The following is a 144,179-nucleotide window of genomic DNA, read 5'->3' as shown; positions in this document are numbered from 1 at the left end:
TCTGCCTTAGTTGTGCAAGAGGAAAGACAGCCTAGTTTTTAATAAAATCTGTCCGTCAGTGTAAGTACCCTTCGCCATTAACGTGAAAAATATTAGGGTTTGTAAAAAAAAAAAAAAAAATTAATGCTGATCCTCACTCCATTTTAACCTGAATGCGATGTACAAACGATTTCTTTGGTGAAGCTAAGTACAGCGAAAGTCAATCCTATCGATGTTTTTGTCCTAACTTTCTATGCCTACTAACTGCAATCCATCTAATCACAATATGCTAAATTCATCCCTTTCGGGCATCATATCCTGTTCTATAGTTACATTTTCCTCAGAGGTATAGTCAAAATGAAGACTAATTGTTCTAAAATTTACTGAACCGAGATGGCATGAAATCTTGTGATTCTCACACCTTAACTCTGCCTAGATTATCACATTTTTTTGGCTTTCGCATAGGTCAACGGAAGCAAGAATTTCCACTAAGTTTCTTTGTGATTAGCATTCTAGTGCTAATTTGTTTCTAGGACAGAGCAGTCAAAATGAAGCGATGTCAATTTGAAGCCAAGAGAACATGAAACAATAAAACTCACCTTCTGCCTCAGCTGTACTGTTTGTCGATTTGCTGTTCTTAGATACTTTAGGATAGTTTCCAGAAGCTGTGGTATTGCTTGCTGTAGTGCTGTTGGCCGCAGTACAGTTCACTATGGTGCCGTTGACGACCATAGTGCCATTGACCATAGTGCCGTTGATGGCAGTACAGTTTAGCGCAGTGCCGTTGACCACAGTGTTATTTGAAGCAGTTGTATTTGCAGGGGACGTGGAGTTTGTTTCGTTCACAGTTCTGCTCGTCACACTTGGAGACCCTGCAGAGGAGTCCGCGGTCCTTCCTGTAATATTTGGGGACCCTTTGGTGGCTTTCTTAGTACTCTCAGCCTTGGCAGTTGTAGCTGCTGTAGTAGCCTTTGTGGTAGTAACTGGTGCTGCTGTAGTAGCCTTTGTAGTAGACTTTGTAGTGGCTTTTGTAGTAGCCTTTGTAGTAGACTTTGTAGTGGCTTTTGTAGTAGCCTTTGTAGTAGACTTTGTAGTGGCTTTTGTAGTAGCCTTTGTAGTAATTGGTGCCGCTGTAGTAGCCTTTGTAGTACTTGATGCTGCTGTAGTAGTCTTTGTAGTAGCCTTTGTAGTACTTGGCGCTGCTGTAGTAGCGTTTTTAGTTGTAGCCACTGTAGTAGCCTTTGCAGTTGTAGCTGCTGTACTAGCCTTTGTAGTAGTATTTGCAGCCTTTGTTGTATTTGTAGCTGCTTTAGTAGTATTTGTAGCTGCTTGAGTAGTATTCTTGGTCACTGTAGTACCATTCACAGCAGTCTTTGTACCCGCCTCTGTAGCATTCGCCGTAGTGTTCTTAGCCAGTCCTCCAGCATGTCCAGGAGCTGCACCAGTATTCGTAGCCGCCGCAGTAGCATTCGCAGCCGACGTACTAGCTGCAGCTCCGTCACGCGTGGCATTGGCAGGGCTATTCGCAGTGGCGTTGGTAGTCGCTGTAGTGTTGGCTGTACTGTTAAAAGCTGCTAAAGGATTTTTCGGGGCTGCTTGTCTTGTCACCCTCCACTTCAATGGTCCCTGAAAAAGAAAACAAAAATACCATGTTATAATTATTTACTTAGAAAATCTATTATTCATATTAAATTTAACTAAAAATACATTTAGTATTTAAAAATCCATTAAACTTAATGTTAATTTAACCTTTAAAATCCAATAATGTTCACATTTAATTTACTTTAAAATTGTTAAAATTTACTTTCTAAAACTGATATTAAATGGTAAATCTATCTATCTACCTTTCTACAGGGTGGTCCAAAAATAACACCTCACTAGCAACCTACCTGGCATTATCTACTGTTATAGGGACGGCTCATTCTGCTGGTGTGGGCATGAACATAGTGGGGATAGGAAAAAAAAAATCAGGATAGGCAGTTGTTGATAAGCAGGAGTGCTCGTTAGGTGGTACTGGAAAATTCCTGATAGTCCGTGCATTTTCCGTTACTAGAGTTGTCAGATAGCCTGCTGTTGTGCGCGGAGATATTTTGTAAAGTTATACATTAATTTTTATCCTTTTTCTCTATATTTTTTATTTGGATTGATTTAATTTCAGTTTGTATTCTATAGTATTTAGTGCTACGTAATGTAAGAAAGCTCTGGAATATTTTGATGCTGCTGTTGCTAGAGTACCTAGAACATTCAAGTAACAAAGTAGGTTATAAAAGCATGGGGAAGAGTTCGTTCGTTTAAAGATTTCCTGCACATATAGTACAGTGCAGGCCGGGCCATACATTAGCCCGGTCAGTGGGGTATGGGCTGGTTAAAAAACAGTAATGGGGGAGGACAGGACCTGGGGATTGGCCAAGACACACATCCTGCCTCCTGCCTGGCTTTGTGCTGTGTGTGTGGGGAAGAGAATAGAGGGGTCAGTTTAACTTGTGGTCTTGTGAAGTTAGTGTACCTCTGACACTTGTGAAATTAAAGTACACTATGTAATTTTTGGAAAATAAATACTACGAGCGTGAGTAGTCTGTGTTATTACGACGCCTGAGTTGATCTTGTGTACATTGGAAGGCTGACCCTACGAAGAATGACTCGGTGGGAGACGTCGTATCTATACCGAGCTGCTGATGTTGGAGCTTGTGGCAGTGTGGGACGAGGATGTAAGCGGTAATGCTATGGGACGAGGATGTAACAGTGGTAATGCTATGGGACGAGGACGTAACAGTGGTAATACAGTGGGACGAGGACGTAACAGTGGGACGAGGACGTAACAGTGGGACGAGGACGTAACAGTGGGACGAGGATGTAACAGTGGGACGAGGATGTAACAGTGGGACGAGGACGTAACAGTGGTAATACTATCAAGTCCAAGCAACGAAAAATAATGATAAGATGCCCGTTATACATGGGCCGACTTGCATATAGTCAGGCACCCTGATTTCGAGAAAGGGTGGCCACAAACGGTGACCACAAATTATTTACGTCGTCTTCATCAGGCTACCCTTTCACCAACTCTCTCTCCTTTCTCACATTTCTTCATCCAGTCCCTCCACAATCCTCCAACCGAAACCTTCATTCTCTCCACCCTCTACCTCCACTAGTCTGCTTTCTTTCCACCTTCCACCTCTCTCTCCACTCTCTGAGCCTTACCTCCCAAAATTTATCGTGCGAAAAATATGATCAATAGATTTCGTGTTGTCTTAAGGCCATCACCAATTTTTCCTTTAAATATGTACATGACTGAACACTAGCAAGGAAACGTAATGACAGCGATATGATGCGTCCAAGTGAAGGCAGGTTTATATCAGTGTTTGGTGAAATTATTTGGCATCCTTCCTAATTCATCGCCTTTGCCAGATTGTCTCGTGCGAAGTTTACACCGATACTTATGGAGAAAGTTGTGTTTTAGGCCCGTCTTGTCATCGGTTAAAGAAGCTCCGTGACACCTCTTGCTAAGCGATTTATTTTGTTTTTTCTTACACCTTTCAATCCTCTTCAGTGTTAAGCCATTCTATCATTACCTTACGCTACATAACACGCACTTAACCGACCATTCCAGAAACAAATCGCTAAGGAAGATGTGTCAGGGAGCTTCCTTAACCGACGAGAACACCTTTTCCTTAGAGATTTATTTATTTATTTTTATTAAACCTTGTTATCCTCTGTCTTAAGTAATTCCTCTGTCATCATACACTTCATAACGTACACTATTAACCAGTCGTATCCACAAATAAATCGCTAAGAAAGAGGTGTCAGGGAGCTTCCTTAACCGACGAAACACCTTTTCCTTAGCGATTTATTTTTATTACACCTCTCTATCCTCTCCTGTCTTAAGCCATTCTATTATCACCATACGCTTCATAAACTATTGTATTAACCGCTCGTATCCAGAAATAAATCGCCAAGGAAGAGGTGTCAGGGAGCTTCCATAACTAAGAAGAAGAACCCTAATGCTTTCAAAACAAATCTAGTGTAGTTTCCAGCTAAGCAGAGAGAGCCATAGGAACCTAAAGAAAAAATAAAATGTGATACTAACCGCATATACCGTGGCCAGCACCGCAATCACCACTGCTGTCACGAGGAAGCGCTTCATCATCTAGGTCTGTGGGGGAGAAGGAAGGAAAATGAATGCTAAGTCTGCAGTATATGGGAAAATGAAAGCTGATGCCACAGGAAATAGGAAAAATGAAAGGTAACAACAGTATAAGGGGAAAATAAAAGATGTGCCCATGGAATACAAGGAAAATGAAAGCTGTCCACAGAAAATGGGAAAATGAATGCAGAGTCTCGACAGAATGTAGGAAAAATGAACGCTAAGTCTGCGGTACAGGTGGACAATAAACGCTAACCACAAAATAAAAATAAAGCCGTCTCTAAGTCTGCATAATGTAAAGGTAAAATGAAAGTTTACTACAGATTAAGGAGTATGAAAAGTAAATATCCACAATAGGAAAAAAAATTAAGTCTCCATTAGTGGTAGGCGTATCAATAAAGATTCCTCCGATACCACCAGCTGATTTGTATCTAAACTAATGGCTAGGTATCGATTACATTTTCTTAAGGGCATATTTTCAAATTTGATGAAAATTAATTGAAAAAATATAGTTTCTGATGTATTTCACTGAACCAATGAAGGCAAGGTTTGTTTTATTCTGCTGCCTCTTTACGAACAAATTTAAAGTATCAAATTATATTACTGCACACCTAACGTTTCCGAATAACCACTCTTAGGTCAAAGTTTCCGGTATTAACAGTGCTGCTCTCGTGTGTTACTCTTCAGACAGTGTGAGGGAGACTCCAGCGGCCCGGCACTGGAAGATGACAGGCAAAGAGTTTAGTTAGAAGCGAAGTCTGGCTTGTGATGGGTAGGTTGTGGCAGGTTTAGTTTGTACAACATCCATAAATGCATTAACTTCCATTCTTCACCCTTCACCCACAAAGTTACAAAGAAGAGTATTTTTAACTTCCAGACTTCACCCTTCACCCGCAAAGTTACAGAGAACAGTATTTTTTTTAACTTCCAGACTTCACCCTTCACCCGGAAAGTTACAGAGAAGTGTATTATTAGCTTCCAGACGTTACCCTTCACCTACGAAGTTACAGATGAGAACAGTATTTTTATAGAAGCCACAGTATTTCTTTTAGAGTCATGTAGCCTTCATATACTAAGTTATATTCAGTTTTCTTAACCTACCTAAGAATTAACTTACTATCTATTGCCAGACTCTTTAATCCCGTTAGGGGTGGCCACAAACAACTCTCCATGTCGCCCAGTCCCCCGCCATTTCACTGCCCTGCTCCCAACTCTCACACCCCTCTCTCTCAACCTCTCCATCCCTACGTCTCATCCTTTGCCTCCCTCCCCCTTAACTTACGAAGAAGAATATTCCGTGTACCATCTGCTACCTTTTACAACTTACCATTGACCGCTAATATGGAGTGCATCGTCAAGCCATGTTAAGAACCCGTAGTCAACAAATTAAGCATTTTTAGAATACAAACAAGCTTACCAAAACAAACAGGGAATTCGTGCCAATCATCCAAAATCATTCCTCTGCACCTGGCCGTGGGAAGGACCCTGCCGAGGCGCTGCTTACCTAAAGGGTGCCCGTTCCTGCATATCGTGTTCTGTACCAGTAGGACGGACCCCTCAGAGAATCCGTTGCTTACCTGTGGTTGACGGGTCTGCTCGGCCAAACAAACTGGGGTTAAGCAACATAGCTTACAGATTGTTACTATTATTATTACTACTACTACTACTACTACTACTGCTACTATCACTTATTACTATTATTACTATTACGATTATTATTATTATTACTGTTACTATTATTACTATTACTATAATTATGAGTAATATTATCATTAATACTATTTATTGGTTATTACAGGAAACAATTAAAGTTTCTTCCTGCAAAAATGGGATATAAATATAAGTTTAATATTGGCAAGAATTAAATGGCTTCAGTAGCGTCCCTATGGCGGGCGAGGAGGGCGGCGAAGAGGAGGGGGGGGGGGGCTTGGGTATGTACTTTTCGGTTCTGTAGTCTCCGGATTTTTTATGAAGGTCGCCAGAATGGGAAGAAAAAGCTACACAACCCCGTCTGGAAAACAAAAACTCTAAAGAAAATAGTGTACTTGTTTTCCCACAGTTAATTTTACTTCACCCCTTCGATATGGTGTCAACTTCTTACTGTCACCAGACCTTTATCAGACAGATTTTTGGAGGTTAATTTTTGCATTCAGGTGATAGGTGGGGGCGCTCACCATCCACTCTCACGATGTAGTGCTGCTCTTCGGTGACTGCCCTTTTCTCCCCTCATTCCTTCCTACCTCTTCTGTCTTTCCTTCATTCTTCCCTCTTCTTTCTGTCTACGGGTGACTCTACATTGAGGAGCCAAATGATTTCCTGTACTGCAGTAAACTATTTACTGCGTTGGGTGGTAACCATATAACCAAATTATGGCGCCTGATGGTTTAGTGGGTAATAAAGGTGCTCTAATCGGATTGAGCCTGTGCAGGTTTATATCCATGGGATGGCTGGGGTTTATTGCTCACGTAATGCCACTCAGGGATGAGAGGCTGGTCACTCAAATGTCAGTACCAGGTTGCCTAGCCCCGGACTCCTACGCTTCTCATGGGGCAACACTGCGATTCAAGGTATTTTCAAAGTCGAGCAGGATACGAAACGATACGAAAAACGATAAGATATGAAACGATACAAATGACAGTCTGGATATAATACAATTTACCCTTTCCCCGAGATCAATTTCTACAAGCTAAAAATATTCTGCAGTCAAAAAAAAAAAAAAAAATCTATAGTCAGTCTAAACATACATCTGGCCACACGAACCCCGGTCAGTGGGTGAAGCAGTCTACATACAATTTCCAAAGTTCATACATCAATTATTTGGTCATTTCAGGTAATATTAAACACCTTCTTTGGTTATATCAGATCCACCAAGAAACATGTGAAAATTAAGTGAACCAACAGAATATAAAGTGTACCAAACGAGGATTCAGTGTACCAAACGAGGATTCAGTGTACCAAACGAGGATTCAGTGTACCAAACGATGATCCAGTACCAAATGCTAGACCTCCGCTACACACGCTGTCCCAGTTTTATATCTTGCTAACTTTAAGAGTGCGATACGAACTTTATTCCCTTCATTACGATTACCTACAACAGCTTACCAATTTACAGACTGCTTCACATGATCTACGGAGAGGATTAACCAAGACAAACCCGTAAAAGATTAAGTGAAAGCAACAATACGTCACGGGATCTTTAGTGCTAGAAATCTGTATAGCTTACCGACTGCGAAATTGAAGCATAAGCATAGCGCTACCCAGCAAGTTTTATGTCAAAAAATATTATTGCAAATGTTATTTCTATCGCGATTTATGCCGATGTTAATAAAATTGTCAGTATATTTTTAACTTATGGCCCAAAACTGAAGTGGCTGTCTTCGGATTTAATGAAGACTAGTAAATGCAGAGCAGGTAAATGAGCTTAACATTCACTGCGATGACTATGCCGTATGCTTGCTTTGGAAATTAACACTTCTAGCGATTAATTCGGCACAAATTCAGCTTCCTCCATCATCATGAAAGTACTGGAGATCTCAAAACAAAATCAATCATTTCCTGTGGCACCCTCGGGGATGCATAGTGCCTCGATGAGCTCACACCACCACATCCTATCTTGCGCTAACTCCTCAAGATCTCCCAAACACTCATCTCCAGCTTCCCGTCTCATTGTCCTCACCCACGTCTCTTTTGGCCTTCCTCTACCTCTCCTACCAAGTGCCACCCACCCTGGTGTACCTCGTACTATTCCCTGTCTCCTATACACATGTCCTAGCCACTTCCATCGTGAGAATCTAACATATTCATCGACCGGCTGCACTCCCGTTATTTCTCTAATTCTACTATTTGGTATCCTTTCCCACCACTTAACTCCTAATATTCTTCTAAGTGCTTTGTTTTCAAACACCAAGAATTTATTTTCCATAGTCACTGTGCTGTACCAAGACTCGTGTCCATAAATTAAGATACTCCTAACCATTACCTTATAAAGTTTGATTTTTGTATGCACAGAAAAATTGTTATTATTCCAAATATTTTTAAGCATTCCCATTGCCTGATTAGCCTTCTTTAACCTTTCCTCGAATTCAAAGTTCAAAGAACCATCCTTGGCTAAATAAGTACCTAAATATTTAAACTTATCAACTTGCTTTACAACCATACTTCCAATTACACATTCCTGCGCATTTTCCATATTCATATTGATTATTTCAGTTTTTCCACAATTAATAACCAAACCCACCTTGCGACCTTCACTCACCAAACAGTCCAACACTCTGCATCTCTTCTGGCCCATCACAAATCAAAACTATATCATCTGCATAATCTAAATCCAAAAGTCTCCTGTTCTCTCCCCAAAGTATACCTGCACCGGTTTCTGTTCCAACGCGTTTCATAATGTAATCAATGACCAATATAAATAGTAAAGGCGATAGAACACCATCTTGAATTACTCCGGACTTGACTTCAAACGAAACACTCAGACAACCATCAACCATCACTTTACAAAATGTGTCCTCATGCATGTTCATAATGACCCTCACAAACTCCTCTGGTATTCCATAATGTCTCATGATCTTCCCCATAGTCTCTCTCGAAACACTATCAAAAGCCTTTTCAAAATCAACAAAACAAAGACTTAACGGTACTCTCATTTCATTAACTTGCTGCATCAAATGCCTAACTATAAAGATCTGATCATTGCAACCACGTCCCTTTCTAAAACCAGCCTGTTCATCCCTCAGAATACCCTCAACCACCGGCTCCAACCTATTTAACAACACTCTACTGAAAACTTTCAAAGCTATTGGTGACAAAGAGATTCCCCTCCAATTACCACATTCACTCAGGTCTCCCTTCTTCGGAACTTTAACAATTACACCATTCTTCCAAACTGATGGTAGTAACCCCGTCACCCATATCTTATTGAATAGCTTGGTCAAGATCATTATTAATCTATCCCCCTCCACTTTAAACATTTCCGGAAATAAACCATCCTCCCCTGGTGCCTTATTATTCTTTAACTGTTTTACTGCTTTCTCCACTTCTGCAAGCCTCAACTCTCCTGTTTCTATATTTAAATCTTCCTGAGCAGACTGTATATCCTCTTCTGGTGGTATTGGTCTATTAAGAACTGTCTCAAAATGCTCTTTCCATCTATTTTTAATATCTCCATCTTTGGTCAATAAATTTCCTTCCCTGTCTCTAACTGGTATTTCCTTGCGTTTACCTGCATTACCACTCAGTTCTCTAATCGATTCTGTAATAATTAATACACTGAAGACACGCTACAGCCTCCTGCGCCACATACAACACTATTATCCCCACTTACTGTGTTCATATTTAAGATTTCGAAAAGGGAGGATTTAAACCCTTCAAAATTAAAGCCGAGAAAAATTTTTAAGTCCAAAATTACCAAATAAAAAGGGGATTAATGGTATGCCTTATACTTATGGTGGTAGATGGTGTCCATCCTCCTCTCACTCGATGCACTGCTGCCTCCTACTTTCTACCCAGTTCTCAGTCTGCCCCCTCTTTTCCTTGTCACTTACTATTCTTCCACTTCAGCTACCTTAACACTGACTGACAAGCCTAATTGTTTCATGTAACCTGTAACCTAGAAAAAAATGTGCAAACTTGGGTGATAATCCTTTAACTCCCTCCAAAGTATAAAAAAAGCGGGGTTGCAGAGAATGCTATGGCGCCCGCATCAACTGTGTGGAAGACGCAAATGTGGAGTCCATCCAGGAACAAAATTCCACAATCCCTGCTCCTCGCCGTGGTGAGGCACTATCACCTGTAAGGGAACAGTTTCACTAGGGGTCAACCCTGCAGGGACGGTTGCTTGCTGGAGGTTGTACGGTTTGCGCGTATTCTTACAAGTTAACGCATGGACGGTGATGAGCCGGTTAATTTTACAAACCCACTCGATCTCAGATTTATTTTAAAAGTATGTAGTATCAGAGTTAGTTTTCAGAAGTTGTTTCGCAGATTAGAGGCGATAAACTTCCGGGATGGGGGTGGGGAGTGGATGTGGCCCCTCCCTCCCCCACTTAGGAGTCATTTGTTACATTGTCCGTGAAACGAATCACAAAGCCGTGGGGAAAATTTTGGAACTTCAGACTTAAAAACCAAAAAAAAAATAAAAAATAAAAATAAATAAAAAGATTCAGATTGTAAAGAGATATGCACAGTTCATTACTTCCTTAGCGACTTAAGTTTGGCTATCATTAACTACTTCACTGCTAAACACCTGCATTACCTTTACCTATAATTCCCTTCTCTCCATCCTCAATGCCTATTTGTAAGAACAGACACTAGACTGTGATTCTAGTCACAAAGAAGTGCGATGGAAAGGATGTAGAGTGGTAGCATTCCTTTTCTATCACAGAGCTACACGAAATAAGTTACAGTAAAAACAGTATAGGATATATTTACGTGAATAAGCCTAGCAACAATAAAAAAAAAAAAGGGGGGGGTATTAAAGAGTCATATTTAGCCATCAAGCAGAGAAAGTAATAAATCAGTGAAGAAATATAAAGCATTAATGGAGAAACACGAAAATGCAGTTGGAAAACATATTAAATGCAATGAACACAAAACTGACGCATGGAACCATAACAAGATTACACGAAGCTAAAAAAAAAAAACTAAGAGAAAATGTGAATACAAATTAAGCGCTTCACTCAGTCAACAATAATCATGGCTATAATCATTCTAAAGTAATTTCCAGCTTAATTTTCAGGTAACAGGGTTCCAAATTACATACCTGTGCAGAAATGACCCACAGTAGCACTGGAGTAGATCCAGCCGGCAGTAGAGATGTAAAATATATAACAGGCACCAAAAAAACACTTAATAGAAAGGTAGAGACAGCACTGAATCCAACTGGCGGACTGTGGGCTAGTGATCTGGTTTCTTCTTCCTTCAGCACCTCACCTCCTCCCTCTCACTCCCCGCCCTCTCTTTCAAACCCTTTAGGGATTCGAAGCCTCATTTGAAGCACATCCGACTGTCTCACCTCAGGATGTTGGAGAGGGACGCCTTCATGTGGTGGCCCCGACATAACCAAGCTGCCACACTGCCTGGTTGGACAAAAGATCCCCCAAACTACCTCCCTGTACCCCTGAAGACGGACAGTAATTTGTTACGATCGATATGTCTCACACTTTTTCCTTACCATCTCATGAGGAAGTGTTTCAGCTTCGGATAGATTTCTGGAACTTGAGGGGTAAGATCACGTAAGCTACAGCCTTGATAAACCCCTCCAATGTGAGAATCATCGACTAACACCATCTTTCATAAGCAAAATTAAGTTACAAAGGCCTTCACCATGATTAAAATTATATTGTTTCAGTCCCATGACCTGTCTTATATTGTCTCCTTAACGCCAAACTCCCGGCATTGTGATTTTACGAATTGCTGGATTTAGATTTCACAGATTACATTTTTCGAAATGATGTATTGCGGTAGGGTTAAATTTTGAAATTAGGATTCACAAGCAAGCCTACTCCCTCTTTAATCCTAACCTAACCTAACCTAACCTAATCTAATGCTTCCCCTCTGTAACATTTCGAAAAACTGAATCCCTGAAATCTAAATCCAGCAATCCGTAAAATCACAGTGCTACCAGACCCATCTCCAAAACACTAAGGATTCGAACTTTGATCCGAATCTCACTGAACCATTTCAAACTCGTGAATCAGGCGACTTTATCATGAAATCCTGCTAACTCAGGACGATTTTATTCAGCTGAGGGGGGGGGCTCTTGCAGTGAAGGGGTGGGGGTGGGTAAGGAAGCTCCCTAACACCTCTTCCTTGGCGATTTATTTTAGGATATGGCTGGTTAATATTTTTTTTGTGAATCAGGTGACTTTATCGTTAAACCTTGCTAACTCTGGACGATTTTATTCAGCTGAGGGGGGGGGGGCTCTCTCGCAGTGAAGGGGTGGGGGTAAGGAAGCTCCCTAACACCTCATCCTTAGCGATTTATTCTAGGATATGTCTGGTTAATATTCTTTTGTACATTGCAGAGTATGGTGATGTTGGAAAGATTTTCATGAAGCAGAAGAGGACAGTAAGGTGCAATAAGCAAAATAAATCACTTAGGAAAAGGTGTTAAGGAGCTTTCTGAGTCGACAAGGGTACGGGCCTATATCTATCTCCTCCAGTTCGAAAAGTCTGTCCTGAGATAGATAAAATCGTCTGGAAAGAACAACAGAAAACAACAACAATACGTCACTTTAGTAAATCGATTAACTTTTACAGTGTTATGACGTTTTATCTATCTGTCTATCTATCTATCTTTCTACCTACCTACCCATCTATCTGTTTATGTATATCTATCTATCTGTCTGTCTATCTGCTTGTCTGTCCGTCCATCCATCTGTCTATTCATCTATCTCTATATTTATCTCCATTTACCTATCCATCCATCCAACCATCCATCTATCTATTTCCTCTGTTTCTTTATCTATCCATCTATCTATCTATCAATCTATCTTGTTCTCCAGACGATTTTCCCCATATTTTCTCTCCTTACAAGCTGGCCCTTCATCCATTAACAAAAAAAATAATAATAATGATAATAAAATAAACCTCTGAGTGGAAGAAGTTAAGGAACCAAGGTCAGGTTAGGTTAGGTCAAGTCAGGTCAGGTGAGGTCAGGTCAGGTTAGGTCAGGTATAAACAGTTTCAGGTGCCAATGACTCACTTTCAAAGGAGAGAGAGAGAGAGAGAGAGAGAGAGAGAGAGAGAGAGACAACTTGCTTCAGATCTCTCTCTCTCTCTCTCTCTCTCTCTCTCTCTCGCTCTACCGGTATCTTGTGTTGTGGCTGCTGCTCAGTCTGCGGGTGTGGGCGCGAAATCCTTATAGCCTGTTTCACCTGACAAAGATGGCCAAGTGTAGTCAGAATCAGGGGTAGATTTGACTAGTAACCAAGGAGACGCGGAATTTTATGCAACCCTAATAATATTTAGAATCGGAAAGTGGATTTGACTAGTAACCAAGGAGACTCGATTTGACTAGTAACCAAGGAGACTGACTAGTGACCAAGGAGACTCGCTCTGACTAGTAACCAAGGAGACTCAATGTGACTAGTAACCAAGGAGACTCAATGTGACTAGTAACCAAGGAGACTCGCTCTGACTAGTAACTAAGGAGACTCAATATGACTAGTAACCAAGGAGACTCACCAAAACCCACTAAACCACCAGGCGCTTCTCTGCTCCCTGACACCTTTTCTTAAGCGATTTGTTTTGTTTATTGCACCTTACTGTCCTCTTCTGTGTTACATAAATCCCTCCAATATCGCCATACTCTGCATAAATAACGTACATAAGGATATTAACCAGCCATATATAAATAATAATAATAATAATAATAATAATAATAACGTGGTAGGTGGGGGCGCTCACCATCCACTCACTCAGTGTAGTGCTGCTCTCGGATGTCTGCCCTGTCCTCTCCTCCATCCTTCATTCCTTCCATCTTCTGTCTTTCCTTCATTCTTTCCTCGTCCTTCTGCCTACGGGTGAATTTACACTCCCTCTTCTGTCTTTCATTCCTTCATTCTTTCCTCTTCCTTCAGCCTGTGGGTGACTCTACACTGAGTGACAAGCCAAATGGTTTCCTGTACACCAGGAAACTATTTACTACGCTGGGTGGTAACCATATAACCAAATTTTGGCGCCTGGTGGTTTAGTGGGTAATTACGGCGCTCCAATCGGATTGAGCCGGTGAAGGTTTATATCCAAGGGATGGTTGGGGTTTATTGCATACGTAATGCCACTCAGCGATGAGTGAAACTGGTCACTCATCATAAATGTCAGGACCAACTGCCTAGTCTCGGGCTTCTACGCTCCTCATGGGGCAACATAGGATTGGATGATGGATGGATGGATGGATGGATGAATAATAATAATAACAATAATAATAATAATAATAATAATAATAATAATAATAATAATAAATCACTAAAGAACAGGTGTTAGGGAACTTCTTTAACTAAGAATACGTTCCTATACTCCTTTCACTCTAACTTGGCCTATGCTAAGATGTGGCAAGAGATGAGCGCTAAATTAAGATGCTAGTCATGAAAAAGTGCTAAATTTGCTGAAAAGGGACGAAAATCTGGGCCAAGTTAAGGTGAAAGAAGTAATGAGGACTGATATGGGCATGCTAGTCACGAAGAAGTGCCACAGAAAGCCCTCAAAAACACCAGCATTCAAGATCCCTGTTTCCGTTTGAGAGAGAGAGAGAGAGAGAGAGAGAGAGAGAGAGAGAGAGAGAGAGAGAGAGAGAGAGAGAGAGAATTTCTAGTTTTATTGAGAGAGAGAGAGAGAGAGAGAGAGAGAGAGAGAGAGATTGGATACATAAAAATCCAAATTATTTCACATTTTATTAACAAAAAAATCCAGTTCTACAATCACCAAACCTCTTAAAAATGCATAAATTAAACGATAGATAGATAGATGGACAGATAGATAGAAAATGGCTTAGCAAGGTTGTAAATAGACTAACATTGTATTTATCTATTTGAACATTTTATACAATAGATATCTTTTTGAGTTGAATTTTAAGACAGTTATACATTACCAAAATTATCCTGCTGTATTTTCATTTTGTATTTATTTATTTATTTATTTATTTGAGTCGGAGTCCATGATGTAATTTTTTTTTAAGCGTATGTAGCCATTTTGTTATTTTTGATTTTTTTTATTAACTTCGAAGATTCTTTGACATTTTTTCAGCCTGATTTATTTATTTATACATTTATTTATTCATATAGGGGCTTATTTATTCATTTATTTGCGTATTTATTTCTCCAATTTCTATTTAGCATCATCAGACCATTTTCCACACTTACGGGAGACTTGCCTAAATGGAGAGGTTACATTTCGGTTTCAATTATCCCTTTCAATATTACAGATCTGTCCTAAATAATTGAATAAATAAATAAATAAACAATCTAAATGAAGGGACTAGTTACAGTAAGTTTTTGTTGCTGTAATTTTTGTACCAGGGCATTCACCGAATCTTCCTATTTTGTATTGTCGTTATTATGCTTTCTACCAGTGTTTCGTCTCCTCCTTCTTCCCCTCCACTTTCTTTCTCTCCTCCTCCTCTACCTTCTACTCCTCCTCCGTCTTCTTTCTTGTATTCTGTAGTCCCTGTTTCTGTACTTTCTTTTGTACCTTTATGTAACGAAACTTTGTATTCTGTAACCCGTTCTTTATGTACTGGTCGTGTGTGTAGCGATCTTTTCCTGTCTGTAGCGATTTTTTCCATTCTGTAACCCCTGTTTTGTATTGCGAGCTTGCATGTAACGAAGCTAAATATTTTGTATCTTGTAACCTGTGCAGGACGGCTAAGGTTGTAAATTTAGCAGTTTGATGCCATATGTAGCAGTACCATTGTCAATTTAGCGGTGTGATGTACTCAAATTTAACGAAGAATTTTGAAGGGTTGGTTTAAAATCTGGCAGTGTATTTTCTTCATTATTTTTCCAACAGTATCTTATAAAGTAACTATATATATAATACATTAAATATTTACATGATATTCTAACAACATTATTTTAGCCGTACTCTAAGGATATTTATATTTTAGCGATATTGTAGCCGTATTAGCGAAATTATAGTGGTATTCTAGGGTAAGTTAGTGAAATTCTAGACATATTAGATAAAGTTATAGTGCTAGACTAGAAATTTTAGCTGTTAGAGTGATATTTTAGAGATTGGCGAAGTTATAGTGGTATTCTAAGGATGTTAGCGAAGTTTTAGTGATTTTCTAGCGATATTAGCAAAGTGGCAGTGATATGCAGGTAATTATAGAAGTTAAAGTGAAATTTAAGACATTTTAGGTAAGTTATAGTGCGTCTGGAAATTCTTAGCTACGTTATAGTGGTATTCTAGAGATATTGGTAAAGTTATAGTGGCAATCTATATAGTTTACCTTTTTTACTGTTATAAAGATTTGAATTTTACTTTAGCGTATTTTCTGTCACTTTATTTTATCTCTTTATTTCTTTGTATCCCCTGCAGGTCTTTGTAACTTCTAATTAGCTGTAGTATTTTATTGGTACGTATCTCTATCTTTAATACCCCTCCTCTGTAACTCTTTGTAACCCATCCATCTGTCTCTGTAACTCTTTGTAACCCATCCATTTGTCTCTGTAACTCTTTGTAACACGTCCAACTGTCTCTGTAACTCTTTGTAACCCATCCAGCCATCTCTGTATCCCACTGTATTTTCCTGTATATCCCTGTAACCCCTCCAACTGTCTCTGTATTTCCCTGGATCCCACTGTATCTCTGTACCCCACTGTATTTTCCTGTATCTAATTATATCTTCCTGTATTTTCCTGTATTTTTCTGTATTTTCTGTATTTTCTGTATTTTCCTGTATCTTCCTATATTTTCCTGTATTTTCCTATATTTTCCTGTATTTTCCTGTATCTTCCTGTATTTTCCTGTATCTTCCTGTATCTTTACTTCTCGAAACACAGCTTCTCTTTCTTGTACATGTAAAACACGCCTCCCGCGATTAGGGCGACACCAGCCAAGCAGCCTATGACGATGCCGGCTATCTCACCGCCACTCAGTTCTGGTGAAACAGGGGGTGAAACAGGGGGTGAAACGGGGTGTAACTTGGTGAAACAGGGGGTGAAACGGGGTGTAACTTGGTGAAACAGGGGGTGAAACGGGGTGTAACTTGGTGAAACAGGGGGTGAAACGGGGTGTAACTTGGTGAAACAGGGGGTGAAACTCGGTGATATAGGGCCGATGCAATGTGAAACGGGGGTGCAGCTTGGTGAAACTGGTGAAATTTGGTGTAACGGGGTTGAAAATTGGTGAAACTGGGGTCAAACTTGGTGAAACAGGGATGAAATTTGGTGAACGAGAGGTGAAACGAACCTGCAGTGAAGCTTGGACGTAGGTGGGCAAACTTGGAGATATGGGGACCAGGCTTTGTGAAACGGGCGTGTAACTTTTTGAAACAGACGTGAAAAGCAGTTACTTAAGGAGATATGGGGACCAGGCTTTGTGAAACGGGGGTGTAACTTTTTGAAACAGATGTGAAAAGCAGTTATTTAAAACGTGATGCAACTTGGTGATGGAAATGGGAATAGAAACTGGCTCAAACGAAGGTGAAAAATGAATGAAAGTGGTGACGAATGTAAAACTAAGTGAAACAGAGATGCATTGAAGTAACAACGATATGAGGGGAGGGATGAAACGAAGGGATAAGAAAGGGTGAAACGGGAAAGAAACAGCGTGAGAAACGGGAATGAAACAGGGTGAAATGGAGCTCTGACTAGGTGAAACGGGAATGAAACAGGGTGAAATGGAACAATGACTAAGTGAAAAGGGAAGGAAACAGGGTGAAATAGGGCAATGAGTAGGTGAAACGGGAATGAAACAGGGTGAAATAGAGCAATAAGTAGGTGAAACAGGAAATAGGGTGAAATGGAGCTCTGACTAGGTGAAACGGGAAGGAAACAGGGTGAAATGGAACAATGACTAGGTGAAACGGGAATGAAAACAGGGTGAAATAGAGCAATGAGTAGGTGAAACAGGAAACGGTGAAATGGAACAATGAGTAGGTGAAACAGGAAACAGGGTGAAATGGAGCTCTGACTAGGTGAAACGGGAAGGAAACAGGGTGAAATAGAGCAATGAGTAGGTGAAACAGGAAACAGGGTGAAATGGAACAATAACTAGGTGAAACGGGAATGAAACAGGGTGAAACGCAGCAATGAGTAGGTGAAACAGGATGAAACAAAAGTGAAATGGTCAATGAAACAGTGAAACGTGCATTAACAGCAAAATAAATCACTGGAAGAGACTGAAGAGAAAAATAAATCAATCGAAACAGTAACAATGTTCAAACAGTAACAGTGACTTTAAAAAAAATGAAACAGGCAGTAACAGTGAAACAGAACTGAGCTTGAAAAAAAATAAACAGAATATCGGTGAAGCAAAAACAGAATGAGACAGTGAAACACGAAGCAAATTCCAACAGTGAAACGAGATGCAAATTCCAACAGTGAAACAAGATGCAAATTCCAACAGTGAAACAAGATGCAAATTCCAACAGTGAAACGAGATGCAAATTCCAACAGTGAAACGAGATGCAAATTCCAACAGTGAAACGAGATGCAAATTCCAACAGTGAAACATGAAGCAAATTCCAACAGTGAAACATGAAGCAAATTCCAACAGTGAAACATGAAGCAAATTCCAACAGTGAAACATGAAGCAAATTCCAACAGTGAAACGTGACACAAATTCCAACAGTGAAACGTGACGCAAATTCCAACAGTGAAACAAATTCCAACAGTGAAACATGAAACAAATTCCAACAGTGAAACAAGACACAAATTCCAACAGTGAAACATGACACAAATTCCAACAGTAAAACAAGACACAAATTCCAACAGTAAAACAAGACACAAATTCCAACAGTAAAACAAGACACAAATTCCAACAGTGAAACGTGACACAAATTCCAACAGTGAAACGTGACACAAATTCCAACAGTGAAACAAGATGCAAATTCCAACAGTGAAACGTGACACAAATTCCAACAGTAAAACAAGACACAAATTCCAACAGTGAAACGTGACACAAATTCCAACAGTGAAACAAGATGCGAATTCCAAAACTCACCGTTGCCTGAGTTGCCTGAAAGTGAAGAAGGAAGATTCATTAGTCATTTCTGAAGCCTGTTTCCCCTAACGCAAGGCTATACGTCTATATGTACGCTATATTCCTATCTATCTGCGTGTTTTTGTATCTGTCTATATTTCTGTCTGTCTGTCTGTCTGTCTATCTAGCCTATCTGCATCTGTCCATCTATCTCTGTGGTGTATCTGTCTATTATCTATCCATCCATCTATCATTCTCACTCATCATCATCATTATTATTACTGTATTATTATTATTATTATTATTATTATTATTATTATCATCATCATTAGTCTTCTTCTTCTTCCTATTATTATTACGGAATTATTATTGTTATTATTATTATTATTATTATTATTATTGTTATTATTATTATTATTATTATTATTGTTATTATTATTATTATTATTACCATCATCATCATCATCATCATTATTATTATCATCATCACTATTATTATTATTATTATTTATGTATCAGACTCTGGACATATCCATCACAGCCCGTTCCTAAGGCCTAGTAAATCCATTCATATACCGTACACCTGCACAAGTCACCACTTTTGCACCAACACCCACCGTCCATATTGAATACACACTAGGGCACATACAGGACTGGTGTATTGGTATTAGCGGGGGTATGTTTTACGATATGCCAGCGAATCTTCAGTATAGACGGTGGGTGTTAGCGCCGAAGTGGTGGCATGTGGAGATGGATCCCAATAAACTTACCTCCACCACCACCACCACCACCACCACCACTTTCTTCTGTGGTAGAGTCGACGGATGGCTCTGTAGAATATTCGGATGAGCCAACCTCGTCTGTTCCCGTAGAGCCATCACCGCCGTCTGTAGCGCCGTCCGTAGAGCTACTAGAACTGTCCAAATATGGCTCTACCCCTTCAGCTGCATAGAGACTGCCGAGGGGGGGGACCTGTTCGACATAGTGTTGTGTTATTATTATTATTATTATTATTATTATTATTATTATTATTATTGTTGTTGTTGTTATTATTATTATTATGATTATTATTATGAGATGGAGGGATGGGGTGGACAGGTATATGAGAGAGGGGTGTGTGAGTTGGAAGCAGGGCAGTGAAATGGCGGGGGACAGGGCGACGTGGAGGCGATTTGTTTGTGGCCACCCCGAAATGGATTGAGGCGTCTGGCAATAGATAGATAGATTATTATTATTATTATTATTATTATTATTACGAGTACTTATTATTGCTATAGCCTTTAACATAAATAATTCATTAAATATATGTAATAAATATAATATAGATGAATTTTATAATCAATAATCAATTACTTTATTCACAGATAAACAAATGGGTAACAAAATTACAAAGGCATTACAAGCTAACGAAGAGCTACAGAATATTACAGTTACAAAGGAGTAATAACAGGTTACAAAGAATCATAAAGAGTTAAAATCGGTTAGTTACAAAACATTACAAAGGACTGAAAAGAAAGGATTACAGGGAGATAGGCATTAAAAGAAAAAAATTACAGAACGTTACAAAGGAATTACAAAAATGACAAAGAATCAGAAAGAGTTACAAAGAGCTATGAGGTTACAAAGAGTTACAGAGGATGTCAAAGAATTACAAAGATATGAGTTAGGGTCACAGATGCATAAAACGGTTACAAAGCGTTACAAAAAGTTACAAAGAATGAAAAAAAAAGATTACAAAGACAAAGACACTAAAAACCTGTTACAAGAAATTACAAAGAAGTTTTAAGAGTTACAAGGGGGTGACACAGGGTTACAGAGAGATACAAAGAATTACAAAAAAATACATACCATGGCCGCCGACGCTACAGCCGCCAGGAGGAAGATTACAAAGAGCGGCCTCATCGTGACTTCAATCTGGGTACAAAATTTCAAGCATTACAAAAGGTTACAAAGCGTTACAAAGGGTTACAAAAACATGGAAATAGGCACAATTTTTTTTTCAGAGACAGAGCGTTACAAAGTGGCCTTGTGCTACAAAGTGGTAGTTACAAAGAAATACAAAGAGTTACAAAAGAAATATATTGTAAAAAAGTAGTGTTTCAAAGAAGTACAAGGTGTTACAAAGAGGGACAGTGTTACAAAGGAGTACAAAACTCTACAAAGAAGTAGTGTTACAAAGACGTACATATCGTTACAAAGAAGTACAGGGTTACAAAGAAATACAGAACGTTACAAAGAAGTACAGAGCATTACAAGAAAGTACTGAGCGTTACAAAGAAGTACTGAGCGTTACAAAGAAGTACAGTGTGTTACAAAGAAGTACAGAACGTTACAAAGAAATTCTGTGTTATAAAGAAGAGAAGGTTACAGAAATATATAGATATTTACAAAGATACAAAAGGTTACAAAGTGGTGCAGAGTTATAATGAGGTACAAAGTGTTACAGAGAGATACAAAAGGTTACAGAAATACAAAAGGGTTACAGAGAAATACAAAGGGTTACAGAGAGATACAAAAGGGTTACAGAGAAATACAAAAGGATTACAGAGAGATACAAAGGGTTACAGAGAGATACAAAAGGATTACAGAGATACAAAGGTGTTACAAAGAGATACAAAGGGTTACAGAGAGATACAAAAGGGTTACAGAGAGATACAAAAGGATTACAGAGAGATACAAAGGGTTACAGAGAGATACAAAAGGATTACAAAGATACAAAGGTGTTACAAAGAGATACAAAGGGTTACAGAGAGATACAAAAGGGTTACAGAGAGATACAAAAGGTTCGAGAAATACAAAAGGGTTACAGAGATACAAAGGATTACAGAGAGAGATACAAAAGGGTTACAGAGAGATACAAAAGGGTTACAGAGAGATACAAAAGGGTTACAGAGAGATACAAAAGGATTACAGAGAGATACAAAGGGTTACAGAAAGATACAAAAGGATTACAAAGATACAAAGGTGTTACAAAGAGATACAAAGGGTTACAGAGAGATACAAAAGGGTTACAGAGAAATACAAAGGGTTACAGGGAAATACAAAGGGTTACAGAGAGATATAAAAGGGTTACAGAAAAATACAAAGGATTACAAAGGGATACAAGAGACTTACAATTAGTTTCAAAGGTTACAAAGAGATACTGAGAATTACAAAGATCGGTACAGAGACCTATTCAGTCGTTATCCAGTCTCTCTCTCTCTCTCTCTCTCTCTCTCTCTTTGTCTGTCTGTCTCTCTGTCCATATCTCTCTCTCTCTCTCTCTCTCTCTCTCTTTGTTTGTCTGTCTCTGTCTGTCTGTCTGTCTGTCCGTCTCTCTCTCTCTCTCTCTCTCTCTCTCTCTCTCTCAGCATTTAAGAAGGAGTGACCAGCCTCCCTCGTCCCTGAGTAGCATTATGTGAGCCCTAAACACAACCACCCATGAGATTTAATCCCATCCTGGCCTCACCTTAACCCCACTAGACCACCAGGCTACGTTGGTTAAGGAAGCTCCCTAACACCTGTTCCCTAGCGATTTATTTTTGGATATGATTAATTTGTATGTTATTATGTACACAAAATAGGAGACTGAGGAATAAGTAAAATAAATCGCTTAGGAAAATGTGTTACGTTCAATGCTGAGTTGTGGCAATAGATTATGACTAGGATACGATGCTAGTCACGAAGAAGTGCTACGGGATGGATGTAGAGCCGTAATAAAAGGCTTAGCTGTTTTAACAGATCAAGGTTTGACATGTTTCTGCTAGCACTTCTTCGTGACTAGCATCCTATTCTAGTGTTAATACAGGTCATTAACATTATAACAGACCACTTCGCCTCTTCACCCTTCCCATAGCACTTCTTCGTGACTAGCATCATATAATGTTGAATTATTGCTGCAGGAAATAGATTAACACCATGATCCTAGTCACGAAGAAGTGCTATGGAAAGGATAGAGCCGTAGTATAGACTCCTGGCCACGAACTGTAATAAGAGTAACGCAATACTATGATGCCAGTCACGAAGAAGTGCTAGAATGTGGAGTTTTAGTATCATTCAACCAGTTATACAATACATCGACACTAGAATATGATGCTAGTCACGAAGAAGTGCAATGGAAAGGATGTAGAGCCAAAGCATTGTCTCTCCTGTCAGTGAGATGTAACAACAGATGAACACTAGAATGATGCTAGTCACGAAGAAGTGCCAGAATTATAATCTTGTCTTCTTCCTTTGAGCAATAGGACGAAATTCTGGGCCAAGTTAAAGTGAAAAGAGTAGTAGCAGTAGTAGTAGTAGTAGTAGTAGTAGTAGTAGTAGTAGTAGTAGTAGTATTGGTAGTAGTAGTAGTAGTAGTTGTAGCAGTAGTGATAGTTGTAGTAGTGGCAGTTGTAGTATTAGTAGTTGTTGTCCTAAAAAAAAATTAAATCGTGAACCCAGTGGACTGCAGGCTGAAGTTGCCCTCCTCCTGCAGTCCACCATCGTCCTTTCGGGGGATAGGGAGGGAGTTGAGGGACGTGTGTATAACCAGGCAGCTCCATAGCCTAGCCATATCAGTGCCACCACGTGAAGGCCTCCCTCTCTAGCATCACAGCAAAAGGACGGCTCAGTCTGCTGGTGTGGGCGTGGGTGTGGCAGCGGGAGGAGGAAATTAATAAATGATACTTATACTCAGTCCGCAACTAAGAGGTCCCGGGTTCGATTCAGCCGTGGGACCATTGGAAGAGATCTTTATCCTGACTTTTCGATGCCTGGTGCTAAAATAGGGACTTGACTGTAGAGTGGATGGTTGTGTGTTGCAGTCTATATTATCCATTCTTTCCACATGACCATACCACCTCAGTACACTCTCTTCGATTCTGGTGTCCACAGACTTCCTCACTCCACATCTTTCACGAATCTCCTCACTCCGCATGTTTCACGAATCACATTATTTCGTATCCTATCCACTCTCTGTACTCCACATACATTCCTCAGCAGTCCCATCTCCATTGCTCTCACTCTTGACTTTTCATTTTCATGCCACTCCATAGTCTCACATCCATATGTTAAAGTTGGCACTAACACTTCCTCATATAAGCCTCGTGCAGCTGCAACACTCAAGCCTCTGTTTCTTATCAAGGCCTTCATTGCACCAGCTACTTTTCTTCCTTGTGTCACTCTACTTTTCACTTCTTTTGCACATTTTCCTCTCTTTTCTATCACTGTACCCAGGTATTTGAACTCTTTCGCCAATTCCAGTCTCTCTCCATTCACTTTGACATCACACTAGGAGTCACCTTCTCTCTCAATAACCATCACTTTACTCTTTTCTACATGTACTCTCAAGGCACGACGCTCACAGACATCAGCAAAACTCTGCACTAGCCTACCAAAGTTCATATCCGTCATTTGCAAGCAGTACTGCATCATCAGCATACAACAAATTTGAGGTATTCCATCCATCACCATTCATTACCAACGCCATCCCTCTCTCCATTACTCGTGTTTTTACTTCTCTCATCACCCCATCCATATATATATTCCCCATCCATATATATATTGAACGAAGGGGACATCACACAACCTTGTCACACGCCCACACTGATCATGAACCATTCACTTAGATGCCCATTAACCCTGACACATGCTTCGCTACCATCATAAAAACTCTTGACGGCACCTAGCAGCTTACCATCTACACCGTACATGCGCAAAACTTTCCACAATCCTTCTCTGTCTGCTTTGTCGTATTATTATTATTATTATTATTATTATTATTATTATTATGATTGATGGGCTGACGGTAAAGGATAATAAACAGATCCATGACAGATGTTAAGTAAAATAATTGATAAAATAAAGGCATGAGAGTGTGCGTAGATAGTAGTAGTAGTAGTAATATTAGTAGTAGTAGTGGTAGTAGTAGTAGTAGTAGTAGTACTAATAGTAGTAGTGGTGGTGATGGTGGTAGTAGTAGTGGTGGTGGTGGTAGTAGTAGTGGTGGTGGTGGTAGCAGTAGTAGTGGTGGTGGTAGTGGTAGTAGTAGTAGAAGTAGTAGTAATAGTAGTAGTAGTAGTAGTAGTAGTAGTTAGTGCACTTCTTCGTGACTAGCATCATTCTAGAGCTAACCTATTGCTAAAACAGCGCTGATGGAGGAGAGACGGCAATTTTAGGCCAAGTTTGAGTAAAAGGAGTGTAGTAATTCCAAAGCTCCCTTACACCTTCTCTTAAGCGATTTATTATGCATATTGCACCTTACTGTCCTTCCACGTGTTACATAAATCCATCAAACATCGCCATACTCTGCATAAATAAAGTATAGAAGGATGTTAACCAGACATATCCAAAAATAAATCGCTAAGGAAGAGGTGTTAGGGAGCTTCCTTAACTGACGAGGTTGGCCAAATTACAGGGTGGCCGGGGATATCTTCTGTGTTGCGAGAATGGCTCAGTCTGCGGGTGTGGGCGTAGGAAAAAGTATGTGATTCAAACTATACTCGCTTCACTCTAACTTGGCCTAAAATTGCCATCTCTCCATCTTCAGTGCTGAGTTGTAGCAATAGGTTAGTAGAAAATAGTCACGAAGAAGTGCTAGGGAAAAGCTGTAGAGCCGTAGTATTGCCATTTTCTGCCACTGAGTTACGTGAAATAATCTGCAAAAGGACGAAAATCTGGGCCAAGTTAAGGTGAAAGGAGTATAGTAGATATGACGGTTATTGACGGTTGGGTTTTTAAATATTCAAAAGCGTTAAGTCCGTTCGCTTTCACTTGACGATAAGATACTGTAACGAGGTAGGAATGAGTCTCCTTGGTTACTAGACTATTTTAACTTTTTCTTAGCACAAAATTGCCGTCTTTCCATGAACAATGGATTAATACTAGAATATGATGCTAGTCACGAAGAAGCGCTATTTTAGTAGAGCCGTAGTATTGTCCTTTTCTGCCAACGAGTTAAGTGAAATAAGCTGCAAAAGGACGAACGAGGTGGTAGGTGCTGGCCACTATCATCCACTCACTTGATGTAGTGCTGCCTACTTCTTCCTTCACCTTCATCATTCTTTTTCTGTGTCTGCCCTCCTCCCTTCCTGTTTTTCACCATCATCCACTCGCTTGATGTAGTGTTCGTAATTCTTCCTTCAACTTTATCGTTCTTTTTTTTTGTGTCTGCTCTCCTCTCTTCTGATTTCTTTCTCACCATCATCCACTCACTTGATGTAGTGCTGCATACTTCTTCCTTCATCTTTATCATTCTTTTTCTGCCTGCTCTCCTCTTCCTATTTCTTTCTTACAGTCATCCACTCACTTGATGTAGTGCTGCCTACTTCTTTCACCTTTATCAGTATTTTCTGTCTGCCCTCCCGTCTTCTTATTTCTCACCATCATCCACTCACTTCATGTAGTGCTACCTACTTATTCCTTCACCTTTATTATTCTTTCTCTGTCTGCTCTCCTCTCCTTGTTTCTTTCTCACCATCGTCCACTCAGTTGATGTAGCGCTGCCTACTTCTTCCTTCACCTTAAGCATTCTTTTTTTACGTCTGCCTTCCACTCTTCCTATTTCCCACCATCATCCACTCACTTCATGTAGTGCTGCCTACTTCTTCCTTCACCTTTATCATTCTTTTTCTGTCTGCCCTCCTCTCTTCCGATTTCTCACCATCTTCCACTCACATGATGTAGTGTGCCTACTTCTTCCTTAAACTTTATCTTTCTTTTTCTGTCTGCTCTCCTCTCCTTATTTCTTTCTCACCATCATCCACTCACTTGATGTAGTGCTGCCTACTTCTTTCACCTCTGTCAGTATTTTCTGTCTCTGTCTTCGTTTCTTCCTGTTTCTCCCATTCTTCCTGTCGCTTTCACTATTCTTCTTTCCACTTCAGGTGACTCTACACTGAGTGACATAATCGTTTCCTGTAACCCAAGAAACCATTTACAGCGCTGGGTAGTAACCATATAAGCAATTGTAGGGGTGTTGTGCAGCCTACTATGGTGCCCCTGCAAACTGGGTGGAGACGCATATGCGGCAACCATCCGGGAACCAAACCTCCACATTCTTCCCCGCGCTTCGTTGTGGCGAGGCACTATTAATTGCAAGGAGATATTGGTTCACTGTACTGGACGGTTTTGCAGAATCATTGCTTGCATGCGGTTGATGAGTCTACTCGGACGGACAAAAACTACTCTAATAATAATAATAATAATAATAATAATAATAATAAAAAAAAAATACACCCAATCCTATATATAGTTTTTAAAAATATTCTTACCTCGTGAACGGGCTCCCTAATTTGTGATCAGATGTGGACACTCCAAAGGCTGAGGTGAGACTGAGGTAGCAAGTAGAAGGGTTGGGGTAGATATTGTGTGTGTGTGTGTGTGTGTGTGTGTGTGTGTGTGTGTGTGTGTGTGTGTGTGAGATAAGGAAAAACACTATCTCTTAGTCACCTACCACCATCTTGCCACCACAGCTACCAACATTATCACTACCAACATTACCACCACTACCAACATTACCACAACTACCAACATTACCACCACTACCAACATTACCACCACTACCAACATTACCACAACTACCAACAATACCACCACTACCAACATTACCACAACTACCAACATTACCACCACTACCAACATTACCACCACTACCAACATTACCACCACTACCAACATTACCACAACTACCAACATTACCACAACTACCAACATTACCACCACTACCAACATTACCACCACTACCAACATTACCACCACTACCAACATTACCACCACTACCAACATTACCACCACTACCAACATTACCACAACTACCAACATTACCACCACTACCAACATTACCACAACTACCAACATTACCACAACTACCAACATTACCACAACTACCAACATTACCACAACTACCAACATTACCACAACTACCAACATTACCACCACTACCAACATTACCACAACTACCAACATTACCACAACTACCAACATTACCACAACTACCAACATTACCACAACTACCAACATTACCACCACTACCAACATTACCACCACTACCAACATTACCACAACTACCAACATTACCACCACTACCAACATTACCACCACTACCAACATTACCACCACTACCAACATTACCACAGACTTAGTTATCAGCAGAAAAGATCATTATTGTAAAGTGTTAAAAATTATGTCGTTTTAAATAATAATAATAATAATAATAATAATAATAATAATAATATCTTACTGTGTTTATTTATTTATTTATTTCTGAACTTTGGTAGCATAACAATATAAAATACGTCATCAGAGAGAGAGAGAGAGAGAGAGAGAGAGAGAGAGAGAGAGAGAGAGAGTTGAGTTAAACCCTTTCAAATCACTGGCGCATTTTTATATTACGTTCTTGTAGCGGTAAGTGGTGGCAAGCATCATCCACTCACTTGATGTAGTGCTGCCTACTTCCTCCTTGACCTTTATCATTCATTTTCTGTCTGCCTTCCTCTCATCTTATTTCTCCCATCTTTCCTGTCACTCTTTATTACTCTTCTTTCCTTTTCAGGTGGCTTTACATTGAGTGACAAGCCCAATAGTTTCCTGTAAGCCAGGAAACCATTTACAACGCTGGGTGGTGACCATATAACCAAACCATACGTGTTCCCTACGTGTCAACAGGTGGGTTGGTGGAGGGTTAGTGCCCCTCCCCGTAAAACAACTAACTCAAAGACGAACGGCCACCCCTTACGGGATTATGGCGTCTGGCTATGGGTAGATAGAGAGACAGACAGACAGTAGGATAGATAGATAGATAGATCCATAGATCCATAGATATTTCCAGACGATACTAGAGCTGTTCCCGACATGAATGGGTTAATCTCACAATACGATAGCATAGATTAACATTCTTGCGATATCAGTTGAATTATCGCCGAGAATGTCCGTTGGGTCGGTTGGCGAGGCTGGGAGATGTCGTAACGTTTCGTCCTTTGTGACTCATTCTGCGCATTAGTTCATTCTGCGCATTATGTTCAATTGCGCTCTATGTTCATTTGCGCAATGTGTTCATTTTGCGCACTGTGTTCATTCTGCGCATTATGTTCATTCTGCGCTTTATGTTCATTCTTCACAGTATGTTCATTCTGCGCATTACGTTCATTCTGCGCATTATGTTCATTCTGCTCATTATATTCTGTGCATTGTGTTCATTCTGCGCACTATGTTCATTTGCGCATTGTGTTCATTCTGCGCATTATATTCAGTACCGTCTTTGTTACTGATTCAAACTGTCATGATTTTGAGACGGGGTAAACAAACGCTTGATTTGAGGCAGTCGGACCATCTTACCAAATCAATTCTTTTTCCTGATTTGTATTTTTTCTTATTATTTCCGGGATGGTAAATAAACTAAACCGAGCTAAACTGTACCTAAAAACTTAATCTAACCTAACCCAGCATCCAGTTGGGAATTTGGAAAACGGAATTCACTTTTACGTACGTTGAGTGAGATTTCGTCCATTACGCAGGACATAAACAAACGTGTGTAAGTCTCAATGAAGGTGATGGTAAGAACAAGGGAGAAAGTTTCAGCAGGAAGAGAAAGATATAGAATAGATATACAGTAGATATAGAAAGATATAGAAAGATATAAAAGATTTTGAAAACAAACTGGAAGAATTTGAACTGAACTGGTAACGTCCTTCTACTGCCTCTGATAAAGAGTACATTTAACGATGTAACACAGTACAATGTTGAGGTGTAATATGGAAAATAAATCGCCAAAGAGGAGGAACTACCCAGCCTCCAGTGCTATCTAGAGAGTGACCCTCATGGTGACGTCATAGCACGAGCTGTGACGTCAGAGCCTCGTATCTGATAAAAAGTGACTTACTGGAATATTCTTTTTCCGATGTGACGCCATGTTACGTATCAGCCAAAATGAAATAAAAAAAGGAAAAAAAAAAAGAAAAACTGTCGTAACTATTTTATATATTTGTTTGCTTACTTACTTGTTTATTTATTTGCACGAAAAACAATATTGATAGCGCCCAGTTGCAAGATTAACCAAACATTCCTGTAATATTTGAAATTTCTATACTCCTTTCACGTTAACTTGGCCTAAAATTGCCATCTCCACCTTGAATACTGAGTTGATGGCCTTGTGTATTTTAAATGAAGGGCTGATTTGACTAGTGACCAAGGAGACTCGTATATTAAGCCAATCAGTATAAATTATAATGCGTTCGTTTTCAGCTCAGTTGATGGCCGTGCGAAGTTAAAATGGAAAGCTGATTTGACTATACTCCTTTCACTTCGACTTGGCCTAGATTTTCGTCTTTTTTGGAGCTTATTTCACGTAGGTCAGTGATAAATAAAAAGTACTATGGCTCTACATCCTCTCCATAAACTTCTTCGTGACTAGCATCATATTTCAGTGCTAATCTCTTGTTACAATTGAGCATTCGAGATGGAGAGTTGGCAATTTTAGATCAAGTTAGGGTCAAAATAGTAACCAAGGAGACTGAAATACACACCACCGCGGAGACACCCACCCTAGGACGGACCCACGGCCTCACACCCACCCCAGAAGGAGGCCATGGAGGGGCAGAGAGAGAGAACGCCAGACCCAAGCAAGACGGGCCCAGGTGTACCACGGCCCTACGCCCCTCTTCCCCTGAACACGGCCAACGACAGCAAAACAATGCTGGCGCACTACACAGCAGGTGGACCAACATCGGGGTGGGACTTGTCCACAGACAGTCCCAAGCAGCACTGCGGTATCGGCCGCTGTACATACCGGGGAAGGATAAGCCACTGTATGCCCTTCAGCTGTTGCCCCCTGCGGCACTGCGGTGTCAGCCTCTGTACATATTTGGGAAGGGTCAGCCACTGTACACCTTCAGCTGTTGCCCCCTGCAGCACTGTGGTGTCAGCCATTGTACGTACCGAAGAAGGATCGGCCACTGTACACCCTTCAGCTGTTGCCCCCTGCAGCACTGCGGTATCGGCAACTGAACGTACCGAGGAAGGGTCGTCCACTGTATGCCCTTCAGCTGTTGTCCCCTGCAGCACTGTGGTGTTGGCCACTGTACGTACTGGGAAAGGATTGGCCACTGTACACCCTTCAGCTGCAGCCATTCCTGGAACCAGCCCCAACATGGTGTCCACTGTACGCCCTGGGTTGGACATGATGGCCACTGTATGCACATCAGCTGGTAGGCCAGGCAAAGGCAGAACCGTGACGTCAGCCACTGTACATGTCGAGGAAGGGTCGGCCACTGTACACCCTTCATCTGTCTCCTCCTCAGGGAGCAGCACCGCGGTATCGGCCACTGTACATAGCGGGGAAGGGTCGGCCACTGTATGCCCTTCAGCTGTTGTCCCTAGAGTCTTTGGAACCGCGATGTTGGCCACTGTATGCATCAGGGAAGGGATGGCCACTGTACACCCTTCATCCACAGTCTCTGGGACTACCCCTTTGGAGGAAGTCTCTGGCTCAGCCCACCTTACATCCAGAGGCCGAGCGGGACGTCTCTCTCCCTCTCCTTACAGGTACAGTTCCCCAGAGGAGCTGCTGTTCGAGGATTGGTGGCGGGGACCTATCCCGGGAGAGGAGATCCACGCCCTACAGGTTGCCCCTGGACGACGCCCGGTGTTGACGGGCACCACCCAGAAGGGACACCGCAGGCAGCTCCTGACGGCGGTCCAGGCCAGTGGTGACCACAGCTCCCAGCCACCCAGAGATGTCCCAAGGACCCCGGGGTGAGTCTCAAGCCCGTCCCGCAGACGACCCTCCACCAGGAGCAGGCAATGACAGGCGTGTCTGTTGGCCCTGTTTGGCCCCAGTCCTGAGGGCCACCTTCCAGGACGAGGGCCCCCGCAGGAAAGGGCCTCCCTGTACACCAGTCCGCAGCCATGCCTGGACGACCTCACCCCTTGCAGTAGTTCCATGCCCGCTACAGGAGGGTACACCTGACAACCAGCCTCCCACGCCCGGGCGCAACTTATGATTAGCCCAGGTTTCAGCAGCCCAAGAAGCTCAACAGTGTAATACCAGTGCCACCATTGTGAAACAGGGACTGACAGTTTCTGAGTTATATGTCTTATCCACACCTATGGTGCAGTGAGAACTGACAGTGTCCATACTCAACACAGCGGCACCTCTAATGTACAGTGAGAACTGGATAAGTCTAGAACTAACGAGTGATACACTTAGACTGTATGGTAAAGGCTATTCAGACTGTATTTACAACTACTGTGTATTGTTGGTGAGTAGTAATGACTGACAGTGACTCCACTTGTATATACTGTGTGCAGTAATTGTTGTGTATCAAAGCCTGACAGTGTCCATATAACCTGTACTGTATATATTTGCTGTATATTGTAAAGGAATCAGAATTAAGGCAATACATGTGTAAGGTTGGTCTGCCGAGTTTTTATGTCCTGTTCCTCTTGTTGTGTGTTCTAGTTCCGGTCTCGAAATAGGACCCCGCTCTGTAGCTACTGTTCTTAGGACGAGAAGTCGACCTAAAAACACTTAGCATAACAGAGACTCATTCTTACCACATACTTAAGGCTTACCAAGTAGTATTGAGGATGTGAGATTAGGCCAGTACCGTCAAATTAAAACAAACCTAAAATTATAAACATTATTTGGTTATTTAAATCACACTCGGCAACTCCTTGCCATACAGTGTTGCTACATCAGGGATTCACACAGGGAAGGGTGATTTGAATTTCTCTTCTTTTTGCGATTTTCAGACCATTTTATTCAGTTTGGGAGAGACTTTTCAAATTGTAGCAGTTATTTATAGTCTCAATTAACACTTTTCACTATAAGAATCCTATAGAGGGACGCCTTCATGTGGTGGCACTGATACTGAAGGTAGGTGTTACTGTCCGGTGTCATATGCACGGAGCGACTAATACAGAAAGTTACTGTTCCCTTCTCTCTTCTTCTCCTTTCGGCTCTCCCCTTAGGGGTCGCCGCAGCGGATCACCCGTCTCCATCTTACTCTGTCTTCTGCATCTTCTTCTCTTACACCTACCACCCGCATGTCCTCCTTCACTACAGCCATAAACCTTCTCTTTGGCCTTCCTCTCTTTCTCCTGCCTGGTAACTCCATTTCCAGCATCCTCCTCCCGACATCTCATCCCTCCTCCTCACATGTCCAAACCATCTCAGTCTCGCCTCTCTAGCTTTGTCCCCAAACTGACTTTACGTGCGCTGTCCCTCTAATATGTTCATTTCTAATTTTGTCCAACGCAACATCTTCAATTCTGCTACCTCCAACTGTGCCTCCTGTCTTTTTGTCAGTGGTACTGTCTCCATTCCGTACAACATGGCTGGCCTAACTACAATCTTATAAACCTTCCCTTTCATTTCTGCAGAGACCCTGCTGTCACAGATCACTCCTGTCACCTTTCTCCACCCACTCCATCCCGCCTGAACTCTCTTCTTTACCTCTCTACCACACTCTCCGTTACTTTGTACAGTTGACCTCAAGTATTTGAATTAATCTACCTGCAGCCTCACGGTTCCCCTGTCATCTCTCTCATTTACACACATGTACTCAGTCTTGCTTCTGCTTACTTTATTCCCTTTCTCTTCAGTGCATATCTCCATCTCTCAAGCTCCGCCTCAGCTTCCTTCCGGCTCTCACTGCACATCACAATGTCGTCCGCAAACATCATTGTCCACGGAGGCTCCTGTCTAATCTCATCTGTCAATCTGTCCATCACCATTGCAAACAAGAAGGGACTCAAAGTCGATCCTTGATGCAATCCCACCTCCACCTTGAAACCCTCAGTCATTCCTACTGCACATCTCACTGCTGTTACACTATCGTCGTACATGTCCTTCACCACCCTCACGTACTTCTCTGCCACTCCTGACTTTCTCATACAGTACCACAGTTCCTCTCTCGGTACCCTATCATAAGCCTTCTCCAAGTCTATAAACACACAATGCAACTCCTTCTGGCCTTCTCTGTACTTCTCCATCACCATTCTCAAAGCAAATATGGCGTCTATAGTACTTCTTCCTAGCATAAAACCAAATTGCTCCTCACAGATCCTCACTTCTCTTCTCAGCCTACTTCCACCACTCTTTCCCATAACTTCATTGCATGGCTGATCAGCTTTATACCTCTGTAGTTGCTGTAACATTGCACATCACCCTTATTCACACTCGGTAACTCCACACCCTTGTTCACACTCGGCAACTCCACGCCATATAGTGTTGCCAGATCACGGGTTTATGCAGGGAAGCGCGATTTGAATTTCACTTCCAAACTATTCTTATTTTTGCGATTTTCGATGGTTTTATTCAGTTTGGGAGAAAGTTTTCGAATTGTAGTGGTTATTTATAGTCTCAATTAACTCTTTTCACTACAAGAATGCCATAGAGGGACGCCTTCGTGTGGTGGCACCGATATTGAAGCTAGGTGTCACTGCCCGGGTATGTAAATGTCCCTGATCTTCCTCCCTATCCCCCGAAAAGATGATTGACTGCAAAACCCGGGACTACAAGACCTGCTACTATTGCTACAACTACTGCTACTACTATTACTACTACTACTACTACTACTACTATTACTAGTGCTACTACTATTACTACTATTACTGGTGCTACTACTACTACTACTACTACTGATGCTACTACTACTACTATCACAATTACTACTACTACTACAACTGCTACTACCACCTTTACTATTACTACTACTACTGCGACTGCTAGCACCACCACCACCACTACCACTACTACTACCACTACTACTACAGCATGCTACTACTACCACTACTACTACAGCATGCTACTACTACCACTACTACTACAGCATGCTACTACTACAATTACTACTACAGCATGCTACTACTACTACTTTTTTGTTTTTTTTAACAAAATCACCTCCATCCATTGGTGAATCATATTGTGAAGATCCAAACCAACCTTGCTAATACAGTTCACCATTTGGAGTTGTAATGTGAAGGTTAACACTAACCCTCATATTACAATCCGTTGGCCCCAAGCACGCCAACGGCTGTGGTTACCAACCATCTACTATTACTATTATTATTTTATTTTATATTTATTGATATTACAGTGTAAATAAAGACATTAAACTATTGGAGTCGCTGGTCTATGCGACTCTCGACCACTGTAGCTTCGTAATCCATACCCGCCAGAGAGACAGGCCTGAGGGCTAATGATCTTGTGCCCCTGAGACATAGCAGTGCAGACCTCACGAGGGAGAATGACAGTCGACATCTCATCCAGGCCATAACAGAACTCTGCGGTTGACGTTTCTTCTCAGAAAGAACCTCTGCCAGTCTCGAATAGAATCTCACTGCCTCTGGACCCATCCCACCTGATGTCGTGAACACAAGGGGAGTGAATCGACCGTGGTCCACATGTTGGATCCTTTCTTGATAATTTCTATTTTTTTCTTGTTCATTCCTTTTGTGTGCATGCTGCTACTACTACTACTACTATTACTACTACTACAACATACTACTACTACTACTACTACTACTACAGCATGCTGCTTCTGCTGCTGCTACTACTACTACTACTACTACAACATACTACTACTACTACTACTACTACTACTACTACAGCATGCTACTACTACTACTACAGCATGCTGCTACTACTACTACTATTACTACTACTACTACTACAGCATGCTGCTACTACTACTACTATTACTACTACTACAACGTACTACTACTACTACTACAGCATGCTGCTGCTGCTGCTACTACTACTACTTCTACTACAGCATGCTGCTACTACTACTACTACAGCATACTGCTACTACTACTACAGCATGCTACAACAACAACAACTACTACTGCCACAAGAAACCTCCTTTAATCCACCTTTTGCCTCATCAAGAGCGTAGAGGCCCTGTGCTAGGCTAGAAAGTCCAGCATTTAAGACGAGGGGTGACCATCCTTGCAGGCCCCTGAGTAGCATTAAACCATAGACCCTAAAACTAACCCCAAAATATAAACTTTTCCAATAAAAACAGTTTGACGATACAAATAGAAAAAGAAAGAAAAGAAAGAGAAAAAGAAAAAGGAAATAAGTCGCCGGATGAAAGGCATTAAGAACTCAATTATATAAACGCCTCTCTCTCTCTCTCTCTCTCTCTCTCTCTCTCTCTCTCTCTCTCTCTCTCTCTCTCTCACCTGAAATGACAATAGTGGAGTGTAGAAGGGAAATAGTAGTAGTGGTGGTGTTGGTAGTAGTAGTAGTGGTAGTGGTAGTAGTAATAATAGTAGTAGTAGTAGCAGTAGTAGGAATAGTAAGAGTGTAGTAGTAGTAGTAGTAGTAGTAGTAATGATTATGAAAAATTCCTTACCTCTTTTGGCTCACTTGATGGTCATGTGTGATTAGATTGAAGAACTTTTTTGACTAGTAACCAAGGAGACTCGTTTTTGCCTCAAATCTCATCCTGCCTAGTTGTCATATAAAACAGAGAGAGAGAGAGAGAGAGAGAGAGAGAGAGAGAGAGAGAGAGAGAGAATGGGGTCAGTATTATGATAGTGCAGTATCCAGAGAGAATGAGAGAGAGAGAGAGAGAGAGAGAGAGAGAGAGAGAGAGAGAGAGAGAGGAACCGAAATAATATCAACACAGGCTATCCAGATCTATTTTTTATCAATTTATTATTTAGAAGCTTTAGGTGGTTATTTATTTAGTTATTTATTTATTTAGGTAGACATTTATCGGTGAATTCTAAATAAAAATTGTCCCTCATTTTTTACGCCTAAAGTCATCAGTAACTGTAGCGCCGAAACGTTTAAAATTTGGACCTTTTTATCTTTGTTTTTTCTTTCTCTGTGTTTTTATATTTCGATTCGTTTTCTTTTCTTTCATTCTTTCTTTCTGCTCCGCGTCCTCCTCCTCCTCCTCCGCATTTTCTCCTCCTCCTCCTCCTCCTCCTCTTCTTCTTCTTCTTCTTCTTCTCCTCCTCTTCCTCCTCCTTCTTCTTCAACTTCTTCCTCCTACTCCTCGTCCTCCTTCACCATCTCCTCCTCCTACTGTTTCAGGATGAAACTTGTGTACTTGTCCCACATGGGAGAGTTCATTGTCTCAGTGGAGTGAACGGAGCTAGGGCCTGATTGACTGCTGCCTACCTTAAAAGCGCCAGGCAAGGCTGCCGCACCACCCCTAAACATCCACACTGTGCAGTGTGTAGTCTCCACGTTATGTCCACAGACTTCGCATTAACTCAATGTACCGGTTTATAATGTCATGCCGTAACTATTAGTTTATTTGATTACTTTCTCTTTTAGGTTACTCTATCGGGTAGCTTATAGACAAAGTATTATAGAATGTGACTTTTCCTTTCCAGTATTTCCTGTGAAATTTCCATGTCAGTTTTTCCATGCTGCATGGTGGTTTTTCTCACTTTTTCCTGGAGGGTTTGGTGGTGGGGGGAGCCTTCGTGCTTTACTATCCTTATCCTTCAGCATGTAGAGTTTGATCTTGTAGTCATAGGCTGCGTTCACACCAAGCGATTCGATTCGATTCAATTCATGGAGAATCATATCGATTCATGATTCGTCTTGATGCGACATGTTAATTCCTATAGGAACTGTTCACACAAAGCGAATCAATTTAATTCAGATCATGGCGATTCAAGGCGATTCAGAATCACTGATGCGCGAGGGTCCATTTTTTCATCAGTCATGGCGATTCAGTGGAGGAGTGAGCACCATGCTACCGGACGTCCTGATAAATTTAGTGAGAGAGCGACGTGCTATTTATGATACTAGTGATCCTAAGCATCGGGACAGGGATGCCATAGCGGCTTTATGGAAGGATATTGCTGCAGAAATTAAATGCACAGGTGAGTTAAGTCATAAATGAAGGATGTCTATTTTTTTACTGTATTCACAGCCATAAATAAAGGATGTCTATTTTCTTAATATATTCACAACCAGAAACAAAGAATTTATACTTATTTTTACTCTATGCACAACCAGAAATAAAAGATATGTTTTCTTAATGGTGGTGTCTTTTATACTGCATGAAACACTACTTCTCCCAACTTTCAGACTTTTTAACAGTTCACTTCTTACCTAAGGTAAATGGCAATCCTTTCTTCAACTCCAACTGCACGTCGGTAATTAGTATACTGTTTTCTTATGTTGGGTGCAGTCAACTCCACTAGCATTTTAAACTGTTCAGTGGTCATCCTAAAATAATCATAAAACTTGTCTGAATTGTTTATCAAATCTGGGAACAAGTGTCCGAAACTCCCAAAATCAGGTCTTTTTGCATTAATTTCATGCACCCATATTCTTATTGGACGCCTACGCCTACGCCGCCTCAGCCACAGCAACACCTCTATTTCAGCAAGAGCGTCTACGTCCATCCTCGTTCAAGTCAGCCTTAGCACTACTCCCTGTTGATTCTGACAGTTTGATTCTGTCGGTATGAACGGCGCTGATTCAAAATGAATCGAATCAATTGATTCTCCATGACTTGAATCGAATCGAATCGCTTGGTGTGAACGCAGCCATAGTTTTCTCTGTAACAAGCAGCCTCGAAAGGACCATAAGGTTTGTTGCTGTTTGCTTTCCTGTGTAATCCTATGTAATCCTATGTAATCCTCCTCCTTCTCCTTCACCTCCTCCTCCTCCTCCTCCTCCTTTTCCCTTTCTCCTCCTCCTTCTCCTTCACCTCCTCCTCCTCCTCCTCCTCCAATTTTTCTTCTTTTTCTTCTTTCTCCTCCTCCTCCTACTTTTTCCCTTCTCCTCCTCCTCCTCCTCCTCCTCCTCCTCTTTCACATTCTCCTCTTCCTCCTCCTTCACCTCCTCCTCCTCCTCCTCCTCCTCCTCCAATTTTTCTTATTCTTTTTCTACTTTCTCCTCCTCCTCCTCCTCTTCCCTTACTCCTCCTCCTGCTTCTCCTCCTCTTCTTTCCTTCCTCTTCTTTTTTTTTCTCATCATCGTCGTCTTCATAATCTTCTATTTCTTCTGCTTCTTCTTCCTCTCCTCCTCCTCCTTCTCCCTCTTTTTCTCCTCTTCCTCCTCCTCCTCCTCCTCCTCATCCACCTTCTCCTCCTCTTCTTCTTCCTTTCACTATTATTATTATCATTAATAATAATAATAATAATAATAATAATATTTCTATTATTATCATTATCATCATTATTACCATCATTCTTCTTTTTTTTTTCAATATTAATCATACCACATCCCAAATTTCTCAAAAACTCACACTAACACACCTTGCACCGTCCTTCCTAATTACGTACATGCTTACCTGAGTGCACATTAACTCCTCAGGTGTGTCACGCGATAAGAGATAAGGCTGGCTGAGATATGGAGTGTTAGTGTTATCAGCACAGTATGAGTCTCGTGGTTTGACGTGGGAGAGAGAGAGACCTAATTTATACGTAAGGGTGCGGCCACACTTGTTCGAAACATGTGTTGGCAACATGTTTCAAACTGCCCAGAACAATGTTATGGACATGTTTGAAACACTAGTGTCTCGAACATGTTGGCAACTCACTGGCATCACGTTGGCAGCACCGGTGTGGACGAGGCTTTGAGCTGCGGACATGAATCTAACACAGCAGTAGACCATTACCTGCGACCGTGGTACCATTCATAATCTGTCTTTGACATCCTGAAGAAATTACGAAATTCTGAAGTATCCCTCACTTGTGCCGGTAGCAGTCCAATGTCGTCTCTAACGAGGTCATTTACAAAATGATGTCCATCACCACAGGGGTTTGCCTTACATGATGGACGCACAAAAAATCGCCAGTGAGCACTTATTTTTTGTCTCTCCTGTGCAAATAATACAACCGTTGCGGCTGCGATAAGTAAGGCTTTCTCCCACATTGCCATGTTGCTGGATACTGTCTCTCACAAGTCTGGACCACACGACTACTTCACCTTTGTTTCGAACATGTCGGTGACTTTCTCGAAAACCATGCTCGTGACACTGCCCATAACATGTCTGTGACACGTTGCGAACATGTTCGAGACATGAATGTAACATGTCACGAGCAATGTTTCTGACAATGTTTGAGGGCAAGTGTGGCCGCACCCTAAGGGAAGGCAGTTCGTCTGTGTGTGTGTGTGTGTGTGTGTGTGTGTGTGTGTGTGTGTATGTGTGTGTGTGTGTGTTCTTACGTAATTGTTCTTACCTAACTGTATCTTTACAGGAATGAATCAAGCTCGTACTGTCCCGTGTATTAAACCATTTTTATCATAGGCTACATATCCTTAAATTTGTGAATAGTTTTGGTAAACAAAATTTCATTCGGTAGTGCATTCCACTGATCAATTGTCCTATTTGGGAAACTGAATTTCCTTACGTCTTTATCGCCTCTTTTTTTATTAGTTTATTTTTTTCTTCGCAGTGTCCTCTTGCTGATGCTTCCCCATAGGTTATGTAATCATTTATGTCTATTTTCTCCTTCCCTGAGATGCATTTATATGGCATACTCATGTCTCCTCTTTTCCTTCTCTCCTGTAGTGTTGGTAGATTCAAATTTTCTAGTCTTTCTTCGTAGCTTTGATCCCTTAAGCTTGGTACCCATCTTGTAGCTGCCCTTTGTACTTTTTCAATCTTATCTATGTATTTCTTGAGATGAGGATTCCAGACTACTGATGCATACTCCAGGGTTGGTCTGATGAATGATGTTATTATCTTTCTCAGCATGTCTTCATTGATATATGTGAATGCTGTTCTCAAATTAGCAAGCAGTGTTTCCATGTTACGTACTTTCTCACTGATGTGGTAAGCAGGAGATATTCTGTTATTGATAATCACTCCCAGGTCCTTCTCCCTTTCTGATATGTGTAGGGTTGAACTTCCTAACTTATAATCCTAATCTGGTCTTTTCCCACTTTTACCAAACTTAATTACATGACACTTGTCCACATTAAACTCCATTTGCCATTTATTGCTCCATTAATGAAGCTTATTTAATTCCTCTTGTAGCTCTCTGCAAGAATCAGTGTTGGTAATATTCCTTTGTATTTTTGCATCATCAGCAAACATATTTAGACAGCTTCCATTTCCAGTGGTACTATCTGTGTCATTTATATATACTAAAAACATAATTGGTGCCAGCACTGAGCCCTGTGGAACTCCGCTGGTCACTTCCCTCCATGATGAGTAATTTCCGATTAGTACTGTTCTCATTTCCTTTTTTCTGAGAAAACCCTGCATCCAACAGTACAGGTTGCCTTGGATACCTCCTTGATGGTGTGTGTGTGTGTGTGTGTGTGTGTGTGTGTGTGTGTGAGAGAGAGAGAGAGAGAGAGAGAGAGAGAGAGTGCTCCAAGGAATTTTAAGCAATTGATCAAGAGTTAGCTAAGATCAATGTTGCTATCAATCACGTGCAATATGACGTCACTGGTTTGCAATATGACGTCACTGGTTTGGAATACGACGTCACTGGTTTGCAATACGACGTCACTGATTTGCAATATGACGTCACTGGTTTGCAATATGACGTCATTAGTTTGCAATATGACGTCACCGAAAAAATAAAAATATGTTGCAAGAGAAACGTTTATAAATCAAACGATAATAATGATCAGGATTATTATGTTTAGGCAAGCTCCCTAACACCATTTCCTAAGCGATTTATTTTGTTTATTACCCCTTACTGCCCTTCCTGTGTCACAAATCCTTCCATTATCGCCATAGTCTGCCTAAATAACGTCTCTATCCATCCATCTATTGCCAGACGCCTCAATTCCGTAAGGGGTGGCTACAAACAAATCGCCTCCATGTCGCCTCGTCCCCCGCCATTTCACTGCCCTGCTCCCAGCTCACACACCCCTTTCTCATATACCCTCTCCACTCCATCCCTCCATCTCATCCTTGGCCTCCCCCTCCCTCTTCCCTCGTCCACCTCACTCACATACACTCTCCTCGTCAGTCTCTCACCCTCCATCCTCTCCATATGGCCAAACCACCTCAGTGTGTTTCTCAAAACGCTTCCTATCACATCCACATCCACACCACAACGCTCCTTCACATCCTCATTTGTCAGCCTGTCTCTCCATGTAACTCCACAGGCTTCTCTCAAATAACTCATTTCCACTGCTCTCACTCTTGACTTGTGTCCTTCCAACAATGTCCAAGCTTCACTTCCATACGTTAGAGTTGGTATCACAATACTGTCATGTAGTAACTTTTTCACTTCCAAGCTCACTTCCCTGTTTCTTATCACTGCTTTCAAGGAACCAGCAACCTTTCTTCCCTGCTGTACCCTTTCAAGCACTTCACCCTCCAAAAAACGTACAAAATGATATCCACCCAAATCCAAGAATAAATCGCTAAGGAAGAAGGGTTAGGGAACTTCCTTTACCCAAGACAGAAAAAGTCAATTGCAAGACAAAAGGCCGTATTCCCGTCTGTTAAGGAAGCTCCCTAGCACCTGTTCCATTGCGATTTATTTTTGAATACGGATGGCTAATATAATTTACACGTTACATATGCACAGTATTTGAATGATTTACATAACACAGAAGAGGAGAGCAAGGTGTAATAAGCAAAATAAATCGCTTGGGAAGAGGTGTTAGGGAGCAAAAAAGAAATTCTGCCAAAATTCAGGTTAGTATAGGCCTAATTTTGAGAGAGAGAGAGAGAGAGAGAGAGAGAGAGAGAGAGAGAGAGAGAGAGAGAGAGAGTAATGGTGATGAGAATACTAGCTATAAAGAGAGAGAGAGAGAGAGAGAGAGAGAGAGAGAGAGAGAGAGAGAGAGAGAGAGAGAGAGAATGCTATATCAGCGATTGAGAATTGTGTTAATAGGACAAGATAGAGAGGTATGTAGGTAACCAGGTCGACAGGAGAAAACCAGTGTCGATAAGTCGTGTGGCCTTGGATAGCTTGTTGTGGGGTTTTATGTTGAAAGTAGGTGCCGCTCTGTCTCACTGGCCCTTCTGTCTCCCTTGTGTTGTTGGTGAGTTATAGACACTCTTGGGCTATGGAGTTTATTGTGACACTGTTATATCGCTGTGTGCTGGACGGAACAATGCAGCGTGACAGCTAACCTCCTACACGATCCTATCTCCTAAGCTTCCTTCTGCCTTCTATCGTACTCTCTGGCTCTCTGACTGCTGTACCTGATTTCCATACTGCTTGGTGGGGATGTGTTTAATGTCTGCTACTTTTCCACCACATGTGCTAACCGCCTTTCACCAATTACCCTACGTGTTTCCTACATAATGGGATTCTCGAGCGTCTGGAAAATATTTGCTATACATTCTGGCCAGAGGATGTGCACGTCTTGGCCTGAGCACCAGACATACATGTTGTGCAAGTGGTACCTATTGTGCTCTGAGATATATACCAGTGCCTATAATATGATTCTTACATGTCTATAACTATTACATGTGACATATTAATGCCAATAATTGGACTCAATTTGATATAGCATTTTGAAAAGAAATTTGCCCCTAGAACAGCCTTCTGAAGTTTGACAGATTTCTGTGACACCCTATATAACATTCTCTCTCTCTCTCTCTCTCTCTCTCTGATTGGCTTAAACAACAGACTACACTCGTTTCACTCCAGCTTGGCCTCAAATCACCATCTCTCCATCTTGAGTACTGAGTTGTAACGAGAGGTCAGCGCTAGAAATGATCCAAGTCTTGAAGGAATACAGAGGAAAAGATGAACCACAGCATTGTCTTATTCTGCTACTGAGCTACGTAAAATAAGCTGCAAGAGGACCTAAATCTGAGCCAAGTTAGGGTGAAAGGAGTATAGCAAATTCTTATCACATACGGGAATGCTTGCAGGGAATTATGGCTGTCGACTGTGGTGTTGACGTGGATCTGATTGAAAGTGTTAAAAGAAATACTTTGAAATGGTTTAGTCATGTGGAGAAGATGGAGAGTGAGAGACTGACTAGGAGAGTGTATGTGAGTGAGGCGGAGGGGGAGAGGAGAAAGGGGAGACAATGGATGAATGGAGGGATGGAGTAGATAGATATATGATACAGAGGTGTGTAAGTTGGAAGGAGGACAGCCAAATGACAAAGGACAGGGTGACGTAGAGACGATTTGCTTGTGACCACCGCTCGCGGGACTAGAGCGTCTGACAACAGACAGACACACAGTGATGTAAAAGTCGTCTGGTCCTGTATATATCATAGATTCTAAACAAAAAGCGGTGTCAAGGCACAGCAAATCCGTCCCCGCAAATTAGGGAGGGGGGGGGGGGAGGTTCTTCTGTGAGGCAATTCCGAAGTAAAATGGCTCTTTATAGGGTTTTCATCACGGCCACACAGCTAACTTCCCTTATGTATGACTAAATCTCTTTACTCTGTGACAGCTGCTTTGAAATGATTTCCAGCTGTGTTGCCTCTTGCCAATCTTTCATTAAACTACTCTGCGGATTATTGGAAGACACTTTAAATCAATCAGTGAGAGTATGAAGTGTTGCCATACCACTGGCAGCACTTCAAATCCAGCCTACTGAAGGCCGCTTATGACCCAATGTGACCCGACAGACGCCGAGGTGAAGTAGGCCTACCTCCTGGAAAGGGGCACAACATACCATTTTAAAAATGCCCTCGTGTCTTGAGTGTTGGCCTTCTCCCTACAAAATTATTAGCCTTTGTTTCCGGACTAACGCGTCCATTCTGGGGTTTATCCGTAGTGATGGTGTTTTACTGTATGAGGTGAAATGTCCGAAGTGTGGTAGGTTGTGCTGGTACGAGAAGTGTCTGTGACAGTATTACCATACGTACTGCTAGGCATCTGGCAAGATACCTTCCCCCCAAGACAAACAGCACACTTGTTTGGGCCTTGGACATGGCGAGTTGGCTGAATAGGCCAAAACAACAGTTTCTCCATAAGACAAACGGCTTTCACAGTTAGGCTGGGCTTGAGTGACTTACAAGATTAGGTTTAGTGGCAGATGGTTTATGTCATGGTGGAGTCTGAGGGAGGCTTAGCCCCTCCAATTAGGTGCTTAGTTTTTCTGATGGATTTTCATGTGTTTTATATATTATGCTCAGTCTTGTCAGAAATGCCTGATTTTGCTGTGGTGGTGTGGGTACGGGGATAATGGGGCATTTCCGATTGAAACGAGGATCAGTATCATTCACGGTGGAGGTAGGGAGGAGAAAATGGCAAAACAGGGCATTTTTGATTGAAGTGATCATCAAAATCGTTCATAGTGAAGGGAGGGGAAAGAAAATGTCAAATCATTAATCCATCAATCACACCATCAGTCACACCTCACCAGTTCATCAATCACACCACACCAGTCCATCAATCACACCATCAGTCACATCATACCAGTCTCTCTCTCTCACCACACCACACCAGTTCATCTTTTACATCTCATCCCACCGGTCTTCATCACACCACACCACTGCAGCTCCATTCAAGTCCATGCATCACACCATACCAATTCATCAGTCACACCACATCAGTCCATCTATCAAACCACGCTAGTCATTCTATCACACCACACCACACCACACAAATCCATCTTTCAAACCACACATCAATTCAGTGATCACACCACACAATAGCAGTCCACATATCACACCATACCATTCCAGTCCGTCTATCACACCATACCACTCCTATTGCACCACAACACCTGTCCATCTGTCACACCACACCAATCCAGCTAACACACCACACCAGTTCATCGACCACACCAAACTGCACCAGTCGATTTGTAACATCTCACCATTCTTTGTCTTTGTGAATAGGTGACTCTATATTGAGTTTTATGACAAATGTTTTCCTGCATACAACCCAGTGTGTGGAGGAGTTGTGTTATTTGGGGGCCATGTTATGTGCTGGAGGTGGGGCTAGGGATTATTCCCCCGTGCTAGACCTAGACAGTTCCATTAGCCCTGCTAGGGTTACAGGAGAGTGCTACCCCTCCTAGCAAAGGGAGCTATCTGGGCGCGGCGCAAACTCTCGACCTCGCGATTTTGAGTCATGCATTACCACTGAGCCACCCCGCTCCCCAGCTGCGTGGATAGTGTAAGGAGTGGTTGGAGGAAGTTCAGGGAGCTGTTAACTTTCCTAACATTGAGAGGGCTCTCCCTCAGTGCGAAGGGATCTTTGAATGCAGCATGTTTTAGGAGTATAATGCTGTACGGCAGTGAGATTAGGGCAGTTGAGGAAGAGAGTAATGTATTCATAGGCTCAAACATACAGAAATGACAATGATTAGATGGATGTGTAGTGTGTCCTTGAATGCAAGGCCTGGGGGGGCTGGGGTTATGATTGAAGATTTTGAAGGAAGGATAAGACTGGAATGTATTGTTGTTGTGATGAGGGGAAGAATGACATGGTTTGGGCATGTTGAGAGGATGGAGGATGGCAATTGGGTGTGGAAGGTGAGAAGTGTGAATGTCATAAGATTGTGGGAGGCAGACCAAAAAAGACCTGGGACGTGGTCACAGAGTGTGGCCTCAGGAATCAGAGACTAATGAGGGAGGCTGCCAGAGATCGAGCAGTGTGGTGAGCTGCCATTAGCTGACCAAAGCTGCTGCACACTAGCATGTTGGAACCTTTAAAAAGGAAAGGAAAACACCTGTAGTGGCACCTGACTGAAGTGGTTAGTTTCTACAGTTCAGTGGGTTGATAACCAAATAAACCTGGGGCCATAACAACAACAACAATAACAAGTCAGCCCCATTAATTTTCTTTTATACTCAGCTGTTTCACTGCTAAGTTGCTATGGTAGGTGGCAGCAACCATCATCCACTCACTTGCTGTAGTCCTGCCTACATATCCCTCATCTTTGCTGTGTCTGCCCTCCACTCTCCTACTTCTTACTTTCCATCCTGTCTCTATATATTACTCTTCTTTCCACTTCAGGTGGCTGTACACTGAGTGACAAGCCTGATGGTTTCCTGTAACTATAGAAACCATTTACAATGCTGGGTGGTAACCATATAACCAAATAACAGGGTGATGTGGAGCCTGCTATGGTGACCCACTAACTGGGTGGAGAGAGGAAAATATGGCGTAAATCCAGGAACCAAAGCCCCAAAGTTTTCCCCACATCTCAATGTGGTGAAGTGCTGTCAGCGACAAGGGAACATCAGTTCACCGCTCAGGACAACCCTGCAAGGACAGTTGCTTGCCTGTGGATGATGGGTCTGCTCAGCCATACAGATTGGGGTTGATCAACAACATTCTTCAAATAGCTGAAGAGCTAACAACTTTTTATTTATTAATTATAAAGTTATTTCTATGAGCAAAATTAGTGATTTTGTGTGCATTTAACCCTTCCACCATGAACCTGAGGTGTCTCATTAAAAATAGCATTTTGTATGCACACATCTTGGACTTTATGCGAGGAGTACCGGACCAAAATCCATTCATTACCAAGGATAGTGTGAAAAAATAAAACCAGAAGTTATCTCAGGTATAAAATGTATATATTTTATTCTTTAATTACCCAACATACCCCAGTGTGAACATTACCAAAGAAACCATACAATATTATATATATTAAAATGAATAGTTACTCAGGTATATAATGCATATCATCATCATCATCATCCTGCCTCTTTTTTCCACCCATGAGTGGGGTGAGGTGTATATTCTCTCTATGCATAACTTAGGCATTCTTTGTAAATTAATCTCTAAAATAAATATACTTCATTCGTATGATAAAACATACTCACAGCCAATCATTATCAAACAATATGATGCAATAAAATAAAAAGAAATGTTAGTTCAGATATAAAATGAAAAAAACTTCATTCTTTAATCTGCACAGCAATAATTTCTGGATGCTTGGGCATAATCGTACTTTTGTTACTACACTGTGGACATTTCCCACAGTGTAAGGGTTACACTCTCTATCAAAATCTTTAATAAAATAATGCCATTTATGTTGTTCTTCCTATCACCAGCTGACATTTCTGTTTGGCAGAGGCTGCCAAGATGCCAAGTGAACTAAATTAAACTGCCATATCGTAGCAAGAATCATGTATGTTCTTACAGTCAAGCAGAATATCACATCACATTGGGCATTTCTATCTTTCATGTTTGCTGTTACTGGACAATTTAAATTTGGCCAAGGAAAGGCCTCTCATACACAAGCAGCTAATGAAGGCTGTACCTAATCCTGTATTTAAAACCTCTATGTTGGGGGGGGGGGGGAAATCAAGATTATTCATTTGGGCTGAAAGAATTTTACATATCACTTATACTAAAAGATAATAACAAGAGCATTAGAGTACCCAGTATAACTCCATAGGTACTGGTACTTTACATAACAAGGAGTGGTCTTAAGTACTGTACAGCCAGTCCTTACTTAACAATTTCAGGCTCTGACAATTCCGTGTTAGATTAATAAAATCATTTGTCATTAGCTGGAAAAGAACAGATTTGACCTAAGCATAGAAGGATTAATGGTGACAACACAGCACTCTCAGTATGCTACAACTCATTCTCAGCTTAATGTAACTGTTGGCCATTTGCTGACATTATGCACTGGAGATGACGTGACTATGAGAGGATCAAAGTTTTTGTTATGTGCCCATAAAATGCTACTTTTAAGTGAAACAGCCTTAAGTAAGATGTTCTACTGATTCATGACTATGGAGTTACAAGCAAACACAAATTTCTTGCTTCAAACACCTTTAGCTACATACAGTCGTAAATAATTATAAGTAATGAATAAGCATTAATTCACCAATAACATAATACAATAATATACTGCATAAACTATCTTAAAATGAAGATAAACTGCACTGGTATTCACAAATCAAAGTCAATGTCATCTAAATCATCAGTTAAACCAGATTCCAAGTTGGCCCGGAACTTAGACAAATTGAGAGTTTTAGAACTTGTTAGTGCTGAACTGTGAGAGAATGTTGGTTTTCTAAATGGCAATACGAGGTTTCCAAGGATTCTTTTCTTGTTTTTTGAATTTTCATTAACCGACTGTGACTGCTTTGAGTTTCCAAGATTCAGGCTACCATTTTTATTGCTAGCTATTAGTAATTTTTCACTGGACTGACCTGAATGGATAGATTTGTTGTTTGCTTTTACACCATTAAGAGAGTCCTTCTCCAAGTGATGTTCCTCACTGTTTTCAAACACACCCCTCCCTGATTCTTTGCTTTCCTTATCTCTATTATTTCTCTCAGATTCTCTACTATCAGAACTTACACACCCATCACCTGCTGAATGGTCATTTTCCCTGTTTTTAACAGACCCATCACTCTTTTCCTTCAGAAGTTGGTAGACTTTATTGCTTGCAGAGTTTTCAGAGGAGTCAGTGATACTTCTTGTGTTAGTGAGGGCAAAGCAGGATCTTTTCTGTTTCTTCACACCCGAATCCAAACTTTTACTTTGGGAATCTATTTTCCCATTCTCCTTATGTCCTTGGAAGGTCTGATTCTGTAAATTGGTGTCAGATCTTACTTCACAGTTTACCCCATGCTTTTCTTCAGGGTTACCTGACAAGGGACTGTCAGTACCTTCATGTTCAGAGCTTTGTTTACATGATGGATCAGCAGAAGGCTCCCTCATTTCTGGATTTCCTGCAGTGTCTTGAATATCAAAAAAATCTGCATCATCATCATCTATCTCTTCATTTGTGCCACTGGCCTGTTCATTTACATCACTGCTTTGAGCTTGTGTGTAATTTCTCCTGTCAACTGACTTGTGTGTGCTTCCAAGGTTGTGGATAGTTGAAGTTAAAATAACCTGATTCATACCTGGAGTTTGTTCATCATCTGGAGAATCTTCCTTACTGTTTGATGTGCATGTAAACTGTTTTAGTTTTGATATGAAGGAATTATTAGGACCATCTGGTGAAGCACTATGTTCTCTTTCCCTCTCATTACTATCATCTTTTCCATCACATCCTTTCTCATTTTCTCCAGACAATATTTCATCACCTTCATCCTGCAGTGAGCTTTCTATCTCACTATTATGACCTGGAACTGCCTTTTCATTTTCTTTACTTTCAGCTATATACTGTCCTTCTCTTCCTTTATACTTTGTCCTGAAATCCGACTTTACATACGAGAATTTTTTTAACCAACCTAGATCTTTACTCTGCAGTCTGCTGTCACATGGCATTTCTGTTACTTCAGGTGAGTCTCTTACTGTCTTCTTACTTCTTGACTTCTCCTTACTGGAAGGTTTGCATTGAGATTCTGCTTCAATTTTTTCATCATCCTTGTCTTTACAGTCCTTTTTACATGATTTTTGCTTTACATCAGTATGTTTTTTCAGTTTATGACTATGTCCCACTCCCTCCATATCAGGGCCTTTCTTTTTAAATACAATTCCTGATGAGAAACTACCTTTATTCTTCTGAGAAAATACAATACTTCTTGAAGATAAACTTTCAAAATCCTCCAGTTCTTCCAATAATGCATCCCCAGCCTTATCAACAAGCTCCTGTGCATTTCCTGAGGGTGATTCAACACAGTCATCAAATTCTCTCACCTTAGTTTTCTTGGCTTTTACCCTCTTATTACGTGACTGACTAACATCACTGTTGGCCACATTGGATTCTCCTTTTCGCTTGGAGCCCTTCCTACTCCTTATCTTTGCAGAGCCTAAGTTATCGGATTCCATACTATGTGACTGCTTCTGAGTGTCACTGCAGTTAACAGAGGTTCTCTCATTCTTCCCTGACATTTCATAAAGAGTTCTTTGTGTTCCCACTCTTCTTTGGTCACCTTCCTCCAGCTCTTCAATACTCACAGTTACAGCATCTTCTCTTACTAATGGCCTGAATTCCTTCCTCTGTTGAAATTGCTGTACCTTGTCTTCAGTGTTTGTTGTACACGTGTTTTCCCTTCCTACATTTGCATGGATCAGTCTGGTATGTTGTGAGGCTTGTAACTTTTCTTCTTCATTAAGTCTTTTCATCTCATCTGTCAGGACATCAAAAAGCCCAAGTTTCTGCATGACAACCTTCACTGTAAACAAAAGAACCATCAATCTTTAATAAGTTATCATTCATCCCTTGAATGTAAAAGGCAGCTACTATTGTATATGAAACGATTTGGAGTGAAATGATCATAAAATCAGGCAAGAAAACAAAGTATGGTAATCAATAAGTTTAGCTACACACCTACATTTGTGGACATTATACCACTGTCCCTGGAGGTACAGTGGAATCTCCTATACTGCGCGATGCTAAATTGTGGATTCATAATACATAGCAACATCATGCAACAGTCTGCAATATCAGTAGCTTGCGGAAATTACATGAAATTCACGAATGTAGCCCAAAAGTGACGCTTTTCTGATGCCTTGTGTAATATGCGCCACCATTACCTCAAGCCTGTGTGTCTAGCTGGACATAAACCAATCGTGCCATGCATGTCAATTACTAAACCAATCATATTCATGCACAGAATGTACTACAGCATAAGCCAATTCTAAACCAATCATATTCATGCACAGAATGTACTACAGCATAAGCCAATTCCAGTGCTTCCCTCCCACACCAAGCATGAGGGATGTGTGCACTTGATGCCCCAACACCCGGTTCAGTGCATTATCTCCTCCCCATTGTTATTGTGTGGCTCTAGAATGGTGAGAGGATTTTTTCTTCCCTCCCGTGCTTCCTCTGCCTGCCCAGAATTACCATGGCTGATTGTAACCCTCCTAAGCCTACAACTTCTTCGAGAAAGAGGAAGAAGACAACGCTAACTTACACTCAAAAGTTAGATGGAATAAGGAGGACTGATGGCGGTGAGAAGAAAGCCAAAGTTGCCCACCATTACGGAATCAATGAGGTAATTCTTTACCAAATGGATGCGGCGATTCCACCCATATTATAACAAACTCATGATCTCAAGTTAAGTAATTTTGCTACATATGCAACACAGATAATTAACTATTGAATTGTGACTGCAAGAAGTGAGTCGGGGGAAAAAACCAAAAGATACCTATTTGGGGATATTTAAGGAAACAGGCAGGTTGACCATGACAATTTACCAACGATCTCTTCAGCTGGCCGCGTTGTTACCAATCACTGCTCCGACTGGATGCGTCAGTGTGTCACACATTCTAAATCATCATTTATAGCTTTCAGAGATAAGTTTATAAAACTGCCCAGTAGCTGTGGTAACCCAGGAACAAGAACAAGTAACCTGTGAATGACTCATTTCAACAGAAAACATAGAAAGGCAGTGCCTGTTTGGTAAAGAACTAATCTCAATGAACTGACGACCCTTATGATGACACGGAGACAGCTGAGGGTGATGACGACACCGATCTGTTGTTTCCAGACCGGACTTTGAGAGGTTCCTGAGGGAGGCTGCTGAGGAGGCAGCAGCACATTCGCCTTGTGCTGAGAGGCTGTAGTCCGCCTCAAGCCTTGGAGACCCCCATCCCCTCCTCCATCCATTTAAGCAATGTCGTCAGTCAGAGTCAGGTAAGAATCTTACAATACTGTTCATTCCCATTAAATGTGTTTTACTAACTTCTTTTCCAGGTTGTTTGTGTTGACTGGTGACCAGTTTGATGTAGGTCAGGGGGTAAGGGGGGCAACTTTTCTGAGATGACAGACCCATAAGTAATTTTCCCCATAAAATTAGTTATTTTTAACTTGCAGAATTCTCAAATCACAGCCGCGATTTTAGGAGATTCCACTGTACTGTATTACAGTGGGAGTGGCATGTGGCCAAAAGTGTGACGGCTAGCCAAGTGGGCGATTCAACCGCATCTGCAGTAAAAACTCGTTATTATATATAGTGTATCTCTTCAATGTAACTACAATCTATTTCCTGAGTACTGAAAAACCACATGACCATACATTCCTCTTTGTCAAAGAGATGACTAAAAGGGATGGGAGTGGGAGGTCAGAAACCTTCCTTTCTTTGTGTGATTTTCCAAAAACAAAATCTATCTATCTATATACCTAGGCTGCTTCCCCCAAGGAAAGAGAGGTAGTCAAGACAGGACGACACACTCCCCATTTACTCATCCATTCAAACACATTCATTCGCATCTTAGCCCCAAAGGGGAGAAGGGACAGATCCTCACCAAACCACACCGCACAAGAGTCAACTGTGCAGTGCAATCAGTGACATTCGCATCAGGGCCCGACAGCAGAGCTGCTTTACCCCTGCCACATCATAATAGACCCATCGCCTTACCCGCACCTGACTAGCTGATCAGACAGAATGCGGGAGAATATCCCCTCAGGGCTGCGTCATCACTTATTCATTCACAATTTCTCTCCATTTATTTCTGTCACGCACAGCCACTCTTCCTTGCTCAACAGACATCCCTCTCGCATCCAACGCTCTCTTCACACTGTCCATCCATCCTATTCATGGTCTTCCTCTCAGCCTTACACCTCTCACATCAGAACTAGTTATCTTTTTCACCAATCGCTCATTATCCATTCTCTTCAAAAACAAAAAAAGACAGGTAAAAGCTCTCCCTGGCTCAAGTTGGAATCCTTGATTGTGTGTGGATGTAATGATGATAGGAAAAAGTGTGCGACAGGTAGTGTGTCTAATGCGGGGAAACTGGATGATCATTTCTGAAGTATTACCTGAATTTGATCCAACCTGCCAAATGGCCCAAACTAATTATTAATAATCACAGACTAGGTAGGCTATATGAGATGTTATGCTGGTTCAGAGTTATCACCATTTTACAGTACTGTACTCCATAGTGGCTCCTGTCATGTGATTCGTCTTATTTAACTTGGGGGGCATCGCCAGCATGATTCCTACAATGCATACGATGCATAATCCTTTTCTGGCAGCTGCAAAAAAAAAAAAAAAAAAAAAAAAAAAAAAAAATTCATGAGATGGCTTTCTTTATATCAATGACCATGCCTGGCACTAAGAGGAATGAAATACTAGAGTTGTTCAGACCATGAAAGGGTTAATGGTACAGCACTGATACTCAGGTTCCTGTGACTATCAGCTGGATTAAGTTTTGTGACATTAGCAAGAACAGATGGCAAAAGCTGACCATCCATGAAAGGGACAATAGCCTAGAAGTATTATATGTTTCAGATGCAGACAATGGTGATATCAGTAAGACACATAACAATCAAGAGTATACCAATGAGCAATGTGTAAACAAATTCACTAAGAATGAGGGCAAGGTCTCTACTGCCAACAATACAATGGTTAAAGGTTACTGTGCTGGTGCTTGTACCCACCTTGGTTATTATAGCCAATGGCTGGTGATGCAGGATGTGTTAATGAGTTGGCACTTGTACTTATCCTGCTTTTTGTACATACAGACTCTGCATAAGAAACTGGCCACTGTGCATCAAAATGCAATGGCATGGAGTAGTCCGTTTCATTTGCAATGATTTTTTTTTTTTTTTTAAAGCAAGCAAGAGGGAACCAAAGGCCAGAAGCCCATAAGAGTGTTCCCTCCAAGAAAAAACAAAAACAAGTTAACAGAAAGCCAAATTCATGATTTGTTCATTTTGAGATACCTGGACACACTGTCTGAAGGACTGGAGGTCAGAGGCAGAAGGAAATACAGACAGAGGAAGACAGTTCCAGAACTGACTTGTTGCATACGTGATGGACTGGGAGACATGGTTAACTCTTGTGTTATAGAGTTGGATAGAAAATGAATGAAAGGTTGTTGTGAGATGGGTGTTATGCACCTGCCGTAGTGGTGGAGGGATACAACCAGACAGCTCAGAGGAGCAGTGACCACTGAAGTAGTGACAGAATGGAGATAAAGGTGCAACAGTGCAACAAAGAGACAGAAGTTGAAGGAAGCCAGTAAGAGGAGGAGAATTAATTAGATGAAAAGCTTTTGGTTCCGCCTTGTTGAGAAGAGCTGTATGTGAGAAGCCTCCCCACACATGAGAGTTGTACTCTTCACAGTGGCAAATAAAACCCATGTATACAGTCAACACCTGTGCAGGAGTAAAGAAGGCACGGAATCGGCTTAGCACACCTAATCTCTTGGATGCAGATTTCACAAGAGAAGTAATATGATCTTTCCAAGATAAATCCCATGAGAATGAAACCCCAGGTATGTTTAAAGATGACACAGGATTGAGTTAGATATTGTTAAAAATTAGAGGATCTTCCTGCAAAAGATCTAACGGGCTGAAAGATGTAAGAACTGAGTTTTTGAAGCACTAGAAACAAAATTACATTTACCCCAGTGACAGATACGAGCGAAGTCAGACATTAGGTGTGCCACTGTCTCATCCTTGTTTGCTGAAGTAACTGCTGAGATGGACGCTGTGGGAAGTGAATGGGAGGGTGAAGGGTGGAGACATCAGCGTATAAGTGGATAGGGTTTGATGTACAGCTCAGGAGGTCATTGATAAATATGAGTAGAAGGATGAGAATTGATGACAGGACAGAGCCCTGGGGAACACCACTATTGATAGCTCTAGGAGAAAAACGATGGCTGTCTACAATAGCAGCCACAGAATGACCAGAAAGGATGCTAGAGATGAAGGCACAGAGAGAAGGAAAGAAACTGTAAGAGTGCAGTTTGGATATGAAAGACTGATGCCAGAGTTGGATATGAAAGACTGATGTCAGAGTTGATTGAAAGCCTTCGAGATGTCGAGTGCAATGGCAAAGCTTTCGTCAAAGTGCCGAAATGAGGATGATCAGGAATCTAAATGGTGGGTGAGACTGCCAATGGAGCATCCCTGGCAGAATCCATACTGATGCTCGGAGAGGGGGTTATGATTAAAGGTGCTAAAAAAATTTTTTGTTAAAAATATTCAAAAACTTTTGAAATACTACCAGCTCAATTTCTGTCTGGTGACATCTGGCACCTCTCTAGGCTTACTACAAGTGAATGCTGTGTGTACGCCTAATTGTCTCACATGAGCTTATCTATGGGGTAATACAGTACTGCGGATTTCACTCCTAGCCAGAACCCTTGACTATAGCTTCCCCATGTATTTGATGTTATTGTGTACACTCTAGTGATTAGATATGGGTGCTACCAAGTAACCACTGTAATGAGGAAAAGTCTCGTGTTCTTGCCAAGAACCTACCAAAGAAACAGCACAATGAACTGGACGGTCAGAATGATCAGTGACAAGAGTGACAGCCAACAGCCGTGGCCTCCCACCAAATGTTGTCCTGCCAAGAATACTCATCCAGAATGACAATGCAAGACAATGAAGGCTACAGACAATCTCCTAAGGTGTGATGTGTTTAAAACTCCTGATATTACACGAGCACAGTTCTAAGTTAATCATTCCCATGAAGGTATCTCTATCCACACCATCAAACACCAGCTCAGGAAGGGCCTGAACCTGTCAACACTCTTGCCAACCAAGAAACCACTTCTGACCAAACAAATGTGTCAGAAACAGCTTTGCGAGAAAACATAAAGACTTGAGCTCAGAAGAATGAAGGAAGGTGATATTCTCTGATAAGAGCACTTTTACGTGTTTTCGTCCTCATATTAAGTGGGTATGGAGGCCCCGCAATGGCAGTCACTATGTCCCTCACTACACACTGAAGACTATCAAGCACAGTGATAGCGTAATAGTGTGGGGTTGTTCTAGAGGGGAAATGGGCAGGGGAGGCCACTACAGTACTTCCTTCCTAAAAATACAATGAAGAATGCTGACCGGTATATGCAGGTGCAGAATGACCATATGAAATTTTGATATTTGTGGTTGCACACAATTTATGCAGGACCCTGCCCCATGTCACAAGGCAAAAAGAGTTTTGAAATTCCTCTCAGAGCATGATACTGAAGTGCTGGATTGGCCAGGTAACTCTGTGGATTTGAATTCCATCCAAAAAGCACAAAATTATACGAAGGACAAAGTTATAACCTGCAACACCTCAATAGTGCCTTGCCTTATGGATGAGACTCGCAACATGTGGGTCAAGGTGATGGATGCAGAATACTTCCAAAATTTTGTATACAGCATGCCTTAATGCCTCAAGTTTCTAAATGAGGCCAAGAGCAACATGACCAAGTACGGTATTAGAATGCAGCTATGCCACACAGGTTGGTCAATCATTAATAAAGTCCCTGAAGTGTGATTTTTGTTTATATTATGTCCTGTGCAGTCAGTTTCGTTTCAAGAGTCTGTACTAAGTGGCAGGTGATCCTGGGAAGGGATTGTTTGGGCTGTTACCTGCACTCACTCTGATTCTTACAGTCAGTGGATCATGATAAAGGATTATTGGGTTGGTATTTGTAACGACCCTGGTCTTATACCCTGTGGTAGGTGATGCTGGGAAGGTGTTAATTGGCTGGTATGGTGTTTATACTCAATAGCAAGTGAGGCTAGGAGGGATGTGTGACATAGGCTGGTATGTGTACTCACCATGCTTTTTATACTCAGCAGCAGGTGATGCTGGGAATGATGTGTGTAGTGGGTTGATGCCTGTGATGACTGCTGTTCCTGACATTGATGCCTCCATCAGCTGCACTGCCACCACAGCATCTACAACACCCACCTCTGTCCGCATCATCAGACGTGCATGGCCCTGACTCAGACGCACCAGACTCTCCAGCAGCCTTACAACAACAGGAACAATTATATTTTGTCCACCCTGATATGTGGGAATGTAACTTGGAAAGAAGATGAGATAAACCAGCAGTCTTACACTAACAACAATTCTACTCTGTCCACCCTAACATAGGAATAAGATTTATTTCCACTATTCTCACTTTTTCTTGAGAGGGATGTTTTCAGGTGATGGCACCAACATAATCGGACAACCCTGCTGCCAAGTTATACAAATAACCCTCAACTCCCTTCTTATCTCCTGAAATGGGGATGGTGGACTGCTGAAGTAGAGCACCCTCAGCCTGCAATCCATCAGAATCACACTTCAGATGAACCTGGAGCTACAACTACTCCAAGTCTTCTCCTCCTACCAAAATGATGAAACTCAGTTACCATCTTTACTGCCTTTGAGGTATCTCAGTTAAAGACATGGCTTTATCAGCATATGGGCATGTTAAATCATCACAAATTCTCATATTTCCATTAAGTCTCTTTCATCCAATGCTGTCGCTAGCCCCATTAAAAACATGCTGCATCACAGCCATATTAATATGCTGTATGGCCACCCCTCATGGGATTATGGCACCTGGCTATAGGTAGATAGACAGACCATCATCCACTCATTTGATGCAGTGCTGTCTTCATTCTTCATCTTTATCATTTTTCTGTGTTTGCCCTCTTCTCTTTCTATTTCTCCCCTCTTTCCTGTCATCATCATCATTCATCATCTAATCCAGTGTTGCCCCATGAGGGGTGTAGGGGCCTGGGGCTGGGCAAGATGGTTCTGACATTTAAGATGTGAGTGACTAGCCTCACTCATCCCTGAGTGGCATTACGTGAGCAATAAACCCCAACCATCCTTTGGATATAAACCTGCACCAGCTCAATCACGGAGTGCCTAAATTATCAACTAAACCACCAGGTACCATAATTTTGTTATATGGTTTTCACCCAGCATAGTAAATGGCTTCTTGGTGTACAGGAAACCATTTGGCCCGTCACTCAGTGTAGAGTCACCTGCAGACAGAAAAGAGAGGAAAGAATGAAGGAATGAAAGACAGAAGAGGAAGGATGGAATGAAGGAAGAGAGGAAAAAGCAGGCAACCAAGAGCGGCACTACATCAAGTGAGTAGATGGTGAGTGCCCCCATCAACCACTAATCTCTTTCCTGTCACTTTTTATTGTTCTTCTTTCCTTTTCACATGGCTTTTCATTGAATGACAAGCCTAATGGTTTCCTGTAAGCCAGTATGCTATTTACATTTACAAAGCTGGGTGGTAACCATATACAGTAACCAACCTATACTTGTTCCCTACCTGTCAACAAGAGGGTTGGCATACGGTTAGAGCCCCTCCCTGTAAATCAACCAACTCAGAGTCAAATGGACACCCCTCATGGGATGATGGCTTCTGGCTATATATAGATAAAGAGACAAATTTTTTTTTTACAATAAACTATAAGTTTTAGTCCTAAGCATATGACATACCGTTATAAGTGATGCCATCTGTTCTTATGCAGGTAAACTAGCGGACAACTGAAACAGGCTAATGTAAGTTCAGAGTTCAGAACCAGCAAAATGTGTTTAACCTGTGAACAAATGCGGCATACTTTGAGACCTTCCGAGAATAGGTGTTGTTGCTCAACCCCAGTCTGCCTGGCCCAGCAGGCCCATCAACCACAGCTATGCAACTGCCACTATGAGGTCACCCTATTGGCTTTGTACATGGCTGATGTGTTTACATCTTTGTGGCACAAGTTGTGCAGTGCTCCATAATACTGATTTTGTTGTGCAGGCCTATTCTACAGATGGTGAATGTGCAATCTGTGACAACAGTGAAATGAACAAGACACTGCAATCATATCCTATGGATAAAAATTATCTAAAAGAACAAAAACGTCTCAGTTGTCATTTAGTGGAGTATACGCATGGGAGGAGGTGAGAATGAAAAGGCAAAGGAGGGAATATATACTGCTGTGTGCAAGAGATGGAAGGAGAGTACAAGAAAGTATGGATCAGCTGGTTCAAGGATTGTGTGAGCAATATTGAAAGTAGGATTACAAATGTGGCTGATTATGTGTGTGTATGTGCCAACACAAGATCATCCAAGCAGAGTGATAGAAGAGTTCTGGGCAAATGTGGAAGTGTGCATGGAAAAGTTTGAATGGAATGAGAGAGTGTTTTTGATTGAAAATATGAATGGAAAAGTAGGAAATGTGAAGGTGGATGGAGTAGCTGGTGAGTAGGGTGTGCCTGCAGAGGTGGATGGGATTGGCAGTGCTCTAGTGGACATTTGTCTAAGGAAGGGGTTAGTGATAGCCATTTCCCTCAGGCACAAAATGATCCACAGGTATACGTGGCGAGTGATGAGAAAGGAGGATGGTGAACTGAATGAACAGAAGGCAACGTTTGATTGTGTGTGTGTGTGAATGACAGAATGAGAAGGTATTGTATGTAATGGATGCAAGAGCATACAGGAGTTGGGTGAGTGGACTTTCTGACAACTACTTGGTGCTGGTGAAAGTCAAGGTTCAAGTGCAATGGAGAAATAGAGGGTGGGAAGGACAGGAGGAAGTTGCAGTCCATACAAAGAGGGTAGAAATGTTGCAAGATGATGGAAAAAGGCTTAATTTAACAGAGAAATGGAAAAGCGAGTGGGTAAATATGATCTGGAGCAGATGGGGGAGGTGGAAGGTGTGTGCAAGATTTTCACAGAAGAAATCCGTGCAGCATGACAGGTGGAGTGAGGGATGAAAAGGAGATGAAGTGGAGTGCAAGGAACAGCATGGTGGAATGAAGAGGTGAGAAAAGCTGTGGCACAAAAGAAGAAAGCATATAGTGAGTGGATGGGAAGCACATGCATGGAGGAAGTTGAGCAACAGAAGAGAGTGTTATATGTAGAGAGAGGTGAAAACATTAGTAAGAAAGAATAGGAAGTGAGTGGATGAGGAATTTGGAAGGAATATGAGTGTAAAATGGAGGGAATATAAGAAAATGTTCTGAAAAAAGAGAGTTAGAAAGGGTGATAAAGAAATTAACAAGGGAGTGAAAGATAAAAATGGTAGATTGCTAGTGGAGAAGGGAGAAAAAGTGAGCAGATGGATAGAACACTTTAAGGAACTGTTAAACATAGAGAATGAAAGTAATGCACGTATAAGTGGGTGGGGAATGGCTGGGAAAGGGAGGGAGGTAAGATGGAAGGAAGAGATCAGTAGGATGGAAGTAGTGGAGGCAATGAAGAAAGTCAAAATGGGGAGAGCCCCAGGAATTGATGGAGTGTGTGGTGAAATGATGAAGCATGGGGGATATGGAAGATATGCAGATTGGTCTGGGAGGAAGAAAGTGTTTCAGAGGATTGGGAGTCAGGTATAATTATTCCCCTGTACAAAGGAAGACGGAGAAAAAAAAAAAGTGTCTGGTAATCATAGAGGCATTTGTCTTTGAGTGTAATAGGAAAAAGTAGGCTATATGGTAGGATTCTTACTGACAGAGTTAGGGAAATAACAGAGGTATTAGTTGGAAAAGAACAGAGAAGTTTTAGGAAAGGAAGAGGTTAGGCAGATCAGATATTCATCCTTAGGTCTAGTGGAAAAGTTTCTACAGAATGGAAAGAAGTTGTATGCAGCCTTCACAGATTTGGAGAATGCATATGACAGAGTGGATAGATGAGGAATGTGGAAATTATTAAGAATATACAGTATGTAGTATGTGGGAAGGTGATGAATGCCATGAAGAGTATATATGAAGGTGCTAAGGCTGCAGTGCATGTGGATAGTGAACTGAGTGAATTTTTCTATCTGAATGTTAGATCCAAAAAGGGATGTGTCATGTCTCCATGGTTGTTCAATCTGTATATGGACGGGGATATAAAAAAGATACAAGGTAGGGCGGTAGATGTTGGAGTGGCCCTAATGAATGAGGGCAGGATCTGGAAACTTCCTGTACTGTTGTTTGCAGATGATATTGGGTTGTTAAGTGAGGATGAAGGGGAAGTGCAAAGCTTGGTGAATGAGTCTGGGAAAGTGTGTAAGAAACGGAATCTAATGGTGAATGTAGGGAAGAGTAAAGTTAAGGTCTTGGAAAGAAATGATGTCACTGGATGTATGGTGAAGTTGGATGAGGAGGAAATAGAATATATGAGTGCAAATATGAACTGGAGCAGATGGGAGACGTGGAAGGTGTGTGTAAGATATTTACAGAAGAAATATGTGCAGCATGTGATGTGGTGTGTGGAAGGAAGAGAAGACGGAGGGGGGTGCAAGGAACAGCGTGGTGGACAGAAGAGGTGAAACAGGCTGTGGCACAAAAGAAGAAAGCATACAATGAATGGTTGAGAAATAGGGGCGTGGAAGAAGTTGAGAGGCGGAAGAGAGAGTTATATGTGGAAAGGAAGAGAGAGGTGAAGATATTAGTAAGAGAGAGTAAGAAGAGAGTGGATGAGGAATTTGGAAGGAATTTGAGTGTAAAGTGGAGGGACTGTAAGAAAATGTTCTGGAGAGAAGTGAAAAGAGTAAGACAGGGTGGAAATGAAGTTAGCAGGGGAGTGAAAGATAAAAATGGTAGATTACTAGTGGAGAAGGGAGAAAAAGTGAGCAGATGGAGAGAACACTTTAAGGAATTGTTGAACGTAGAGGATGGAAGTAATGCGAGTATAAGTGGCTGGGGAATGGCTGGGAGAAGGAGGGAGGTGAGAAGACAGGAAGAAATTAGTAGGATAGAAGTTGTGGAAGCAATGAAGAAAGTTAAATCGGGGAAAGCCCCAGGAATTGATGGAGTGTGTGGTGAAATGCTGAAGCATGGGGGAGAGATAGTAGTAGAATGGATGTGGAAGATGTGCAGATTGGCCTGGGAGGAAGGTAGAGTCCCGGAGGATTGGAAGTCAGGTATAATTATTCCCTTGTACAAAGGAAAAGGGGAAAAAGAAGTGTGTGGTAACCATAGGGGCATTTGTCTTCTTAGTATAATAGGAAAAGTGTATGGTAGGATACTTATAGACAGAGTAAGAGAAAGAACAGAGAAATTAGTTGGAGAAGAACAGGGAGGCTTTAGGAAGGGAAGAGGTTGTGTAGATCAGATATTCATTCTTAGATCTTTAGTGGAAAAGTTTCTAGAGAAGGGAAAGAAGTTGTATGCGGCTTTCATGGATTTGGAGAAAAGCATATGACAGGGTGGATAGACAAGGATTGTGGAAAGTGTTAAGAATATATGGAGTAGATGGGAAGTTGTTGAATGCTGTGAAGAGTATGTACGATGGTGCGAAGGCTGCAGTGCGTGTGGATGGTGAACTAAGTGAATTTTTCTCTTTGAAAGTTGGTTTGAAACAGGGATGTGTCATGTCTCCATGGTTGTTCAATCTGTACATGGATGGGGTAATAAAAGAGGTACAAGGTAGGGTAGTGGATGTTGGAGTGGCCCTGGTGAGAGAGGATAGTGTTTGGAAACTCCCTGTACTGTTGTTTGCAGATGATACTGTGTTGTTGAGTGAAGACGAAGGGGAGCTGCAAGGCTTGGTGGATGAGTTTGAGAGAGTGTGTAAGAAACGGAACCTAAAGGTGAATGTAGGGAAGAGTAAAGTGATGGTCTTTGAGAGAGGTGAAGTCAGTGAATGTACAGCGAGGTTGGATGGTGAGGAATTGGAAAATGTGAGTACGTTTAAGTATTTGGGTAGTGTGATGAGTAAGGATGGAGGTTTGGAGGGTGAAGTGCTTGAAAGGGTACAGCAGGGAAGAAAGGTTGCTGGTTCCTTGAAAAGCAGTGATAGGAAACAGGGAAGTGAGCATGGAAGTAAAAAAGTTACTACATGACAGTATTGTGATACCAACTCTAACGTACGGAAGTGAAGCTTGGACATTGTTGGAAGGACACAAGTCAAGGGTGAGAGCAGTGGAAATGAGTTATTTAAGAGGAGCCTGTGGAGTCACGTGGAGAGACAGGCTGACGAATGAGGATATAAAGGAACGTTGTGGTGTGGATGTGGATGTGATAGGAAGCGTTGTGAGGAACACACTGAGGTGGTTTGGCCATGTGGAGAGGATGGAGGGTGAAAGACTGACAAAGAGAGTGTATGTGAGTGAGGTGGAGGGTGGAAGAGGGAGGGGGAGACCGAGGATGAGATGGAGGGATGGGGTGGAGAGGTATATGAGAGAGGGGGGTGTGAGTTGGGAGCAGGGCAGTGAAATGGCGGGGGACAGGGCGACTTGGAGGCGATTTGTTTGTGGCCACCCCAAACGGGATTGAGGCGTCAGGCAATAGATAGATAGATAGATTTAAGTACTTGGGTAGTGTGATGAGTAAGGATGGAAGTCTGGAGGATGACGTGCTTGAAAAGGTACAACAAGGAAAAAAGGCTGGTGGTTCTTTGAAAGCAGTGATAAAAACTAGGGATAAAGTCACTGCATGACAGTATTGTGATACCAAATCTAATGTACGGAAGTGAAGCTTGGGCCTTGTTGGAAGGACACAAGTCAAGAGTGAAAGTTGTGGAAGTGTCATCTGAAAGGAGCATGTGGAGTTATATGGTGAGATAGACTGACAAATAAGGAAGAGAAGGTGCATTGTGGTGTGGATGTGGATGTGAGAGAATGCAGTAGGAGAAATATAATGAGGTGGTTTGGCCATATGGGGAAGATGGAGAGCAAAATACTAACGAGGAGAGTGTATGTGAGTGAGGTGGACGCCAAGGATGACATGGAGGGATGGAGTGGAGAGGAATATGAGAGAGGGCAGTGTGTGAGCTGAGGGGAGGGCAGTGGAATGGTGGGGTAAAGGGCAACACAAAGGCAATTTGTTTGTGGCCACCCCTTATGGGATTAAGGCATCTGGCAATAGACAGATAGATAGATAGATAGAAAACTCTGGTAACAGTATTAGTAAAGCTGTTTTAATTCCTCCACTGCAATGATGCCTTAGACATATTATTCTGATTACTTCCATATGGCTCAGAAAGACTCAAAGTCAAGGAGCTAACTAACTATACATCTGTCCTTGCCAGCAAATGGTTCAAGTGTACCTGACATATTCCTGCCACCGGTGTCCTGCCTTCAGTAATTTTCCATTTCTCCTTAAATGTCAGAGAGGGTCCTTCCTTCACAGGTATTCTTTTATGTGCTTCATACTATTATCAAACAAAAATATTTCAAGTAACAGCTTCCACTACCACAACTGGCAGGAAGGTGTCGGCAAACCTTTGATTGTGGCAGTACTGTACCTAATACATATCTTGGTCTCGTTGTCATGGTCAGAGCAATGTACTATGGGCCACAAAAGTATCAGTGCACAGGGGGTCCGATGCCTACTGAAAACAACCAACTGCTGATGTTTACCTACAATGTCTCACTGTGTATGAACACTGTCTGTTTATGCAGTATAAACATAATATTTGCTATATGTGTGCAAGAGGATATTGCTAGTTGGCGACATAAGACACCTCCTGACATCAGGGCTACCAACACGTGGTAGGTTGGACACCAATACTTGAGTGACCTTCGTTCTGTGGTCCCAAACGTTTCATGTATATTGTGCAATGATACTTATGTGACCCATAGTACCAGGTGCTGTCTTGGTTTTGTTGTTATGGCTACTGTTCTGTGCCTAACAGCTGTCCTAGCATTACTAATATGGTCATAGCACTGTATCTAATAGCAGCCTTGGTTGTTTGTTATGGTATCAATAGTGTTTCTGAGAGCTGTTCCAGTCTTGTTGTTATGGTCATAGTACTGTACCTGATTGTTGTCCTGGCCTTGTTGTTATTGTCAGCCTGGCGCTGGAGTTGGTAGTAGCGTGAGAGGATAGCATTAGCATAGGGAGTCATGGTGGGCTGAAGGGTGCGCACATGGCAAAAATATGCTTGCAGTTTTTCCAGGCTCCAGTCATCCATGCTGCCCCCATCTCCCTTCAGGGGGTCACGTCCTTGTAAGATGTAATCAGAAACAACCCTTTGGGAGGAGAGGAGAAACAAAATAATGTCTTAATATTGCAGGCTATTACTTAGTGGGTATTTACCTTATAGGGTAAATCACTACTTCAATAGTCACTGTTCCTCTGAACTGTCTGCATGCATTCCTCCACTTCTACCACAGGCACGTAGCACCCGTCTAGCAGCAAACTCTCACCCCTTTTCTGTCCAACTCTCTAAGGCAAGAGTCAACTGTTACTCCCAGTCCTTCATTTATGCAACAGGTCAGCTCTGGAACTGTCTCCCTCTGTCTGTATTTCCTGCTTCCTATGATCTCCAGTCTTTCAAACGCAGTGTGTCCAGGCATCTCGAAATGAATGGATCTTGAATTTGGCTCTCTCTTGTATTCTGTTTTTCTCTTGGAGGGAACAGTATTGCGGGCTCATTGCCTTTGGTTCCTTCTTCCTCACATTAAAAAAATAAATAAATAAATAAAAGAGAAAAACTTTCTATAGTCTGATCCTGCTATACGACTCTTCACTATGTGATAAATCGCTAAAATGGTAATTAAAATGTATTAGCCCTTTTGAAAATAACATAAAGAAATTGGCTGCGATTGTGCCTGAATAATATTTTCGACAACTGCCTCCGAGAATCTCATGTGGATGCAGTGGCACATGCATGCCAACAGTCAGCTGAGTGAGATAAGATGGTCGCCCAGTGTTTACAATCACTGTGGTAGTCTGCCTTTCGTTTCATTTCGTGCATGAAAGGTCACTGAAACACCATTGCTATCACCAAATAGAGTAACAGTGCAAGTTCTTAACACACAGTGCAGCGAGTGATATTAAATGAAGTGATATCCTTTTGTGTGTAAAATACTGCAACTTGTGACTCGGAAATCGTATCAACCTTATGTTCCAAGCTTCCCCAGTCAGTTGATGATGGGGCTTCCAGTTGGCTGACTGAGGCAAAATGGCTGCCCAGTGTTTACATTCGCTGTGATAGTCTGCCTTTCATTCCATGTTTTGCATGAAAGGTCACTGAAACACCACTGTTATCACCAAATAACAGTGCAAGTGCTTACCAAATAGTGCAGTGTGCGATATTAAGTGAAATGATACCTTTTTGTGGGGAATTATTGTCCAGGCCCTCCAGCTGTCCCCCAGTCTCAGAGGGTACCCTTGGTGATGACTTGGGTCAGCCTAGGACAAATGTCAAATGGGTGGCAGAGTTTTTTGGGGTATTTTAGGTTTCACAGTCGAGGGCACCCTCCCTAACCCCACTGAACCCACGTTATGTGACCTTGCCATGTGATAAACCGTTATGCGATAGGTCTTCACTTGACGCAACCCTATCACATAATGAGACCGGACTGCACCCATTATTAATCATCTACTTGAACTGCAATATTACACTAATTTAACAAATATATATCTACAGAACAAGGTACTGTAACTAGAAATAACAAGAAATGAAAACAAAATGCATTTCTGTTTAAATTGTGACATTCAGTATGAGCCAAGATTTACTGAAGAATACCTAGGGAACGGATGGCTGAAGAGCTAGGAAAAAAGTCAAAGGAAGGCTTACAATGATGAGGCTACCATACTTCCCTACATATTATATGCATTAAAAAAGGTAAGGCTATACTGCATTTGTCATGCCCAAAGGTGGCTGAGCAGCTCAAAGGAAGGAAGCTGGCTCTAACTCACCTACAACCACCAGGGAAAAGGGAGGCTGCCAGAGATCCCACGGCATGGACAGCTGTCATTACATGACCAAGGCTGACACATACACTCACAATGGAGCCTTTATAAATGATATGATACGACAAACCACCACAACCATGCTCTCTGGGGTTGATGGCCATTTTATTTCTAGCAAACCTCTCTCACTCCCTCAAACACTCCTCTTCATCGTCTTATTTTCTTACAAATATACTGCTCTTCCATAACACATAAGATCTCCCTCTAACAACACTGCCCTCAGTCTCACTTTGACAAACTTTCTTTGCCTATCTATGTGCAAAGTGAATTTTTTGCCATATAACTATGTTATCTCAATGTATTCCATTTTATCCATTGAGTACCTCCACATCTTAGTCCAACTGCCAGTAGTGTACTCACTTGTCCCACTCTGGGTTCTTCATGTCCAGCAGCACGAGTATCAAGTCAAAGCGTGATAGCAGAGGTGAGGCCAGAGCCGTATTTATTGTTAAGGACTCCTCAGGGTCATATTCACCTTTTGGGTTGGTTGCAGCGATCACTGAGCATCGTGTGTTCAGCTTACACACTAGTCCTGCCTGGAAAATGAATGTGTGGATTATCTTGGTCCATTCTGAATTAGAATTATATACAGATACACCTTACAATCCTCCACACCTGCCCATACTCCTTCACTCACACTTCATCACCAGTAACTATAGTTCCACTTTGGAATGAACTAGTTATAGATGTTGGAGTTACGTTAGAGAGTATGAGCTGGTGTAGATGGATGTGTGTTATGGCTAAGTGTAATTCAAACTTTGAATAGAAGACAGTACACATGTGCTCACACCTTTTTTACTATCCATTATAGTAAAACAATGACACCATTCCCCATTCTTGCTACTATCACATACTTATATCTGGTAAAGAAAAAACTATCATGGCAAAGGCTAAAAGTCAATCCCAACTGACCCATTCAATAGATGTTTTTTTTTTTTCTTTTTCTGCTAAAGCCTGACTAGTTAATGCAAGTTATGAAAAAACTCTTGAGCAAGAGTTCATGCTTGGCTTGTATAGTTTAAGTACAGAGTTATGCTGGGAGTCTCATACTTATTCGAATGTAAGAAAATTAATTGCATATGGAAATGTTTATCAGGAAGATACAACAGCTTTAGTCCAGCTTGGAGAAGAAGGTTCAAGCCATGCCAAAGTAATGTGTCTTAATAAAAAATATGCAGTTCAAATGCACATATAACTTCTGCAGTATTACCTTAGCCACACTAATGGTCTGTTGTTCCATGGCCTCATGGATGGCCGCACGGTCAGCCTCACGTACACTGCTGAACTCATCTATGCAGCAAATTCCTCCATCAGCCAGCACCTGTATGATTATAGTCATCATCATCATCACTGTCATCATCATTCTCATCATCATGATCATGATCATCATCATCATCGTCCTCATAATTATCATCAGTCATAAAATAATAAATCAATGATGAGTGGAGACTTTTCAGGCATGTAAGGCCATTAGTGGCAAAGGTTGGTTTCCAGTCATCATATATTCTGGACTACTGTACAGTAGCCAAGCCTCAGACCCTCAACCTCCACAGGGGGTAATACAGGACTAGCTACTGTCGAGAAAACTTTATGAACATATTTTTGATAGAGAGTGGTTTGCTGATCAGAAAAGAAGCAACTCATACTTCACATTTAGGATGTACCTTCAGCAAAAAAATTTTTCTCTGACTTGTGGTGTAATACAGAATGACAAATGGACAAAGAATTTATAATAACAAATGCTAGCAAATAAACAAGATCTCAGTTCCATAAACAATTTTAAACCTCATCACATCAATGAATGCAGATGGCCTTTGGGTCAAGGGTATATTAAGCACTTGTTACAAATTTGTCAATTTTCAGGTCAATGTCTGCCACAATATGGCCTCAGTGAATGACAGATAATTTGGGTTTTAAGGATATCCAAGTATTTACTGTACATACATATAGTGATGGGAGGTGGCATCAGCCATCACCCACTCACTTGATGCAGTGCTGCCCAGTTCTTCCTTCACTGATTCTACACTGAGTGACAAGCCTTAACAGTTACCTGTAACTAAGGACACCATTTACAATGCTCAGTGGCAACCATATAACCAAATAATGGGGGTGATGTAGAGCCTACTACTGTATAGTGCCTCAGTTAACTGGGTGAAGAGATGCAAATGCAGTGTCCATCCAGGAACCAAATCTCCACACACTTCCTGGCACCTTGCCACAGCAAGGTGCTATCCACCACAAAGGAACATTGGTTCACTGCATGGGTTGATCCAGCAGGGGAAACTGCTTGCTTGTACAACTACTAAACAACTACTACTACCATTATGTATCTATCTATATATACTGTATATATATATATATATATATATATATATATATATGTGTATATATACCGGTATATATATATATATATATATATATATATATGTGTATATATACGGTATATATATATATATATATATATATATATATATATATATATATATATGTGTATATATACCGGTATATATATATATATATATATATAATATATATACCGGTATATATATATATATATATATATATATATATATATATATACATATACAGCATATACACAATTTTATACTACTAAGGAAGGACCTCTACTGATGAAGGGGTTAATGAGGGCTATATTATCCTATCCAACTCAAAAGTCATCTATCTATCTATATATTCACAATTTTATACTACTAAGGAAGAGCCTCTACTAATGAATGGGTTATTGAGGGCTATATCACCTATCCGGCTCAAAAGTCTCTTCCAAACAAATAAAATTTTCTAAAAATAGCAGAGATAAAATATACAATAATACGGCCATCAAACTTAAAGGGTTAACTGTAACTAACACCCATCACAGCTTCTACCACCACTGCCCACTACCCTTCCTCCCAGAATGAAGCACAGGGAAGAGGATTATGGTGTAAAAAGTCTCTTATAAACTGAAATACAGCATGATCATCTGGCTATTCTAGTAATAAAATAGCATTAGAAACACCGAAGATGCCCAGATCTAATCCCATGTCTGAAAAATTCTCCTAAACTGACACAGAATAAAAAAACAAAAAACAAATAATAGTGAAGGAGTTACTGACAGATACAATCTCTCCAATGTGAAAAGTCTCCCCTGAACTGAAACAAAATGACCAAAGTACTGCAATAGTAAAATGGTGAACAAATAATTATGACCAGGTTACTGAAGACTTGGTCTGAACCCTGTAATCCGGAAAACTAATCCAAAATTAAATAAACAAAGACGGTGAAGAGGTTTAAATTACAGAACCAGCAAAACTAACACCTAACAGAGCTCCATACTGCACTGTCTACTGCACCTCTTTCCTGATGGCAGAACAATGACGGGGAAAATGAAGTTTGTATCTAATCCCTTCATATTGAAAAATCTTTCCTAAACTGAAGCAAAATTATCTGGAGATCAAAGTAATAAATAATAGTGAAGGGGTTATCAAAAACTACATCTAATCCCTGTAATTTAAATTCTCCCTAACATTAAAATAAAATAATCAAACTGAAAGTACTGGGCTACCAATCGAAGGGAGACCAGGGGAGACATGGGACAAGGTACTATGTGTCAACCTCAGATGGAGAATTTTTATGAGAGCTGGCACAGAACACAGCAAGGTGTAAGAAATGCTATTAAGTGAATCAGTATGACCCACGACACGTGGAATACAGACATAAAACTGAAGATGATGAAAATAGCCAAGTGTTTACAATACCACCACAACTATCACCCACCAGTGCTCCAGCCTCCACTGGCTACTTGCTTCCCTCCCTGGTGGCTAAATAAGCCTACAGCTCGTCCCCCTGTTTCAAATCTGTCTCTGAAACTGATACAAGCATACACAGACCTAATGTAGGGATTACAATACCACCACAAATGTCACCCACCAACGCTCCAGCCTCCAGTGCCCATTCGCCCTCCTCCCTGACAGCAGCAACGGTCAGTCCGGCGTTGGTTGTTCCCACACCAGTGGTCAGTACACACCGTGGCTCAAGCTTACTTATGTACTTCAGGAACTGGCTTTTACCTGTGCCTGTTGCAAGTATTGGCACTGCTAATATCATCATCATCGGAACAGTTCTGCACTCTTTAAAAAAATAATAAATAAATAAATAAATAAACAAACAAATATAATTCAGTAACAGTAAGCAAGGGATGGTTTAAAGTACTGTCCTATATCCTTTCATTCTAACTGGTCAAGATTTTTGTCCTTTTGTAGCTAATTTCATACACAGTCCATTCGCTTAATACGCGAGAATTGGGATGGTAAACGACCTTGTCCTCTAGAAATTTTACACGTTACAAATAACATACCTCATGGGAATATTCTAACTGGTAGGATCGTAAGTCACCCTTTTGGCCCCAAGTCTGTCATTTTGCCTATGTACTATGGGACATTAAACACATGTGCACAATTGGTATAACCCACACAATAGCCTCATACCTTAATATCTATGCAGGAAAGGCTTAATTGACGTGAGGAGATGGGGCTCCCAGGCAGGGTGGGGCAGTTACAGTGCCCCGACCCAAGCACCCTCTACTTCACCTGACTCCATCACACCACCACCACCAATACGCTCCACATTAGTCATGAACCGCTGGGTCACATGGCTTGCTGATGTCGTAACTCGCATCACTTCCTTGCGCAACACCAAATTCGACTCACTTTGCCACCACAATTATGCATTTTCAAAACCAACTCACAAACTGCTGGTTATTTAATTTTTTCACATACCCCTCACGCTCTACGTATTTTGTGTCACAGAACTCGCGTACAGCATTGAGCAAACGGACTGTTGTTCAATGGCACAACTGGGGGGGGGGGTTACTGCTGCTCTACGTCCTTTCCACAGCACTTTTTTGACTAGCATCATATTATGATATTATTACAACTCAACATTCAAGATGGAGGCACAGCAAGTTTAGGCCAAGATGAAGCAAAACACATATAGTAAGGGGTCTGGAGTCAGAGGTACCAAAGTTGGAAAAGAAAATGCATATGGTATTCATGAACCTCACAGGTGTTTCTGCTCAAAATATTATAATCTCCAATGCCTTGCTTACTCCTGCATGGCTATCACTAAACGATTTTACACACCTTACAAGAGGACACCAGGGGGGAAAAAAAATAATAATAATAATCAGAACCCTTCTAATAGTTCCAATCAAAATGTCTCCCCTGCTGAAACAAAATAATCGTGAAGCCACAAGAACAAATTACAGTACAGTACAGCTAAGTGAAGAACTTGAGCTGATGATGCTAAATAAACTGATAATGGACTGGTGCTAAGGAGCTTCCTGTTTAAATGAGCTCTTAAACCAATATTCTAACAAGCATTTCTTTCTAACCATTTACATTCTGTAGCTGGTATCATATTTTCTTGTATGCTTTCTATGAAGTCAGTAGCATATTGACAAATACTGTATATGAAATAAAACATATAAGAGAACAATTAAGTGAAATATTCAAAACAAATCATTAAGAAAAAGGTGCTAGAAAGCCCCCTAAACTCAAGAGAATATGGGCCTTGTCAGTTAGTCCATAAGCATAAACAGATCAACAAAGTGATAAGAACTGATGCTAAGGGGCCTTGGGTTGAAGAGGTAAACAAGCCATATGCAGGGACAAACTTGTAAAGAAAGGCGCTAAGAAGCCACCTAAGATAAAAAGAATACAGCTCTTACTGTGTTACTCTATTTAACTCTTTTCCTGCCACTGTCTTACTTAGATATGGTGATTTTTTTAATCCCAAAAGACCCACTACACAATCAACAGGTTAAACCCTTCCATCCATTCATACATTGTACGGTATGTCTATTTTATTCCTGCCACTTCTAGACGATTTTATTCACCTTATTATAGTTTCTCAAACTGGATGGTTAGATATAGCCTCCATTAACTTCTCTTTCAGAAGGTTCTCCTACGCTGAATAAAATAACTTGGTGACAGCAGAAATAAAAAAATATGCTCTCTGGCTGAAGAGTTAAAACAAAGTTCAACAGCTCTTTCACTGTGATGATGGAGCTTGGGTATTTCATTCTTGTTAACCCAAACATGTTCCCTACACGTCAACAAGTGGGTTGGCAAAGGGTTAGTTCCCCTCCCTGTAAAACAAATATCCCAAAGTCAAATGACCACCCCTTACGGGACTTGGGTGTCTGGCTACTGATAGATAGATAGATAACTCCAGACACTCTTGTTTAGCACAGAGAAGCCCTACACAATCTGACTAACTACACGGATATGATAAACAAAAGATGTAATGATAGTGTGGGAGTTAACAGAATTATTCTAACCCCTCATTATGGGGTCTTTAATAGGCTGTACACAAATGTCTGATGATAAAAAATACATAACTAATATCTGTGCTAGTAGTGAAGCTACCTAGGGTTAGATGACTTCTCAATTTTTTTTTGCTATTTCCTGACATTTTTATTTAGCTGACAAGAAATTTTATTAACTGAAAGGAAAAATACAGCTTTCATTAATTCAGTTGTTACTAGAGTACAGTCCTAACCCAAATAAAGTAATGTATAAGCTGCAAAAATAAACATGGTGGTTGTGTGTGCCTTACCTGGGTCTCCCACAAGTAGGAGATGAGACTCCCCCCTGATGCTGGTTGATGTGTTGGTTGTCCGCTGAACCCCTCCTGCCACCACCACAGCCACGGCCAGCTTCACCACATACAGCCCATATATCTACACCAACATAATATAACTGTACACACTTAACTATACATAAGAACATACACACACACTTCATTATATAAATACTATCTGTCCGGTGAGACTTAAGAGACTAATACATGTGTTCCAGTTATATGCAAGTATGCTGTGCGTGGTGGAAAAACTCCCTCCCAACACTTCAAATCTGCCCCAAAGTGAGGTCATGGTGCATATGCCTCACCCACAAAGTGCTATGCCATCTCTCTCCAGTCCTTTGCTTTAGGTGGAATTTCACATGCCTGGCTACATTGCAAAAAATTTCTTGCACAGTCCATACTCCAGTGTTTTCAAAGATGCACTATGGTAGACTGTTGCTAGACCATCTGAAAAGTGTTAGTTTAAACTTGGCCAAGGAAAAAAAAAAAAAAAGTTAATTGATCTACAGTAGATGACGATGAAGAGGTTGCAAGTATAGACTGTGCTTTTGGTGGTAATGAATCTGCATTGTGCACAGGCCGAAAACACATGAGATGCAGTTTGGGTTTATGCCATGCAATGGGACCACTGATGCCATATTCATCATTCAACAGCTTCAGGAAAAATATACAGGAAAGAAATGGGATCTGTACTTTGGTTTTGTTGATCTGGAGTAGGCCTTTGACAGAAACCCTAGGGAGGTGGTGAAGTGGGCAATGGGGAAGCTTGGGATCGAGGAGTGACTGGTTAGAGAGGTTATGGCTATGTATGTGGGTGCTCACACCCAGGTAAGAGTGAATGGAGATTTGAGTGATGAGTTTTCTGTGAATAATGGTGTGCATCAGGGGTCAATCTTGAGCCCTTTGCTGTTTAACAGGGTGCTTGAAGCCCTCTCATGTGACTTCAGAAATGGACTCCCATGAAAGATGATGGGTGCTGATGACTTGGTATTGACTGCAGAGAATGGAAGGCAGACAGAGGAAAGATTTAGGAAGTGGAGAGATGGTGTAGGGCACAGGGATGTGAGAGAAAATGCAGATAAAATGAGGGTGAAGGTATTTAGGGTTGGTGGCAGTATTGTCAAAGAAAAGGGAGAGTGGCCATGTGCGGTTTACCACAAGGGCGTGGGAAGCAATTCCATCTTGTGCAGTGTTTGTGATATGTGGTTGCACAAGAGATGTAGTGGTATTAGAGGTAGACAGTGAGATAATGCTGATTTCATGTGTGCAGTGTGTCGGGGAGAACATATGAAAATTGTCAGGCATGAAATGACTGATCTTGCTGGTGAGGCTCTAGAGTGCATGGAAGAGTTTTGTTACTTGGGAGACATGTTATGTACAAGAGGTGGGGCTGGAGCTAACTCTGTGGCTAGAGTAAGGAGTAGCTGGAAGAAGTTAGGGGAGCTCTTGCCTCTCCTGACACTGAGAGAGCACTCCCTCAGTGCTAAAGGATCTTTGTATGTGGCATGTGTCAGGAGTGCAATGCTGTATGGTAGTGAGACCTGGGCAGTAAAGGAGGAGGATATTCGCAGGCTCAAACATGCAGAAATGACAGTGATTAGGTGGATGTGCAGTGCATCCTAGAATGCAAGGCCTGAAGGGGCTAGGTTTAAGGTTGAAGAGTTAAGAAGTAGGATGGGACTGGAGTGTGCTGGTGCTGTGACGAGGAGAGGTAGATTAAGATGATCTGGGCATGTGGAGAGGATGGGGTATGACAATTGGGTGCAGAAAGTGAGAAGCATTAATGTTAGGGGTAGGGCTGCGAGAGGTAGACTGAAAAAGACCTGGGACCGTGGTCACTGAGTGTAACCTCAGGGATAAGGGACTGAATAAGGAGGTTGCCAGAGACTGAGCAGCTTGGAGAGCCGCCATTAGGTGACCAAGGCCGATGCACACAAGCATGTTGAAGACTTTCCAATTGAAACAAAATGACATGAAGAAAGGAGGGCATGGTGTATTAGTGTAAGTCAGATGATAGTTACCTGGTAATCACCTGAATCCAAGTGTTATTTTTTAATTCAAGTGACGTTCTTTTAATTTTGGCTTGTTGCTACCAGATGATCTGATTCAACTTAGGAAACACAGAATTTTCTTCCTTTAGCTCACAAATGCCTGACATTTTTTCTAGTGCATTCTATGACATTTTCTCATCAAAAGAAGGGTGGTCTTCTCTATGGCATTTCTGTCGCAAATATGTAAATATGGTGTCTCATGATTGTAATGAAAATTAAGGTACTCACCATGACTATGGTATGGGGATCTGGATCCTGTGTGAGCTACTTTAAAGTGATTTGTGACCATGATGTTCCTTGTCAAATCTTCCTGGCTGCTATTCCTACTCTGTTACCCCCTATCAATCCATCACGAATCTTTTATGAATGAACCAATGAAGGAAGTGACTAGTCCCTCAGCCACTTAGCGAGGACCTGGGCGCACTGGGTGTGACCCCCATCTGCTTACGACAACAAGCATATCTTTCAAATATGTCGTTGTTGTGCTCTAGTACAGTGGGACATAGCCCTGAGGTGTATTCAAAATAACATGAAAAGCCTAGAATATTTTCACAATCACAGGGTTATACCTACTGAAGAGAAGTGTCCTAAGTGTGATACAGTGCACTGGTATAACGCAGATGAGAGATACTGGCAGTGCAGTAATCCCTAAAACCATGTGTACTGTATACCTGGCAGCTGGTGTCCCTATCCTTGCCGAATTTGATGCTGATGAACAGGACTAACATATCAATGCAGCTGTGACTTTCTAAGATGGGTGGCTAGCCTACTTTTGAGTGGCTTTATAGGTTAGGTTTGGTGGCGGTCTGGATAACTGGATGATTACTGTTGGGGGGGGGGGTCTGGGGGGCAAATCCTCCCCACCTCAGTTAGGTACCCAGTTTTTGTATGGACAGTTTTATATATTCTGCACAGTATAAACATTTTTTTATAAGCCACATGAATTTTTTTAATGGACTTTTCTAATTTTTTTTAAGATTCCCCCCCCCCCCACTGTGGGAGGAGGGGGTTAAACATGGCAAACAAAGGCATTTCTGACAAAAATGACAATAAAAAATATTTGAAACACATGAAAATCTTTCACTGAAATAAAAATTCAAAGAAAATAAAAGCCAGGGTGAGGAAATACGAACAAAAAATTCCAGAAAAGCCTTTCATAGTTAAAGAGGTTTATCAAAGGTGTAAAGTATTTGGTGGTAGCTGGTGGTGACCATCATCCACTCACATGATGCCTTCTTCTTCCCTCACCCTTTTCATTCTTTTTCTGTGTCTGCCCTCCTCTCTTCCTGCTTCTCACATCTTTCCCATCACTTCTTATTACTGTACTCTTCTTTCTTTAGGGTGGTTTTACAATGAGTGACAATGGTTTACTGTAAGCCAGGAAACCATTTACAATGCTGTGTGGTACCCATATAACCAACCCATAGTGTTCCCTGTGTCAATACGTGTTGGCAGGGAGTTAATGCCCCTCCCCGTAAAACAACTAACTCAATGACAAATGACCACCCCTTACAGGAATATGGGATCTGGCTATAGATAAACTGATAGATCAAGACTGTATTTAACCCTTGCGGTTCAAAAAGTCTATCAGGAGATAGCAAGAATAAAATGAAAGACATCCCATCACTCAACAGGTTAAGTGGAAAACTGTGGCAAGCTGACAGATACAGAACTGGATTTCTGAAACTTGAAAAAACACAAGGTTTCTTCTAGTCCAATAAAAAAAGTGCCACATCCTCATTGCATAACTGTTTTATTGGCTGGTACGAGGGGCAATGTGAGACGCAAGCTAAAAAGTGAAGGGTGGAGTCATCAGCTTATAAATTTCCAAGGACAATCACTTTTACTTTTGTACACAGGCACTCACAGCCTTCTCCCATCAAAATGACACAACTCCACTCATCCCAACTTTCTGACATACTATATTTCCAACAAACATTTTCATTCCTTTCTCTCCAGTAAATTCTATCACCTCCACATATAGCTCATTAACATCCAACTCCTTTTCATTCTCCAACCTCTTCCCAGCATTCTTTATTTCTGCATACCTCACATTTGGCACTGTACTTCTTCTCTGTGAATCATTAAAACCAATCATGCTCACTACTACTATGCTTTCATAATTCCCATTCATCAACATTTCAAAGTATTCTTTACATCTGCTCCTTATTTCAATTTCTATTTATTAGCATTCTTCATTTTTCATTCCTCATCTTCTTACAATTTCTCCCACACTCACTGATACTGGTTTGCACCTTTTCTAAAAACTACCATACTCCAAAAATGCTGAAACAGCACTTTAAAGAAAAACCAGCCACATCACACCAAAACAAACATTTTGTAGTATGTATCAACACTTGTAAATATGTCTGTACCTGAGGACATAATGATGCCAGTACGATGTTGCGTCCCGTGAGGGGGTCATGTTGATATTGTTGCCAGAAATCTGTGAACTCCTCTCGCATCTCATCCGTCACCACCGTACCTGACCGCTGCTTGTTGCGAACCTTATGCAAGAAAAACCAAATAGTAGTATAGCTCACTCACCTGAAGGGTAGAGCAGAACTATGCTCCTGAATCCCCTACCTCAAAGTGATATTAGAAGGCTTACCAATGGCATTAATTACCTTTATTCACTGGTGATTATTTGTATCATTAGTGCACAACATATTCTTTGAGGAACCTCAGGATCAATAGTGCAGTATCATTCAAACCTTTTTCTCACCTATGAATGGGATGAGGTAGGATCCACACACAAAGAAGAGAAAGGAGGAGAACTATGCCAAGCGAAATGGGCCGCACGTTCATTCACCGTGTAGACATTGCAAAATAATATGCAAGGTTAATAAGTGATAATATCAAGGGAGAAGAGCATTTACAACATTAGGAAGGTTAGAATGGTTAATATGGAGCTGAAGAAGTCCCTGTATAATGAAAAAGTTTTACTGTCAACTCTTTTATATGGAGTGTAGCTTAAGCAGTGAAGGGCAGAACTTTCTAGGTTACTGGCTGTTGATGTGAACTTTTTCACAACAGCTGTAGGAATTAGCAGTAGGGATGCTGTACATACAATACTACAGAAACTTGCAAGTATTTGTGTGAAAATATGAGAAATTTATTATTAATTTTCATGTTAATAGCATAAAGTGAAATTTGTAAGCATTTTCAAGTGAAAGAAAGGGAAATAGGAGCAAAATGTGGAATTCTTGAATGAAGTAAATACAATGTACCATTAATACCTTGTTTTAGCTTCAAAATTTTACAGTGCCCTCTGTTCATTCATGTCTAAGCTCAACTGAGTATGAAACTGTGCCACAAGTGTCTTTGCTATGCTTATAGTACTACTTTATGTATGAATGACTGGAATGGCAAGTGCATACTTACTGTTCACTTTAATTTTATTTTATCTCTCTTTTCTATTACTGTATTACTCACTTTGTACTGCACTGTAATACTTATACACCTTCTATACTCCGTCTAAAATATGGAGTCACTTTAGACGTGGCCGCCTGAGGCATATGACCGCCAGCTGTGTTGCCTCTTTATCCCCGCCACCTACTCTGTTCTTTCACACACGTTGGTGGCTTTGGCCATATGTGCAACTGCTTTAGAGGGTGCTATTAAAGGTCCTCCTTTTGCCTTTTCTTCTGAGAAATATTTATTTATGTTGTAAATAATTTCCTTGTCTTAGCTGTGGAGAACACGTGAGCGAGTTGTAGGGGAAGCTTCCATGATGGACAAATGACCCTGAATAAATGAATGACTGCTCCCAGCCAACGGGTCAGGTGGTAGGGCACGGCGCGGTGACCTTTTCACCCTACTTGACAACGTCGCACAAGTAACGCTGCCACAACTTACAGGGATGTATACAAACTCATTGTTTTGTCCTCAGAAAATTAATAATTCATAGAATTATATGGTCTTATCAATGTACACAGAGTATTTAAACTCATTTAGAAGCAGTTAACAGTTAACAATATGAGAGAGAGAGAGAGGGTGGCGGTGATGATGTGGCATATCCGCTAAGCCCCCCAGCCACACCTAAAGTAACTCGATATTTTAGACGGAGTATACCACCTATTTATTGGGTATCAGAGAAGGAATGAATTTTTAATCTGTCATTTATAGGCAATGCACAGCATAATATAATGACTGTGGATGACTTCTGTGTGGTTAACAATACTCTAAGGTGTACATTTTGGTCTGTGAGGAATATTTATGATTTTCAGAACTCGCAGAGTTTTGGGGAACTTAACCCCCACCAATCTGAAAAGCACAGACATGATCAAATAATGTACAGCAATTATTAAGAGTCTACTACCTCTTCTGCTGGTTGATGTAATGGAAAGTGCTACATGAACTATTTTTATGTAAAACATTGTAATTTACGTGACAAAAGAGTATGAAAATGAAATATATTCTCCATCAATTGCTGAGGCATAAGAAAGAAAGCAGTCCATAATGCTGGTAGAGGACTGTTAGAAATATTGTGCTGATGGCCATACAGATTGGGAAAAAAAAAACAAAAAAAAAACAGGATAATGTCAAAAGATACAGACTATATGCAGAATGGAAGGGAGTAAAGCAATACAGAACATTAGTGACAGCAAAGCAAATGGAAGAGGAGAGTCTAAGAAGTAAGAGAGGTATAAGAAGACAAAGCTGCTTGAAGGAGGTTCTCCATATTCTTTCAGGAGGATCCCAGGATGAAGTAATGTGTTACATATCATGATAATCATAATGATGATAAAGATTACTACACTTTGGAATAATTTCCACTTCAACATTCGTAGGACAATTTGACTGGAATTAGGACTAGAAAAAAATTCAGGTGCACAAGTCAATTTGCACAACAACAGAGGTTCCTCTTCATCTGTCAGAATTAATGCATAACATTCGATAAACATTGTACCCAACTTAATTATATAATGGATCTGCATACTGTAGTTATAAAGTCTTCTACAAATCAAATGCATACTGCAATATGGTTTAGTTATGAAATACTCATTTCTAGATAAATGAAATAAAACAATGATAAATTAATGAACCTGCAGTGGCATAACTTACAGTGACATTGTTTGCCTTGAGAACAAGGTCAATATCTGGCCTCACATCCCTCACTGTCCCTCGCCACCGCCTGTGCACGCTGCCACTGATCCAAGCAAAACATTATTAATTCAGTATTACAGATTTCATATCATATAATTATGCACTAATTAGGCTGAAAAGCAGACTGATTTTCTACCAGATAAGTATGCTGGATGATATCATATAGAAGAATACCTGAACATAAGTGGGGATGACTACTGGCCTTGAGGTTTATAGCACCACTCAGAGTAATTGTCATGAGCCTAACGTATAATCATGTTTCACAGCTTCTACCTCTCCATGGTCAGAAGGGAAACTGAACCTATGGGTGTTGCTGCTCAACAGTCCACTCCAGCAATGTCACACTAACACATAATCCAACAAATCATGAGGTCAATGTCCATCAACATCAGGTGGGTTGTGGAGAAACACCGCTGGATTCAACTCACCTTCCAATCATTACAGGCTAGAAACTAAGATAAACAGTTCTCCATAAGAATAAATTATTATCACAGACCATTTTTTTTATTTAATAATTTTTTCACTTTAATATTCAGTTTTGTTCAGTTTGAATGTTCTTGTGGATACCATTTTTTTGTTATCATCCTCACTTTTTGCCAGACAACTTCTAATACCATCATACAGTCAAACAAACAGCCATTATACACTACCCTCTAATTCTAGTTCATTTCCTATTTCTACTTGCCCTAGCTTCAGCTCGCTGACTACTACACAGACATACAGTTCACTGTCCAACACATTAGATATATTCCTGTGGTTGATGCACCAGGGTATTTTAATTAAACATATGCCACAAAACTTTGTATAGGAGAGAGAAATCCTAATAATCAAAGGCTTCACAAGCTATCATGGGTAAACTTTTTTCTGCTACTGGTTTCAATCCCATATGGGGTGGCAACAACAACAAAAATCACTTCCATGTCACCCTTTCTCCTGCCATTTCGCTGCTCTCTCTCATATACCTCTCTTCTCCATCGCTCTAGCTCATCCTCAATCTCATCCTTCCTCTCTCCCCTCCTCCACCTCACTCACATACAGTCTCCTAGTCAGTCTCTCACTTTCCATCCTCTCCACATGGCCATGCCAGTTTTATATGTTTTTTATCATTTACATCTGAACACCAATGCTCCTTCACTTCCTCATTTGTCAGTTCACCTCTCCACGTAGCTCCATGTGCTCCTCTCCAGTAACTCATTTCCACTGCTCTCATTCTTGACTTGTGCTCTTCCAACAAGGTTCAAGCTTCACTTCCATAAGCTACGGTAGATCACAATACTGCTGCAGTGACTTTCTTACTTCCATTCTCACTTCCCTATTTCTTATTACTGATTTCAGTGAACCAGCAACCTTTCTTCCCTGTTGTACCCTTTCAAGCATTTCATCCTTCAAACTTCCATCCTTACTCATCACACTACTGAAGTACTTACATGAAGTCACATTTTCCATTTCCCTACTATCTAACCTCACTATGCATTCAGGAACTTCATTTCTCTTGAAGACCACAACTTTACTCTTCCCTACATTTACCGTTAGATTCTATTCTTACACTTTCTCCCAAACTCCCTGCAGTTCCCCTTATCTTCACTTAACAATACAGCATCATCTGCAAACAACAGAACATAAGGTTTCCACATGCTGTCCTCTCTCATTAAGGTCACTCCAACATCCACTGCCCCACCTTGCATCTTCTATAACTCCATCCACATATAATCTGAACAACCATGGGGACATGACACATGCCTGTTTCAATCCAACATTCAGACAGAAAATTTCACTTAGCTCACTACCCACATGCACTGCAGCCCTGGCACCCTAATACAGTATATACTCTTCACAGCATTCAACAGATTCCTATTTACTACAAATATTTTCAATATTTCCCACATTCCTTGTCCATCGATTGTCATATGCTTTCTCCAAATCCATGAAAGCAGCATGCAACTTGCTTCCAACCTCTAGAAACTTCTCCACTAAACACCTTAGGATGAACAACTGATCTATCCAACCTCATCCCTTCCTGAAACCTCCCTGTTCTTCTCCAACTAATTCCTCTGTTATTTCCCTAACTCTGTCAATAAGTACCCTACCTTATACTTTTACTATTACACTAAGAGGACAAATGCCCTATGATTACCATACAGCTCTTTTTCCCCTTTTCCTCTGTCTATCTATCTATAGCCTGATGCCCTAATCCCGCAAAGGGTGGCTGCAGACAGAATGTCTCCAAGTCGCTCTGTCACCCACCAACTGACTGCCCTCCCCCCATCTCACTCACCCCTCCCTCATATACCTCTCAACTTCATCTCTTTCACCTCATCCTCAGTCTCCCCCTCCCTCCACTTCACCTACATACACTTTCTTAGTCAGTCTTTCATTCTCCATTCTCTCCACATGTCCAAACCACCTCAGTATATTTCTCCTAATTTTCTCAATCACATCCACATCCACCCCACAATGTTCTTTCACGTCTTCACTCGTCAACCTGTCCCTCCATGTTACTCCACATGCACCTCTCAGGTAACTCATTTCCACTGCTCTCACTCTTGACTTGTTCCCCTCTTGCAAGGTCCATGCCTCGCTTCTATACGTGAGGTTAGGGATCACAATACTATTATGCAATGATTTCTTAACTTCCATATTCACCTCCCTATTTCTCATCACTGCCTTCAGTGAACCAACAACCTTCCTTCCCTGCTGTACCCTTTCAAGCACTTTTTCTTTGTACAGGGGAATAAATATACCTGACAATCCACTGGAACTCTACCTTCTTCCCAGGCCAACCTGCACATCTTCCTTGTCTATTCTACTACTGTCTCTCCCTTGTACTTCTGCATTTCACCACACACTCCATCTATTCCTCAGGATTTCCCCATTTTGATTTTCCTCCTTGCTTCCACTACTTCCATCCTACTGATCTCTTCCTCTCTTTTTGTCTCTCTCCCTTCTTCCAGGCATTCCCCAGCCATTTATACTAGCATTACTTTCATTTTCTATGTTTAATGATTCCTTAAAGTGTTCTCTCCATCACCTGACTGTTTCTCCCTTCTCCAAAAGTAATCTGCTATAGGTACACACAAAATTATTTTGGATAAAACCAGAAGAACCTATTCAGTTGAGGGAAATCTTAGCAGTCAAATGGTTAGGTGAAGACCATCTGCACTGTAATTTCCAACCAGTAAGTATGCTCATTACCATACCACTCATACTGTATGCTGGCAACTGTTTACTGTACTCATTAAAATAGCACTGTCTGAACAATACTAGTGTTTGGTAGCCGCGTGTGTATTCACCATAATAACACTAGCATACTAAACTGCTGTCTACGTGAGTAGTCACCGAAATAGTGCTGCTGTACTGCTGTTCATGACTCTAATCACCAAAATAACACTGCTATACTATTGTCTGTGTCTGTATTTGCCAAAATAACACTGCTGCACTGTTGCCTATGTGTACTCACCGAAATAACACTGCTCTTCTGTTTTCCTGTCTCTACTCACCAAATAACAATGGTGTTCTGCTGCCCATGTCTGTGCCCACCAAAATAACACTGCTGTACTATTGGCCATGTGTGTACTTAGCACATCAACACTGCTGTACTTTTGGCTGTGTTTACTCACCACAACAGTACATCATCACCAGGTTGGCATGTGTCCACCAGGTCATCTTCAAGGGTGACCCAGAGTGAACGAGGGATTGTTCCCACCTCCAGCTTCTGCACTTGTTCCTGGGATTACAGTTAACAGTTAATGCAATTCCTTTACAAGTTACAACAATCAGTCATTCAGTCAATGAGTCAATCAGTCAATTCAAACAACACCAGGTTTCCTCTTAACCTGTAAGAATGCAACTACCTCATCCCATGCACAAGGAACACTGATTATTTATTTAAGCTTCCTAAATTAATTTTGTGGCCATATTGTTCACTGAGAATGTGAAGAAATAATAAAGTATACATTGTGAGGCTGATATGCGATGTTGTTTTTCACAACACGTTCCTAAAGTGTTTTCTCAGCATGCTGAATATATACAGTATATACGGCATAATTTATGTAATCAAAGACCAAAAATTTGGTAACAAGACAGAAGAGGGCTTGCTGAAATAAGAATATACAGATTTCTAGGTCAATATCTACTGTACTGTACCACAGCAGTTGCTGTTGTTTAACCCCAGTCTGTTTAGAGAAGCAGACCCATCAACCACAGGTAAGTAACTGCTTCTATGGGGCTGTCCCACTGGTACAACACAGTACATACAGTGTGCAGGGAACCAGCACCCCCTTATGGTAGACAGCACCTAGCTTAAGTCCTCCCTCATGGTGAAGGATGGGGATATATGAGACATCTTGGTCAGAGGGGCGACTGTCCCAGATCATACTTCAAAGTAATTCAAAATAAAGGTGAGAAAAGTTTTGGGTATGAAGATTGGTTATAACTATATGAAACTGTATTCAGTCTGAAGCTTAACCATAACTCAGTCTAGTTGTCAAATAAAAACATGTCAATACTTACATGCACTATTGTTGTAAATTATTTTATGGATGTAGTTTGCATAAAGTACAAAAATTATAAAAGTAATTATGGAGTGGTTGGAAGAAGTTCAGGGAGCTGTTGCCTCTCCTGACAGTGAAGGGCTCTCCCTCCATGCTATGGGATCTTTGTATGTGGTATGTGTTAAAGAGTGTAATGTTGTATGGTAGTGAGATCTGGGGAGTAGAGGAAAAGGATATTCGCAGGTTCAAATGTACAGAAATGTCAATGATTAGGTGGATGTGCAGTGTGTCCTTGAATGGGGGGGTTAGGTTTATGATGGAAGAGTTAACAGGAAGGATGGGACTGGAGTGTAATGGTGCTGTGATGAGAGGAGGTAGATCGAGATTGTTTGGCCATGTGAAGAGGATGGGGAATGACAACTGGGTGCAGAAAGTAAATGACAATGTTGGAGATAAGGTTGCATGAGGCAGACTGAAAAAGACCTGGAATCAGATCAGATCACCTCTGGGATAAGGGACTGAATAGGGAGGCAGCCAAAGATCGTGCTGTATGGAAAGCCACCATTAGGTGACCATGGCTGATGCATGGAAGCTTGTTGAAGCCTTTATAACAAAATGAAGCAAAACCAACACCTACAAAAATGTCCAAATGTCATCCTTACCATATAATGATTACTTACCCTTCCACAAATTTTGGGGAATGTCCAAGGATATTCCTACTGACTCATCAGGAGAGCATGCCCCAGTTTTATGATGAGGATGCATTTTGAAAAAAATCCATAGCATAACAATTTATTTTATATCGAGTCCATTGTAGTATGGCTTCAGTGAGGATACACTTTTGACCAAGGGTCACTCACCTGACAAAGTCTAGAAATAAGTAACCGGTACCAAGTCACCTAAAGTGGTTGTTATTTCACTTTCCTACACTTCACTTGCTGCTTACCACCAAAAATAAGGTTAATAAGTTTCCACATCATCTAAACTAGTACTGCACTGCACTTGCTCCTTGAACTCAAACACAAACTTACTGTTCCATCACTGACACTCACACAACCTGACAGTGAAAAGTGCAAACCTCATCTTTAAACAGACAAATGACTGTAGACTTCCGTAAGGGCAACTGAATAAGTGAAAATAGGAATTGTATATTGAACAGCAAGGCTTCGTATGGGATCATAATCATCATAGAAGCAAAAACCATATTTTGAAAAAAAGTCCTAACTTCTTTTTTTTTTTTTGTCGTATAAGTGATTCATGGCATACCAGTTCATCGTATAATGAGGGTCTGTTTTACTTTAATCTTCTATTAGACTTAGTTGTAGAAAGGGCACATGGATTTGATAGGTGAGGGAGTGGTGGAAAGGTAGATGTCAGTCACCTGTACATTTATCTCCTAGTACTGTAGTCTTTGGCGTGAGGAAAGTGGGAGGACAAAAATCACTCACCTGTATCTTTATCTTCTGGTAGTGGTGTGAGGAAAGTGAGGAGACTGAAATCACTCACCTGTATCTTAATCTCCTGGTAGTCTTTGGTGTGGACAGGGTGAGTGGAGGTGATGGGCGAGATGGCTGTGGAGGGGCACGGATCGGGGCGAAGGCAGTGTGTTGGCCGAGGTAGCTGGTAGTACTGGTCATGGTCTGCCTCCACTGAGAAAACATGTTTACATTTGGCACACACAAAGTCTTTCCTGTACTCCAGCATCTTGACAGGTGTGGTGCGCACCACAGTGCCTGACACACACAAAAGACGTCCCACATCACAGGTTCGAGGCACGGCAGCACGGTGAAGCTCGGGGCAATTGGGAACACCTGTAATACACAAAATATCTTCATTCACAAACTAAACTAATCACAAGGACACATCTTTGTAAAACCACTTCTGTAAATGACAATAATGCGAGTGTGGAAGCTAAATCTGAACGTAATGGAACAATGTACTGTTACGACACATGCTGGAGAGGGATCCCTTGACATGGTGATGCTAATATAATTAGGCAGCATACACTGCCTAAATCCCTCAACTCCCTCCTTAGACCCCTGAGAAGAGGATGGTGGACTGCAGGAGAAGGGCAACTTCATCCTGCAGTCCACTGGATTTACATCCACATGAACCTGGGGTCACAAAAACAACAAAAACAATTGTTTCAATAACACAAGACTGGATGCTAAATATGAATGAGATAAAAACGAGTACCATACCAATAATGCGTGCATGAAGGTTCAGCTTAAGTGTACGTCCTGGTGTTTCCCTTCCTAACCTCTCCAGTAGTTCCCGGGCAGCACACAGCAGCCCTGTATCAAGTACTGGCAGGAGTCTCACTGGACGGCTCAGTAAGGACTCAGCCACCTCTACATGAGCCTCAAACAGAGTCAGGAAGCTGAAAAAGCGAAAAACTTGGTACAGCAAGACCTCACAAAACTGGTAGATAATAGCAACAGTCAATCCCACATTACAGTATCACTTTATATATGGATGGTCCAAGGCTTGGCTACCATAGTCCAGTACATTTGAGGTTACACAACCAGCCTTCTTCCCCTGATGACATTAAAGCTATAATAAAAACCTCGTCAAAATTTGGGAATCATGGGATGCATGGTTACACCATCACTCCGAGCGGGGCACTTTAACCACTCAACCATCAGCATCTCTACTGTATAGTGTACTGGACTTAACTGGACACCTTAACCCAACTACACATATCCCCCCTACACCAGACATGGTGTAGTACAGCAGAAGATAGTCTGAAGAAACCATTGCAGAACTTTAATATATTCTCTTTTGTAGGCTAATTATATTTCATTATCAAGCACAGCTAATTGTATATAATGTACTAGTTTCTACATTACTTTACTGGACAGCTCTATCTTGTAATGTATTCGTATACAGATTTTACTACAGTGTACCTCAGAGTCACATGGTTTTTCAGACAGACTGGACTGTAGTCCAATACAGTATGGCTAATTAGACAAATTCTGAAACACTGAAAGCTCACACAAAGATAATTAAAAGTGAATGAAAAGAAATATAAGATAAAGGTTATGTGAAAGGAAACAGCTTGACACAACAGAGTCTGGCAGGCAGCAAAGGGGAGAAAGAAGAAACACAGTGACTCTCAGGGTGCAGATGGGATGTGAAATACCTTAACCCATGGACTGCGCAATTACCTTTTTTTATCCCACCCCGTGGTGCGCAAAAAACAAAGGAAATTTTTTTTTTTTTTCTAGTTATTGTTTATTATAAACATCAAGATAAACATCCAGGGAATCATCTGGTGAAAAGAAAAAAAATCTCTCTCCGTCTTTGCGAAAGGCCATGCTGTAGTTTATGTACAGGAGTAGTGAAAAAAAAAAAAAGAAAAATCAAATTTTTGTTTTTGTTTTTGTTTATTATAAACTCGAAGATAAACATCCAGGGCATCATCCGGTGAAAAGAAAAAATTTTTCTCTCTCCACCTTTGCGTAGCACCATGTGTAAGTTTGCGTAGGGGTCGAGTTGTTTACGGTGATGTATGGCCAGCACAGCCTGAGCTGTGACTCGCAACGCGACGCTACCCAGCCTGAGCTGTGGCTCGTAATCCACAGGTTAAGAGCTTGATAGTTTTAAGCATAAGGGGGCTCTACTGTGTAAATATGGCAAAATGAAGGGTAAGGTTACAGCTCTGCAGGGAAGAACAGCAACTGGAGAGCTTGGTTGTATTTTGAAGGATAGGAGAGTTAGCATGGAGGTTAAGCGAGCCCTGTATGTTTTAAAGATGAAAATCTCGTATGGGAGTCAAATCCTGGCAATGAGTGACACTGAGCTGTCTAAGTTGCAAGCTGTTGAAATGACCTTCCTTAGAACTTTAGGCATGACAAAGTAGGGTGTAAGAAATAATGAAATTTATGGGCACTATGAAGTGAAAAAAAAAAGTTAAAGGAGCGAGATGGTGAACTGCTGAGTGGATAAAGTTGAATACAATGAGATATATGAACATGTGCAAAGAATGCACAAATATAATGTAACAAAGAAAATGCGTGAAAGTATGATGGAGGGCAGTGTGGGTAGAAGCAGACCTTATATGGTATGGAAAAAAGGGTGGAACAACATGCAGTAGTCTCTCAACTATCAGTTATAATTCAGCCAAACTCTCCAACGGATATTTCAAAATGACGGATATTGCGTCAGTACCACCAACTGGATACCCATTTGGCACTGAGCTGGATGTTATGTCACCACCCTAAGCTATCTGTCTTGATCCTCTATCCTAAAAACTTTCCTACAATATTACCCATGAATAAAAGAATAAAATTGGGCATAAAACAGAATACAGTATTGATACAGTACAGTAATCTATCTATCTACAGCCAGAAGCTATAATCCCATAAGGGGTGGCCATTTGTCTCTGAGCTAGTTGTCTTACAGGGAGGAGCACTAACTCTCCGCCAACCTACTTGTTCACATGTAGGGAACACGTATGGGTTGCTTATATGGTAACCACCCAGTGTTGTAAATGGTTTCCTGGCTTACAAAAACCATTAAGCTTGTCACTCAATGTAAAGCCACCTGAAAAGGAAAGAAGAATAATAAAAAGTGACAGGAAAGATGGGAGAAATAGGTAGAGAGTGGGGCAGACGTAGAATATGAATGATAAGGTGAAGGAAGAAGTAGGCAGCACTACATCAAGTGAGTGGATGATGGTCAGCACCACCTACTGACAAGTATAGTAATATAGAATACAGTGCAGCCTCGTTATACGGTCTCATTATGTGATAAATCGCTACAATGATATTTATAAAGTTACCTCATGGGGCAACGTACGATTGGATGATGGATGGATGGATGGATACCCTGTCTCGGTACAAGGTAAAAAAAAATTAAATGCAATACTGCTACAACAATATTTTCCATTGCCACCTCGGAGAATCTTGTGCAGACGTGGTGACATATGAAAGCGAAAATGGCCGCCCAGTGTTTACATTGGCTGTGAACATTGCCTTTTGTTCTATTTAATGCATGAATGGCCACTGAAACACCACTGATATCACCAAATACAGTAACACTGCAGTGCTCAACAAATAGTGCAATGTGCAATATTAAGTGAAGTGATATTTTTTGTGTCTGAAATACTGAACTTGTGACTTGGAAATCATGTCAACCTTACCTAACCATCATTCCTTTTTGAAACCTCTACTCTTGCATGAAAGGTAACTGACAAATTACTGTTATCACCAAATAACAGCGCAAGTATGTAACAAACAGTGCAGTGTGCATTATTAAGTGAAGAGATACTTTTGTAGGGGTGCTTACCATCCACTCATTTGATGTAGTGTTGCTCTCGGGTGTCTGCCCTTTCCTCTCTTCGTTCTTTCCATCCATCCACTTCTGTCTTTCTTTTCTTCATTCTTTCTTCTTCCTTCTGTCTATGGGTGACTCTACACTGAGTAACAAGCCAAATGGTTTCCTGTACACCAGGAAAACATTTACTGTGCTGGGTGGTAACCATTTAACCAAATTATGGTGCCTGGTGGTTTAGTGGCAATTAAGGCACTCCAACTGGATTGAGCCTGTGCAGGTTTATATCCAATGGATGGTTGGGGTTTACTGCTCACATAATGCCACTCAGGGATGAGTGAGGCTGGTCACTCTCATCTTAAATGTCAGGACCAACTTGCCTAGCCGTGGGCTCCTACACTCCTCATGGGGCAACATTATATAAGATGATGGATGACTGAATGATACTTTTATGTGTGTGAAATACTGAAACTTGTGACATGGAAACCATGTCAATCATACCTAACCATCATCCCCTTCTGGGGTCTCTACTCTTGCATGAAAGGCCACTGACACACTACTGTATTGTTACTGCCAAATAACAGTGCAAGTGCTTAACAAATAGTGCAGTATGCAATATTAACTGAAGTGATACTTTTATGAATGTGAAATACTAAAACTTGTGACTTGGAGATCGTGTCAACCTTACATAACCACCAGCCCCATTTTGGACTCTACACAGCTGACTGAGCTAAGATGCACGTCCAGTGTTTACACTGGCTGTGATCGTTGCCTTTTGTTTTATTTTGTGCACGAATGGCCACTGAAACACCAATGCTACTGCCAAATAGCAGTGCAAGGACTTAACAAGTAATGCAGTGTGTGATATTTAGTGAAGTGATACCATAACATTTTTGTGGAATGGATGTCCATGCCTTCCAAGTGTCCCCCACCCTGGGGGCAGGGGAAGAAGCCTTGCTGATGACTCGTATCAGCATCGGACAAACTTCAAGTGGATGGCAGAGGTTTTATGGGTCATTTTAGGCATCACAGTTGAGGTCACCCTCCCTAACCCCATTGAACTCATGTTATATCGACCTTGTTATGTGATAATTTGGCATGCAATAGGTCTTCACTTGACGCAACCCTATCACATAACAAGGCTGCACTGTATAATGTAATCATACATATCATAAACAATATATTCAGTAACCACATACAGTACAGGTATAATTATGAGTGAGCGAGCAGGGATAGGTCCTTACTATACGGCATCCGGTGGAGAGAATGAGAGGGTGATAGTTGGCTTCGTGTGTTAGATGGGCCGCTCTTGCAACGTATTTTGAATGGTTGGCGTGTGTTCCAGGGTCTGCCTGCGCACTGATTGGGTCTCATGTCTAAGCTGCATGATACACATTACCCCCCAAAAATACACAGAACCATCAATTGCTTCCCATTTCTGAGCCAGATATTGCCTAATTTTGCTGGATATTATTCTAATAGGGCAGAGCCAAATGCGCTGGATAATGTGATAGGACAGAAATTGTGACAGGAAAACTGAAAGCTGATTGTCCTGAAGAAAGAGCAGGAAGAGGGAGGGGAGAGTTTGCGAGACTGGGGGCACTTGTGTCATGACAATCCCCTGTCCAGGGGTTCCCAGGAGGGAGCAAGGCATCTGAGTTGATGACGATGTTTACATCAGCTTCTTCCTTTGTCACGCTGGTTTTTCCGCAACTTGGCGAGGCTTTACTCTCACCTATTTGAGAGAAAACAATGACTGTAACAGTATACTGTACAATACCATGATGGTCCATATATCATATAATCCCTGATTTTCACTACTCTTACTTTTCTTTTTCCTTTCCCTTCCATGTCAGCAGTAATCTGAGCATTTCTATGTAATGGCACCTCAATCTCATCACATTTTTGTGGAGTTCATCTCTTGATCCCTTCACAAGAAGTTCTTTTAACTTCTTCAATCCAGTAAAGCATTTTACTGATTTATTCTTGTCAACTCCAGAAGATCTTATTCAGCAATGAGGAGACCTCTTGTACTGAAGAGGAAAAGGAATGCTACATCCAACTCATCCCGCTCAAAAAAGCTTCTTTTGACCTACTACAGTATAGCTGGGATTTTAAAAATAGGGCAGTCAAGCCTACTTTAAGGGTGGCCCAAGAAGAAATCCACGAGAGTCTTGACTATTAATACCCTTGGATATTTGGGGTGACTACTAAGGTGGCCAGGCAAATATCAGGGATGACCAGTTCCATTCTGGCCACCCCTCTGGCTAGCTGCTGCTAAGCTGAAATAATCTGGATATATGGTAGTATGAGTGAAATGAAAGTTATATCACTGTATTAAAAGAGTTAACATGAAAATGTACAAAGAGGGCTACTGTAATAGAAAAACCATCACTGTACTGAAAGTGTTAATGGAGACTGTACCTGCAGTTTGCACTACATAATTTCCTGCGGAAAAAAAAAAAAAAAAAAGTGATAAACAAAAAAGCCCCTGATGTTGTAGAATAAAAAAAGCTAAAGGAGGAGGGAAGAAATTAGAAAGTTATTGTTGCTGCTGCAATCCTAAACTCATCCGAACGGGATTCCAGTGGACTGCAAAAAACTGGACATTTCAGCTGGGTGATCCCAGAGATCTTTTAGTAAGGTTACGCTGACAGACCGTCCGTGCTTTGAGTACTGTGCATGAGGTAAGTGTGTTGTTCAGTGCAGGGGGGGGGGGGGGCAGCTTTACAGTGTAAGTATAGTGGATTGTTTGTGAGCTGTATATTATGCTAGTACTGTGGCAGGGGAGGGTAAAGGGCACATCACAGTTTAGCTAGGTGCACTTATGCCTCTCTGGAAAGGGCAACTTTTCTGGGATGAATCACTGGTGAGGATTCATGAAGGATGCTGTTTGGCTTGAAGTTTTGGATAGTTGTGGTGGCTATTTTTGTGTATACAGTTGTGATGTGTCGTATTGTGTGGAGACGGGATGTTGTTGAGGCATTTTACGTAGTGTTGGCAAGTTGTTTTTTCTTTCTCTCTTTGTGGTGGGGAGTGTTGCAATAAACATACAAGAATGGGATGGATTTTGTGCTGATGCAATGAACAGCATACACCTCATGCTCATATACAGTAGTCCTTCACAGGGAATGCAGTACTGTACTGTACTTTGTATGTTAGACCAAATGATTTATATTTTTGGTCTCTCACTGTGAAGAGGTTATTAAAAGCTATAAATAACTTCTCCAAGAGGAGGTATGAATGTGGCAGCTGTGAGGCTGGCAGAAGGAGTTTTTGCCTACTCTAACACACCAATGTGAGATTGTGGTGTGGCATGAAATTGAAAAGTCAAGTTTATGAGCATTGGAGACAGGACTGGCGAGGAATGTATGTATGACGTGAGGAGAGTGGATAGGATTATGAATAATGTGATTTGTTAAAGATGCAAAGTAAAGAAGTCTGCAGACAAGAGTTGAAGAAAATATGAATAGATGGTATGGCCATGCAGAAATAATGGGTGTGAATAGAGCAGTGAAAATGATGGCCTACACCTGAACATGTTCAAAGGAAGAAGGAGGTATGGTATGCCAGAAAAAGGCAAACAGATACCAGAATGGGAAATGAATATGTGAGAAAGAGTTATGGAAGCAGCTGAGATGAGTGTAACAAAGAGATCAAGCTGCCTAGATGAATTTTGTGCACGGGAGTGTATGACCAGGGTTTGGCATCTCTTTTTAACTTAACAGCCACCAGACTGACTCTGCCAAGTAAGTGAGTGTGAAGCTAGGACCTATGTGTGGAACAAGGATTCCAGAAGCATGAATGGTGAATGAATGAGAGTGTGGCCCAAGCAAATGGGCAAACTTTGGTTAGTGTCTCATTCTATCAGGTTCTCTCTGGCAGGGTTGTTATAATTTAAATCAAATGATTGAAATCAGAGTGAAAAAATCATGATTTAAATCAAAATTGATTTTTTTAATATAAACACAGTAAAAATGAAAAAGACAGAATGTGATGGATGTGTATTGTACAGATGCATCAAGTCTGCTTGACCTGTACTCTTCCTGTACTTATCCTGATCAAGTCAGGCACAAGTGATTGCCTTTTGTTACAAGGCAAATATTAAAAAACAAAGGAAAGAAGGCTCTTTGATAATAATAAGTGCTCCAGTTAGGAAAGCCTTTAATGCATCATGTCTTTTCAAGTTGCAAAGCAACTTTTGGGTAATAAATGTATGATACCAAAATATTATTTCATTTAACACTGATAAAGGCTTAGTACAAAAAAAAAAAGCTTCATTAAAAAAAAAAAACCAATTAAGTAAAACAATATATTAAATTTAAAAATCTGGATGAAATAAAATATTAGATTGAAATATATATATATAAATATATAAATATATATATATATATATATATATATATATATATATATATATATATACAGTAATCCCTCCACTTTCCAATGTAATAGAGCCAAAAGCATGTCCGGAAAGTGGTCCCGTCCGGAAAGTGGGCCCTAGCCTCCTGGACTTGTACTTATGGACCCTAACCTACCCTAACTCAGAAAAACACCTATACAACTCCCTACTGGACATTTGCATAGCACCTATTTAAGACCCAAATCACACCAATAAGGGACATAAAAGACTGAAATAAATGCAAAAGAACCAGAGAATGAGGTTTTAGAGGTGAGTTTATACAATATTAAACATTCTGGGTACTCACAACAAGTCCCTGGCTCCTGGACTGGTACTTAAGAACCCTAACCCAGCCTAACTTTGAAAGCCACCTAAATAACTCCCTACCAGACATGCACAGCACATATTTAAACCTATTTAAGACCCTATTCACACCAATAATGGACATCTATCTATCTATCTATCTGTAGCCCGACGCCCTAATCCCACAAAGGGTGGCCGCAGACAAAACGCCTCCAAGTTGCTCTGTCACCCACCATTTGACTACCCTCCTCCCAACTCACCCCCACTCCCTCATATACCTCTCAACTCCATCCCTCCACCTCATCCTCAGTCTATCCCTCCCTCTCCCTCCCTCCACCTCACCTACATACACCCTCTTAGTCAGTCTTTCATTCTCCATTCTTCACATGTTCGAACCACCTCAGTGTATTTCTCCTAATCTTCTCAACCACATCCACATCCACCCCACAACGATCCTTCACTCCTTCATTCGTCAACCTGTCCCTCCACGTCACTCCACGTGCTCCTCTCAAGTAACTCATTTCCACTGCTCTCACTCTTGACTTGTTCCCCTCTTGCAAGGTCCACGCCTCGCTTCCATACGTCAGGGTAGGGATCACAATACTATCATGCAGTGACTTCTTTAACTTCCATACTCACCTCCCTATTTCTCATCACTATTTTCAGTGTACCAACAACCTTCCTTCCCTGCTGTACCCTTTCACGCACTTCATCCCCCAAAATTCCATCCTAACTCATCACACTACCCAAGTACTTGGATGCACTCACATTCTCCATATCCTCACCATCCAACCTCACTGCACACTCTGTGACTTCATTCCTCTCAAACACCATAACTTTACTTTTGTTTACATTAACTTTCAGATTCCTCCTCCTACACACTGTCCCAAATTCATTCACCAAACCTTGCAACTCCCATTCATCTTCACTCAACAATACTGTATCATCAGCAAACAGCAACACCGGAAGCTTCCAAATCTCACCCTCATTCATTAGAGCCACCCCCACATCCACTGCCCTACCTTGCACCTCCTTTACAACCCCATCCATGTATATATTAAACAGCCATGGAGACATCACACAACCCTGTTTCAGTCCCACATTGAGATCAAAGAACTCACTCAGTTCACCATCCCCTCGCACCTTAGCCCTAGCTCCCTCATACATACTCTTTACAGCACTCAACAATTTCCCCTCCACTCCATATATTCTTAATACCTTCCACATACCTTGCCTATCTATTCTGTCATAAGCTTTCTCCAAGTCCATGAAGGCAGCATACACTTTCCTTCCCTTCTCTAGATATTTCTCCACTATACATCTTAGAACAAATATCTGATCTACACACCCTTTTCCCTTCCTAAATCCCTCTTGTTCTTCTCCAACTAGCTCCTCTGTCATATGCCTAACCCTATCAATGACTATTCTACCATATATTTTACCAGTCATACTAAGAAGGCAAATACCCCTATGGTTACCACATACTTCTCTCTCCCCTTTTCCTTTGTATAAAGGAACAATTATACCTGATTTCCAGTCCTCTGGAACCCTTCCCTCTTCCCAAGCCAATCTACACAACTTCCATATCCACTCCACAACAATCTCACCCCCATACCTAAGCATTTCACCACACACTCCATCAATTCCTGGGGCCTTTCCCAACTTAATCTTCTTCATCGCTTCCACTACTTCCGCCCTACTGATCTCTTCCTCCCTCCTCTCATCTCTTCTTCTCCCAGCCATTCCCCAACCACTTATACTCGCACTGCTCTCACTCTCTACATTCAACAAATCCACAAAGTGCTCCTTCCATCTCCTCAATTTCTCTCTCTTCTCCACCAACAATCTATTATTCCTATCTTTCACTCCTCTACTATTTCCCCTTTCACACTGCCTTACTTTCTTTACCTCCTTCCAAAACAATTTCTTACTCTCCTTCCATTTCACACTCAGATTCCTCCCAAACTCTTCATCCACTTTCTTTTACTCTCCTTCACCAGTCTCTTAACCTCCCTTCTCCTGCTCACATATACCTCTCTCTTCTCTCTCTCATCTCCCCTACCTCTACTCGCTAACCATTCACTATATGCCTTCTTCTTTTATTCCACAGCTCATTTCACCTCATCATTCCACCAAGCTGTCCCTTGCACACCCTTGCATCTCCTCCTCACTCCACAAACCGCCTCACACGCTGCGCCTATCTCTTCCGTGAATATCTTACATACGTCTTCCACCCCTTCCATCTGCTCTAGCTCATACCTTCCCAATCTTTCTTCCACTATGCTCTTATACTCTGTCATTTTCTCACTATCTTGCAATTTCTCCACTCTTCTCACAGGAGCTGCTTCCTCCTGTCTCCCCCTTTGTTTCCTCAACCACTTTCTTTGCAGCTCTACCTTGGCCATCACTAAGTGATGGTCCGAGACTCCATTCCCCCACCCTCTCCACACTCTTGCATCCAACACTTGTCTTCTCATTCGCTCATCCACACACACGTAGTCTATCATTGCCTTTCGTTCAACAAGTTCACCATCCATCCTCCTCATTACTCTCCATGTATACCGGTGGATCATCTTATGATGAAAGTAGGTGTTGGCTATTGCCAACCCCTTACAAGCACAGATGTCCACCAAAGCACTACCATTCCCATCTACTTCAGCTGGCACACCCCACTGACCAACCACTCCATCCACTCGTATATTCCCAACTTTGCCATTCATGTCTCCAATCAACAGCACTCTCTCGCTCCTCTCAAACTTGTCCATACCTGCTTCTACTCTCGCCCAAAACTCATCTTTCACTCTTGCCACTCGATCCTCTGTTGGGGCATACACACATACAATCGCCCACGCTTGTATACCTACTTTCATCCTCACCCATACAATCCTTGCACCCACTGTTCCATACTCTCTTATATTCTCCTTCCACTTCTTGCTTATCATCAGACATACTCCCTCTCTTGCCCTTTCAATCTCACTGACTCCCGCATATATACCTAAACCATATTCCCATTCTCTCACCCTTTCACCTTTCCATTTAGTTTCAGTCAATCCACATATATCCACTTTTGCATCCTCAAGCACCTGAACAATCTCTCTCTCTTTCACTTCATCATTCACTCCTCTCACATTCCATGTTCCCATAATGGACATAAAGTATGAAATAAATGAAAAGGAAGCCAGGGTACTTACAGCACGTCTGTGGCTGCCTTCTCTGGCTTTGACAGTGGTGAAAATGCTCTTGAAGCACATACAGTAATCCAGTGTTGTGCTGCACTTACAGTAATTCTTTGCACTGTGAGTTATAATTTTTAACACTGCACATTGTTAATTGCACCACAACAGTTTCAACCACCAGTGTGCACTCCACAGTTAATCCTTTGCACTCTAAATTCCAATTTCTTAACACTGCACAACACCGTAAATTCCCGTGTGGTCTAGTGGCGAGGTATTGCAGTTTATTCACTGTTTATTCACAAAAAATGAGCACATGTGGCTTCCATTAAGATAAGCATCTGCTCTCGATCGGAGTTAGGCTGTGACTGTTGATGATGGGGTAACTGAGTTGCCAGATCACAACGGCCACATTACCAAATTCCTCAATTTTCATTACTAAATTTAACTTCTCATTACCACATTCGTAAAGCTAGCATTTATTCTTCACTAATTATATATACAAGTGGAAATTCATGTAATCACTCTTCTTATAATTAACAGCAATGTTGATTATTTTCATGCTATATAGGCTAGCAGATTAACAGAGAGAGCAAACAATCCACCATCTCCATCCTGTGTATCCTCACACACGTGAAAAATCCATTTGGTATTGCATTATTCTGATTCATTATCAAACGAATTTTTCATTACCAAATTGGCCCACATTTGGTAATGAAAAATACCAAATGGCAACCCTGACTGGGGAGGGGGAAGGGGGGGGAAGGGGGGAGGAAGGAAGGGGTGAAGGGACCATGGTGTAACTGCTGTTCGGCGCCGCGTGGCAATTTCAAATTACGGGTGGGAAAAAAGTTGGATTTTTGTGAATTTTGGCCCATTTTGGGAATATTGGATCCCGGGACCAAAATATCCGGTATGTGGGGATGTCCGGAAAGTGGGCGTCCGGAAAGTACAGGGATTACTGTATTTTCCAATTAAAATTGCTGATTCGGTCCAAGATTGCGTGTTTGTATCTTGGTCAAGTGATTAGTAGTTGGCTGACCTTGTGGTGCTCCATTCCTTGCTCATTTTCTTCTTTTTCTTCAGCTTTCTGATCTTCTTCTATCATACCCTCCATGTTCTCATCAACAGCCAGGGACTTGTTGTAAGTACCCAGAATGTTTAATACTATATAAACTCACCTCTAAAACCTCATTCTCTGGTTCCTTTGCATTTATTTCAGTCTTTTATGTCCCTTATTGGTGTGATTTGGGTTTTAAATAGGTGCTATGCATGTCCAGAGGGAGTTGTATAGGTGTTTTTCTGAGTTAGGGTCCATAAGTACAAGTCCAGGAGGCTGGGGCCCACTATCCGGACGGGACCACTTTCCGGACATGCCTTTGGCTCTATTACATCGGACAGTGGGGGGATTACTGTATTTTAATACTTATCACCATATAGGTTTGCACACCGAATTATTTGAAATGCAGTCAAAAATTTGTGCTTAATTTAATTATTAATAGAAAATCAGGATTCAGAGTGAAAATTTCTTAAAGTCAGCAGAAGTGTTTTGCCTCTAGCCTAACAACTTGCCTTGACAGACTTTTGTTTTGTAATAAATATCGATTTACAATGCAGATACATTTTTTTGTACTCAAAATAAATATTTATGCAAAACAGAAGTCTGTCAAGGCGTCCTGATGAACTGAAGGGGAAATATCTGCTAACATTGGCCAACCACTAATCAGCTGATCGAGATACAAACAACCATTGTATGTGATCTCGATCTTGGACAGAATTGGCAATTTTAACCCTCTCAGGCACAGTCACATGATTCGCATTCCATGTGGTTTGTTACAAAGAAGCAAAGTCATGCGAATTGCGTTCCTACGCAGAAAAAACGCCGTCAAAAGAAAAGTTATCAGCCGATTTGCGTCAAAATTTGGTGTGTTCTAGTGTGTGCATCTCTTTTTCGAGGTAAGCATTTGGCAACACTGTGACTGCTCTGATGAGACAATGCGTAGCAGAAATATCTCAGTATCTCATGATCTGCCGGGCAGGAGAGTAGTGCCGCTGTCAGCGTCCCTTTAAACCTGTCATTTTCCCCCTCCTATCCGAAGCAAAAGCCATTATTGAAATATTGTGATTGTACAGTGTTTTTGACTATAATGTGAAGTGATTGTGTCTATGGAACATAGATATATTGTCTGTAAATCATTGGGGCCCGTTATCAGCCGTTAAGTCTACAGACAAGAGTGTCGTTTGTTATAACGGGGCTTCCACTCTGCTTCACCCTGCCTGTAAATGATGAGTATTTTACCTTTATATAGTGAAGCCAATACAGTACTTATATTTGTGAAACATATAGTGCCTGGATTGGTGAAATAACTGACCTATCATAGCAGGCATTATGCACGCCATAGAGATATGTAACAGTCGTTAAGGAAACAGGCGGTCACGTACGCCATAGAGTCGGGAATAATAGAGAAGGTTGGGATGGAATCATGTCATAGTGTTTTATATTGCGTATGGTTTAGTGTGAAATATACATATAAAACAATACAGCGAGTGTTCACAGAGAAATATTTCATGCACTGACTGACTTAGCTAAAACACAGAGCAAGTGTCTGAGACAAAAAAAATGCCACAGTCACATATACATACGTATGTCGTGCAGCAAACGTTCGTGGAGAAATCTATTGTGTGCATCACATGTGTTTTAGGCAAATGTATCACAAGGAGAGAAGAAAATACGCCACAGCCACAGACACACACACACACACACACACACACACACACACACACACACACACACACACACACACACACACACACACACACACACACTCACCCACACATGCACACACTCACACACTACATAACTCCTCATCTTCAAGTTACTGCCAGCATCTCAACACCTCTGGAGGAAGTGAGTTATCCGTATTTTGTTGATTTGTATATTGACCTATTTCTATAGTTCAATATTTTTTACACAAATAAGTAATGTTTTTTACATACACACATATGAAATGGAAGGAAGTTCAGCTTCAGTATGAGAACCTAGCAAAAAGACTAGTGGTCATGTCGAGTTTCTGAGAGCACTATCAAAAACCTTATGATATTTTACGTGTATACTTTGAGTAAAAAAAGAAAATAAAACCTAACGAGCGAAAATATGTAGCCGTGGGTGAGGCAGGGAAAGAATATTTTTTATCTCGCGTGCGGGTGAAGAGGAGCATTCTACGTTTGTCATCCAATTACTCCAAAACTATTGGACGTATCGATTTCCCATAAGAACCATGATAAAGAGCAGTAAATTCTACGTATGTTCATTTGCAGAATCTAAGCCTTTGGGAGCATTTTTTTTGTAGGAAAAGGCAGGGGTACAGACTATGTTTTTTTTTTTCCTCGCTTGAGGTAAAAGTCAAAAGTGCTCCAAGGAATAATCTCACTTGGTCGGCCAATTACTCGAAAACTATTGGATATCGATTTCCTGTAAGAACCATGATAAAGAGCAGTAGATTCTACGTATGTAAAAGACATAACAATGTAATATCTATGATACAAATTCATTGTTATGTAGGCGGGAATATTGCATATGCTGTGCGCTCATCACGAAAGTGACACACGGATGTGAGTTCCCAGTCGTTTTTGGCGATTTACTCGAAAACTATGAGGCGTATCGAAACCATCTTTGCTCATTAGAAAGCTCGTGAAATTCTGCATAATATTATGCAATAAAAACATAAGGTGTGCGAGAAAAGTTCTGAATGAGAGCTCATTGAATTTTTTTCAAAAATGGCTTTCAGTTTTTGGCTATTTTCTCGAAAACTACAAATCGTATCACAACCGGATTTGTTTCTTTAGACAGCTGATGAAATTCTCTATCAAAACTTCAAATAACATTTTCCTGTATGATGGAAAGCATTCGAATGGTGATGTTGGGAAGTGAAACTGACGTAGTGAATTGTTTATTGACGGCCACCTAATATTGTTTTATTCGTGTTTTCCTGTTTTTTTTTTGTGGTGCTTATCAACTAGAACAAACATCGACAAATAAGATGATATAGGTTTCATGGCAGTATATTGATGTTTGGGTGTGATAATAAGGCGAGAATACGTGTTATTTGCTGAGCGCGGGCAGCCGGGCTGGGTGGCCTCGCAGAAAAAATCGTGCACCGGAAAACTTACCGATACTTATTGTGCATGAGAGAGTTAATTGGAAAAAATTTTAATCTTTATCACCATATAGGTTTGCACACCTAATTATTTGAAATTCAGTCAAAAGTTTGTGTTTAAATTAATTATTAATAGAAAATCAGGATTCAGAGTGAAAATTTCTTAAAGTCAGCTGAAGTGTTTTGCCTCTAGCCTAACAACTCACCTTGACAGACTTTTGTTTTGGATAAATATTGATTTACAATGCAGATACTGTATATACATTTTTTTTTTTTGTACTCAAAATAAATATTTATGCAAAATAGAAGTCTGTCAAGGTGTGCTGACGATCTGACGGGGAAATATCTGCTAACATTGGCCAACCACTCATCAGCTGACTGAGATATAAAGTTAAACACTGACGATCTGAAGGGGAAAGATCTGCTATCAATGACCAACCACTCATCACCTGACCGAGATATAAACACTGATGATCTGAAGGGGAAATATCTGCTAACATTGGCAAACCACAAATCAGCTGAACGAGATATAAACACTAACGATCTGAAGGGGAAATATCTGCCAACATTCGTGCATTTTAGTTCAGAAACCTAATTTTTTAATTAAGTTATATTAAGTAAAATTTTTAAAAATAGATTTCAGATAATTAGGTGTGTATGAGCCACTGTGGCGAAAAAAATTAAAATATTTTCCCGGGAAAAGTGCCGATTCGATATTTAGTCACACCAAGTCGGGTGAGCTAAGTGAGTCGGAATGGATCTCACTGACTTTGTCCGTAAGAAAATATATATATTTTTTATTACCTATGAATATTATTGTGTCCAAGCCTTCCTTAAACTTTACTGTGTTATGCAATAAACTATTTATAGTGACATTTGAGAAAGGTAAGAGGCAAATGGGATAATGCCACAAGTTAGGAGCTGGTGGGGTGAAGTAGGTTGGTGGGCAAGATGAGTTTCATGTATGAAAATGATTTCTTGTGTGTGTTACAAATGGCCTTTATCAAGTCAAAACCTTGCTAAAATTATACTGTGTTGTGCAGCAGACTGCTTACAGTTTTATATGAGAGAATAATGGCCGGACTTTTGTTGATAATCCTGGACTTGTACAGGCATTTGTCTGGCATTTGATAATATTGTCCGGCCTCAGCCCGTGTCCAGGAAATCCGAAATCCGGGAAATAGGGGTCCGCCAAATCGAGGGTCGAGTGTTGTTTGAGAGGAGCGTGTGATGTTACATAGAGAGACGCTGACAAATAAGGAAGTGAAGGAGCATTGCGGTGTGGATGTGGATGTGGAAGAAAGCATTAGGAGAAATATACTGAGGTGGTTTGGCCATGCGGAGAGGATGGAGAGCAAGAGACTAACGAGAAGAGTGTACGTGAATGAGGTGGAAGGGGGGAGAGGAAGGAGGTGCCCGAGGATGAGATGAAGGGATGGAGCAAAGAGGTATATGACAGAGGGGAGTGTGAGATGGGGGAAGGGCAGTGAAATGGTGGAGGACAGGATGACATAGGGGCAATTGTTTGTGGCCACCCTGTATGGTAGTAAGGCGTCTGGCAATAGATAGACAGAGAGTCATAAAGTTAACATACTTGATAAACACAGGGTAATGCTGCTCCTCATCTTCTGCTTCAAAGAGTGCCACAAGATCTTCCTCATGGTGCTCAAGGAAATAAGCTTGAAATACATCTGAAAACAGACAGCAAAATGTAACAAGGATGATGGTCATATCTACGAAATTTTACAATAAGAGGTCTGTCCAAAAAGAAACCAAAGTTTTTAAATAATGCACCAACTTGGCAGCGCGGTGTGATCATGACAGGAACACTGTGTTGTGGCAACTTTGAGCTTCAGTCTAACATTAGCTGCATCATGCCACGTCACTTAGTCATCGAGGTACACGCACTTGATTGAATGGGTGTTTAGTGCACTTGGCAAATTTTCTTTTGGCCTTTCAGGATGGATTTCAACCTGAGGGGGTCTGCAGGGGCCAAATCCGGAGGGGAGCATGGCTGGTTGATGATAGTCATTTCATGCTTCACCAAAAAGCCACGGGTAAAGTGTGACACATGAGCAGGTGTACTGTCATAGTGCAACATCTAGGCTTTATTTGTCTATGATTCAGGCCTCTTCCTTCACACTACCTCCCTCAAACGCTTCAGGATGCCCAAGTAAAACTCTTTATTGACTGTCTGACCACGTGGAACAAATTTATGATGAACGATGCCCTTCTAACAAAAATAAAATGATCAACATCACCTTCACATCTTAGCAACACTGATGTGCCTTTTTTGGCTGCAATAACAATGTTCCAACTGATTGAGACAACTGCCTTTTTGTTTCAGCATCATAACCGTACACCCACTTTTCACCACCTGTTATGACACTCCCAATCTGAAACAGAATTTCACACATACACATTGCTCTTCAAGATCTGTCATTGTTCAACTTGTAATCACCAAGTGCACTAAACACAGGTTCACTCAAGCACTTATATCTCAATGACTAAGTAATATGGCATGATGGGGCTAGTGTTTGACTAAAGCTCAAAGTCGCCGGTATGCAGAGCTCCTGTCATGATCACGTTATGCCAGCTAATTGGTGTACTATTAAACAAGTTTGGTTTCTTTATGGACAAACCTCACACATTTTGCTCTGAAATTTCCAAAAGTCCAAAGTATGAGGTGAATGTACTGGCATCTGATTCGAGCAATTATAAAGCACAGCAAGACAAAACAAGCCTATACAACATAATCCACATAATAAAGCAACGCATATCACATATGCTATGACCCAGACACAACATCAACAGTGTAGGGAAACTATGGGACAAAAATACAGGGACAGTTGCTTACCTGTGGCTGATGTGTCTGCTGGGCCAGGCAGGCTAGCACTGAGCAGTGGCAGCAGCAGCAGCAACAACAACTTTACATTTTTGACACACCGGTAGTCAATACAGTACTTTAACCTGAGGCGTCCCATTGACGTATGGGTACGTCACAACGTTTTGTCACAGCTAGACCTGTCGATGTACAGTACTGGTACGTCGTGTAATTGCAAGGTTCATAATTTGCACACTTTTCAATTTTCGCGCATGATTTTTGGTACGTATGCACGGGACACCTTCCTCTACAAGATGCCAGGCAGGGACAATGCCTTACCCCGCATGACCTTCTCCCCCTCCCAAACGCCATTGTCTCGGCAATTCATCTGTTACCAGTGACCTGGCCAATAGACATTCAGGGCCAGAGTGATTCCCCAATCAATGACAATGTGGAGGACAAAGTTTACGTAGCATTAGAGGAAAAATCAGTCAGAAATGATGATCAGGTAATGTCACCAAAAAAGGTCAGGTATGATGATGTGTTAGTGAGTGAAACAATGCTTATACTTCCTATATTACCGTTTGAAAACTAACCCTTTAAGTCCGGGTCGGGTCTTAAGACGGGTTCTCTTGATGGATTCCGGGTCGGGACTTTTGAGTAAAAGAGCCTCAGGCAACGGGTGGCATCGTTTGATACCCCCAACCTTCCACGTTGCACTCAGAGGGGTCTGGGCTCTGACGTCATATGTAAACAAACCTGCTGGTACAAATGTACCGGGTTTTAGGGTGGATTTTTTTTTTTATTTTCGCATTTTATGCTCAAATAATTACCTAAAAATGACTCATAAACCATAAGATAATTTTCTACAAACAAATATATGCCTAAAATCCTTCAAAAATATGCTGTAATAACAGTACATGTGACCGATTTTTTTTTCACGTCTGCAACGCGCGGAGGTTAGGCAGCGCGATTGTGCGTAGCGTGGAGTTAGAGGGAAGTCTTCACTTTTCGCCCTCAGCACAGTATTCAGATGAGATGGCAGAACCGGACAGCAATTTGCAGAACTCTGAAGTGACTAGTAGACTTGATGAAGAGAGGGAAGTGCATGACATCACCGATTTTGAAGGATTTTCCGACAGTGATACACAAACTCCGTCAACCTCAGGGGTATCAGTGAGTAGTGCTGGCGTGAAACGTAAGTTATCGCCAGGTTTGGAGTACGATAGTGATGACCAGGAGAGTGGTAGTGACAGTGAGGGGATGGCACAGGAGAGTGGTAGTGACAGTGAGGGGATGGCAGACAGTGACAGTGATGGATTTATTCCCGTGAGTGACGAGAGTGATGATGATTCAGACCTAAGTGATGATGATGATGATCCCAGGGTGTGTGACCCTCCCCGTAGGCCTGGTGGTATTGGTAGTGCTGGTGGATCTGGGTTTATCTGGGCAAATGGTGATAGATTCATACCAAATTGCTATAGATTTGATGCAACTCACAGTGGAGTGACAAGGGCTGCTGGAGTAGACAAAAACAGTTCTGAAATGGAGTATTTTCTCCTGTTTTTTGATGGTGAAATTCTTGATTATTTGGTACAAGAAACCAATAGATATTATCAGTTCATGAAGGACAAACATCCTTTTTCTCCACACAATAAAATGAAACGTTGGTATGATACCAGTGTACCTGAAATGTACACATTTCTTGCACTCACTCTTCTGATGCCACAAGTAAAGAAGCAAAATGTTCGTGACTACTGGAACCGAGATCCACTGATTCATACCCCAATATTTCCCAAGTACATGCCCAGGGACAGGTACCAGCTACTCATGCGATTTATTCATTTCACAGACAACAACCATCCCAGTACTGATGACCGCCTTTGGAAGGTTCGTCCAGTAATTGAAAAGATAAGGGAGCGTATTCGCTCCTTCTTTGCACCCTATCAGAAACTTGTTATTGATGAAAGTCTCATTCTGTTCCGTGGCAGACTTATATTCAAGCAATACATTCCCTCCAAAAGACACAGATTTGGAATAAAAATTTTTGTTATTTGTGACTGCCTAACTGGCATAGTGTTAGACATTATAGTGTACACTGGCACTGATATTGATGTACCTGCAAGAGATCCCCTAGGATTTTCTGGCTCTGTGGTAAAAAAATTGATGGCACCATTTCTGAACAAGGGACATGTTTTGTATACTGATAATTGGTATACTTCCCCATCCCTGTGTAGTTTCCTTCATGATCATAACACTGGTAGTTGTGGGACAGTCCGGAAGAACAGGAAATATCTTCCAAAGTTTGGAGGACGTAGTGCTCGAGGAACCTGTGAGCTCTACAGAAGTGATCCTTTGCTGTGTGTCAGATGGACAGATAAACGGGAGGTTTGTATGCTGAGCACCTTCCATCGTGGCAACTTGATTCCATCAGGAAAAGTGGACTATAGAACAAAAGAACCAGTCCTCAAACCGGACGTAGTAACTGATTACACAAAAAATATGAGACTTGTTGACAAGTCGGATGCCCAAATAGGTACTGTGGAGTGTATCAGACGTACCGTAAAATGGTACAAGAAGTTATTTTTTCATATGGTTGATTTGTCAATGCTGAATGCCTACCATATGTACAAGGCAGAAACCCAAAAGAAGAAGTCACTGAGGCACTTTGTTCTGGAAGTGGTGAGACAACTGCTCACCAAGTATGGAACACTGAACAAAGACCGTCCTGGACGCCACTCTGAACTAGCTGCTGACAGACTTGTAGCAACGGGATTCGCCAATAGGCACTATCTACAAAAGCTGCCTTCAACACATACCCGAAAGACTGGACAGCGATCATGTCATGTCTGCCTTCATTCTGTGAGAAAGCCGCGGAAGAACAACCGAGTGAGCTCATGGTGTAAAGAATGTGGTGTGGCACTATGTTTTGAGTGTTGGCGTGACTACCACACACTTGCAAAGTTCTAGCCAAACAGAAGTAATGGATAACAAGAAGAAAAGTTTTGTTGAATGAGAGGAAATAAGTTCTGTTCTGATTAGTGGAAGCACAGGTAAAAGTTGAGAAGTTGAAATTAGTTTTTTGAATATGGAAACAAGTTATGTTTTGAAAATAATTGTACACAGAAGCAAGAAATAAGTTTTTCTAATAAGAAAAGAATGTTCTGTTCAAACTATAAGAAGAAGAAAAGTTTTGTTGAATGAGAGGAAATAAGTTCTGTTCTAATTACTGGTAGCATAAGTAAAGTTCAGAAGTTGAAATTACAATTTTTTGAATATGGAAACAAGTTCTGTTTTGAAAATAATTGTACACAGAAGCAAGAAATAAGTTTTTCTAATAAGGAAAGAATGTTCTGTTCAAACTATAAGAAGAAGAAGAAAAGTTTTGTTGAATGAGAGGAAATAAGTTCTGTTATAATTACTGGTAGCATAAGTAAAGTTCAGAAGTTGAAATTACAATTTTTTGAATATGGAAACAAGTTCTGTTTTGAAAATAATTGTACACAGAAGCAAGAAATAAGTTTTTCTAATAAGGAAAGAATGTTCTGTTCAAGCTATAAGTGAAAACACCAGATAGAAAAAAGTTGTTTGTTTACTTTCTGCAGCATCCTCATGGATTACCCATACTGCATTCATCAGCTTCATCAGCTGTAATTTCAGTAATGGGTAGGTAAAATATATTTATTTTATTATTTTTATTGATATTTCATCATTATCCATCATCCCAAACACATAAATCATAAAAATATGACATGTCAAATTTCCCGAAACTTTTGCCTCCCGGGGCATGTCTGCGGATTCTGAATTGCCTCACAGAGGGGCTAATATACTCTCGTACTACATACAAATTCGTATCAAATAAATAAATAAATAAATACCGTTTATGAGTGGTGTGGAATAGTTACCCTCCCTTAGAACTTGTTTTCTTTGGAGCCAGCCCAATAGAAAACCCAGTAAGGTAAAGAGTACTGCTACCTCTATCGAGTATTTTAAACCTCAGGTGAGCGATTTCTCTATGAATTTTCGATGTTTCACACCAAAAGCGGAGGTTTGAGCCAAAAATTTTTTTTTTTCAAAACTGGTCGGGATTTAGGGGAGTCAGTGGTGGAAAATTGGTCGGGACAGGGCGGGTTAAAACTAACATAACAGTCAGCTTGTGTAGCTATACACAGTAAGTTCATTCTAAACAAAAAAAATTTAACCTCAGATATTAAACTCAAGTTCTGATCACACACACACAACATATTACAGTATGCTTAAAGGTGATTTACAGAGATGAATCTGTGCATGGAATTCTTAGTTCAGCATTATTATTTTTTATGTCCTTGTGTCAGACTCTGGCCACAGGCTTAACAGCCCATTCCCCAAGACCCAGCAGTCTTTCCACATACCATACACCTCCACATGTCACCACTTCAAGACAGTACTAATACCCAATGTCCATACTGAATACATGCTAGGGCTAATACAGGACTGGTGTACCGTATTTTAAATCAATAAAAATCATGTATGGGAACAGAACATTCAACATTACTAAAATGTGTGAAGAAGGGTGGTAGCAAAGAGGAATATTTGGCTGCCAAGCGTAGGGCTAGAAGAGAGGTATACAGGGCAAAGTCTGAGTCACAGAGACAATTACTTGATAACCTAAATCATGGGGAAAGGAAAAATATATTTAGGGTGGCAGGTCAGGTGAAGAGGGATAATCGGGATATCATAGGTGAGCAGTGTGTGAAGAATGATGAAGGAAGGGTAGTGGTGAACAGTGAGGATATTAAAGATGCATGGAGAAAGCATTATAACTGGTTGTTGAATGAGGAGTTTGACTGGGACAGGGAAGGTTTGGAGCCAGCATCTCCAGTGTCTGGCCCTTGGCCTTTGATTGATACTGCTACTGTGGGTGAGGCAATAGGCAGGATGAGGGTGGGGAAGGCAGCAGGTGTGTCTGGGTTGACTGCTGAAATGTTGAAGGCCTCAGGCAATATAGGGGTGAGTTTAGTCACTGACCTGGTAAATAGGATTATTTATGAGTGTGTTGTCCCAGATGATTGGCTGAAGAGTGTAATTGTAAATGTGTATAAAGGGAAGGGTGATGCCCTGGAAAGAGGAAATTATAGAGGTATAAAGCTTTTAGATCAGATAATGAAGGTAATGGAGAGAGTTTTAGAAGGTATGATTAGAGAAAGAGTGAATATTGATGAGATGCAGTTTGGGTTTATGCCAGGTAGGGGGACCACTGATGCCATATTCATTGTTCGACAGCTTCAGGAAAAATATATTGGTAGGAGAAGGGATCTTTATTTTGTTTTTGTTAATTTGGAAAAGGCCTTTGACAGAGTCCCTAGAGAGGTGGTGAAGTGGGCAATGAGAAAGCTTGGCTTGGAGGAGTGGCTGGTTAGGGTGGTTATGGCCATGTATGTGGGTGCTCACACCCAGGTGAGAGTGAATGGAGATTTGAGTGATGAGTTTTCCATGAATGTTGGTGTGCATCAGGGGTCAGTCTTGAGTCCCATGTTGTTTATCATGGTACTTGAAGCCCTTTCATGTGACTTTAGAAACGGACTCCCGTGGGAGTTGTTGTATGCTAATGATTTGGTGTTGATTGCAGAGAATGAAAGGGAGGCGAAGGAAAGGTTTAGGAAGTGGAGAGATGGTATGGGGCAAAAGGGTTTAAGGGTAAATGCAGATAAAACAAAAGTGATGATATCTAGGGTTGGTGGCGGTACTGTCAAAGACGAGGGAGAGTGGCCATGTGCAGTTTGCCACAAGGGTGTGGGAAGTAATTTCATCTTGTGCGGTGTGTGTGATAAATGGGTGCATAAGAGATGTAGTGGTATCAGAGGTAGACTGCGAGATAATGCTGATTTTATGTGTACGGCGAGCCGGGGTGAGCAGGTGGAGATTGTCAGACGTGAAAGGATTGAACTTGCTGGCGAATCTCTTGAGTGTGTTGAAGAGTTTTGTTATTTGGGAGACATGTTGTGTGCTGGAGGTGGGGCTGGAGCTAGCTCTGTGGCTAGGGTGAGAAGTGGTTGGAAGAAGTTCAGGGAGCTCTTGCCTCTCCTGACATTGAGAGGGCTCTCCCTAAGTGCTAAGGGGTCTTTGTATGCAGCATGTGTTAGGAGTGTAATGCTGTATGGCAGTGAGACCTGGGCAGTGAAGGAGGAAGACATTCGCCGGCTCAGACATACAGAAATGACAATGATTAGGTGGATGTGCAGTGCGTCCCTGTGTCCAAGGCCTGGAGGGGCTGGGTTTACAATGGAAGAGTTGAGAGGTAGGATGGGACTGGAGTGTATTGGTGTTGTGATGAGGAGAGGTAGATTGAGGTGGTTTGGACATGTGGAGAGGATGGGGGATGATAATTGGGTGAGGAAGGTGAGAAGTGATAATACTGGGGGTGGGGTTATGAGGGGTAGACAGAGAAAGACATGGGACGAGGTCATTAAGTGTGACCTTAGGGTTAAGGGACTGAACAGGGAGGCTGCAATGGATCGTGCAGCGTGGAGAGCCGCCATTAGGTGACCAAGGCCGACACATGCAAGCATGTTGGAGCCTTTAAAAACGAAAACGAAAACGAAACGGTACCGTACCGTACTGTACAGTAATAATATGACAAAGTTCTCCAAAAAACAGCATCTAGAGTATTAACATTTAAAAAAATAACAGTTCATGTGGAACCATGTCATCTGCCTTTTAAGGATTAAACTCATCAAAGGCTGCCATGATTCTGCTTATGTTTTAAATTGGTAGATCCCAAATTTAAGAGCTGACGTCATGACCTGCATCACTTCCTCACATGCTCTACAAAGGTAGGTTGCACTTTATGGCACAACACCAGATTCGGCTCAACTTGACACCACTACTTTGCATTTTCAAAATCAACTTGTGCACTACCTATTATTTAATTTTTTCACCACCTCCCCCGTTGCGCTCCCAGTATTTCACGTCACAGATTCTCACGTATTATGTGAATGGACTGTACGTCAAAAGTTGTCTGGCAAGGTCAAGAGATCCATCATATGGTATCTAAAGTCTAGTATAAGCAGGGTTGTTAAAGTGAGGGTGTACTGTATGACAAGCAATGGAACAGAAATGGGAAAGGGAGATGAAGAGGAAAAAAACAAAAAGGGGTAAATGATGATAAATCAAAGATAAGACACTATACATTTAAGATACCTATAGCTAAAAAAAAAAAAAAAATCAACAAAACGTATAGGAAAAAGTATAAAAATATATGTTGTGCAAAAGGCCAATCTGAGTTAAAAACAACATTAAATGATCCAGATGAAAAGGTCCAGGATTCACTTATAATACCAGATAAACGAGGAGAGCCAACACAAAATAGGGAAGGAAAAGACTGGCAATGAACAGCACCAGAATAAGGGCAATCCAGAAGAACATGACAAGCTGACAAGGTCGTGTCACAATCAGAAGAGTGGTGGAGGATCTTCAGACATCAAATGGCCATAGGTCAGAAAGGTATGGCCAATCCTGAGACATGCCAATGCTGTCTCCCAGTGCTGAGTACACTAACAAGGGATGGGCCAGTTTGTCATGAAGGGTTTAACAGCATTAACTTTAACAGTAGTACTGTGGTAGTGGAGGACCAGCAGGATTGTCAGTGCTTAGTAAGAACTTAGAAGTCAGGAAAGAAGCCAGACACTAGGCCAGAACAGAACTCTTCTCTGACAACCAGAACAGCCATTCCAGAACCTAAAGAACAAGGTGAGACTCTGAGGCCAAATGGAAGAGAACTAACCTGCCATATGGGTATGTTAGGATAATAGTGAAACCAAGTCACTGACCTTAATCTTGGCACCATAGCGGTAACTTTTGCAGAATACGGGTGCCATAAATGAACCGCTACGGAATGGAACTACAGTATATATATATATATATATATATATATATATATATATATATATATATAATATAATTTTTTTTCAACTTTTCAACACTATGAATGTGACCTCATACGGTACCGTACCGTGGACACTGACCCAATCGTTCTGCAGGGAAAAATCACTTACCTTTAGCTCTAATCTTTCTGCTAGTAAAACTTGCGTTCGCTGCCATTCTTGAGGCATCAGTATCTTGCGTCTTTAAGTTACCATAATTCTCAATTTTTATAATACACTATAAAATCATCTAAAGCCAGCGTCTCCCTCACTCAACTTTTGGCGGACTTGAAGAAAATAAACAACTTATCCGAACCTCTTACCTTCTGTGGTGAGATATGCCATAATTTACAGAAGAGGTATGCAGTGTGAAATAAATCCAGCACCTATAACGATATGCAGGGAATATTTATGTAGCGTTATTACTAAATACATCATTATATATAAACAGTTTTTTGGTCGTAATCATTTCTGTTCAATGGAAGGTGATCGAACACAGGAAAGTTAACCTTTCAAAGAAAACAAACCGTACATGGGAGACAATTGAAAATTGAGTTTCCTGTACCTAGGAAACCATTTACTACGCTGGGTGGTAACCATATAACCGGGATTTCTGGCAGGGTTAAATGTCCCCCAGATTCCCCTATCCAAAATCACTTATTCATGGCAGCCGTTTCAGAGAGCCTCGGAGGGCCCAATACCTGCCTAGGGCCCCACCCAAATGGGCAGATTCGCGTGGCCATGTGGAATGTGAAAGGTGTGAATTTGAAGAGCAAGAGGGTGGAAGTGGTGAATGTGTTCAAGAGTGCGAGATATGCCGTGATGGCACTGTGTGAAACGAAGATGAAAGGGTGTGAAGTGGAGGAGTGGGAGGGTGTGAAATGTGTAAGATCGGGAATGAATGGGCAAGGAAGATGCAAGGGAGTTGCTTTGTTGATGAATGAGGTGTGGCAGAGTGGAATGAGAGACTTCAAATGTGTCAGCTCGAGGTGTATGTATGTCAAATTCAAGTTTGAGGTGAATGTGGCAGTAATTGTAGCATGTGCACCGTGTGAGGACAGGAGTGAGAGAGAGAGAGAGGTTTTGGGATGAGTTGGTTGAAGAAGTGCGAGAAATGCGCAGGAGCTATAAAGTGATTATAATGGGGGATATGAATGGAAGAGTAAATACTGGTCCTGAGGATGACATAATGGGTTGTTATGGAGTACCAGAAGAAAATGATAATGGGAAGAGACTAAAGGATATGTGTCAGGAGAGGAGGTTGTGCATTTGTAACTCGTACTTCAGACACAGAGATGCACATAAATATACATGGTATAGAGGGAACGGAGTTCGTGTTGAAAGAAGCCTGATTAATTACGTGCTCGTAGAGAGGTCATTGATGGGAATGGTTGCTGATACGAGGGCCGTGAGAGGACGATGTGGAGGTCTGTCAGATCATATGATTGCGGTATGCAAGATCAAGCTGAGAGAAGTGAGGTGGATTAGGAGAGAGGGGAGCAGTCAAGGAGAAAGACTGAAGGTTGAGAAGCTGAGGATTAAAGAAATGGCAGATGATTACAGGACCACAGTAGAGGAGTTACAATTACTGAACTGGAATGAAATGGATCTGGACAGCTTGTGGAATGCATATAAGGATTGCTTAGTTAGGAATGCTAAAGCGGTGTGTGGTGTGGCAAGAGTAACAACAAAGAAGAAAGGTACGGCATGGTGGGATGAGGAGGTAAAGAGAGCGGTGGAGGAAAAGAGGAAGAAGTGGCTAAGTGGTTACAGAACAAGAGTTCAGTTGAAATAAGAACTGAATATTTGAGAGCAAGAAGCTCGTACAGAGACTAGTGAAGAGTAAGAGACCCTATAGGGTCTCTAGTGAAGAGGAAAATGAAGAAGGTAAATGAGGATCTAGGAAGAAAAATGAATGCTAACTACTATGAAAACAGAAAGTTATTCTGGAAAGAGGTGCGGAAATGTAGAAGTGAAAGCGGAAAGAAAAGTGATGGTGTGAAGGATGTAGGTGGTAGACTAATAACCCATGGAGATGAAGTAAGAACCAGATGGAAAGAATATTTTGAAAGCCTGATGAATGGGAATAGAGAGAGCAGAGCAGCTGTAAACATTACTGGTTTGAGGGTGTGCAGAGAAGGCATGCTGTACCAGGAGACGTGACACTCGCACAGGTGAAGAGTGCTGTGATGCGGGTGAAAAATGGGAAAGCAGCTGGGGTTGATAAGGTGTATGCAGAGATGCTTAAGTGTAGTGGAGAGAGTGGAATGAAGTGCTTGTTGGAGATATGTAAGAAGGCATGTATGAGTGAAACTGAGCCTGCAAAGTGGAAGAAGGCTGTGATTGTACCCCTGTACAAAAATAAAGGTGAGTGAAGTGAGTGCAAGAATTATCGTGGCATAAGTTTATTGAGTGTGGTAGGGAAGGTATATGGAAGAATTATTATAGAGAAAGTAAGAGACATATCAGAAGTCCTAGTGAGTGATGAACAGAGTGGCTTTAGGAGTGACAAAGGATGTGTGGACCAAATATTTGCAGTGAGACAGATAGTAGAGAAGGCTTGTGAGAAGGACCATAAGGTGTTTATGGCATTCATGGATCTGGAAAAAGCATATGACAAAGTGGACAGAGGAGGATTGTGGAAAGTTTTGCGCATGTACGGTGCAGAGGGTAAGCTGCTAGGTGCCGTCAAGAGTAATTATGATGGTAGTGAAGCATGTGTAAGGGTTAATGGGCACCTAAGTGAATGGTTCACGATCGGTGTGCAGGAGTGCGACAAGGTTGTGTGATGTCCCCATGGTTGTTCAATATATATATGGAATGGGTGATGGGAGAAGCAAAAATACGAGTTATGGAGAGAGGGATGGCGTTGGTAATGAATGGTGATGGATGGAATATCTCATATTTGTTGTATGCTGATGATGCAGTACAGTGTGCAAGTACCGAACAGGAACTTGGTAGTAGTGCAGAGTTTTGCTGATGTCTGTAAGCGTCGTGCCTTGAAAGTAAATGTAGAAAAGAGTAAAGTGATGGTTGTTGAGAGAGAAGGTGACCCTCAGTGCGATGAAACAGTAAATGGAGAGAGACTGGAATTGGTGAGAGAGTTCAAATACCTGGGTACAGAAAAGAGAGGAAAATGTGCAAAAGAAGTTGAAAGTAAAGTGACACAATAGTGTAGAAAGCAGCTACGACTGCAACATTTGGCCTTTCTCTGTGTATGGAGTGACACAAGGAAGAAAAGTTGTTGGTGCAATGAAGGCCTTGATAAGAAACAGAGGCTTGAGTGTTGCAGCTGCACGAGGCTTACATGAAGGAGTGTTAGTGCCAACTTTAACATATGGATGTGAGACTATGGTGTGGCATGAAAATGAAAAGTCAAGAGTAAGAGCAGTGGAGATGGGACTGCTGAGGAATGTATGTAGAGTACAGAGGGTGGATAGAATATGAAATAATGTGATTCGTGAAGATGCGGAGTGAGGAAGTCGGTGGACACCAGAATCGAGAAGAGTGTACTGAGATGATATGGTCACGTGGAGAGAATGGATAACAATAGAGTGGTGAAAAAGGTGTATCTGAGCGAATTCGAAGGAGGGAGGAGGCGAGGTAGGCCAAGGAGAAAGTGGAGAGATATGGTGGATGAATGTGTGAGGAAGAGAGAGATTTGGAAGTCGGTGAGACTAGGGAACTGACTGGAGATCGAGCTGGCTGGATGAATGTTGTGAGGAGAAGTGCATGATCAGGGATTTTGGCACCCCTTTTTAACATGGCAGCGTCTGGATTGACTCTATCGGATACGATTATGTGAAGCTACAGAATGTGGTGAATATTTTTGGTGTATCCGATAGAGCCAGGATTCCAGAGGCTTGAATGATGAGTGAATGGAAGCGTGGCCCATTGGATTGGGCAAATTTGGGCAGTATATGGACATTGCTACTCCTCACCCTGCCCTAGGGTGGGAAAGGAGGTCCGGATGGTGATGATGATGGTGATGATGACACATGGATGGATGGATGGATGGATGGACAGTGTGATAATTATGAGAGCGCTAGATGAGAGAGAGATGTCTTTTGAGCAAGGAAAAGTGGCTGCGAGTGATAGGAATGATTGGAGAGAAATTGTGAATGAATAAATGGTGACACGGCCCTGAGAGGATAGTCTCCCGCATTAGGTCTGATCAGCTGATCAGGTCAGGTGCGGGTAAGGGGATGGGTCCATTATGATGTGGCAGGATAAACCAGCTCGCTGTCGGGCCCTACTGCGGACGTCCCTGATTGCACTGCGCAGATGAACCTCGTTCGGTGTGGTGCGGTGAGCATCTGTCCCTTCTCCCGTTGGGGCTAAGATACAAATAAATGTGTGTGTGTGTGTGTGTGTGTGTGTGTGTGTGTGTGTGTGTGTGTGTGTGTGTGTGTGTGTGTGTGTGTGTGTGTGTGTGTGTGTGTGTGTGTGTGTGTGTGTGTGTGTGTGTGTGTGTGTGTGTGTGTGTGTGTGTTCAGAAATTAATTTAGAAATTATCTTGCTGACATTCCATGGCAGTCTTTCTTCTCTAGTGATGTCAATTCTACCCAGTCCCACATTTGCGATTTAATACTAGATGGTATGGATTTATTCATACCAAGTCAACAATTCACTAAAAGATCGAACTCTCCAAAATGGTTTGATAGCATCTGTGCCAGAGCAACAGCCCAAAAGTCATCAGCATAAAACTATTACTTGAAATAAAAAACATCTGAATCACTCTCTCAATTTAAAATTGTTAGAAACCATGCAAAAGCTGCAATAAATCTTGCTAAATCAAACTTTCTTCACAAACAAGCATCAAAACTACTTAACACCCCTAATGACAATAGAATATTCTGGTCAGCTCTCAATTCTTTCAATAATAACTTTAACAAGTCATCATCCATTCCCCCACTAAAATCTCCAGATGGCAACATTACAAATGACCCGCGTGGGAAAGCAGATATCTTTGCCAGCACATTTGCCAGAAATTCTACCTTAGAGGAAGCCAGCCAGAATGTCCCAGCACTAGAACTTGCCTCTCCCGACATTGTTCCACTTAAAATACACACAAGGTACGTGAAATCCATCCTAGACAATTTACCTACCAACAAAGCTCCAGGCCCAGATGGAATTCCGCCAATTGTTTTGAAAAAGTGTTCCCCAGAACTTGCCTCTGTTCTTGCAAAATTATTCAGACTATGCATACGTACTTCTTCATTCCCTAATTCATGGAAAGAAGCCAATATCCACTCAATTCCAAAGAAAGGAAGTTCCTCTGACCCCTCAGATTACAGACCAATAGCTGTCACATCTTCTCTTGGTAAGGTTTTTGAAACTGTATTTAATAAGCACATAGTTAAACATCTTGAATCCAACAACTTAATTAGTGATAGACAATATGCTTTTCGCCAAGAAAGATCCACCATTGACATACTCAATCTCCTGACTCATACCATCCATCAATCAGTTGACCTACATGGTGAAACTCATGCAGTAGCCCTGGATGTTTCTAAAGCTTTCGACAGAGTCTGGCACCGTTCCCTGTTGTCCAAACTCCCTTGCTATGGACTAAACTCTTTTGTTCCTTTGATTTCCTCATATCTCAGCAATAGAAAAATAAGAGTAAAAGTAGATGATGCATATTCCATTTTCCACTCAGTTAGCGCCGGCATGCCGCAGGGATCAGTTCTGGCACTAACCCTGTTCCTCGTTCATATTAATGATCTCTTATCTGTCACCCACAGTCCCATCCATTCATATGCAGATGACTCAACACTTAATAGTTCATTCACACTCAGACATCCATTTACAAAGTCCGATATCTCTAACTCTCACCTCAGTACAGCCATCTCTTTAAATCAAGACTTATCCATGAACAGTGAATGGGGACAAAACAACCTTGTCTCATTTAATGCTAGTAAAATTAAATATATACAATTTACTAATAGGCAGGTTATGCCAGAATCGTAGATTACCTTCAATGCTACAAATATCCCCATTTCCAAAAGTATTGAAATTCTCTGCGTCTCACTTAACAGTGACATCAGCTGGACCTCTCATGTTAGATCACTTGCTAAAACCGCCTCAAAGAAACTTGGATTATTGTACAGAGTCCGTAACTTCTTCACTGATGAGCAGTTAGCTATAATTTATAAGAGTCATGTGCGCTCTCAGCTTGAATACTGCTCACCCTTGTGGAGCGAATGTGGAGAGGTTGCATTAAAACAAGTAGACAAGATTCAAAACAAAGCCGTTAGAATTATTAATAACCTTGCTATTACTAATAAACTACCTCCCCTACAAGTAAGAAGGAATGTTGCCTCCCTTGCGTTATTTTACAGATATTTCTACAGCAAATGCTCAGACGAAGTTGAGTCCATGGTGCCACCTCCCCATGTCTTCCCTCGTGCTACACGGGCAGCTGGCAGCGCTCATGACTGGAATGTCACTCAGCCATACTGCAGAACTTCTGCCTATCAGAATTCTTTCATTCCCGGAACTGTATCTCTCTGGAAATCGCTTCCCCAGAGTTGTTTCCCTCCCAACTTCAACGTACTGCTGTTCAAGTCTGACTGTTACAGATATTTTATGAACAGAGGACACCAGTAATCTGGTGCATGGATTTGTTTTTTTTTATTCATTTGTTTTTCCTTCCTCTGTTCTGTTATTAAAAAAAAAAAAACTATTTGTTCTCACCTAATTGTAACTTAATAGGAATGAGTCAAGTGGGTGCATTAAATCACTTTTATCATACATATCCTAAAATTTATGAATAGTTTTGGCACACACAATTTCATTCGGTAGTGCATTCCACTGATCAATTGCCCTATTAGGGAAACTGAATTTCCTTACGTGTTTATCACCTCTCTTTTTATGCAGTTTTTTGCAGTGTCCTCTTGCTGATGTTTCCCCGTAGGTTATATACTCATTTATGTCTATTTTCTCTTTCCCTGAGACACATTTATATAGTATAATCATGTGTCCTCCTTTCCTTCTTTCCTGTAGTGTGTGTGTGTGTGTGTGTGTGTGTGTGTGTGTGTGTGTGTGTGTGTGGATGAGTAAATTGGGAGTGTGTCGTCCTGTCTTGGCTACCTCCCTTTCTTTAGTGGAAACAGCATAGGTGTATAGATAAATATGTAGAATCTTGGCTAATAGAGTACCGAAGTAATGACGTCATGTTACCGTGGCAACGATCTGCTGGTTCAGAACTATCATCCGACATTGCGGCTTTTACAATATTGTCTCTTCTTTCATTCCTCTGGGAGGAAGGAGAGGTAAGGGGCAGGGTGATCAGTGGTAGGGCTCCTGACTCGAGACCAATGGGTCAAGGGGTAGCGCCCCGCCCAGGTAGCTGCCCTGCTAGGAGAGGTAGAGCTTTCCCGTCACCTAGCGGGGCTGTATGATCTATTAAGGTCTAGCTCGGGGAATTCATTCCCCATTTAAAAAATTCCCCCCACCTAAAAAAATAGAAGAAGAAAATCCAAGGAGAGGTAAACATACGCTTTATTTGAGGCAGTAGAGGCACCTTACCAAATCAGTTCTTCTTCCTGATAGTCTGTTATATTTCTCTGATTATTTCTGGGGTAGTAGATAAACCTTTCAAGCAAAATTTGTTTCCCCGTTGTTTTTAGTTACGTTCCGCTGTGTCAACCCGTTTGAGTCGTCAGCGTAATGGCGGAAGGGACTGTCCTAACTTAAGTGTTCAACTAAAACCTAACCATACCTAGCTAAACTGTACCTAATAATTTAATCCTACCAAACCCAACCTAGCATCCAGTTGGGAAGTTGAGAAACGAAATCCTCCTTTCAGTACGTTGAGATTCTTCCACTACGCCGGAAATAGACGAACTTAAGGAATGTGATGATAATAACAGGAGGGGGAGGGGATTTTTCAGGTTTAATTACCACCCTGAAAATAGTCAGAAATATACAGAAAGCAAACAAGAAGAGTATGAACTTAATTAGTAAGGTCTTCCCGCTTCCTCAAATAAAGCATACATTTACCGAAGGAAATCAGTATGTAAGTGCAAAAACCACTATAAATGTATTCATGTGTCAACTTCTCTTACTCTTGTGGTGAAAATAAGTACAGTATTAGGTAAAATTAAAGTTACCCTCAATGAAAACCTACAAAGCTAGCGTGTCTGGAATGTGTCAGGTTCGGGATCAATCTTTATCCTAACACATACCTTTTCGTTAGTTTATGATAATGTTTAATTTAGAATTCCTGGTAGAAATGAAGTTTATTTATGAAGCCAATTTTTTTTTTCTGACTTGCATAGTTTACGTCGGTGAATATACTGCATTATATAGCTTTAGTCGGTGAATACACTGCGTTATAAAGCCTAAGTCGGTGAATATACTGCATCATAAAGCTTAAGTCGGTGAATATACTGCATTATAAAGCTTACGTCGGTGAATATACTGCATTATAAAGCTTACGTCTGTGAATATACCGCATTATAAAGCTTACGTCGGTGAATATACTGCATTATAAAGCTTACGTCGGTGAATATACTGCATTATAAAGCTTACGTCGGTGAATATACTGCATTATAAAGCTTACGTCGGTGAATATACTGCATTATAAAGCTTACGTCGGAGAATACACTGCATTATAAAGCTTACGTCGGTGAATATACTGCATTATAAAGCTTACGTCGGTGAATATACTGCATTATAAAGCTCACGTCGGTGAATATACTGCATTATAAAGCTTACGTCTGTGAATATACTGCATTATAAAGCTTACGTCGGTGAATATACTGCATTATAAAGCTCAAGTCGGTGAATATACTGCATTATAAAGCTTACGTCGGTGAATATACTGCATTATAAAGCTTACGTCGGTGAATATACTGCATTATAAAGCTTACGTCGGTGAATATACTGCATTATAAAGCTTACGTCGGTGAATATACTGCATTATAAAGCTTACGTCGGTGAATATACTGCATTATAAAGCTCAAGTCGGTGAATATACTGCATTATAAAGCTTACGTCGGTGAATATACTGCATTATAAAGCTTACGTCGGTGAATATACTGCATTATAAAGCTTACGTCGGTGAATATACTGCATTATAAAGCTTACGTCGGTGAATATACTGCATTATAAAGCTTACGTCGGTGAATATACCGCATTATAAAGCTTACGTCGGTGAATATACTGCATTATAAAGCTTACGTCGGTGAATATACTGCATTATAAAGCTTACGTCGGTGAATATACTGCATTATAAAGCTTACGTCGGTGAATATACTGCATTATAAAGCTTACGTCGGTGAATATACTGCATTATAAAGCTCAAGTCGGTGAATATACTGCATTATAAAGCTTACGTCGGTGAATATACTGCATTATAAAGCTTACGTCGGTGAATATACTGCATTATAAAGCTTACGTCGGTGAATATACTGCATTATAAAGCTTACGTCGGTGAATATACTGCATTATAAAGCTTACGTCGGTGAATATACCGCATTATAAAGCTTACGTCGGTGAATATACTGCATTATAAAGCTTACGTCGGTGAATATACTGCATTATAAAGCTTACGTCGGTGAATATACTGCATTATAAAGCTTACGTCGGTGAATATACTGCATTATTAGTCTATACGTACTGCACTTTGGTCCTGAGACTCACATAGACAGCACACAGGAATTCAGTACTATATAAATTTGAAAGAAAACTCCGAATTATCAATGTTGCAGATACTGTGGAACCAGGTATCTTTTCAACCTGCTTAATCTGATTTTCTCCCCCGCAGTACAGTATGTTCACTATAGGTCACACTGTTGTATATACACTGTGTACCCAGTTACCAATTTAAGGTTCGTTGTGTGGGTTCCCCTGGGTTTCGTTCGCAGGCAAACCTACAACAAGAAGACGGGAGTAGACTGTAGCTCCTCTGTGGTACTCCCAAGGTGGATGGAAAGCTGATGACAGTGAGAGCTGGAGCTTTCGGTTCACTGGGACTAGCTTCTGACCATCCCCCTTTGCTGAACTTTTTCAATGTTTCAGTAACACAGAGAGTAGGCCAGCATGCTTTCCAGTACAATCTCCTCGAACTGTCAAACCCAGACTACATGCACTTTACACTTCCTATTCAAAATTTAGTTTAAATGGCATCTCAACACCCAGCCTTGGAGTCACCATGGGGGGGGGGGACTATTAAAACCTCCACCATCCGCCCCTTTATGGTGACGACCGAGCGAGATGCCTGGAGCCACTGTCTGACTCATCTCTATTTCTGCAACATTCCCGATCTTTCGTTTAACTTTCTCGTTGTTGAGCACCACATCTTAACCTTTAAACCATACACGTAGCCACTGGGGGGGCAGGGGGGCAGTTTGCCCCGCCTGGGAAAATTTTGGGGAAATGCTGAAAGGGATTTTTGGCATAATTCTTGTGTGACAATACAGTTTTCCTAATTTTACCACTTGTATATTAAACAATATTATCTACTTCCAAAAATATTTATTTGGGAGCAATAATTTCCTTTGAAATTGAAAGCTAAACTAAATATTATAAAACCCTTGAGAAAAATTAACCAGTTATAACTTAACAATTTCCCCCATCACCTTAGATAATGTGGTTAATATAAGAGCTCTAATGATGTTTTACACTTGAATCCTGATGAGGTGTAAAAATGGCCTTGCTGTCCCCTCAGCCACATCCTCTCACCCTGCAGCCATATCCTCTCACCCTGTAGCCAGTTGCAAACAAACACTGCACAATTACTGTTACAAACAACTGTAAAAAGCAGAATTTTTGAAAGACTGCATGAAGCCATTTTGATCACCTCAGACTACATTTTAGAAGGTAAGCAGGTCTAAGTATGTGTGCCAGGGGCCTCGTTTGGGTGGGTGACAGGAGGACGTGTCCCCCTCCCCCACTTTTTGGAGCCTGGGAGACAGTGTCTTTTGTCCCCCCCCCCTACTTTTCAAGGTGAAAATTTTCAGGATGAATAGCTTTACGCCATTTATTTTTTCCTTAATAGAAAAATCCATTCTATACAGTACAGTACAGTACAGTCCAGGTGATATAAAAATACATTCCCTGCTGAACGGGGCAGTTTGATTGGTCACCTGAGTCAAGGATTAAGAGAGGTTAATACCGCCAGGTGTATTTACTTAGGTCAGTCTTAACGTATGCACCACCCCTGATGCCTGAGCCAATGAAAATCAAACTAAAAGAATAAGTAGTGGAAGACAGAATATCTATTGACTACCACCACAGCAGTAGTACAAAACAATACCAGTCTGGAGTGGGTCCGGCAGCGAATTTTAATTAACACATATGTGCTAAGTGGAGAGAGAGAGAGAGAGAGAGAGAGAGAGAGAGAGAGAGAGAGAGAGAGAGAGAGAGAGAGAGAGAGAGAGAGAGAGAGAGAAACTCGCAAAGGAAAATAGAAAAGAAAAAAAAAAACGATCTATAGTATCACGGATGTGGGAAAGTGTGAATGTTCGGGACACTCACGCCAGTGTAGTGACAGATATTTCGGGGAATTATGCGAAGTGTTTTCCTCCCTGACAAAAATCCTGGATACGCCACTGCTTTAAACCTCACCATCTCTAACTCACAGAGACAGTGTCAGCTGTCTGAGGCAACTTTTTTTTTTTTTTTTTTTTAATGCAAGGAAGAAGGAACCAAAAGCCAGGAACAAGCAAGATTGTTCGCTCAAAAAAAAAAAAAAAAAAAGAATAGAGAGAGCCAAACTCAAGATCCATTCACTTCGAGCATTTCGAGATGCCTCGATACACTGCTTCGGAATGACTGGAAATCTTAGCCAGTAGGAAATACAGACACAGGGAGACAGTTCCAGAGTTGACCTGTTGCATACATGGACTGAGAGTAATGGTTAACTCTTGCATTAAAGTTGGTCAGAAAATGGATGAGAGTTTGTTGCTAGACGGGTGCTACGCGCCTGTCGTAGTGGTGGAGGGATGCAAGCAGACAGTTCAGAGAAGCATTGACCATTGAAATAGCGATGGAAAAGAGTTAAAGCTGCAACAGTGTGGCGAAGAGACAGAGGGTGAAAGGAGCCAGTATGAGGAGGAGAGTTGATGAGACAAAACGCCTTTGACTCTACCTTGTTGAGAAGAGCTGTATGTGGGAAGTCACCCCACACATGAGAGTTGTACTCTACACAAGGGCGAATAAAACTCGTGTATAAAGTCAACAACACGACTTAGCACACCTAATCTCTTGGAAGCATATTTAACAAGAGAGGTTGTATGATCTTTCCAAGATAAATCCGGAGAGAATGAATCCCAAGTATGTTTAAAGATGATGCAGGATTGAGTGGGATATTGTTAAAAATTAGAGGATACTCTAATACTTTTCTTGGGTTGAAAGATGTAAGAACTGAGTTTTTGATGAATTAAAAACTAGATTATTTTTACCCATTTCAGAGCTATGGGCCAAGTCAGACATTAGGTGTGCCATAGCTTCATTCCTTGTTTGTTGAAGTAACTGCTGAGATGGACGCTGCAGGAAACGAATGGAAAGGTGAAGGGTGGAGTCATCAGAGTATGAGTGGATAGATGTACAGCTTAGGTCATTGATGAACAGAAAGAGTAGAGTTGGTCATAGGACAGAGCTCTAAGGAAGACAACTATTGACAGTTCTAGGAGAAGAACGGTGGCCGTCTACAACAGCTGCTACAGAACGAAGAAAAAGGAACTTGAGATGAAAGCACGGATAAAATGAGAGAAACCGTAAGAGAGCAGTTTGGAAATTCAAAATTAATGCCAGACTCGATCGAACGCCTTTGAGATGTCAAGTGCAATGGCAAAGCTTTCGGTAAAGTCCCGGAAGGAGGATGACCAGGTAAGTAAGAAGATCGCCAGTGGAGCATCCCAGGTGGAACCCATATTGATGATCGGAAAGAAGCTTGTGATAGGAAAGGCCCTTTATTTTTTTTTTGTTAAGAATAGATTAAAAAACTTATGAAATACAGGATGTTAAAGCAAATGGGCGATAATTAGAGGGCTGGGAATGGTCATCCTTTTTTTGGGACAGGTTGAATGAGAGTAAATCTCCAGGAAGAAGGAAAGGTAGTACAAGTTGACAAATTTGAATCTTCTGAATCCTTTACTCTCTGGCTTCGACTTTCCTGTCATTCTCTGACTAAATATATCTGTGCTGTTTACTTATCCCCTGATTCTACTGACTATGAAAAATTCTTCTACTAACTTACATCTAAGATGGAACACATCCTATTAATTTCTCCTTTCTCAAAAATCTCCATTCTAGGTGATTTGAATGTTCACCACCACCTTTGGCTCTCCTCTCCTTTCTCTGATCCCCCTGGTAAACAAACCTACATCTTCTCTATCCTTAATGACCTTGAGCAGCTTATACAGCACCCTACCCATATCCCTGACCGCCTCGGAGAGAGTTCCAACATACTTGACCTCTTCCTTACAACTAATCCTTCTGATTATGCTGTTAATCTTTTCTCTCCAATGGGGACTTGCAATGACAGCCTTATCACCTTAACCAGTCCTACCACTCCAGTAAGGCCTATGGACCTTTACAAGAAACAGCGGCTGTGGCACTTTGGAGCTGCGGATTGGTTGGCCCTCGGGCAGTATTTCTTGCATTGCTTCCATGGTCGAGAGCCATCTGATTGCGCCTTGCGAATTACGGAGGTTATTCTCTCGGGCATGGAAGCATACATTCCTTTCTCTGATCCTGTGACTAGTGTAAAAAAAAAAAAATTGTTTAATCACGCTTGTTCCAATGCTGTTCACATCAAGGAGAGAGCCTAAAAAAGGTACCAGAGCCAACCCACCCTGAATATTATCTCATTAATGTTTCTGCCCTGAATCATGCTAAGCCTGTTCTTCGCTGTGCTAAAACTAATTTCTTTCGTAGCCTACTAAATGCTCTGAACTCTCCAATTCAGATGCCTTTCGCTCCTTCTGGCACGTTGCCGAGAATCTTTCTAACGACTTTACCTTATCATCCTTCTCTCCTCTTTTCCACTCTGATGGTTTTATACCTGTTCCTCCTACTGATAATGCAGAATTCTTCGCTCAGACTGACTCCTCCATTTCCACTTTAGGTGATTCCGGTGCTGTTCCTCCATCACTTCCCTCCTCTGACTTCCTCATGACTGACATTAAAATTTCTTCAACTGTTGTACGAGTATTTTCTGCCTTCACTGGCCTCAGTACTTACAAGGCATATGTGTCTGTTGGGATCTAATTTTGTCCTCAAGAACTGTGCTTCTGTTACACCCTGCCTAGGTAAGCCCAGTCGCCTTTGTCTGTCAGCTTGTACCTTTCCTTCGTGCTGGATGTTTGCTCTTATTCAAACTGCCTCAAAGAAGGGTGACCATTCCCAGCCCTCTAACTATCGCCCAATCTCTTTAGCATCCTGTATTTCCAAGTTTTTATAATCTATTCTTAACAACAACAACAACAACAAATATATCGTACCTTTCCAATCACAACCTCCTTTCCGATCGTCAGTATGGGTTCCGTCAGGGACGCTCCACTCGCGATCTTCCTACCTTTCGGACTCCTGGTCATCTTCATTTCACGACTTAGGTGAAAGCTTTGCCATTGCACTTGACATCTCAAAGGCTTTCGATCGAGTCTGGTATCAATCTTTAATTTTCAAATTGCCCTCGCACAATTTCTATCCTTCTATCTGTCTTCATTTCTAGTTTTCTTTCTAGTCGTTCTACAGCTGCTGTTGTAGACGGCCACCAATCTTCTCTTAGAGCTATCAATAGCGGTGTTCCTCAGGGTTCTTGCTTATCACCAACTCTCTTTCCTGTATTCATCAATGACCTTCCTAGCTGTACATCTAACCCTATCCATTCATACGCTCGTGACTCCACCTTTCACCTTTCCATTTGCTTCTTGCAGCGTCCATCTCAGCAGTTACTTCAACAAACAATGTCTGACTTGTTCAATATATTACCAATATGCCGGGAATCGAACCCGGGACCCTCAGGTGAGAGCCAGGCGCGTACCACTACACCACGACCAGGTAAATGTTATCTCACATTGTTACAGTCTTGAAGCCAATGTCCCTCCGTCCCCACTGTGGGCCTGAAGAGGATGAGATAACCCCATGGCACTCGGGTAAGTAGATGCTTTTAATCTGTCCCATGCACTTACGTCAAGCCAGGTTTCTCTCTTCATTCTGACTTGCGTAAGTGCTTGGGACAGATTAAAAGCATCTACTTGCCCGAGTGCCAGGGGGTTATCTCATCCTCTTCAGGCCCACAGTGGGGGCGGAGGGACGTTGGTTACAAGACTGTGACAATGTGAGATGACATTTACCTGGTCGTGGTGTAGTGGTATGCTGCCTGGCTCTCACCTGAGAGTCCCGGATTCGGTTCCCGGCATATTGGTTATACATTGGATGATTTTTCCTGTGTACAAAACAGGTTTCACTCTTAATGTTTGACTTGGCTTATAAATCTGACTGGGGTAGAAGTAATCTTGCTTTCAATGCATCAGAAATTCAGCACACAGTTAAAATTATTAAGAGTATACTATATGGTATTTAAAAATCGTATGAGTTTTTTTTTTTTTAAATACTGATAGCACATTTCGTACATATTTGTCTTATTCAACACTTGTATTACTCTCATCAAGACTTCCAGTAAAGGGTGTAGAAAGCTGTTTGGTCAGATTCTGATCAGAGTTTAGTGTTTGCTGTGATTCTATTTAGTGGTGATTCTCTAGTAAGTGTTTGTGGTGATTCTTGATTGGTAGTTTATGGTGAAGCACGAGTGGAAATTGGTGACGATTCTTCAGTGGTAAAAGCTTTTCTGTGAGCATTGGTGGAAACTCTAAAGTGGTAGCAAATGGAAGTTAGCAGTGACCTTAGAGTCGTGGTGCTTCAAGGGCGAGAGCTGGTGACGAATCTGATTGATATTTGCGAACGTTTTTGAATAGGTGTTTGTGGTGAACTTGAAGTGGTAAGGATTTTCGATAGGGTGTTTGTGAAGAGGAAATAAAAAGAATGACTATTCTCGAGTGGCTGGTATTTATCGAGGTTGTGTTGGTGGCTGAGCTGAAGTAGTGTCATTTCAAGAGTAGGTGGTTGGCGAGTTGAAACTAATGGAGAATATCGAGTGGGTATTGCTAGCGATTCTAAATTAGTGGTGATCCTCCCAAGGGTTGATGGTGATTCTAAAGTGCTGGTGATTTTTGAGTTATTCTGTGACGATTCTAAGTAGATGGCAATTAGCGACTAAGTATTGGTGATGAATCAAAAGCAGTGGCCATTGTCCAGTATGTGCTGGTAGTGACTTTCATTCCTATATCGATGGCGTCAAGAGCCAAACAGCAAAGTGTTCGACTATTAACAGCAACATTCCACACCCACAGCCGAAGATGAGGATGAAAAAGGGGCCTTGAAGGTGGTTTAAGTTGAGGACAACCTGCAAAAGGAAATAATGTTTTGATCAATGGTACAGTTTGCACGCTGAAAAAATGATTTGCTGATGCTCTGCTTTATTTTGCTCTTATGAACATTTGATGCTTTTCTGCAGCTTAGGACGTAATCTCAGAACTTCACTTTACAAGGTGACTGTAATAAACTGAATGAAATTATTTTGTTTCAGCAAAAATAAACTATAATGACTTGGAAACCTTTTAATAATATAACTAACTAACTAACTAACTAACTAACTAACTATATATATATATATATATATATATATATATATATATATATATATATATATATATATATATATATATATATATATCTATATCTATATACCTAGGCTGCTTCCCCCAAGGAAAGGGAGGTAGCCGAGACAGGACGACTCACTCTCCATTTACTCATCCATTCAAACACATTCATTCGCATCTTAGCCCCAAAGGGGAGAACGGACAGATCCTCACCGCACCACACCGCACAAGGGTCAACTGGGCAATGCAATCAGTGACATCCGCAGCAGGGCCCGACAGCAGAACTGGTTTACCCCTGCCACATCATAACAGACCCATCCCCTTACCCGCACCTGACCTGACTAGCTGATCAGACCAAATGCGGGAGAATATCCCCTCAGGGCTGCGTCATCACTTATTCATTCACAATTTCTCTCCATTTATTTCTGTCACGCACAGCCACTCTTCCTTGCTCAACAGACATCCCTCTCGCATCCAGCGCTCTCTTCACACTGTCTTCCTCTCAGCCTTACACCTCTCACATCAGATCTAGTTATCTTTTTCACCAATCGCTCATTATCCATTCTCTCCATATGCCCAAACCATTGCAACACCCTCTGCTCAACTCTACCAGCCATCTCCCGAACAACTCCAGTTCTCCTTCGCACTTCATCATTTCGCACCCGATCCATTAGGAAACTGAGTGCAGAGTAAGAAAGAATTTTCGAGCTGTAGGTGTTAGCTATGGCCTTCAATAGCACCGTCACCACACGGGGACCCATAAAAGGTAGATAAAGGCAGTATGGTAGTAACAAGAATATATATAGAACCCACCGTATTCAGTTCAGCTGAGTTCAAGTACTTATTGTCATGGATAAACACATACGTATTACCCTTTTTCCATATGATATAAAAAATAAATCATTCATGACAATGAGGACTTGATACCCATCGGTATATGTGTCCTCATGATATTTTTTACAAATACATTGTTTAGCAACAGGAAAAAGTTTCTAGTTGGAACTACTTACATTATTAATTACCAGTCATAATAATCTATAAAAATACTACTCAATGATCATGAAGATAATTTTTTCATCCTATACTTGTGAGTAGAATGTGAACACTGATGGCTTAATTTTGGTAACATTTCATTCCATAATCTTATACCTCTGTGCTTAAAACTTCTATGGACTAAGGTTGTTCTAGCTATTGCAACACGTAGGTGGCCTCTGTCTGGTGGGATAGGAATGGACTTCTTCACCTACACTGAACACATCACATAATTCTCTTGGCGCAAGAGGGAGGGGGAGGCCGAGGATGAGATGGAGGGATGGGGTGGAGAGGTATATGAGAGAGGGGGGTGTGAGTTGGGAGCAGGGCAGTGAAATGGCGGGGGACAGGGCGACTTGGAGGCGATTTGTTTGTGGCCACCCCAAACGGGATTGAGGCGTCTGGCAATAGATAGATAGATAGTATTGATGAACTTTAGGAAATGGTAGCAGTTTAAGGGATTGAAATAGAGGGTCTGCATGATCTCTGCATTTGAAAGATGTGAATCTCATTGATCTCTTTTGTGATTTAAAAACAGATTGAATACAAGAGTCATTTGCAGACCCCCATACCTCAATACCATAAGTAAGCTATGGATAAATGAAGCAGTTATATACTGTAATGTAACTAAAGTAGAAGTATTCAAAGATTTCCCTGCTTTACACAAAATTCCAATACTTTTTGCCATTTTACTATTTATATGTCTTATATGATGTTACCATGATAGTTTACTGTCAATAATTAAATCTAAAAATTTCGTGTTCTCTATCTTGTCTTGTTGTATTTGATCTACGTAAATATTTAAGTTTGTCTGTACAGGTTTCGTGCTTTATATTACATAATGAGTTTTGGTAATGTTTAATGACAGTTTATTTGTATAAATCCAGTGAAATAATTTCTTCATTTCAGAACTAACAGACAAAATGAACTCACTTAAATTGTCTCCACTGAGAAATATATTAGTGTCATCTGCAGAAAGTACTGGTAGCAATATTGAGTAAATGTTTGCTATATCATTAACATAAGAATAATAATGGTCCAAGAATTGAGCCTTGTGGCACTCCACACTTAACAGTTAAAACGTTAGCGTCATCTTCGTTATAGCACACATACTCTTGGCTATTGTTTAAATACCTTTCAGGCCATTTATATGCGACTCCTCAAATTCCACATGTTTGTAATTTCTTTAACAAAATTCCATGATTTACCGTATCAAACGCCTCACTCAGACTGATTATGTTTTCTGTATGATGAATATTTAACACTTTACTCTAGATACCTTTAGATTTTACTTTTCTTTTTAATATAAGGGTAGACTTTGCCTTCAGCTATATTTTCTTTACCGGGAGACTCTGTCAAAATGAATATATTCGCTACTCTTATTATAATGACACTCGAGTTTCTTTTACTCTGTTTCTTTTTCTCATTCTCACTCTCACGTTCTTACCAGGTATGTGTTACGTCTTTTTTTTTTTTTTTTAATGCGAGAAAGAGGGAACCAAAGGCCAGGAGCCCGCAAAGATGGTCCCTCCAAGGAAAAACAAAAACAAGAAAACAGAGCCAAATTCAAGATCCGTTCATTTCGAGATGCCTGGACACACTGCGTTTGAAAGACTGGAGATTATAGGTGGTACGAAATACAAACAGGGGGAGACAGTTCCAGAGTTGACCTGTTGCTTATATGTACGACTGGGAGTAACGGTTAACTCTTGCATTAGAGCAGTGATTTCCAACCTTTTCTAAATCTCGCCCCCCCCCTCACTGAATGACACGTTCCCTGCGCCCCCCTTCCTCAAATACTGTATTTTACTGGCATAGTTGGCACATGTCAATAAATATCATAGATTCTTAATCTTTGAAATTGTTTATATATTCAGATAACTAGATTTCTTATTCATATCTGAAATATTTTCTCCACATTTAGAAATTACTGAATTCCATCATAATTCATAGTTTTTAAATATAATTATCCTCTTTATCAAGCCTTCGCCCCCCCACCCCCAGGCAGCCCTTCATGCCCCCCTAGGGGGGCGCGCCCCACAGGTTGGAAACCACTACATTAGAGAGATGGACAGAAGAAGGATGAGAGTTTGTTGCTGGACGGGTGTTACGCGACCGCCGTTGTGGTGGAGGGATGAGGCAGACAGTTTATGACCACTGAAGTAGCGATAGAAGAGAGATAAAGATGCAACGGTGTGGCGAGGAGACAGAGGTTGAAGGGAGCCAGTAAGAGGAGGAGAGGTAATAAGACGAAAAGCCTTGTCTCCACCTTGTTAAGAAGAGCTATATGTGTGGAACCTCTGTGACGGGGGAGGGGTGACGAGTGATTTTTTTTTCTTTCATGCCGACTGCCACCAGAATACCAAGTAAAAGCACAACCCGTACACTTAACTCCCGTTATTTCATGCATAAGAAAAAAGGGTAACATAACAGCTAATTATCTTAAATTATATCTTTTTAAAGTCTAGGTTATAATCTTATAAAGTACACACATTCTCCTGCCTACTTAGGACCACCACTACTGAAAAATACTAAGAATGCTCAAGACGAGTGAGTGGGGTGCATGAGGTAGGGCAGAGGTAGGTGTAGCGAGGTAACTAGGCATGGTGTCTCCACTGTAACATCTCCTTACCCAGGCATTTCTTCCCCCAGCACCTGTGTCCTCTTTAGGAGGGCAAAATAACCTACAGATCCATGGGAAGTATGATCGTGAGAGGGAGATCGTGCCCAGCTCTGCACCGCGTCGTGTTATATACAAAGGCGAGGGGAACCCGCTGCAGGAATGATCCGAGGGAAAATTCCATTTACAAACTTTTTCCTTAGCTGATTTGGCAGTATGAAATTAATATGAAAGGAAGGGTTATCGAATACGATTGTTATTGTGCACTCGTCTGCTTTTAATAATTCAGTTTTACTACGATTTTAGGGAACTGAGGGGAAGGCGGAAAGTGTTGTCATTCTGGAAGAACAGCGACGTCAGGTTCGCAGGTATTTGAGTTAAGCACGGCGGGCAGTTCGAATCCAGTCACACGCCTGTTACATTCATGGAGCCTTAATATTAAAGTAAGTACAAAGATTATCGTGTCAATTCTGGGCGACAATTGAGTAAAGGGAAAAGTCGTACTCAGAATTTATAAACGCCCTAGCTCTACATACTCGTATTACTGGCGCCATTAAACCTCCCCACACATGAAAGTTGTACTCTACACAGGGATGAATAAAACCAGTGTATAAAGTCAACAACTGTGCAGGGAAAGTACAGAGTCGACTTAGCACAACCAGTCTCTTGGAAAGAGATTTTACAAGAGATGTAATATGATCTTTCCTAGATAAATCCTGCAGAAATGAAACCCCAAGTATGTTTGAAGATGATGCAGGATTGAGTTGGATATTGTTAAAAATCAGAGTATGGTGTGCATATTTAATGGCTAATCGTAGTTTCTTAACAATCTTGCGTTTTTTCATAATGCGTTCACACTCCATCCTTTCCTTATATGAGTATTTGGGCCGTGTGTGTTGACATTATTTCTCCCAGAGGGAGATATCCTGTGTGTAACGGTATATGCACACATTTTAATATAACTGTCCCTGTTAAAAGCAGAGGAATATACCAGAGAACGTTTAGTGCTGGTTCAGTGCAGTTTAATAACCCAGGGATTTGCTCTAGTTTTCTGGTTAATAGTCTTTATTATGAATAAGTTAACTGCTACTGCATTTAACCTTTTATAGACAACTATAATGTAAATACGTGTATAAATACTTATAATGACAGGAATTTTCCATGTACCTGACTGTGCATGCGTGGTATGGTGACGTGGAAAACGGAAAAGTTTTAACGAGATAAAATGAGTATTTGGCTTTAGTTTTATTTAAAACTAAGTTTCACTTATTAAATTAGACTTTCCTTGTAAATTTCATGATGTAATTAATTGTATTTAGGTAATTATAATTAAATATTTGGAATTTCAGAATCAAATGAAGATGAGAGATGTGCCATTTTTCAGTTAGTTCCTGAGTCATGTTCAAGCAGGCTAGCAGATGGGAGCGCACTTTACGTAGGTAGCATTTAAGGACGCTTGGATGGATCCACGCAACCCAACGAGACCGCAAGCCCGTCGTTATCTGCCATTCCGACTTATCTAGGTAAGTATCCTTAAGATTTGGCCAAATCGAGAGGAACTGGCTAAGATATAAGTGCATAATAATAGGTGAGTTAGGGTGTTAGTTATGCCCCACTTATTCTAAGAGACTCCTGTTACTTAATTTTAACATTCGGTGTTTGATAGAAGAACACGAACAGAAAAGAATTTCTGACAGTATGGTCAAAAACTTAAACTGCGAAAGGGAAGAGTAGTTCCAGTTTGATGAACATTGATGTTACGTCTGTAGCTATTGGATGTGATCAGCATGCATGCTGCATTACATAGTGGAGTTAGAAACTAAACAGAAATGCCAGGTACTGTACGTTTCACCTTTGACACATGCCTCAGAAATTATCTCAGATTTGAAGGCTTCCCTTCCCCTTCGCTATTTCAGGTTAAACTTTTCTGTTTGAGGACGTCATCTTTATTTATTTTTTTCCTGCTACCACTCTGTTTTACAGAGATTAAGAGGTCAGCTTAGTAGTTAATGGGTTAATTTAGATTATAACTAACTCTGCCAGTATAAAGCGTTTCTCATAAGCTGATATAATCGTCTGAAAGTACCGGGAATGTAGTAGTAAAAAATGCCATGTAGGAATAAAGGGGTCATAATTTAAGCATACACGTACAGTTATTAGTTACGCTCGACTTATTTCCCTCATTAACTTACCAGTCTCGGATCTATCTTAATCTCAGCCTCTCCCTTCATTTCCTCTTGAATCTTCTTCGGTGTATTTTTCTCCTGCAGTTCTTTCAGGTAGATCGGGTAGAGGTCAGCAAGCCACTTGGTGATGAGGCCGAACTGCATACACCTCCCCATCACTACGTCGAAGGGTCGTCTGTATGGAGCGCCCTTAGTGGAATAAATAGTGCTTGAGTTAGGGAACCGTGAGTCTCCCAAAGTTTTATGTGTCAGTAAATAAATGCAGACACCACACCATCATTGCCTGGACGGGTCGTGTATATGATGTCACCTTGCAGAAAATAAAGCAATCTATAAATGCTAATCACTTCAGGTATATGACATATTCTGTTACTGGCATCACCAGGTAACGTTATTCAATTTTGGAGAGACATTCTGAAATAAGGAGTTACATACAGCCTTGCGTAATAGACCTTTGTAAATTATCTAATCTTAGTAAAAAATCGTTATGATGAAATATGAAGTAGATTCAATAGGCTAATATTTAAAGGTGACTCAAGTGTTAAATATTTCGGTCCCTTTTTGTGAGTTTATAGAGAGCCACCCTGCAGCCCTGCAAAGGTCAAGACGCAGTGCTGACTGCACTGAGCCACTAAGGTTGGCAGTACTGTATAGTACGATGTAGCTTATTTTTGTTTAAAAGTACGATGCAAAATTACACGATATCTTCGTTCAGGTACGTTGCAGAATTTTCACGTAAGGATACATAAAAAAAAAAAAGAAGATGAAGAAAAAAACGTACTGGTACCATACTATCCTGACGCTATTATCAAGCAGCAACTGCTGTTGCCATCAAAGAGGTGCTTAAGCCACATACAGCCCTGGCAGCCCACAGTAACAGCAAGCTTTTTCCTGATCTCATAAGAAACATAAAGGTGTAAAGGCTACCCATTCTGGTGTTGACTATGTGGGGAGAAGCTGCTACAAATATCAAAGATATCCAACGGGACTGGCCAGGCCAACCTACTGACGAAACCGTGTGCAGTGCCGTCCGCCAATTGGGGTAGACAGTTTGGTCTGTGCCTTATGCTTTGACACAATTACCTCCAACACTGACCGATCATCAGGGGCTTATGCAATTTTGGAATAGTTTTTGGGAAGACATCTTTTACACTTTGGCTGTCAGTACCATTTACTGGAGCTGGTACTGGTCGCCGCTTTAGGAGAGTGTGTGGGGCACACCAATGCACCAGTAGTCCTCGTATTCTAACGGTTCTAAGCACAATGGCTATCGATTAAAAAAAAAAAAAAAAAAAAAATAGGATGCCTTCTAGGACAAATGTGTCACATTCAAGATACCTGCAATGAAGTTGTTGCATTCACTGAAAAGCACCTATGAAACCACCAACCACGAGAAGATTATTGTGAATTTCTACAATTAATGATGCTGTGCGTGGAAAACACACTTCCTTATGGGACCAAGTTCCATGCTCTTGGACCAATGCATCAAGCATGCCGGATGGCAAAACTAGTTTACAGTCTTATCGTTTAGCTCTTCACATAAGAGAATCATTGGAAGGCGAAGGAAGCCTTGGGACTGCGAGTTATTAAAAGTTTTCTTGCAAAGATTTACCTCAAAATCTGATTTCTGGCAACAGTGGCTTCCAGCACACCTAGCAACGACCTTCATTTCCATCACCACCTTCACGCATGGCGTCAGTGACACCTCATTGTAGCCATGTCATGGAAGATGATCGGATATTTATTGTATCTGTCGAACACCCTTCTCAGTATCTTTGATCCATGTTTTGAGTTGACTATAGTGGGGGCTATGCTGAAAATTTCAGCACAAAAAGAGTGAAAGGATAATTCACGAAAGTCAGCGGTAGTGAAACAGGCCACAGTGTAACAGAAGACTCTCGTCGAGTTTGTTTCAAAGAGCAGGAAAGTATTTATAACCCTGGGTTTGCCGGATGAATTCTTGAAATAAGATTTTGACACAAGGAATGAATGGGATTATTTCTAAGCTTCCCCGGCAATCATTCGCACTCTAGCAACGACCACCAACTATCCAGTTTGCGGCCGAGGCGTCAGGGCACTAGCAAAACGAGTTGTCGCCCAGAACTGGGTAAACTACTTTGGTGCCAAGAAAATGATAAATAATAGAGGACTGTGATTGCACTGAAACCAAGATTCCTCTGTGTAGTATTTTGAAGTATCTATATTTGGTGACTATGTATGACTGCAATGAATCTGGCCTTGAAATAAAGTGGATCTAATTTTCTGATGAGTTTATGAAACAGATAGCATACAGGACTCAAGTGCACACAGGTTCTGTAAGGGACAAACTTTGATTCCTTTGAGCCACCTTAATATATTAATAATTTCCGTTCAGATTTCTCGCAGGATGCTTATTTATAGAAAGGAACAATTTGAAGGGGTCATGCTTTAAAAAATACTCTGATTTCAATATTTTCACCTAAATAAGGGTGGTGCTGCTGTGTAATTGCTCTGGTGCGTCAGTGCATCTTTCACCGCATATTTGCCAAATGTATTTAGTTGTTATATCTACTAATTCATGTTTATATTCAGTGGAAATGCTTCCAGAGTGTTGATGCTTGTACTGAGTAGTATGTAATCTAAATAAAAAGTATAATCTTCATTAACCTCTTCAATAGGAGAGGGGTTTCATCAATTGAGGAGTTCTGAAGAGATAGTACGAATAAATTAAATTAACGAGTGAACGAAATCAAAGAGATATTTGGTTAGATGAGTCACCTGATAACGGCAAGCATTACCCTTTCCGGCATTTGAATGGTCGTTTATGTGGAGTTCTCTTAGTAGAATATATAAGCTCTGATTAACGGACCCTCCAGAGTACAGAATTGTGGCAGTTAGGCACGTCACAAAATGACTGATTATTTTCATTTTTGGCTAGTATCGGTGTTCTGTTTAGCTACATATATTTTGAAAAGATTTTCCACTCTTAATGGTGAACATACTACAAGTAATCTCTTCTACTGATCATCTACCTTGTCGTGATGAAGAACCTTGCGTGTCCCCATGATTCTGAGAGCAATGCCATCGGAAGTATTAACTTCTGGCTGGGCCATCCATGGTGGCAAGGTTAAGGATGAGGGTCCGGACTAAGAGTGATCCAACCCACAAGACCTCAACGGCAGACCAGGCAGATGAAGCTACCTAGAACTCAACAGCTATGAAGGTGGATGAAGGCTGCAACAGATCCATCAGTCCCAATCCTCTTGGTTTCCTTGCCATTGGAATCAGTTGGTCGATTTGTGAAGTATCGTTTGCTTCTTGGGGTGCGGTGGCTCAATCGGTAGAAAGGTGGCCTGCCGTCCTTCTGGACCCAGGTTCAAATCCCGGCTGGGGCAGGGAACAGCTTAAGGAGTTAAATTTCATAAAATCAGACATTACTGATCTACCAGACCACCCGCCAACATGTCATAAAAATACCCCCGCTAATACCAATACGCCAGTCCTGCATGAGACAACCCTAGCATGTATTCAATATGGACGGTGGGTGTTAGCACCGAAATGGTGATATGTAGAGGTGTATGGGCTTTGGAAGCAGGCTGTGAAACTTATGTCCAGAGTCGGACACATAAAAAAAAAGAAAATCAAGTACACGTTAAACAAACACACACACGCAGGCATTTTCGTTCTGTGAGTCAGCACAATACATCAAGTCTTTCAGCGATTGGGAAAGGGCGAAGGGAATAGGCTACGTGATGGCTGGAAGCTGTCAGCCAAGAACCGACATGAAAGCGGTGAACACTTGATTCAGTCGCTCAGCTTTTGGACAGAAACGGGAAAGTTGTTCGGTAGCAGAATTCACAACTGAGCAGTCCTATTTAGGATCCACTCTCCTTACCTAGGACTGGGAGGGGGCTAGAAAAGGTGCTCTGAAAATATTCTGTTTCATCTCACCCCGTCTGGAAGACCGCATCCAGAAGGATAGGAAATGAACCTATGGAATTTGGAACTTAGAATGTATGAACTCTGATGGACGACCCAAACTCTGACTGACCAGAGAGAACTGCCTTTGTTGCTCGGGAACTCCAAAAATTCAACTTTGAAATCGTTGCCGTGAGTGAGACCTGCAGAGCTGGAGGACGGCAACTAAAGGAAAAGCATGGTCAGCACAACTTTTTCTGGAAAGGACTTGATCCTGAAAAACAAGGATCCATGGAGTAGGTTTTGCCATCCGAAACAGCCTACTTCAGATGCTGACAAAGCAACAACTGGGAGTCAACGAACGTATCATGGCTCCGCGAATCCAGCTCGTCAAGAACTAACATGCCACCATCATCAGCGCCTATGCTCCAACTTTGGATGATGAAGACGAAGTAAAGGAGAACTCATACGCCAAACTTGACAACGTCCTATCTTCTGTTCCAATCAACAAGATCATCCCCTTAGGAAACTTCAGTGCCAGAGTCGGGAAAGATCATAGGCTTTGGACTGGAATAATAGGCAAGGAAGGAGTTGGCAAGGTCAGTGCCAATGAAGAACTGCTCACCAACTGTGCTAAATACAACCTGGTGCTTACAAAAACACTGTTTCGCCTGAAAAACAGGCACAATGTCTCCTGGCAGCATCCACGCTCCAAACACTGGCATCTCATTGACCACAACATCATGCGAACTCGGTACCAACAAGGTGCACTGAAAACATGAGCTATTACTGGTTTCGATGAGTGCTGGACAGACCATCGTCTCATCTCGTTCACCATGAGAATGAAGATTCGGTCCAAAAGGAAACATCAAAATCAGAGCACCATCAAGAAATTCAGTGTTGACATCCTTCAGGACATCAATCATGTGCAGAAGTTTCAACAACATATTCAAGAACAACTGCCTCAGCAAATCCCATCACCCATAGAAGAACACTGGAAATCAATTGAAGAATGCTATTATCACCTCCTGCAAGGGAACAGTTGGGTTCAGGAAGAAAAAACATCAGGATTGGTTCGAAGATAATGACAGACAACTCCAACAACTCATCAATGAAAAGAGAAAAGGATTTATCAACTTACAAAATTACCAACAATCGGCTAGCAATAGGAAACGCTAACAGGCATTGAAGGCCGATGTTCAGAAGATCACCCCAAACCAGAAAACCTATGGTGGAGGAGGAAAACTCAGGGAATTTAACAACTAACAGATGCCAATGACACTCAAGGCATTTTCAATGCAACTAAAGCCATTTTTGGTTCCTCCACTCGTGGTCAAGCCCCTCCCAAAAGCAAAGATGGTTCAATGGTTCAACCATCCTGAAGAGCAATGCTGACATCAATCCTATACTGAGCAAGTACTTTGAAGATCTGCAAAGTTAAAATGTCTCATTTGACAGGAGTTTGACCAACAACATTGCAAAACAGCCCATCAACGCCTCCCTAAGCAAAATACCAACACTTGAAGACAGTAAGGAAGCCATCAAAACCTTGAAAAACAACAAGTCCGCTGGACTCGATGGTATACCAGCCGAGGCCTACAAAATTGAAGGTGATCTTCTTCATTAGCAACTGCATCAACTTCTCATTAAGATCTGAATAAATGAAATCGTACAGCAGACTTCTGAGACTCAGCAATCGTTACAATCTACAAAAGGAAAGGTGATCAATCTGAATGCGGAAACTATCATGGATTCTTCTTGGCAACAACAGGCATGATCCTCACCCGCATAATGAACAACCGGCTCAAGCCATTAGCAGAGAACATCTTCCTGGAGACACAAGCCGGTTCTAGACCATCATGCGGAACAACTGACATGATCTTCAAAATGCGTCAACTACAAGAAAGATATCATGAACAACTTCAGTATTTGTACATGGCATTCATCAGCCTCACCAAAACCTTTGACTTGGTATCAAGGGAACTCCTATGGGATATCCTATCCACCTATGGATGTCCTGAAAAGTACATTAGAATCCTGAAACTCCTTCATGACAACATATTTGCCACAGTCATGGTCAGCAGTAACAACTGTGAGCCATTTCATGTCAGATCAGGCGTAAAACAGGAATGCATGATTGCCCCAGCAGTGTCCACCATCTTCATAGCGACGATCATCCACATCATCAAGGACGACCTACAACCAGGAATCAAAGTTGTCTACAGACCAGGTGGCTGACTTTTCAGTCTTGCTTGTCCCAAGTCTAAAAACAAGACAGTTACGAGTTCCCTCATCGAATTCTAATACACAGATAACAACTGTGCTGGAGCTCTCTCAGAGAGCCATCTGTAACAAATATTGACTGCCTTCAACCGCGCATACACGTGACTTGGACTTACCATCAACTCCAAGAAAACTCAGATCATCTACCAACCGTCACCAGCTGAGACAAATCGGACAGAAACATCGATCCAACTTGGTGAAACAACTCTGGAAAACGTGGACCACTTTCCTTACCTTGGAAGTCACCTCTCCTCCAATGTTGACCTCAGTGAAGAGTTCCAACATCGTCTTAAACGCACTGGAACAGCTTTTGAATGACAGAATAAGTTTTTTTTTTTTTTTCTTTTATAATGGTGACATCCGAACAGACACCAAAATGTTGATGTACAAAGCAGTGGTGATCCCAACGCACTTTTATGCATCAGAAACCTGGACAACATACCAACGACATCTGATGGCACTTGAAAAATTCCATCAATGCTGTCTTCAAAACATCTTCAAAATTAGCTGGGAAGACGGAAGAACCAACTTCAGCGTCCTGAATGAAACAAAGCAACAAGCATTGAAGCCTTCATGATCAAGAACCAGCTAAGATGGAGCTGGCATGTTGTTTGGATGAAAAACGAATGTCTTCCAAAGCAAATCTATTTCCAGCTTGTAGAAGATAAACGTAAAGAGGCGGACAAGAAGAGATTCAAAGACGTCTTAAAAGCCAATATGAAGAAATGTTATATTGACATTAACAACTGGGAAACTAATGCCAAGGACAGGAAACTCTAGCGAACCGTCATCCGAGAAGGAACAGCAACTTTTGAAGCCAACAGATGTGCAGAATTAGAAGAAAAGAGAAGAAAATGGAAAGCGAGGAGGCAACAGCCAAAGCCCGATCTACCATCTGGAACTACCTGTTCTGAATGAGAACGAACTTTCAAAGCCAAGATTGGACTCGTAAGCCACCGGAGAGTCCATAAATAGATCAACGGAACAAAGACCATCATCCTTGACCTCGAGGGATAGCCATGACGCGTACAAGTAATCACAACACAGTTTTGGAAAAAAAAAAAAAAAAAAGGTATTTGAAGAAGGAAACAAGGCCATGGAAAAAGTAATGTTGCAGTTTTGGACAATAATATTCTTAGAAGATTCTGCAAAAGGGGTACTGATCTACCGGCCATCCCTTCAGAAAGATTATATATATATATATATATATATATATATATATATATATATATATATATATATATATATATATATATATATATATATATATATTCAGATCATTGCTACATCTACATATAGTATGGTGGTATAAGCTCGGAGGTCATGTACCAAAGCACCTTGGTTAAAATTTACGATGTGGCTGAAGGCTCTTTTATAATACAAAATGCTGCAAGGGAGGTAATGTGTCCAGGCATGGGTTAGTTTCTTGATTAAGTTATTCTATCTATCTATCTATTGCCAGACACCATAATCCCTTAAGGGGTGGCCATTTGACTTTGTGTTATTTGTTTTAAGGGGAGGGGCACTAACCCTTCACCAACCCATTTGTTCACACGTAGGAAGCACGTATGGTTTGGTTATATGGTTACCACCCAGCGTTGTAAATGGTTTCTTGGCTTACAGGAAACCATTTGGCTTGTCACTCAATGTAAAGCCACCTGTAAAGGAAAGAAAAGCAATAAGAAGTGACAGGAAAGATGGGAGAAATAGGAAGAGAGGAGGGCAGGCACAGAAAAAAGTTATTACTGCAGTATATTCTTACTGATACTAGACCAGTTTATTTAGGACAGTAACCTCCAAGTAATGAAAAAATAAATCAAAACAGTATCTAACCCCATCTACAGTAGTTCAAAATGTTTACCGTGAGTTGAATAAAACCATCAGGAGATATCAATAATAAATGAAATATGCTTTGGGGGAAAATGGGTCAGTGAAGAACTATGGTACCCCAGCCTTGCCAGCTCTCCAACTTTAGGCCATGTGAAGAATGCAAGGGATAGAAAGGATGATTGTTTTCTGTACACTCTTATCAGGTGAAGCAGATGTTTGTACCAGCCTAGAAGACCTACTCACTGGAAAGGAATTTGAAGTCTATATCTATGCCTTTGAGTTTAGAATGTCTATCCTATTAAAACGTCAAATAAATTCCTTTGGAGACTGAGGTTTAAAATTAACAAGGCATCTGTTTACTGAAAATATTTCATAATCTTGTTTTGGAGAACATTTTGTAACCAGCAATGGAGAACTTGGTGGCCACTTGTCCATCTAACTTCTTGAACCTGAAAAATATCTCCAAACCTTGATAAAGTTTCCTGAGAGTAGCAAAAGTAATAAA

General features: G+C 41.2%; 1 protein-coding gene across 1 annotated transcript; it reads right to left on the bottom strand.

Annotated features, from left to right (window-relative positions):
* Nucleotides 1-48,453: 48,453 nt before the first annotated feature.
* Nucleotides 48,454-138,756, bottom strand: LOC145401700 (uncharacterized). The gene is made up of 16 exons (XM_080273882.1): nt 138,676-138,756; nt 135,671-135,853; nt 113,283-113,352; nt 104,020-104,116; nt 87,318-87,496; nt 86,623-86,927; nt 84,244-84,350; nt 80,585-80,669; nt 77,893-78,024; nt 73,440-73,563; nt 70,752-70,897; nt 68,035-68,145; nt 67,185-67,360; nt 64,883-65,095; nt 56,978-57,171; nt 48,454-50,636 (listed from the first exon to the last, which is right to left on the bottom strand). Exons 1-16 carry the CDS (start codon nt 138,754-138,756, stop codon nt 48,454-48,456), a joined length of 4,386 nt encoding a protein of 1,461 aa, XP_080130008.1.
* Between the last annotated feature and the right edge of the window lie 5,423 nt (nt 138,757-144,179).

The sequence above is a fragment of the Coenobita brevimanus genome, chromosome 56, assembly GCF_032717465.1.
Source record: "Coenobita brevimanus isolate Jiangsu-jjx chromosome 56, ASM3271746v2, whole genome shotgun sequence".
Taxonomy (NCBI): Eukaryota; Metazoa; Arthropoda; class Malacostraca; order Decapoda; family Coenobitidae; genus Coenobita; species Coenobita brevimanus.
The sequence above is the reverse complement of the archived record's forward strand: the minus strand, read 5'-3'. Positions and strand labels throughout refer to the sequence as shown.

Bases quoted from the DNA above. Each gene is read 5' to 3' on its own strand.
- LOC145401700 (XM_080273882.1), bottom strand. From the start codon at position 138,756: ATGGCCCAGCCAGAAGTTAATACTTCCGATGGCATTGCTCTCAGAATC. The intron at 104,117-113,282 runs GTAAGTGATTTT...GTCTGTTTTCAG, and splicing joins CAGAAAGATTAGAGCTAAAG to ATGTATTTCAAGCTTATTTC. The intron at 65,096-67,184 runs GTGAGTACACTA...CTCCTCCCAAAG, and splicing joins AAGAACCCAGAGTGGGACAA to GGTTGTTTCTGATTACATCT.